At 34.4% G+C, this 144,179-nt stretch overlaps 3 protein-coding genes across 3 annotated transcripts; 2 read left to right on the top strand and 1 right to left on the bottom strand.

The window, feature by feature from the left end:
* Positions 1-45,965: 45,965 nt before the first annotated feature.
* Positions 45,966-60,255, bottom strand: LOC141655223 (protein FAR1-RELATED SEQUENCE 5-like). The gene is made up of 5 exons (XM_074462313.1): positions 60,137-60,255; positions 57,830-57,876; positions 56,486-57,297; positions 46,689-47,477; positions 45,966-46,406 (listed from the first exon to the last, which is right to left on the bottom strand). The coding sequence occupies exons 1-5, from the start codon at positions 60,253-60,255 to the stop codon at positions 45,966-45,968; spliced, it is 2,208 nt and encodes a 735-aa protein (XP_074318414.1).
* A 5,182-nt stretch (positions 60,256-65,437) lies between these two features.
* Positions 65,438-76,524, top strand: LOC141655222 (uncharacterized). The gene is made up of 10 exons (XM_074462312.1): positions 65,438-65,666; positions 65,762-65,849; positions 65,944-66,050; positions 66,164-66,248; positions 66,362-66,482; positions 75,685-75,789; positions 75,901-76,089; positions 76,177-76,236; positions 76,324-76,362; positions 76,447-76,524. Exons 1-10 carry the CDS (start codon positions 65,438-65,440, stop codon positions 76,522-76,524), a joined length of 1,101 nt encoding a protein of 366 aa, XP_074318413.1.
* A 16,301-nt stretch (positions 76,525-92,825) lies between these two features.
* LOC141655221 (uncharacterized) lies at positions 92,826-100,467 on the top strand. Its single transcript, XM_074462311.1, has 10 exons — positions 92,826-92,895; positions 93,275-93,379; positions 93,492-93,636; positions 96,257-96,527; positions 96,578-96,761; positions 96,896-97,327; positions 97,473-97,574; positions 97,677-97,982; positions 98,871-99,631; positions 99,745-100,467. Exons 1-10 carry the CDS (start codon positions 92,826-92,828, stop codon positions 100,465-100,467), a joined length of 3,099 nt encoding a protein of 1,032 aa, XP_074318412.1.
* The last annotated feature ends 43,712 nt before the right edge of the window (positions 100,468-144,179 follow it).

Below are 144,179 nucleotides of genomic sequence, written 5' to 3'. Positions count from 1 at the left end.
CATCAAATTCCATCTTGCTAGGCATCCGTTGAGGACGGGTTTCTCAAAGAGATATTTGACTGGATCCATTTTGGAGTATATCTTGACGGAGTAGCTAAGCATGTAGTGGCGTAGCTTTTTCGTTGCCCACACAAGAGCGAGGCATGTCTTTTCGAGTTGTGAGTATTTTCACTCGTACTCCAAGAACTTCTTACTAAGGTTGTAGATAGCCCTTTCTTCCTTTCCTACGGTTTGAGCTAGCACGGCGCCCATGGCTGTTTCGGTTACTGTGAGATACAAACCAAGAGGTTGATCTCGTTGAGGTGGCATGAGCACTGGTGATTTAGCTAATATCTCCTTGATTCGGTCGAATGCCTTCTGACAGTCATCATCCCACATGGTGTGATCCGTTTTCTTGAGCTTCTTGAAGATAGGTTCACAAATCATGGTGAGCTTCGATATGAATCGACTTATATATTGTACGTTTCCCAAGAATCCTTTGACTTCTTTTTCTGTTTGAGGTTGTGGCATTTCGATCAGAGCCTTGATCTTGGAAGGGTCTATTTCTATACCTCGTTGGCTAATGACGTATCCCAGGAGTTTGCCAGATGTCACTCCGAATGCACACTTCTGAGGATTGAGCCTCATGTTGTACTTTCGTAGCCTTGAGAAGAATTTGCGAAGGTTCGCAATATGCCCCTCTCTATCCATGGACTTGACGATCATGTCGCCTACGTATACCTCAACTTCTTTGTGCATCATGTCATGTAGGAGTGTGGTTGCGGTGCGTTGATATGTAGCTCCGGCATTGATTAACCCAAACGGCATGACCGTATAACAATAGGTTCCCCATTGAGTGACAAAGGCGGTCTTATGCATGTCTTCTATGGCCATTTTGATTTGGTTATAACACGCGTACCCATCCATGAAGGATAGTAACGCGTGGTCTGCGGTATTGTCCACCAATATGTCGATATGTGGTTGAGGGAAGTCATCTTTAGGACTTGCTTTGTTTAAGTCCCTAAAATCAACACAAACACGGATTCTCCCATCCTTTTTGGGTACAGGTACTATGTTGGCTACCCAGTCAGAGTACTCGAAAACTTTGATGAACCCGGCCTTGAATTGCTTATCAACTTCTTCCTTAATCTTGAGAGCCCATTCTGTTCTCATTCGACGAAGCTTCTGTTTCACGGGCTTGAAACCTGGTTTAATTGGGATTCTATGTTCGGCGATATCCCTGTCGATCCCTGGCATGTCTTTGTAGGACCAAGCGAAAACGTCTTTGAACTCGTGTAGGAGGTCTATGAAACTGGCCCTTTCGGTGGGGTTCAGGGTAGTCCCTATCCTAAGTTCTTGGGGTTCTAGTTCGGTTCCTACATTGATGGGTTCGGTGTTCTCTATTACTGGTTCCTCTTCCCCCTCTTGTAGTATTTCTTTGGCTATGTAGGGAGGTATCTCAATTGAATCTGGGTCTGGGTCATCCTCAGTATCATCGTAAACAGAATTGCACTCAAGATAACACAAAGAGTAAGCAGAACCTCATTTATTCATATTAAAGTTTGAGAAAAGTTGAAACAAAGAAGCCATCTGATCTGTGGTCAGTGGCGGTGAAGGGATAGTTGTTGGGACATTTCCCGAACAATTGTTACTATTTGAGGCTAAGCTAGGAGAAACAAAGGGAATGGGGGTGACGACAGGAGGAGACCTCTTAGTGACTTCTCTAGACTCCGACTCCGACTCTGACTCGAATTCATCGTCTTCTGGTTCTTCTTTGAACATCTCTCATTCTCCAGTGGTGATCTTGAAGAGTCTTCCTTGATTGTTGGTCCACTTGATTTATTTTCTCCATCCTTTCTTTTGGTTCGCGTTTGTTTCTGTGATCAACGCGGTAGGGTTGAAGTGGTCGTCTTGAAGTATCATGGTAATGATCTCATCTGTAGCGCGCTCTAACAAATCGATCTTCTCCAAATAGTAGACTAACAGCTTGTTCGTCTAAGCAAGGTGCTTGACGGGCTTTGATGGTAGGAACCGTTTCTGGAGGAATGAAGTAGCAATCGTGAAAGATCTCAATTCCGGCTAGCATCCTTCCGAGGTAGTGCCACGGTTCGGTAAATCCATAAAAGAGCTCTTGACTTCCTTCCCTAACAAAGTATCCATCTAGGGTAGGGAAATATGGTCGCATTTGGACTCCTACGTGCTTACGGTTTTGAACTTGGGCAAGCATTTCGAGAACTTCCTCTTTAGTGGGTTTGTACCCTAGTCCAAGTGGTATTCTTTTTGAGTTGCCTTCCTTGTAGGGTGCGAAGGTGTTTCTTCGGGTAGGTTTCAAAGGCATTCCAGGGAAGTATCCCTAGGTTTTGAGTATGTGGTTGACCACCAAGTTGGAGTAGGGATCGTAGTATAGGGGTGCCAATTCACTTTCTATGACACTTATGCTTTGAAAGCCCCCAAGTTCATATACTGGATCCGCAAGGACTTGATTATTCGACTTCTTTTCGATTATCGCCTTGATGGGTGACGAAGTGATCGTCACCACTTTGCCATTTAATGGGATCTTGATCTTTTGGTGAAGAGTGGATGTTACCGCTTTAGAAGCGTGAATCCAAGGTCTTCCCAGAAGTATGTTGAAGGAAGCTTCAATGTCCACTATTTGGAAGTTAACCTTTCGCTCAATTGGCCCTGTGGCTATGGTTAGGTTAACGAGTCCTACTACCTTTCGTCGTGTACCATCATATGCGCGAACACCTTGATTGGTAGGGTTCCAATCCGACTCTTTCATTCCTAGTTTGTATGCCGTTTTGAGGGGTATGACGTTGACCGCGGAGCCATCATCTACCAAGGTCATTGGCACATTCTTCTTTAAGCAAATGACAGTGATGTAAAGAGCCAAGTTGTGACTAGCACCAAAGGGTGGCAAAGCTTCATCTAAGAAAGTAATAGGATTACTTAGCTTTGATGACTCTTGGAAGACCAAGTTGACTACATCTTTGGGTGTGGAATTATGTGCTACATTTAGTTTGGCCAAAGCTTGCAGTAAAGCTTGGCGATGTGGGAATGAGCTTGCTACTAGTTGCCAGACTGAAAGATCAACCTTTGTCTTCTGTAATTGCTTGAGCAAATGATCAGTGGAGTCATCCTCGTTATCATTTGATGTGAGAACGTTGGTTGGACCATTTTGAGTAGTACTTTGATATGGATGCCCCGAACGAGTTAGGTGGTCCACATCTTGGTCTTCACTATTTTGGACTATTTCCTTGACTAGGGAGTGTTCAATGAGATACTCGTCTTCATCATCATCGGCCCATACTCCATTGACCGTAGCTAGTTCCCTCATTCTCATGATTTCGTCCTCTAATTGTGTGATTTGGTCGACTAGTTTATCAACCACGGCGACTATTTCTTGCATAGTAGCATTTTGAGAGAAGATTAGTGGCGCATGTTCTTTAGGTGTTGCATTGGGGTTACATAAAGTTGTCACCACATTTTCCAATTCTGAAATTTGCCTATCCACACTCCTTGCCCATGCGATGAAGTCGGCGATGGTAGGGGAAATGGTAGAGTAGAACCCTTCATTCTCGATTGCGTGGATCTCATCTTCAATCGGAGAAATGAGGTGTGAACAATCTAAGGTAGATTCTTCACTTGTGATCACTAGAATTCCAAGAGGATTCTGAGTGTTGTTGGGCTTACCTCCCGGCGGTATTGGTAGTCGATCATCCTCAATCATGTCTTAAAGCACATTTTTCAATTTGTGGCATTTTTCTGTGTCATGCCCCTTACCCCTATGATATTCGCAGTATGAGTTCTCGTCCCAGAATTTGGACTTTTTTTCAGGTTCGGGAGTGGGTCCTATGGGTTGGAGTTTGCCTTGTTTCATTAGCCTTTTTAGAGCATTGGAGTAAGTGTCCCCAAGATTTGTGAATTTCCTTGGTGGGGTACTCTTCTTGGATGGCTCGAGAAGGTTAACCTCATCGGTCTTGCTAGTAGAGCCGTAAGAACGACTTGTTGAGCCTTGATATCCTCGACCTACCGTTTTGGACAAGAGCCCTTTACGGATGTCATCTTCAATTCTCGTCCCTAGTACGGTTAAGTCCTTGAAAGTTTTGATGTTTTGGTATCTTAAATGGTTGGCATAGATGGGCTTTAAGTTGTCCACGAATTTCTCCACAAGGGTAGCCTCATCTGGGCGTTCAACTAGTTAGGTACTAGTCTTCCTCCACCTACTTAGGAAGTCGGTGAAACCTTCTTTGTCATTTTGGGTAAGAACCTCTAAAGTGCGCATGTTAACCTGGATCTCAAAGATTATCCGCATATTGCTTAGCAAACTCGATCGCGGCATCTTCCCAAGTAGCGATCTTCTTGTGTTCTAGAGAATAGAACCATTGCTTTGGGATGGTGTCAAGAGATGAAGGAAAGATCCTTAAGAACATCTCGGGTTTGATGCCTTTGATAGACATGTAATCCTTGAAGGCACGGATATGGTTCAAAGGGTTTTCATGCCCCTTGAATTTAGGGATATCCGTCATGTTGAAGTTGTTTGGCAACTTGGAACTTACGGCCTCATACTTTCGATTGTTCTCCCTATAAATGTCATCCCCTTTAAGATACATCAATTGATCCTCTAAGTATTGGAGTCTTTTCTCAGTTGCAGTCCTTCCCATGGGAGGATTTTCGTCCCTAAAGTCATTCACGAAGTCATCAACGATTTCACTTTCTTGAGGAGGCAACCTCGCTTCTACGGAATAGATCCGACCTTCGATGGTGTCAAGGCGATCATACACTTGGTCTTGGGTAAATTGGAGTTGAGCTAGCGCGGTTAGGATTCGATCATTACCATCATAGAGTTAATTGAAGTTCACGTCGCTTGTTTCAGGCATCTTGGAAACTGGATAAGAGATCGATGATGAATCAAAACACGATCGACCATTCTAGCACACTTACTAAGAAAGAAATGTTTTGACTCGTGAAGTGGGTGTGTGCCACTTGTGTTGGTGAGCTTTTGAAGAAATGACAAGATTTGAAAATGTGTGTCCTAGTCAACTATAGTGTAGTTGTAGGACTGGACTCGAAGTGAGGTTTTGAAATGGGCTTGGGCCCGAAATTTGACTTGACAAATGGACAGAGTTTCGACTTGGTTTTGCGCTAATTATTGGCCTTTTTCGAAATTTACATTTTTAAAAAGGATTTTGATTTTACAAACATCGTCATGGTTTCGTTTAGAAATGGTGATCACGTAAGGTACAAACATTTATACAAGCATTATAACGGGATGCTGAGTGCATTTAAAAGGGTTTTGGTTTAAAGGGTGGGTTGCCATACCGAACAATCAAACCCGAAGTCTGTGGAGTGGCTCGTACCAAACAAGAGTAAGGCCTATTCCTAGTCCATTTCCTCAAGTAGTGAAGGTCCTTGATACAAACAAGAGTAAGCATCATGGTATGGATGACGTCAATCGCTATCTATCCTTAGGCCCAAATAAGAATTAGGACCGTTTAGACGGGACGATTGGTCGAATGGGTTGGGTTGGGCCTAGGAAGGCCGAATGAAACGATCTAGGAAGACCGAGTTATGAAAACCGACAATTGTCTTGTACAAACTATTCCCTAACCTTGTTCAAGTTTCACCCTTTTGGCTACACGTAAGTGTATTATCCCCAGCGGAGTCGCCAAACTGTGGACATGGGGCCACGGGGGCGCTTGGGAAACAAGCGTTTTCATTTGTGGAGTCGCCACCAATTTATTGTGGAAAATTGGAAACCGTTCAAATACCTCGTGCCATGTCAAGACACAAAGTAGTGACATGAACACCAAGAACTCGTTACCCTTAGCGTTCTATGTCTAGAATGACTCTCGTGGATGCCAATGAACACGGATGTTCACAGAGATCTGGAGTAAGGGGTGAGGGTACGTATTAGGAAGCTCTTTTGATCGAACACCTAATCCCGCCCGCCTCGATAGCGGCCTCTACTAATGATTAGGGAAATTGTCTATAGTCGATGTATTGTCGATTATATGCATGCAATGCAACATCCAAGTTTTGATCCTAGCATGTGAAGATTAACTAAGTCGGTGAACAATTAATTTAACAAACAATTGGGTCGAAGTAGAAATTTAGGTTCAATTACATGTGAAAACATACAAATGATAAAAAATGCAATGATAAATACAATGAAAGAAAAATTACAATAATAAAAATTACAATAATTACATCGGGTTTAGCGATTTATGTCGAAAATACTTCTAAAACGGATAATTTAAGAAAAAAGAATAAAGGAATGAATTAAGGAACAAATCAGTAGGCGATAATACGGTTAATAGTTAATTATACGTAAACTAATTAATCAGGTCAAGGCAGAACGGAAGTTCGAGAGAAAGTCAACTGAACAGCAGCAGCAGATCGCGCCTTTGGAAGAGGCGCAGCAGTTGCTGCGTCTGTTCCAAGGGTGAGTTCTGGCTGTGAAGCCGGAACTGCAAATCTTTAACATTAATTGGTGGATTTAAGGATTGATAATGATATTCGACTCGGATGAAAGTAATTTAATACATTAATTACATATGAATGAGTCATAAAGGCAGTAAAAACATGGATGAAACGAATGTGAACGAATTATTTACATGGATGAAAGATTGATTAGTGACATGGGTGAACTAAATAGGTTAAACATGACGAATTAATGAAGAACTAATGACAAATATGACAATAGACAGATGGAAATATATCAAAGATCGAATTCCAGAAACTCAATATGAATGAATCGAATATCTACAACCCGGATCGACTTTAATGACGAAAACCCGCAAATATTGGATTACTTGGGATCTAAGTCGAATTTAATGACTAATTACATGCTAATGAATGATAAACAGCGTACATGTGAAATTATTATGCTATTATGTCAAAGAATTGACGAAAACAAACGAAAACAAATAAAAGCTAACGAATTTACAGAGGACGAAGGAAGAAGAAAGGAAGCAGGAACTGTGGCAGCCTCACGAAGAGGCGCAGCAGGTACTGCGCTCCTTCGAAGAGGCGCAGCAGTTGCTGCGTCCTTTCTCGACGGTTATCTTCTCGTAATCCGTAAAAAGGGTTTTTAAACATGGTTTTAGAAATCGGCTTTAATAAGTATTTTCGACATAAATCTTACATTAATGATACAAAAAGTAAATAACAATAAATAAAAGAGAGATTTACACCCTCAGACTTACATGTTTGACGAAACGAGATAAACTAAGTTTATGATTAGCGATGCTCGACTCGAATGTAACGAAAGTGCCCTCGTAAGAGGAAAACGATTAAGATTAATTAAGTTGATTAGTTGTGGAGTTGGTCAAATTGGTCGGTCATGAAAACGAGGTTGGTACTCAGAAGGATCCGAGCTTACGTGGTCGAATTTTCAAGCACGTAGACGCCAAAAAGTAAGAACGTGGTCTAGAATACAAAGGGAGAAGAGAAGGGCGGACACTCGCATGAGAAATATGAGGAGCGAAGGCTCCTATTTATACTAATCACGTGAAGGAATAGGGTTTTCGGAGAGACTTTGGAAGTGAATCTCGAAAAGATATGAAAAAGATACGAAAAATACGCAGAAAAGGACTTGGGAAGAGGCGCGGCGAGCCATCGCGTCCCTTGGAAGAGGCGCAGCACCTGCTGCGTCTGTTCCCAGGTGGTTTCCTCCTGCGGAAGAAAGATTTCCGTGTTTAATTTATGGAATAACGGGATTATCTTATTTTCCTTAATATTTTGTATGAATATTACGGGAAATTGTTTACCAAAGATTAAAATATTGTGAAAGATTTATAAAATATGGAATAGAAATATCCTGAACATTCCAGAACATTCGACTCGGGATTTAACTGTTATCGAAAAATGAAGACGGTTTTAGGCCCTGGACTCCAAATGTACTCTAATTACTGTCAAAACGATCGTATCGGCGCGTAGATGACAATTAAGAGGCAGACATGAATGTTTGAGCAATCACTTGACGATAAACTTACGAACTGTCACAAATCGTTCCGCGTACCAAATATGCGGCCCAATCATCACCGGGTGGTTTGCGAGAGGTGCAGAAATGAGGTATCTACATAACTTAGGCCATGTGTACAAATGTATGTTCTATGTGATTTCCGTGTAAATTTCGGCAGCATGAGGGCATAAACCGTCATCTACCAAACCTGCTCAAAGTTAACCTGCAGGTACAAACAAAGCAACCCAAAGAAAAAAGGCACTCGTGGCCATCATATATACAACCAAAAGGGGATATGTACACCAAATGGGGGCTCGAGCCCCAAAACAAAGTCCGAATGTCCAAAATATGGGTTCTAAAAATGTGCAAAATACAGACGAAAACAAAAAAACAACAAGCAAACTATCATTGGTCGCGCCTAGCTCAAGAACTCTCGCCTCAAGAGCATCAACCTCGGCGTCGCGGACCTCGAGCTCCTCAAGAAAGCGAGCTGTCTCTCCTCGGATCGGGCAAATTCTCGCTCCACCACGCTCCTCTCGCAAAACAAAAGAATTGGCTCATGTCAATCATTTCAAACATAAGGAAGGTTAGAAAATTTGAAAATGAAGTAAACGGAAGGTTCATACCTAACGTCCCGGCCCAAAAGTACCTACCTCGGAAGAGTCTGCACCGATTGGCTACCCTCCACAAAGCCACGAACCGGGATGGCGCAACCTGCATTTCAAAAGAAGAGATTCTTAAACGATTGGGCAAACTCAAGCAAATGTGTTCTTACACCAAATTATACAAGTTAGGAGACTCACCCTCCGAATCAGATGCTGCCACTCGTCTAAGCCAGCATCTCTCACCGCCGCATTAATGTCGCGCAGCTCGGAGATCGTCATCATCCCCGTCGCGTCGCTGTCAAGGGTCTCGGGGGTACTCTGGGGCTCGATGCCCACCGCCTCGACCTCCTGCAAAGTCAAATGATTTCCGTTAACCGATGATCATTCATCGTATTCTCAAAATGATCAAAAAAAAGAGTAAAATACTTACCACGACCGGCCAGTACGCCAGCCTCCCGTAGAGGAACGCCGATTAGTCCTCACCAAGAAGAAGGAGGGCGTCACCACTAACGCCGACTAAGTCAGCCTCCCTCTCAGCCTCAAAAGGCTCCCTGAACATCGTCCGAGGAGGATCGATGGGAACCGTCAAGACATCCTGAGAGCACTGACGAGCCAAACGCTCGCTCAAGTACCACACATGACCCATCGACGTCCTAAGCAGCAACCGTGTCGAGCTCCTAGGTCGAAGGACCTCAGCCACAAAGAGAGGAGCGCCAGCGTAGTTCACCCATGGCCTGGGCACCCACTAAGAAAAGCAAACGAAGGGTCATTCATATGATCAGTTCTAAAAGTAAAGAAGAAAGACGAACAATGCAAGGTGAAGTACTCACGCCGTCTAACTGAAGAGCGTTCACCTCCCGTCGACAGGCATCGTGAAAGGAACGCCGGCTCCTCGTACGGCACATCACCCAATCCCTCACAACGGGATAGGCCCTCTCCACCGGCTCCGTCCTCTTGGGCGCGAGGCCCGGAAAGTAGGAGTACACCCACGCCTGTAAAACAAGATAGTCAACAACGATCTTTTGTGATTCGATAAGAAAAGAAAATGATCTTTTATGAAATAAGATGAAGGTTTATACCTCCAACAACAGTCCAGGGCCAACAGTGGCAAGAGAAGTCCCCTTCTCCATCAACTCCGGACGAACCATGGCCCTCATAAAGCGAATGAGGACCGCAAAACTAGCAATGACCCAGTCTCAACGGCCTAGGTCGCTCAGGTCAGAAAGAAAGGGAACGAGCTTCGTCGATAGCCTCTCTCCCTTGTCTCCGAGGTAGATCGAAGACATGAACCACCAGAGCCACAAACGGACTCTCTGCTCTGCAGTACAGGGAGGAGGAGCCATCTCCCTCCCCTCGATCACCACCGACGCCGGGGTCTTCCCCGCAAAATAATCCCGGACGTAAGAACTAGTCACCAATCCAGCACCGCAAAGACCTTCGCATCAAGTTCCAACCGATCAATCTCCTAGCCTTAGCCGAGTCTACCCTCATGGTTGTCTCCGCCACTCCACCACCTCGCCCCCACACGCGCAAACCGTAAATCATGCCGTAATCCTCCAACGTGACCCCCACCTCACCAAAAGGCATGTGAAACGTGGAGGTCGTGTCCCAAAACCGGTCCAGAAAGCTCGGACCAGCCGAGGTTAGCCCGAAGCTTCCTCCTCGTGATATCCCTCCAAGCCTACACCAAAGCACCGAACGCTCCCCGCTCGATGTCTTCGCTTCTTCTCGACACCTCTCGTAGCACCCCATCGCCGTCGTGTGGCCCGAGAATGATCCGATGTTCCCGCCTCCTATGTGGGTTCAAAACAAAAGCTATCCTTAGCTTGAATGAAGAAGAAAAGGAATAACAAGAATAAATGAAAGAAGATGAATGAAGAGTGATGAATTCGATTTACCAAACTATTCACCGTCCTGTAGGACAGGTGACCCTCTGCAGCCCAAAGTAGGTGCCTGCTGTCCCAAGTCTTAGCCCACGCAGGTGCTCCCCTCAGCTGGCGACCACCCCGTCCAACGTTGTCCCGTCTCGGGGTCTCCTCCTCCTCAAGACGCCTCTTCCTCAAGGACCTCGTCCTCAGCAGCCGTCACCGCGGCGGTAAAAGCCTGCTCTAACGCCTCCTCAAGCGAACGAGAAGGGTCAATAGCAGTGTACACATCCATGGGAGCTCTCCTTGACGTAGAAGCCTCATCACCTGCAAAATTAAAGTGAATTTAGGCTGCATCAAGTGACGACAAGCCTTAATTAGAGATTTTCGAGTTTTCGGAGCTCCGAAATCACTCTTTTCTCGCCATCTTTGGCAATTTTCCCACAAACCCGTCCGCTCATATGGTAATTTGGGTCAAGTCAAGCCTAAGTTGAAGCCTAGTTATGGGTTCGAGTCAGAATTTCGACAGCATTTCGCTATAACGGCGATTATGCCCTAGAAAGTGTCCTGAAAAAGCCGTCACAAATCAAAATTCCGAGATGATAGAAAGTTTACCCATCATACAAGGATTCCAAATGTCAAGTTTCGTCACAAATGGGTAATCCTAAGGCTATTTTCGAAGCGATTTACGGTTTAGCTATGAGACCGTCTCAATTTCACTCAAATGCTCAAAACTCAACGAAAGTTCGAAATAAATACATGGTTATGATCCTTATACTACCAATTAGCCATTTACAAGGTCAATTTTGCAAGGTAAAATCCTTTGGGGGAAAAGCCCCAAATTTTCGACATAATTAGGGTTGAAACCCTGATTTTGTCTGTCCAATTTGATCAATTATAGAAGATTAATGCAAGAATAATACACATACCTCGATTAGTCATGGCAAATGCGAGTTTTTGATCAAATTTTGACGAAAAATGGTTGGAATTTGAGAGAGTAATTAGTGAATTATGTTTCGAAATTATGAAATAAAACCTCTGTTTCATCGGGTTTTTACCCAGGATTGCCACGCTCAGGAAAAGATGCAGCAGGAGCTGCGCCTCTTCCAAGGGACGCAGCTCTTGCTGCGCCTCTTCCTTAGTTTTCCTCCCTACGAATTTTCGAAGGTTCGTTATAAGTTCGTTATTTTGTGGGCCCATCTTTGGTGCGCCTCTTCCTTGATGTCATATCGCATATTTGGTCCGTTTGACATTTATTCTTTGCCCGGGCCCGTATTTCCAAGCCAACTGCAAACTGTCGCCATATTTTTATCAAGACCTTGCTTGTCACAACGCGCGAATATTCTCTGACAGGTGTTTTGACCCACCTCTGTTATGTTCCCCCAGCGAGAGTACACGGACAGACATTCCCTCTCGAGACATGGAGATCAGTTCCCGATTATGTTCCCCCAGCGAGAATTCACGGACAGGCAATCGTCCCTCTCGAGACATAGAGATCAACATCGACCCCAAGCTCTTCCGAAGTTTGTTTGAAGCCGACACAAGCAGATTTCTCCCAGCAGTCCTGACTACGTCCTGCTGCCTCCTCCCAATATCGCGTTTTGTTTCCTCTGGAGTTTCAAGGAATTTTAGGTATGGTCTCTTCTTATGGCTGGCGGGCCTCCTTACGTAGTCTAATGGACTTTAAACGACCCTCCCCGATAGTCGATAGACTCTAAAATGTTCCCGACAACAGGTCCTTGGCTCAGACCCCTTGAGTCGCCTCGCGTCGCCATAGTCGTCAGGTTGTAATCTTCGATTGAACTGATAGCTATACTTTGACTTTCGCCTTGTCCAAGCCTCAGTCAAAGTGGGGGCTCTGTAGATACCTCATTTCTGCACCTCCCGCAAACCACCCGGTGATGATTGGGTCGCATGTTTCGTATACGGAACGATTTGTGACAGTTCATAAGTTTATCGTCAAGTAATCGCGCAAACACTTGTGTCTACCTCTTAATTGTCATCTACATGCCGATACGGTCGTTTTGGCAGTAATTAGAGTACATTTGGAGTCCGGGTCAAAAACCGTCTTCATTTTCTAATACCCGAGTCAGAATATTCTGGAATGTTCCGGATATTTCTATTCCATATTTTTCAATATTTTGGTATTTGGTAAAATATCTCCCGTAATATTCACACAAAATATTAAGGAAACGAGATTAATCCGCTATTCCATAATAGAAACGCGGAAATCTTTCTTCCGCGGGAGGAAACCACTTAGGAAAGGACGCAGCAAGTGATGTGCCTCTTCCAAGAGACGTAGTGCCTGCTGCGCCTCTTCCTCAGTCCTTTTTTGCGTATTTTCCGTATTTTTTCGAGATTCACTTCCAAAGTTTCTCCGAAAATCCTACTTCCTCCGTGTGATTAGTATAAATAGAGACCTTCGGTCCCACATATTTCTCACGCGAGTGCCCGCCCTTTCTCTTCTCCCTTTGCATTCTAAGACCACGCTCTTGCTTTTTGGCGTCTACGTGCTTGAACTTTCGACCACGTAAGCTCGGATCTTTCTGAGTACCAGCCTCGTTTTGCATGACCGACCAATTTGGCCAACTCCACATCAATCAACATTAATCAATCTTGTTCGTTTTCCTCTTATAGGGCACTTTCGTCTACATTCGAGTCGAGCATCACTAAACGTTAACTCAGTTCATCTCGTTTCGTCAAACATGTAAGTCTGAGGGTGTAAATCCTTCTTTTGTTTATTGTTCTTTATTATTGTAATTAATATTGTAAGATTTATGTCGAAAGTATTCTTAAAACCGATTTGTAAAACCTTGTTTTAAAACCCTTTTTACGGATCTACAGGATACAACCGTCGAGAAAGGACGCAGCAACTGCTGCGCCTCCTCGAAGGGACGGAGCACTGGCGCGCCTCTTCCCGAGGGCCGCCGAGCCTCAGCCTTTTCCTTTCTTCTTCCTTCGTCTTTTGTTCGTCCTATTGTTTTTCGCTTTGTTTTTAATTGTTCATTGTTCTTTAGCATAACAATTTGAATATGATAATTTTAACATGTTCATAATTCATTATTAATTAATTCATCATTAAATCCCGACTTAAATCCCTTATAATTCAAATTTGCGGATTTTCGTCATTAAAATCAATTCGGGTTTTTAGAGATTCGATTCATCGATATTGAGTCTCTGGAATTCATCTTTGACATATTTGCATCTGTTATTTATCGTCACCATCATTAATCCATCATTAATATTCTGTTTAGTCTAATTAATTTGATTAGTTTGTTAATTTGTAATTAATAATCTTTTAATCTTGTAATAATTCGTCCTAATTAATTTTGTCCATGTTTTATCGTTTTTTATGACCTCAATCACATGTAAATAATATGTTAATCACTTTCATTCGAGTCAATTATCCATTAATCAAGAATTAAAATCACCAATGAGCATTAACGAGTTGCGGTTCCGCTTCACAAATTTAACTCAACCCAGAATGACGCAGCTGATCGGCCGCGCCACTTTTCAAGGGACGCACTCTTGCGCACTGCTCTTCCTTAATTTCTGTCTCTGAACTCCCGTTTCTGCCTTGACTTAGTTTATTAATTACGTGTTTAATTAACCATTAATCGTAATATCATCCATAATCTGTTCGTTTATTCATTTATTCTTTCTTTTCTAAAATCATCCGTTTTAAATGTATTTTCGACATAAATCATTAAATCCAATGTAATTATTGTAATTTTCCTTTATTGTATTTTTGTTGTATTTCTTTTATCGTATTGTTTGTATGCTCTCACATGTAATCGATCTTAAATCTCTACCTCGACATTATTGCATGTTAAATTACGTGATAACCGACTTAGTATTAATTCTCACATGCTAGGATTAATTTATTGGATGTTGCATTGCATGCATATAATCGACAATATATCGAGTATAGACAATTTCCCTAATCATTAGTAGAGGCCGCTATCGAGGCGGACGGGATTAGGTGTTCGATCAAAAGAGCTTCCTAATACGTACCATCACCCCTTACTCCAAATCTCTGTGAACATTCATGTTCATTGGCATCCACGAGAGTCATTCTAGACATAGAATTCTAAGGGTAACGAGTGCTTAGTGTTCATGTCACTACTTTGTGTCTTGACATGACACGAGGTATTCGAACGGTTTCTAATTTTCCACAATAAATTGGTGGCGACTCCACAAATGCAAAACAAACCAAGAGTGAAAAGCTTGCTTCGCTTTTCGCCCCCGTGGGCCCGCGTCCACAGGGTGTCATAGATATATTGGATGATCTGGCTTCGTTGTTTGTTTGGTTATTTGTGGTTCTCGAGGTGCGACCTCGGCTGAGTGGAGTCATCATCGGGAATGGCTTCACGCACTTGGTTCTTTGTGATTCCCGTCATAAGGGGGATGTGCACATTAATGGACATGGGTTATTCGCTCGTTGCGATGAGCGGGGCTTAGGTGGGCAAGGTTGCAGTTCCACACTGGCGGTGTGGGTCTCCTGTTGCGATGGGAACCCGACAGGGCTACACACTTTGGTGTGCAGTCGGTTACTGATTACTGATGAAGTTTTGAGGAATGTGTATTTGAGTTACTTGGATGTTGTTTTGTTGTATTTCTTGTTTTGGTTAATCAGATGACTGACCCCGTTGTTGTTTGACAAAACTGTGGTGATCCATTCGGGAATGGTGAGCACTTGACTAGCAGGTACTTCTATGGATAGCTCGCGGGTTCTAGCTGGGATAGAGACATCACTTGTTTAGGAGTCTTTAGTCTTCCACTGACAGTTGTTATGGGTTTGGGTGTTTTGGTTTTGCCAGTTGTAGTACTTTTGGTTTCAGTTTTACGGTTGTATACATTTAAACGGTTGAACTTTAAATTATGTTCTTTTATGGTCACTTATGATATACTTTACCTAGGGCAATCGAGATGGTAGCATTCCTCATATGCTAGGGTGGTCTTGGTAAGGCACCTTGGTGTGTGGGGGGGTGTTACACCGTGCCTCCCTCATCTTTTGTCTAATCATCTATACTTGCTCAATCATGTATGTCCTGTATTATTTAAGGTTCCAATTTAACAGACTCTGTCACATCATCTCAACACACCAGACTTCTACACTCATACAAGGCCTCAAAGATACAAGGTCTCGATTTGAGTTAGTTCGTTGCACTAAGACATTTATCATGTTCGATGATCTTAGTACTTAAAAGAAATCCCCCCTTCTCAATTTGTGATCAAACATATATGAGATTCTTGAGTCTTGTAACAAATCTAGATAAAACTCAGGCCAATGTCTTAAGATAGAGTTGTTCTAAGCAATTAAAGTCTTATTGCGGCGTAGTTTTAAGTAAAGAAGCTAAGTCTTTTGGCGGAGTTAAGCGAAGTCTTAAAGCAGAGTAACTTTGACCAAAAGCCTTATTTCAGAGTAGCTTTAAGCAAATGCAACTGATGGAGTAGGTTGGTGAGTTGTCTTATAGTTAAGAGTTTAATTGTTTGAGTAAAATTCTAAACAAAGCAATAAAATATCTCTTGACGTAAGCTGCGGAGTAGTGGTTGAACCAGTTTTACAAACATTGTTTTGTTTGTCTACTTACTTTTACTTTCTATTGCATTAATATTATTTCCCTCTTACAATTTATATTCAGATTCAAGATTTCATCGTGACATATACTAAACTGAGTTCGTGTTAGTATACTTTTAACTCGATAGTTCTAAGTTTCATCACCTCAATTATTCAAAAGTATTGTCATATAAGTTTTGTTTTTGATTAAAGTTTTCAAAGAACCCTTCACTAATTGTATACACTATTTCTCTTTTTAATTTAATGTTATGTTAAATATTTGAGGCTTTTTTTATTGTTGTGTTAAATACTTGAGGTTGCTCCATGCTGACTTGGGGAGTGATGAATAAGATAAGAAGCTCTAGATGTTGACTTTCTAAAATGATTGTTTTTTCAATGCTAGGCAACACGCTTTGGGGTTTCTATTTCGAAAGTCAAGAAGAACTAAACAATTTTTGACTGTTGACTGCCTTCATTCAACAGCATTTTATAAGCTATTTTTGTTTTTCTATTTTTATAAATCGCTTATTAGAGTTGATATACAGATGCGGATTTTAGAAGGATTAAATATAAAATGACCGCTCTCAAAATTTCTTAATTTCAACATAGAATTTGGTTTTCTTCAACTTTATGTCAAGAATTCAAGTACCTTCCTAACTCCTAATGTTATGTCACAAACACTACATTAGTTGCGGATTGGAAACCTCTAATTTATAATAAAAGTTAATTTGTACATTATATACGGACAAGTTTTTTGAAATTATTGCAAAAGAATTATCAATTAGTCTCATTATAGATGGATACATTCGTCTAAAGTGCAAAATGGGTCAAATATGTTTAAAGTAGTGACTTTTTGAGCATCATGCAACTTATTATTTGTTTTATGCTTAAAGTGGGTGAATTTTGACTCGTATATAATTATATACAGATATCTCTCATTTATAATGAGAATTTGGAAAGAATTATTACACAAAAGTTAAAATATTGTCATTTGAAAAACAACTAGTCAATCACTCGGTCTCGTCATTTCTTATGTAGCTCGGAATAGAGTGATTATTTTGACTGTTGGCTTCCTTAAAGTTCTCATGCATGACACGTTATTACTTTAGCTACAAAGTACGTTCCCAAAATTAAGTCAAAGGTCAAAATCGACGCGCATGTTGAGAAACCCGGTTTATTGATTGACCATCCTAATGATTGAAGAGCAAACAAATACTCGCACTGAATTAGAGTATGTCTTCGTGGTCTTTTAATAAATTTATTGAAAGATGTGTTTTAATTTAAACTAAAAATAAAAAATAAAAAAATTAATACATAATGAATTATGTACTCAATATGTTCAAAATAATAAAATAGGTACATCATTATGTATAATACACAACTTCTTCAATCGAAACCGAAAAAATAAATGTACAAATCATGTCCCATCTAACGTAAATTAACAACTCAGGTAGTTAACAAACAATAATAATAATGTGTGAAGAAGTTAAAATGTTAATCTGATGGTTAAGAGTGATATACTTTGAACAACTATACCTTTACATTATGGTGTTCAATCGAGGTAACTTTTTTATATCGCTTATCTCAATAAGATCTAATTCTTACTTAAGGTTGAGAGTTGGGATGTTAATATTTTACATTCAGGCCTAGGATTGTAAATGAAATTTCACATCACCACCTCGCACAGTCGCACGAACCCTAGTGTTATCTAAAATGGTATTATCTATGATTCACCCAACACGGACTTTATTAAGTCGGTTGCTAAAGTGACATATAGTCTATTTCTTCATCCAATAGCGCCCTTTAACTTTTGTATTAAAACAAACGTGTAGTAATTAGAGAAATCCAGAAACGATTCCTTCGCTCTACTAAATCTATTTAGTATTTACAATATGAGTATTATCAAAAAAAATTCTAATGTCGATTGTCAAATAAGCCTTGCAGCCTTTTTTTTGGATCAAACTTATCTGATCCAATTGAATCAACTTATAGATCTCGAATCGAATCGAATCAACTTATATGATTTGAATCAACTTATTGGATCTCGAATCGAATCAACTTATAGGATTCAACTAAACTTATAGGATTCGAATCAACTTAACTTAACTTATAGGATCCGAAGTTAACTTAAATTAAGTGAGATAGGATCTCGAATCAACTTATAGGATTCGAATCAACTTATAAGATCCGAATCGAATCAACTTATAGGATTCGAATCGAATCAACTTATGAATCAATCGAACTTATAGGATCCGAATCAATCAATCAACTTATGTAATCTAAAAGAAACTTATATTAAGTGATTTTTAAGTTCAAAAGAACATGAATTTTTACCTCATGTTTTTTGTATGCATACATGATTGAATCAAAAATTCATTATTATCACATCGAAATAATGACTCACAATTTGTGGTTTTATAAAATCCAAGAAAAATATTCGTACAGTTCGATTACCAATCTTATCTACACTGTCTTTCCATGTGTGGAGCGTGGGCCTCTTGATTAACCCACGCCTAAATTAATGCTTATTATTGTCATGTCCTCTTCTTCTAAACTCATTTAAGTTGGTCTTGCTTTAGACGGATATTTTGGTCTGAAATAATAATTCGAGATTTTGTAATTATTTTAGAGTTAATGTGACTATTATTGAAAAACACAAAAACTTGGGAGAGACGGTCTCTCACTAAGTTATTGAGAGACCAATTTTCCGTACCCTTATATTTGTATTTCGTACCCCCTTTTATTATTGATCGTAACATAGTAATTTCGTACCAATTTACATAATAAATGTACCCATTTTATCATTAATAATGATTTGTACCTATTTTATTATCTTTGGTACCATTTTTTCTTAAAATTGTACAATGGTCTCTCAATAAAGCTTATTAAGAGACCGCCTCTCAGGAGACCTACTCATTGAAAAATAAGTTACTATAAGCGATAATAATAATCGTAACATAGATTACATATGCGCCAATTACTGATTTAAAAGTGGCCGTCTACCTTATTATTTTCATTGAAGCAATTTAACATTCAATTTATTTATAAAAAAAATGAGAAAAAAACATTATATATTGCATTTGATTCATATTAATTAGAATATTAATTTGCATGACAAAATAATCATGTTTGCATAATTGCATGTGTTGGTACCTTCACTATTTCGGTATATATTCATAATCATTTTTTACATGCGGAGATTCAAAATCTATGTTTGAATCGTAAAAAAGACTAGATACTTGTAAAAACTCAAATGTTATTAGTGTGTTATTATAAGCTTACAAACTTGTATGATAGATTAAAATAAACTGAATTGGTTGCAAAATTTTAATACACATCAACTGTCAAACTTGACATTAGTATTGGCATTGATCGCTACATGAAGATTGCTACGTTTCATCAACATTGCAAATGCCATATGTGATATGCCCCCATATTATGAATTTTTTTTTCCAAAATGGGGCTTTCTAGCAAACAAATTAACGAAATAGGTAGAGTTTCAAATTATTTACCCAAAATGAAACCACGTCATCACCAAACCTGACTCATATTTAAGCAAGCTCATTTCCGGTCAACCGACCTTACCCAAAGTGTCGCTTTATGCCCACCTTAACCTCATTATTGTACTTCAAAGCAAATCGCCTTGGGGGTCAGCGACTTGGCTTTAGATAATCTTCCCCCTGAACAATTTATAAGTCAAGCAATTTATAAGGCATAGAGGCTGAATTGTCAAGGAAACAAGTCGCTCTCCCCCGAGAGATTTGACTTCAAGTCGTCATCTGGGTGAGCGACTTGATTTCTTAACCCAGCTTCGCCAAATCCAATTCTACGTGGACCCATTTTGGGTACTAACTTTGAAACTCGACCTATTTCGTTAATTTATTTGTTAGAATGCCCCATTTTGGAAAAAAAATTCCCATATTATTGTGTGATACACCCATACACCTAGTCAGTGGCGGAATTTCGTAGGTCCAGAAGAGAATTTTTTCTAATTTTGATTAATAAACAAAAAATTCAGACATTTATTTGATTTTATGTTTAAATTATTACTCGTAACAAGTAGATGTGTCGGGTTGGGTCAGGCCGGATCGGGTTAGGTCATATCGGGTTCATGTCATATTAGGTCAGCATACTCGGGTTGGGTCGGGTCATTTTGGGTCAAATGATGTGTCGGGTCGGATTTGGGTCGAGTCATTATCGGGTCCGTAACTTAATCGCATTACTATAATTTTTTACCATTAAATTTACTTTTTAACCTATTATTTGGTTTAATTACTTCATTACTAATTCAAAAATATCAATCTAAGCACAAAATCACTTTCATTTTCATTAAAATTAAGCTTAATAATTGTCAGGTCATCGATTTAATCGGGTCGCATCGGATCGGGTCTGAGTCGAATTCGAGTCACTGATAATCGGGTCATGTCGGGTTACGGGTCGTCGTCGGGTCGGGTCATAATATTTTCGGGTCCTGTTGAATTTGCTCGGATTCGGGTCGGTCAGACTTGCTAGCTCTAGTAAGAAGCACGGAGTAATATCGAGTGGATGTACTATATATATTTAGCAAGTTTAAAAATGTTGCTAGCAGTATAATTAACTAATTACCAAGTACTTTTATGGTGGAAAACTGGAAATAAATACATTTCTTTTTTTAGATGGCCACTAAGAACTTCTAAAAAAATGTTGTTTTTGCACAGTTTATAGAAAATTAATCGAAGTTTACTTAAATGCTCATGAAATGACTGGTCAACTACTCAACTTTGAGCTTTCAAGGGTTGAGTGAAATTAATAGGTACGGTGATTTTGGTTACCGCAAGTCTCCCTTATGACGGGTATATACGTTACAAATTTGCGACGGGTTAAATAATATCATGTGAGGTAGATAAGACAAAACAAAATGTTACTCCCTAGGCACTTTGCTTTTGTCTTATCTACCCTACGTGGGTTGTATTTGGCCCGTCGCAAGCTTACGACGGATATGTCCGTCACAAATGAGAATTTGTGTTTTGGTTAAGATGGTTTTTCATACCATTATAAATTAGTATGATGAGGTTACAAGTTCAAATAAATTTCACTATCATACCCTTTTTTTAAAGTGAAATATTAGCTAACATCACGTATAGGGAGATCTGCCATGCATCCACATTTTAACTCATTGCTTTAAAATTTTAGTTAAGATGGTTTTAACACAATTCCAAAATAAACATTACTGAAAAACGCCACTTTTAAAGTTCTGCAATACCACCACACTTCAACCACTACTTTAAGGTTGTGATTGAAATGGTGTTCCCACAATAAACACTACTAAAAACCGTTAAACACAAGAAAGATAATATTTCTTCCTATTCACTAACATCTTCCACATTTCCTAAACCGGTAAGTTGCAATGATCTTCTCATTCTCTCTTCTACTTTTACGGGGTGTTTGGTTGAGGGGTTTGGAATGGATAGGAATGGATTTTGACAAATCTAGTGTTTGGTTGGCTTGTTTTGGAATGGAGTTAGATGAGTTAAATACCTGATGGATTCTAACTTCATTCCAACACCCTATAATCTCATACCTAAGTTTTCACCCAAGTTTTCAACTCCATTTTCCCATAGTGTAAAAAATAAACATACCAAACAAGTTTAGAGCGGTATGGGGATCTCAATCCATACCTCTATGGTATGAGATTCTAATCCATTCTATTCTACCTTCTTAAACCAAATGACCCCTTATTTTCTTTCACATAGTCCATTTCACTAAATATTTACCTAAAATTAATGTGTGAGAAGATAGAGAATAGAAAGGTGTAAAATATTGTCTATAAAAAATGCATTAAAGACAAATGATGGCTGAAAAATTCAAGTGGAGTAGGAGATTAGGATGAACAATAATCAAACCACTGACACTTTTGCTACCTAGTGCTCACTCACCCAACCACGTGAAACATACTATATGACGCCACGTGGTTAATTGTCTAATAATTTTTTCCAATAATTCTCTTTTAGATTGCACAATAAAGATTAGTCTCATTTTAAATGGGATATCCGGTTAAAAATGTACACAAGTTAAATATCTCACCATTTTTATAGTAGGATAATCTCCACTATCCAATTGTTGTTTGTCTTATTATAAAAATGGTTATATATTTGACCCGTTTACAATTTTAGACGGACAAATGTTCGTCTAAAGTGAGATTTTGTGCACAATAAATTGCGCAATACTCGTATTAGAGCATACAATAAAATCAGTAAGTTCTCCCTTGTGATGGATATATTCATGACAAGCTTGTGATGAGTGAAATATTATCCACATAGAGATAGATAAGATAAAAAAACTGAGTGTTTAAGGAGTCACAAATGAATTGTCTTTAAAGATTCTTGTGTATTTTATTTGACGGATATCGACCGTCGCAATGAGAATTTGAGCAATAATATATACTCCAAAATAAGTCCGAATACTGGTTCTGAATAAATGTATGAAACAATTTATTTATATATAAGTAGTTTAGATCCCGCGCAATAAATGCGCGGTATTTATAGAGTTTTTATATTTAAAAAAAAAAATTAACTATAAAACTAATCTAAAAAATTGAGTAATGTCATGAAATGTGTATATTTTTAAACAAAATTAATGAAAATGTTTATAAATTTTTTATTAACATATCTTTTAGGTACAATTTAGCATAGAAAGAATGAATTTTTTATCACAAAAATCTTAGAGACAAATTTTAAATAAGAAATTATATCAAAATAAGAAAGTAAATAAGAGATTTTATCAAAATAGGAAATGTGATTTAGGCGGAAAAACTTGGAGCTTTTCTTATTCTTTTACGTAGTATATAGGGGATTTCTCATTTAAGACGACATTATTCGTCTTAAACTTAAAATGAGTCGATCCACCAAATTACATAGTAAATTGCATAGAAAATGTCAAAATTTATTATTATTAGTGCCACTAGGTAGTATCCCGCGCTTCGCGCGCCCTGTTTTAAACTTTTATTATTATAATTGAAAAAAATTAATATAACTCATATATGACCTCAATATTTTTACTTATGAATAAAAATAAATTAATTTTTCTCAAATTAATTTTTTTAGGTTTAACTTCATTGGTTTAAAATAAAATATCTACAATTATAATTAAAACTATTAAGTGATAATTAATTATACATGATCAACATTTTATAAATAAATTAGTAACTGATCAAATATTATATTAATTAAAATAAAATTTATTCGAATAATGGAACAATCAACATTAAGTTCTCAAATTATATCATTTCACGATATGTTTATATTCAAATCAATTAATATTTGTTCAAAATGATGTGAATATAATTTTATGTAATTTTTAATTTTTTATATTTACGTATCAATCATACAGGGGCCAAACTCAACTTATTCAAATGTTTTTTTTCTTTAAAGAAACTTATTCAAATGTTTTGATTGTATGTTTCGTGTGCTATGTTTCAAATAAACATATCTAAAAGAAATTTGTGCCTTTTGTATTTTTAAATAACTATATATGATGGTGTTTTTCTCAAATATTATTTTTTGAGGTTTAACTTCAAAATATTTATAAGTAAAATATAAAATATTTAACTAAAATTAATACTTAGTTAGTCATAATCAATATTTTATACTTAACGTATACATATTTAATTGAGGATATTAAAGAAAAATATAACGTATTTTCTAATTTTACATGTTTATAATAATATATTACTTAATAATCATTACTTTTATTTTGATTATTCAAATGCATTCGCGATCATTGTGTACATACATACTCATACACGTACACATACTTATCATCAGACTATTTAAACCTATCAAATTCTCATATGTATTCAACCTCTTGCAATATTTTTTTTTTCATTCTCACACTATAAAAACTTATCTCTTAGTATTTTTCTTAAGTTCTATTTTTAATAAATACGATGACTCTTCCAAATATATTTTTCTTAATGGATTTATTGGTCTAAGATTTTTTTTCACGGAAATGTAAAACATTGTGAGACACTCACTTTAATCATCTCTACCTATCAAAATATTTAAATAAACATAATGAAAATTACACTCAATTTAAAGCATTTTTCGCAAAGAACATAATTATTTACATTTTAGAATTTTTATCAAAATAAATTTTTAATAAATTTACAATCAAATCACCACCGTAGTTATTTAATGTAATTTTATTATAAAATTTATTGAACAGTAATTATTATTTTGCTGAGATTTATACCGCATTTATTATGTTCATATTAAATGATTAGCTGAAATTAATACTTGTCATTAAGGTTATATGGATTCGTGGCGCATCCAGAGCGTTTCCACCCAGTTTTATATATATACTACATAGTATCCCGCGCTTCGCGCGGCCTGTTTTAAAATTTAATTATTATAATTAAAGAAAAATAACATAATTTATGTTTAGTATTTTTACTTATAAATAAAAATAATTAATTTTTCTCAAATTAATTTTTTTTAGGATTAAATTCAATGTTTTAAAATAAAATACATACAATTTTAATTAAAACTAATAAGTGATAATTAATTATGCATTATCAAAGTTTTATAAAAATTTTTGTGACTGCTCAAATATCATATTAATTAAAATAAAATTTATTCGAATAATAGAACAATCAACATTAAGTTCTCAAATTGTATCATTTCACGATACGTTATGTTCCTAGTCAATTTATAATTGTTCAAAATGATGTGAATATAATTTTATGTAATTTTTAATTTTTTATGTATAATGTGTGATATTTATGTATCAAACATATAGAGTTCAAACTCAACTGATTCAGATGTTTTGATTGTGTCTTGCATGTGTTATTATGTCAAACATATCTATAAGAATTGCACATTTTGTATTTTTAAACAGCTATATATAAATGATGATTAAGAGTTTACCTGTAAATAAAATAGGTTAAACTTTCTCAAATAATATTTTTTGAGGTATAACTTACTTCAAAGTATTTAAAAGATAACATATAAAATATTTAACTAAAAGCAATATTTAGCTAGTCATAATCAATATTTATACTTGACATATACATATTTTAAATGAAAAAGAAAAATGTAACGTTTTTTCTACTTTTTCATGTCGTTTATAATACTATATTATTTAATAATCATTACTTTTGTTTTGATTATTCAAATGCACTCGCGATCACTGTGTACATACATACTCGTACACATACTCGTTATCACACTATTTAAACCTATCAAAATATTCAATTTCTCGCAATATAATTTTTCATTCCCACATAAAAAACTTATCTCTTAGTAGTTTTCTGTAAGTTGTGTTTTTAAGAAATACAATGACTCTTCCAAATATATTTTTCTTAAGATTTAATGGTCTAAGTTTTATAACTTTATCAAAATGACTTTTTACGTAAACATAAAACATTATGAGACACTCACTTTAATCATATCTACAAATCAAAATATTTCAATGAATACAATGAAAATTATACTCAATTTAAAGCATTTTTCGCAAAGAACGTAATTATTTACATTTTAGAATTTTTATCAAAATAATTTTTTAATAAATTTAGAATCAAATCACCGTAATTATTTAATGTAATTTTATAATAAAATTTATTAAACTATAATTAATATTTTGCTGAGATTTATACCGCATTTATTATGTTTATATTTAATTTTCAGTTGTAATTAATACTTGTATTTAAAGCTGGGTTGACACGTGGTGCATCCACACTCTTTCAACCCAGATTATATATATATATATATATATATATATATATATATATATATATATATATATATATATATATATATATATATATATATATATATATATATATATATATATATATATATATATATATATATATATATATATATATATATATATATATATATAGTATTAGGATCATGTAAGTCCACCTCTTACATGTGACTCCATAAGTCTTCCTTAGAGCCTTTGGATGAGGAAGATGGAGGGTTGAGATTGAAAGCAAAAAGGAGGGGATTAATGCATAATTAAACACTCTCCCTCTCTACTTTACTAATCCATATTAATTAAAAATTAATCCACTATATAAGATTTTTTCTCAAACACACTTCTCACTCATCCCTCATAATATCATCCTCTTCCCTCTCTAAAATCCCAAATAAATCAAAATCCCTGAAAAACAAAAATCACTCTTCCTCACTTTCAAAAAAAAAAAACAAATCAAACCCTAAACCTACCCTCACCACCGTCCCACCCACCACCGGCCTATCCGTCACCGTCCACCACTTCCACACGCCCACCACACCACAGCAACACCAACCTCACAACCCGACACACCACCACCCTCACATTCACCCCGACACTGACACCCTCACCCCACCACACCGAAACCACCTCACCCCGACACCCTCACCCACCACACCGAAACCACCGCACCCCGACACCCTCGCCACCACGTCCTCCCACCTCTGACCCACGCCACCACCTTCCTCCTTTTCTCCAGATCTGCAACCACGCCTGCCGCCACCCCCTTCTTCTTCCTGCCACCTGCCGACTTCCGCCTGTAACCGCGCCACCACCCCCACTTCTCTTTTTCTTTTCCGTCTTAGAGGATTCCAGATCTCGTTTTTTTATTTTTTTTATTTTTATTTCTTTTTTCTTCTTTTTTGTTCTTTTCGTTTTTTATATTTCAGATTTCCTTGCATATTTCGTTTGCTGATTTCAAATTTGTTGGTTTTTGTTCTTCAAATTTGTTTGTTTGTGTGTTTTGTTGGTTTGTGTGTTTTGTTGGTATTTGTTTTATGTTTTTTTTTTATTACCTTGCAGATTTCGATTTCTTTTGTTTTATGTTTTGTTTTGGTTTTTTGTGTTTTTATAAATTATATTGACTTTAATATTAAATTTGTTAATTATGAAATAGTTTTTGTGATATCTCGTTTTTATTATTAGATTTAAAATTATATGATTTAAATTGTTGTCTTGCTTTTTTTAGATGTGCATTTTTTTTTTCCTAGAATTACTCTTTTTTCTTTTAAAATTACACTTTTTTACACTTTTTGTTGTTGTTAGAATTACACTTTTTTCTGTTAAAATTATACTTTTTTCTGCTAGAATAACACTTTTTTCGGCTAAAATTACACTTTTTCTGCAAAAATTACACTTTTTGTTGTTAGAATTACACTTTTTTCTGTTAAAATTACACTTTTCTCCATTAAAATTACACTTTTTTTTGTTAAAATTATAATTTTTTCTGCTAGAATAACACTTTTTTCGGCTAAAATTACACTTTTTCTGCTAAAATTACACTTTTTGTTGTTGTTAGAATTACACTTTTTTCTGTTAAAATTACACTTTTCTTCATTAAAATTACCCTTTTTTCTATTAAAATTATACTTTTTTCTGCTAGAATAACACTTTTCGGCTAAAATTACACTTTTTCTGCTAAAATTACACTTTTTGTTGTTGTTAGAATCACACTTTTTTCTGTTAAAATTACACTTTTCTCCGCTAAAATTACACTTTTTTCTGTTAAAATTATACTTTTTTCTGCTAGAATAACACTTTTTTCGGCTAAAATTACACTTTTTCTGCTAGAATTACACTTACTACTATTGGACTAATGTTACACTCTCAATGGACTTGGTCATATTCTCATATTCTCAATGGACTAAAATTACATTCTCAGTGAACTGAAATTATACTTTTCTGGACTAAAATTACACTTTTCTGGACTAAAATAACACTCTCATTGGACTGAAATTATATTTGCCTGGACTAAAATAATACTCTCCTGGACTAAAATAACACTCGTAAAATGCTAAAATTACAATAAGTTGTGATAAAATTACAAAAATTTAAAATATTATTCGTCAAAATCAGTCAAAAACGACTCAAGTTAAACTCGTAAGACGCAAAATTCTCGTAAACATTCCTTAAAATTACAAATTTCAAAATAATATCCGTCAAAACCGTCAGTAGATTAAAGTTACACTTTTTGTCTTTAGAATTACACTCGTAAAATCCTAAAATGTCGAAAACTTGTCTAAAAAAAAAACGAAAAAAAACTGAAACTGAAAAAGTGTTCACAAAATTTTCATAAACTTTGAAGTATAAGATAAATGGTGGTGTTAATTGTGTATGATAATGAATTAGTAAATGTATTATTAAAACTAGAGAGAGAAGTGAATTAATTAGTGTTAAGTGTGTTTCTTACTTTCAATCTCAAGCATCCACCAAGCATGATCTAAGGGATATGGGAGGGACTTATGGACTCAAAAGATATAAAGGACTTATTTGAACTTGACACTATATATATATATATATATATAGAGAGAGAGAGAGAGAGAGAGAGAGAGAGAGAGAGAGAGAGAGAGAGAGAGTCGGATCCGGTGAGAACCCCTAAATATTTGAGGATTGAGTAACGGATACAATATCGCGCAAATAAACTAAACAATATCACTTAAAAAAAAAGGTAACAAAAACAAACACGCACGCCTTTTGAAATTCATAACCGCGTCGCTTTTTTGACTACTCACTTTCTCTCTCTAAAACTCAAAAACCACAAAAACTCCCGATTATTAAAGTGAATCAACAACAATTTACGAAGAAATACTAATCATTGTTCAATTCAATTGCATTTTGCCTGGAAATCAGGTACAATTTCTGTCTTAATTCTCTCGAGGACTTCAATTTTAGTGAAATCATTGTTAAAATCAAGTATTTGTTAGTTTAAGTATCAAAATTATTGATAAACTTCGTTAATTTCCAATAATTTTCATATAATTGTACAACTTCGTAGTTGTTAATTGAATGTTTTTCTCATTCTGATTGAAATTACATATTTTCTTCTTTAATTCTGCTAAATTAGCGTTGAATATTGTGCGACTGCGAAAAATTAGGGTTCGACATTGTTCGAAGTGCAAAATTAGTATTTCGTATTGTTTTAATAAATTAAGAATAGGTTTTAACCTATTCAATGAAGAAATTTATGTTTAAACACTGTTCCATTGTGATATTCAAAGTTCAACATTGTTTATTTGTGAAAAATTAGGGTTAAAACTGGTTAAAAAACTGTTTAATATATTAAACCGTTTAATTATTCGTTTGAACACTGTTCGATTGTGAAATTGAAAGTTCAAAATTGTGTATTTGTCAAAATAACGGTTGCAAATTATTTGAATCGCGAAAATTAGGGTTAAACGTGTGGTTAAATGTGAACAAGTACAGTTACATAACACTGAATTGAATTTGTTTGACAATGAGGTCCATGAATTGAAAGTTTTTGTTCAGTACAATGAGTAACGTTGATATATGTGTTGGCAATGAGAAAGACAAACTTGTAATACTGTTTTTTGTATGGTTTGATATTGAATCTGAATATTAGTGGTACTCAATCTTCATGAATTTTGTGTAGTTCTATTATTGATAGTGTTTACAGAAATACGAAACTGTATACTCCTTTAAAAATACTTATTACCAGTGACATACAATAGTGATGTTGTTTTGAATAAGGTGTGAAATTATTTCTAATGAAGTGTGATATTGATTCAGCAGAATGGACTTGACAGCATCCAAACAACCTGAAAAAACATACAGGAGAAAGAGGAAATCAAAAAATGATGAGGTTGAACAACAACCAACCAAGAGGTCAAAAGATGGTAATGAAAATAAAAGTAAAGCTGATGAAATGGTGTTACAGGATGAAGTTGAAGAGCATCCTGCCGTCAACAAAAAAAAGGCCAACCATCAACAAAGAAATCAAAGACTGATAGAAACAAAGATGCCGAATTGGTGGTACAGGATGCAGAGGTAGAGCAGCCTGAGATAAAAAAGAAGAAGGTGCAACCATTTCAAACTAAATGTAGGCCACTCAAATTGGTTGAGTTGATTGCCAACTTAAATGAAGAACAAAAGAAGGTTGTTTCTGATGTTGGCTTTGGTGGATTGTTAAAGTTGAAACTAACAAAAATTCCACATGGAATTCTGAAGTTGCTGCTGAAGGCATTTGATCACACAAGCAACATGCTCAAAACAAAAAAAAATTGATTTTCTGTTGACAAAAGACGATGTGCATGACATATTTCAACTTCCTCGACAAGGTCGGAAAGTGGACGTCGCTCACATGGGAAACAACCACTGCTGTGACAGACACAAAGCTGAAAAATGCATGGAAGGCAAAGTTTGGATTGGAGAGTACTTCGGCTCCAATTATGGTCAAGGATGTTCCTGAAAGACTGATGGAATGTAATGATGCTGGAGATGAATTTAAAAGAATGTTTGTAATTTACAACATGTCTATTTTCTTAGCACCGTCTTCAAATAAATCTCTGGACTTGAAACTGGTAAAGGCTGTTGAGCATGTGACAAGGATAAGCCAATTTGATTGGTGTGAATACGTATTTGAGGAAATGGTTAGAAGTGTTAGAGTGTCAAAGAAGGGGGAAAGTCTACTGTCAGTGGATGCGTAATAGTTCTTATGCTAGCATATATGTATAGGTTCGATTTCAAGGGCGATGTTTTGGAACACACTTTACCGCTCATCTAAAATTGGGACGATAAAAAATTGACAAAGAGAGTGGATGATGAGAAAAAAACAGGATCTTTGGGGAATGCTCCAATATCAAAGATTCAGTACCCCATCTGTCAGCAACAAAAAGTCCCTAAAAAAACACCATATTCTTCAACAGCTCCAGAGATATTACTGACTCGGGCGTCTGATCATGAAGCTGAAGTGGAAACAAAAGAGGGGTATATGATGGTGAAGCTGCCTAGTGGTGTTGAAACTGATGAACAAATCAGAGCAAGGGCAATGGATGTAAGCACTAATGAAATCATTTGCTATCTGATAATTATTTTAGCTATGATATTAAAATATTATTGTGATATTGTTTTTGAACTAGTGTGATATTGTTTTGAGTCTGCTGTGATATTATTATGATATTGATATTGAATAAAATCATTTGCTATCTGATAATTATTTTAGATATGATATTGTTTGATATATTGTATGATATTGTGATATTGTTAATTGATAATTGTGATATAGTTTATAAAAGCAAATGATATTGAATAACAGATTGTTGTGATATTGATTTAAAAATTGTTATGATATTGTTTTTGTACTATTGTGATATTATTTGTAGTAGGCTGTGATATTGTTATGAAATTGATATTAAATAACCTTATTATTGTGTCATATCTTCTTATTATCAAAGAGTCTATTTTAGTGTTTAATATATTTATTTTGTAATTTGGCAGCGTGCTCATGAAATTTATCTACGTATGAAGAGGGACAATGAATTGTTCATAGGTAGGTATGTACATAACATGAGAAAACTGATCACTATGAAAGCAAAAAGTTCAATGGGTGAAGCAACTACATCTACACAATCTGGTGCGAAGGTAGATGGTGCGGAAGATGTTAATCCTAAAGAACATGCTGCTGCTGAAGAAGAGGTTGAGAATCCTGAAAACAGTACAACAGAGACTCAAACGCTGCCTTTCATGAAAGATGTTGGATATCATAACTTGATGGACATGTTGATAGCGAGGTCATATGAAATGAAGAAAGCAAAAGAAGGGTTGCCATCATTTGATGTTTGAACTGAAATGTTGAAAGTGCAATACAAGGAATTGAACAAAAAATATTGTGGATGTACAGATAAAGATCTTCAGAACAGTGATGATGACTTGGCATGTGATGACAAACAACAAGATGATGATTTTAATGATGTTACTAACTTGGACAGTGGTGATGATGAAGACCAAGATAATGGGCTGGATAATGACATGAATTCAAAATTGAATGATGTAATATCCAATATTGGTGTAGGAGTAGGAAGTCCCGTTGCAGCGGAATTCAATGAAGAGTTGAATCGTGATACACTTAATCAAGAAGGCGTTCAAAAAGAGTGTGAAAAAATAAATGAGGAGACAGATGTGTTGACACAACTTGATGAAGGTGTAATCAATGTAGGTTTAGGAGGGACCAAGACTGTTGAGGAGGTTAACACAGATAAACCAAATGAGGGCATTGAAAAAGAGGTTCAGGAAATGAATGAGGAGGCTGGAAAAAGGGATGGGGATACAGCAAATGTTGAGAACGTAACAAATGTTGAGGAGGGAATTGGAAAAGATGTTGAGGAAAATGTTAACAATGTACCAACTGTTGAGGACCTGAATACTAAGAACCCATGCACATAAGGCAGTGGAAAAGAGGCTGGGGAGAAGAATTATGATAAAAGTATGGGGTCTCATATGAAGGAGGGTGTTCCAAATGTTCAGTTGGAAACAGCGAGAACGTGGAGCATCAATGACTATTTGTTGCACGCAGACAGCATGAACAAAATACCTGAATCTGGAGATATGGTACCTCATAATTTGGGGTGTACTATGGACTGTGGTTTGCCAGACAAGGATGCTCAACTTGTCTCAGATATCATGTTCAGACAGGACCATTTGTTTGAGACTGTCTTGAAGCGTTGGAAGAAAGTCATGGATTATTGCTTCCTTACAGATCATGCGATTAAGAAGACGTAAGTTTGTTTTTTCAATGTAAGACATTAATTAATCTACTACATAATAAAAATTAAAAAACTAATATGCTAATTTTTTTGGAAAATGGTACAGAGAGATTGTCAGTGACTTTGGTATTTACCATTCCATACCAAAGAACGATATTGAGTCTTTGTTGCCTGACACTAAAATAGAAGCAGTGGTTATTGAGGCATGGGCAATATTGCTCAATCAGTTCGAAATGGCGCAGAAAGACAGCAACAGACCGACAAGGATTTTCTATGGCCTTGCCCACTCGGTATGGAAACATAAACTTCATGTGTTCCTTGTGTTTTAAATTACGTGTAAAAAATGTGTCAATACGACTAATCAATTCTCTTATAAACAAATAGGGTGGTATGGAGAAAATCTTACTTGTAGATGAAGAAGATGTTGACGAACTGACAAAACTGAAGGAAGACGTATGGAGGACATGGGATATGTGGCCAAATCAGTATAAACAGCCACTGAATTTGAATTCAGATATGGTAAGATTTTAAAAGTACTTTTAGTTCTGATACTGTTAAGTTAATTATCTGATATTGTCAGAAGTAAGTATTGATATTGTTTATTAAATCAGGTAATTATTTTAGTTGTGGTATTGTATTATATATTCTGTGATATTGTCACTCATTACTTGTGATATTGTATGCTATGGTCTGTGAATGACAGTTGTTAATTTCTATAAAATATTTCTATAGGTGTTCATACCTTTGCTATATCAAGACCACTACATTTGCGTCTGTATTGACTTCAAGAGGGAAAAAATGTTCTACTTGGACAACCGAGAATATGATGCATTCGAGGACGAGGAGCATGTACACCTTGCTCATTTAACTGTAAGTACTATATTTAAAAATAAGAACTAACGATATAATTCTTTTGTTAGCTAAGATTGAAATTTGATAGTTATTTATTATAAACATAAACAGGGGGCTGTTTACGGGCACTACCTCAACAGTAAAGGTTATGAAAGTGGGGGGAAAGTACAGGACTATGTGCTGACAAATGTCGCCTTTGATTGGCAAACAAAAGAGTTGAACCTGGATTGTGGATTATTCATGATGTTCCACATGATGTTTTTTGTGGGTGAGGATTTTAAATGTGAACTGAATGATGAAAAGAAGAGGCAGTTGTATAGGGGGGCGATTGCAGCGACGCTTGTGTTGAGCGATTTAAATAAATGTAGGAGTCAGGTCCTGAGGAAGGTTACAAACCTTAATGCAATCAAAGGGACACTGTTACCTAAATTACTAGCAAAAAGGAAAGCAGCAAGCAAAAAAAAGAGAGGCAAATGTGGTAAAAAGAATGTTCAAACTCCTGTATCCAAAAAAACAGGTTATTTTTCTTCAACACTGACTTATTTTCATTATATATAATCATTATATATTCAAATAACAAAAATAAATATTTTGTAGTTGTGGTAGAAGATGGTTCTGCCAGTGTGGTGGGAAACAGTAGGAGGGGGAAATCAGATGGCATTGGGAGCACGTACAACTGTGGTGTGGCAGATTCTAAGGTGGAGGTCGTCTCAAGGTTTATGAAGGCTAACAAATCACTGTGTGCAAAGATTTTGACCATGAGGAAACAAGTGCTTGACTACTGCCTATTGGACGACCACAGTTTCCCATTAGAGTATGTTTCTGTGATACTGTTTCTTAAAGAGTGTGATATTATTTTTAGAGTAGTGTGATATTGTTTGCACTATTTAAATTTGATGGTACTTTTATTTTGTCAGAACTGCTATTTTTTGTGATACTGTTTCTTAAGGGGTGTGATATTATTTTTAGAGAAGTATGATATTGTCTGCACTGTTTTAATTTGGTTTGTGTTAATGTTTGGAGCAGTGAGGTGGTTGCCAAATTCAGTAATGATCAATATCTTGTCAGAAACGATATATTGTCGTTGCTTCCAAATGAGCACGTCAGTAGCAATGTGATCGAATGTTGGTCCCTAATTCTGAACCATATTGAGCACACAGAAAAATGTGAAACAAGTTTGATGTTTTTTGGGATTCGACACATGGTAAGCTGTCCATTTAGTTTGATTAAATATAATAACTCTTTAAAACAAAAATAGGACTTGTAACATATATATTCAAAACAGGAAATAAAAACCGAAGGAACTGGAGACAGGGAATTGATTAAAGAAAAGAAGTTTGAAGAATGGGACGAATTCATTAGAAGAAACACAGTTCCTCGTAACTCCGTGCAAGATCTGGTTTTTATTCCAATGGTATGGAAAGAGCATTATTTCTGTGTTTGTATAAATTTCAAAACCGAGACAGTGGAAGTGCTGGACAACACAGAGTACCCCGACTGGGAGCAAACACAAATACACAAAGTTGCAGATTTGTGAAGGAAATGTAGATCTTTATACATAAACATACTCATATATGTTATAAATTAATTTGTCATAAAATTAAATATGGATTTTATGCATGCAAACAAATGATAAAATAGAGGAGAAATCATGTTCTTACATTGGTGATTTCGGTTTTATGGGCACAAAAGAAATCTCCTTTTCTTTTGTTCTTGTGCTTTCCTATGATGGAAGAACCAAGATCCAAGTGTAGGATCTCTCCTTAGGATTAATACCCAAAGCTTACCCTTAATTTAATTAATATTACATGAACTAGTATAATATTAATGTAGTAGAAAAAATGACCCAAAAATATTACAACACACTTAATATTTTCGATTTTATGGAGAGAAGAAGAGGAGAATTATTTTTCTCTCTAGAATTAATTTTTGGATGAGTAAGTGAATGAATGAATAATCTACAACATTTTGTATGTTATTAGGTTAATTAGATGAAAAACCATGATGGTTTTCTCTTCTCAAAAACCGGGTGGAAGGGGGCTTTTTAGGGGAGCCAATGCATGCAAGTGTTGTTCTTTACAATACATAATAGGCTTGCATGGCTAAATAATAGGTAATCATTGTGTTTATTAATAAATTAAACAACACAATATTAGTCTAAAACCCCTCCCTTATTTCGGCACAATTATAATATGGAGTCCATATTATTTTTGTCAATTTGTCAATATGTAACATGTCATATGTCACATAAATTTGTTATGTATTTTTAACATATTAAAAATCAACGTATTGATAAAAATACGTCATATACAAAAATGACTTAGTAATTTCATAATTACTTGTACCAAAATATTTTACCGATTATAAATCACAACAGTTTGTATTTATAATAATTCATTCAAATTCAATTGTTTCTATAAACAATAATTTCATCCGAGTAATTATACAATTTGATTACTCAGACCGTATCTCATTTAATCACATTTCAATTTGATACGTAAATTTTACTTCCAAAATCGTCCGTCAATTTTCAAGTAATTTAATTAACTCGTAACATTATACGATTAATTAAATAATCAATTAAGAGTGTTGCCCTATAGGTATGACCTAGGGGTCAACGATCACCACCGCGCACGACGTAATGTCAAACTCTAGTCACCAATCATTACCGATATATGTTGACCAAATGACTTGAGAATAAAATTACTTCCCAATTGTATTCTTTATAATGAGATTTAAACACGTGATCATCATGATCAACAATGGATCGCATTATTGTCGGAGGACACATATTCCAACAATCTCCCACTTGTCCTCGACAAGTGTGCGTCACCAATTCTCTTGTCCTATTACTATCTCCCACTCAATGCAAGGTGTCTTTCAGGTCGTATTTGCAAGTGATCATATCGAGAGTGGTTTCCTCGATCCGAGAATAACCGATTGACCGGATTCATCTATCATAGATACATTCCGAGCGTGGCCACGCGTTTCCGCTTCATTACTCCTCGAGTGGCCCCGAGATATTGTTATAACCCCGACTAGGGGTGGACAATTCCTATCGCACTCATTCCCTTCGACTAGCCACACCATCATAACCCAAAATATGCCCATTTGACCCCATTTACGAAGGTCGTAGTAACACAAATCAAAGTTAATCTGAAATCGTGCCATCTTAGGCGAATAGTCTTTAGTCAAAAGAATCGACTCATTCGAATACTATAGTAGCTCTTGCCACGACCAGGCTATATAAATTTGCCATAACTCTATAAGCGGTCATTAGGCCCGACAAAATGTTCCTAACATGATGCCTATGTGATCGACTAGTCATCTCACATGACTCTATGGCACTTGAACTTGCCATCAATCGCATCACACTCTAGTCACTTCGAGACGTCACCTCATACAAGTAACTATGGGAAAATACAATGTTAATCCATGTTCACTTTAACGGGGTTCAATTGTCTCCACAACCCGTTTGGATATAACAATGTACAAGGTGAGTTAATAATAACTCAAACGACAAATGTCGACATCACACTCGGGTAGTCAATATCATATTACAACCTTGTGATGTATATCGTTAGTGTAAACACTTATTGATTGCAATAGAAGTTTAACATCCCATGTGTCCATGTGTTCAAACTTCTTACACTTGCATTTTCCTTTACATTCATGTTCTCTCTCATAGCATGAACTTTACCAAGTACACATCAAGGTTCCCGACCTCGGTTTTGGTTCTTTATCTTGAAAGAACTTCCTTATCGATTATCAAATAACGACCGAATTTGTGATGAATGATATAACTTGTACTGATCAAGTACCCCATCCACACACAATGCACTAGGTATATGTTTTGTAGAGTCTTGCAACAATCTGCCAAGACGATTGGCCTAGCACTTCTCACAAGTCCTAGCATAGTTAGGAAAGATTAGTATTGAGTAACTTCTTATTTAATTAAGTACCTTTCCAAAACTTCTTATTTCTCCTTCTAGCTTGAAAGGTCAAGGATTCTCATAAATCCTCACATGTGCTCGGATTTTCATTAATATGCGCAACCTCTTGACACATATAAGAGCATTCTGACAAACACCGAAATCGCTCATCGGATTCTACTCGAGAATTCATGACGTTTCTATTATGGCTTACCAATGATCATCATGCTCTGATGCATATGATTCATAATTGGACATGTGCATGATTATTCTAATGGCGGAAACATTAGTAGCTAATAATCATGAGACCAACCGTTCTTAGGTTCAATGAACTACCATGACTGCTAATGGTAATCCCATTTTCATTCATATGAATAACCTATGTGTATGTTGATACAATGAGTATATCTTAATACAAATCCAATACCTCTCAATGTAATTGGATTCATCATAGTCCATGTTCATCCAGAATTGAAAACTCAAATACTTCTTTGTGAAGAAGATATTAGCTCGTCATTCCTTAATGAGTAATGAGTTTTATACATTCAAGGATGATAGCTCCCACTAAATTCCATGTCTTCACATGATAATTTCTAAACTCCCACTTAATTCCAGGTGTTTCGAAATTTATTACTTAATCGAAATAGCTCCCACTAAATTCCATGATGTTTCGAAATTTATTACTTAATCGAAAACAAAATGTATGTTGCTTTGCAAAGTCATTTAGATGAAGCCTTATATGTTCCTATCATATCCTTTCAAAATTCCTATTTTGAAGAGGTCTTATCTAAACCTTATGGAAAGAAATTTCAATCTCTAACTTGATCATGTCATAATGATTCGGTGCAATGTCATTTGTTTAAATAAAATAATAATATTTAATACACATCCTTCAAAATACCCTTTTAGAAGGAGGTTTAACCAATTTATATCATAATGAGGTTAAGTAATGACTTTTGCATGGTTTAACTTTTAGCAATTGAGGATATCGGTATATCAAATCTTGTAACCTCTAGTCATAAATGTCGCTTATTACTAGGATGTTACTATAATTCATTTAGGCTCTTAAGTAAATCTCAAGGTTGAAACTATTGGTCAAAATTTTCATAAACTTAGTCAAAAACTTGTTAAGACTTTACATTAGTCATTTTTCTTCCAAAACTTTCTTTTGGTCTCCTCGTGTAGTTATCTTGAGAATATACTCTTATGATTACTTCACTTGGTCTCTTTAGTCATATAGAACTAACTTGAGACCATAGATCTCATCTATTCGGCATACTATGTAAATAAATATACCGTCATTCAAATCATTCTCTCTTGTGTAGATCTTCATTTACACAAGTACACAATTTTATCTTGCCTTGTGTGTTGTGTCCTCATTTTTCTCCCACTCTATCTTTAGAATAAATACACTATAGATTCAAAGATAGCATATGAGACACAAATTAATGATGTTGAAGTATAAGGAGAACTATCTCATAGATAGACTAATAGTTATGGATTTCATATGTGTACTTGGTGATTGACATTTCTTTAAGAGAGTTCATAGACTCAAAATCGCTTTATAAATGATCATACACAAGCCTTAAGCATGTGGACATATAATGAAACCCGTCATTATATTTGTCTATTAGATCACTTTAAGTGAATAATCTTATGTTTCAAAGTGCAAGCATTTAAAGATGAATTTTAGAACATAAAAGGATAAATGATAAAACGGGTGACTTGGGTTGCAAACCAAGTCATCATCATCCAAAATACAAACCATTATCCAAAATACCTTTCCATGTCGAACACGGAAACTTAAAGTTATAAAACTCCAAAACATAATTTAAAATAAGACAATGAAAAGCAAAGCTCCATAAAAGCTATCCATAGCTTCTCCATGGTTTCTCATGCTTGCTTTTTCTTTCCCTTGTCTTTGCTTGGTGGAGGCCCTATTTACAATAAAAAGGGAGATACATTATCACAACTTTGCATCATAATACCATAGTTGAATTAGAAACATAAAAGAAGGATAGTCATTTACCTACTGGAGTGATCTTTCCAGCCTTAATGTCACCAAGGTATTTGGAACAATTTCTTTTCCAATGTCCCATACCATTACAATAATGGCATTTATCAAGAGGACCCTTCTTGATCTTTGAGGTGCTAGCTTCATTAGGCTTAGCTTTGGTGAATGTGGGAGCTTGCTTTTTACCCCTTCTTCCACTCTTCTTGAATTTCCCCTTACTCTTAGTGCTTATGTTAAGCACATCCTTTGGTGGGTTCACATTTAACCCCATGTCCCTCTCGGCTTGCACAAGTAACTTATGCAATTCTTCGAGAGACACATCCTTGTCTTGCATGTTAAAATTCACCCGGAATTGCACATATGCCTTGACTTTGGACAAGGAGTGTAGAATCCTATCTACGATGAGTTCTTTGGGGATTTCAACCTTTTGAATTTTCAAGGTCTCGACAAGCTCCAATAGTTTGAGCACATGAGGGCTAACCTTTTGGCCCTCTTTGAAGTCGAGATCAAAGAATGCCGCGGCCGCCTCATATTGGACGATCCGCGGAGTTTGTGAAAACATGGTCACAAGTTTGGAGTAAATCTCATTAGCATTGCCCATTTTAAAGGCTCTCCTTTGGAGGTCCGCCTCCATCGCAAATATCAAGACATTTTTCATTGCGGCGGACTCCTTTTGGTAAGCCTCATATGCTTCCCTAGTGGCCGCGGTGGACCTAGTGGAGGGTTCGGGTGGAGAGGCCTCGGTAAGGTAACGAAGCTTGTCGTCACCTTCGGCGACTAATTTGAGTTGGGCATCCCAATCGGAGAAATTTGACCCATTCTTTTCAAGTTTACATCGATCCATAAAGGATCGGTGCCATGACGAACTAGCGAGAGGTGTGGCGTTAGGAGTTGGTGTTGCCATTTGTTATGAGAAAATAAGTGGTCTACAAAACAAAATAGAAGGAGTAAAACAAATGTCGTTTTAATAATAATACTCGTAAAAATGTATGATTTAAACAAGTTTTATGCATTTTTCTAGTGACCTCTACCCAACTAGATAAATGATTCCAAGACCCAAATTCATATTAACTTGGGCACGGTGTGGCCGATGAAACCCTTATCAATATAACTCGGTGGATTGACGTTTAATCGATTCTACTTTTAGAACTCTTGGTCGATAATATTACAATTAACATATATCTTTAGCCCAAAACACATTCAACAAGGGGACGGTGTGGCCGATAAAACCCTTATCAAAAACTTTTGTTGAGTTCAATCCAAATTTCGAATAAATGTGTCCATGATCCAAACCCATATTTAACTTGGGCACGGTGTGGCCGATGAAACCCTTATCAATATGAATTCGGTGGATAGACATTTATCACCCACTTCCCTTACGTAACAAGGTTTGTACCCCGGTGTGGCCGAGTGCACTCCCTCACGAAATAGGTTTTCATGGTTTCTACTCTTTGGTAAGGCTATGTCTCAATTAATTGTTTTAGCGAGAGGTCATGTCAAATTATTATCTATCACGTTTTAAGTGAACTAAAGCGGTGAACTACGATAATTATATTTGACATGGTCGACGAACTCGATAAGAAGATAATGCATGTTTTAGTTATGGCGATTTAGCGATGCATGCGACATAAAATAAAATGCAAGCATAAAAATAAACAAATCCTAGTATGGCCTTTCCTAAAATAGAAAAACTATTTAACTATTACATATTCGGAAACCAACTCCATTGGTCCCTTGAACTTCGGTTGTGGCACGCATCTCGAGGTAACACCGTCTTTATGTATCGACATCTTGAAGAAATCCGTCTTTGGGAACTCCGAGATAAATAAAATTACATAATAAATTACATAATTTCCTATTATACATTTGTAACTAAAATAAAATAAATCTATTAAATTACAAAACGGTGATACGAGATCACAATAAATTACAACCGAATCGATATTCCCATACATTTCGGAAATACCAATTAAAACTAAGGCCATACTAAGTAAAATTACATAATTCAAAATTACATAAATTAAAATTATGACAATCATAAAGAAAAATGAAGCATTATAATATGTATGAACATGCCCAATTTTATGCTAAATCGCCTTTAAATAGCCAATATCGTATATTACTCGGTTTTTACGGATTTGCGTGATTTCAACATTTTTATAATCACAAAAATACATAAACTCATATTTATGCATAAGTTAATTACCCTAACCTCTTAGGACTCAAAATTTAGTCTTCACTAATAATTTGACCATAATTAACCCATATTTTATAAAATTGTTCATAAATGGACCAAAAATTACAAAAATAAGCTATAAACTTCAAATAAATCACAAAATTTCAAATAAATTCAAAATTTGAAATTTAAACTCATGAACATTCTGGAAAAATACCATGACACTCATAATGTTCAAAATCTTAGGTTAAAAAATTTCGAAAATTTTTCCGGAAAAACAATGTTGCGGTTTATCGATTTTTTAATAAAATAATCATAAAAACATGGAAAAATTATATTCATTAACTTTTCAATTTTAGATCTGAAAAAGATAATAAAAGGCAACATTAGACGTTTTTCCTAAGTCATAGATTATGTTTTATTAAATTTTCACTAATAATGTCACTATTTATGCTATTTTTCTTCAAAAATCCATAAATCATGCAAAAAGACTTCTTTATAGCCAATTATTTTACACACATCTTGTAAAATTGCATGTGACAACATATTAATTTTCTATGACCAGATTAGAAATTTAACTCATATTAACCCATTTTTCACCTAAATCCGAATTTAATAATGAAAAATCCATTTTTCGAGCATAACAAGTCCAAAAATTATGAAAATTTACAGGTTATCTCAAAATAATATATGTGAATACATATCCAAAAATCACTGGAAAATTCGAAGTATAGCTAATTTTAGACCAAAAATGACATTTTTACTCATAAAATCATTTTTAAATGCCATTATTGTATAATATGAACAATAAAAATCCGTAAAATTAACCAAAATATCCTAAAACATTTTAGGACCAGAAATATTAACATGCATGAATTAATTTCGTGATATATCATAATAACACAAATTTTACAAGTTTTATATGTTATTCTTATAACTCGGAAAAACTTTTAACCGATTTGCATGCAAACAACCGTGGCTCTGATACCAATTGAAAGAAATGTAGATATTTATACATAAACATACTCATATATGTTATAAATTAATTTGTCATAAAATTAAATATGGATTTTATGCATGCAAACAAATGATAAAATAGAGGAGAAATCATGTTCTTACATTGGTGATTTCGGTTTTATGGGCACAAAAGAAATCTCCTTTTCTTTTTTTCTTGTGCTTTCCTATGATGGAAGAACCAAGATCCAAGTGTAGGATCTCTCCTTAGGATTAATACCCAAAGCTTACCCTTAATTTAATTAATATTACATGAACTAGTATAATATTAATGTAGTAGAAAAAATGACCCAAAAATATTACAACACACTTAATATTTTCGGTTTTATGGAGAGAAGAAGAGGAGAATTATTTTTCTCTCTAGAATTAATTTTTGGATGAGTAAGTGAATGAATGAATAATCTACAACATTTTGTATGTTATTAGGTTAATTAGATGAAAAACCATGATGGTTTTCTCTTCTCAAAAACCGGGTGGAAGGGGGCTTTTTAGGGGAGCCAATGCATGCAAGTGTTGTTCTTTACAATACATAATAGGCTTGCATGGCTAAATAATAGGTAATCATTGTGTTTATTAATAAAGTAAACAACACAATATTAGTCTAAAACCCCTCCCTTATTTCGGCACAATTATAATATGGAGTCCATATTATTTTTATCAATTTGTCAATATATAACATGTTATATGTCACATAAATTTGTTATGTATTTTTAACATATTAAAAATCAACGTATTGATAAAAATACGTCATATACAAAAATGACTTAGTAATTTCATAATTACTTGTACTAAAATATTTTACCGATTATAAATCACAACAGTTTGTATTTATAATAATTCATTCAAATTCAATTGTTTCTATAAACAATAATTTCATCCGAGTAATTATACAATTTGATTACTCAGACCGTATCTCATTTAATCACATTTCAATTTGATACGTAAATTTTACTTCCAAAATCGTCCGTCAATTTTCAAGTAATTTAATTAACTCGTAACATTATACGATTAATTAAATAATCAATTAAGAGTGTTGCCCTATAGGTATGACCTAGGGGTCAATCGCCACCACCGTCGCACGACGAATGTCAAACTCTAGTCGACCAATCATTACCGATATATGTTGACCAGTTGACAGTAACAAAATTACTTCCCAATTGTATTCTTTAGAATGAGATTTAAACACGTGATCATCATGATCAACAGTCGTGATCGCATTATTGTCGGAGGACACATATTCCAACAATTTGGTGGTATGATTAATTGATATTTCTTTAAATTATTGGTGTATATTAACATTGAAATAATGGAATTCTGTGTTTGTGAAATTATCACTAATGGTTAAGCTTAATATTGTAGGCGGAGCACATGAGTGACTACTTAGCAAAGAAGAACGTGGAAAGAGCAGATGATATAATAACGTTTGATGTTGTCAACATCAACTTCCCTTGGCAAAAGACAGAGATGAACAATACTGAGTCTGGAAACTTCTTAATGATGCACATGATTCGATATGAGGGTGTAATGTTTGAAGCCGACCTGAACCAAAAAGTGTATAGGCGATACTACTAGCTAGAAATGGCAGCGGCATTGCTTTTAGCTGACATAAATGAGAACAGAACACCTTTGATCGAAAAAGTAAAAGAATTTTCAGATGGGAAGGATGAAATATGGAAGACATTGAAGCAAAAGAGGAAGAACAACGAAAAGGTGAAAGGGAAGCAGAAAGAGGAAGTACCAATGGCAGAAGTTCAACCAACAGAGAATGTTGATGTTGTTGTGGAGGAGACAAATAAAGAAGATGTTCCGGAAACAGCAAAGAAGGATTGTACTAAGAAACCGAGTATTAACACAGAATTGCCAATTCTTCGGCAATCTCCTAGGAAAAGGTAAAAACCATTTACAATTGTATATACAAAAAGATAGAAAGTAATTAGTACAAAAGGTGTCCAGAAATAATAACTGATCATTAGTATGGATTTGCTTTTACTGAGGAGCCGATTCCTAAAAGATCTTTGAAGATCGTAGCAACGAGCCGCAATAACATACAAACGTGGTAGGATTAAGACCGTTGCAAATCCTAAGAACCGCGGTAGAGGTAGAGGAAGGAATTAGGACTACTATATTTGTTAGAACAAAGTTGTAATTAAACTAAATGGTATGTAATGTTAGTACAAAAAGGGATTTAATGGTAACTTTTTATAATGGTAAAGCAGTGATGGCTATTTTGGATGTCATCTAACTCTTGCTAAAGTGTGATATTATTTCATGTTTGGTGTGATATTGTGTAATAATTGCTGTGATATTGCTTTTCAATATCACACAGGGCTAAACAATACCACACTGTTTACTTAAAAATATCACTATGGATATGGATTGTTAAATCTCACGTTGATATTTTTTTTAGAATGTTGTGATATTGTTGTGTACACATGTTGATATTGCTTCTCAGTATCACACAGTTTGATTAACAATATCACACAGATTACTAAATAATATCACACTATGAATATTAAATTTTAAATCTTACGTTGATATTGTTTTTACAATGTTGTGATATTGTTGTGTACACAGGTTGATATTGTGTTAGAAAACTGCAGAAGCATATTATGAACTGCCATATTTTGACAACACACAAAACACAAGATGTGAAAATCTTAAAGCAAAAGGCATATATAGTAGTTCTGATGTAGTGACACTGTTTAGAGTAAGATGTGAAATATATAAGTGTAAGGTGTGATATTGTTTCTCAGTATCTCAAAAATACAAAAACAAGACAACTGAGACAAAATAAAATAATCAAATATTCTCCGAGTACGAGTATTTTCTATATAAAATAAAGTATAATCTATACTTAAATGAAGGTTGTGGTCTATATGAATATACTAGTCATAAAAGAATGTCGTCTATTTGTTGCTGCTATAATTAATAAGCGCCATCAACAAAAACGCCTTCGACCGATCAACCATCATCAGCATCATCCTCATCTGAACTACCCTGAAAAATACAAAAAGGTGAAACAGTGATATTATTTTATGTAAGGAGTGATATTATTTCAAATGAAGTGTGATATTGTTTCTATCTCGGAACAATTACAAACAATATCACATTTTGTTATCCTCAAACAGTTATACTGTGTAGTATAAAGTATGATATTATTTCTAATAAGGTGTGGTATTGTTTCTAAAATTACCAGGAAAATATAAAAGAAAGTTGAGACAGATGTGTTGACACATTGTGTTATCCTCAAATAATATCACATTCTGTTATCGTCAAAATAGTGATACTGTTTAGTAGAAGATGTGATATTATTTAAAATAACATGTGATATTGTTTCTGACTCGTGACCATACAGTAGATATAAAAAGTTTCATACAGACTTTTCATGGTGAACATACCTTATTGTCAGCATCAGGTACAAAAGCATTAGGACAGTTACTTTTATCATGGTGAGCCATTTGTTTGCAATTACGGCAAAGCCTTTTAGGCTTCTCCGCTTTAGCTATGCATTATTGCTTTTTGGAGATCATTCTCTTCCCGCTACCCTTGTTCTTTGCCTGACGAGGTGGTAGAATCCTCACCTCAGTTAATGAACTGCACCTAAGAAGCATCTCCAACTCCTGCTCTTTGGTCATTGACTCTGATTGCGGATTGAGTTTCACCCTGAATTGTTTAAGGGTGTCAACAAGATCAGTGATGTCCTTCATAGAGACATTCTTGAGCACACTGATGGTCGCGTAGAACTCTGACCATAACTTGCACATTTCCATCTTTCTTAAATCAGTGGCATCAAAATCCTCAATTAACTCACCATGTGGACCATAAAGAGGGATCTTATGTGCATTCTTGGTCCACCGCATAAGAATGTATTTATCGGGCAAAGTGTGTACTTGTTTTCCAGAGTAAACCCAGATAATGTGTCTACAAATAATACCCTTCCTGTTGAACAACTTGCAAGAACATTCAAATCATTCGTTAGAGAATTGTAGACAACTTGGTAGGTCTTCTCGTTCGGCATCAACAATACCAATTAATTCTACACCGTTTGCGGTGGTGGTGTGAAGCCACCAACACTAAGGGAACAAATAGAAGCGAAGCTTCTACTTGAAAATCTGAAAGCAAGATTTTGTATAAACCTTGGAAGCATGAGCTTCCAACTTAAGAGAAGTTGCTAATTGTGGAAGAGTACAATCATCGTCTCTATCAAGTTATTTTTTAGTATGGCGTTGTACATCAATGGCGCTTTGAAACCGCATTAAGAATTCAACAAGTGTACCATGTGCATTTTCAAAACGCTTGAAAAAATTATTCCGACTCTCAGAACGTTGAGTTGTTCGTAATAGACAACCCATAGGAACATCACGAAAATAAGCTGGGATCCATTTTCTCCTTTTTCTAAACATGGTTGACAACCAGGAATTACCGTCAAGATTATGCTCATTGACCAACTGACACCACTTTTCTTCAAATTCAAGAGGTTCTAACTCAGCATCCCAAACAATAGCATTCAAACGGCTGACAAAATCAGTCTCTTTCGATATTGCAGGCCCAACCTTATCAGTAAGCTTTTGCATGATATGCCACATGTAATATCTGCGCTTAGCATGTTTGAAGACAGCACGCAAACCCAGCTTTATTCCAACACACTGATCAGTTATTATACAGTGTGGCTCTCGCTGTCCCATAGCATCAAGGAACTTTTGAAAGACCCACGTGAACGAATCTTCATCCTCATGAAATAGCAAGGCAGAAGCAAAAGTAACTGACCTTTTGTGGTGGTCTACGCCAGTAAAAGGAGTGAAAAGCATACAATACTTATTCGTACTGTAAGTTGGATCGTAAGTGATGTAATCACCAAACAAAGCATAGTTTCTACGAGACTCTGCATCACACCAAAACGCACGAACCAAGCATTTACCAGAATCCACCTCATAAGCAAAGTAAAAACCTTCAGTGGTATCACGTTTATCCTCAAAATAGTTAACAAACAGTTGAGCATCCCGGTCTCCTATTGTAATCCCCTATAAAATCTAGTGCAAAACAGTGGCGGAAACACTGTCGAATGGGATTAAATACACAAAGATAAAAGTTCTAACTGTTATAAATTGAGAATGTATAAAATTCTCAAGGATAAAATTAAATGGTTAAGTCTAAACAAATGCCACTTTTATAAAAAGGGCGAAAATAAAATTCCTCAAAAGTGTTAAAACTAAAAACCATAAAAGAAAGCAGAAAACGGAGTAGGATATGCAAACTACTCGCTAGCTCACACAGAAATCCCCAGCAAAGTTAATACCTGTCATGTTATAAACATAACAGCCACAATCAGTGGGGAGTAACTCGACGTTCTCCCAGCCATATCACATGATATAAATGTTACAGATGCAAATAATATATCAAAGTAAATTGAATTGTTATAAAACATAAGTAACAAAATATGATTACCAAATCACGTTAAAACAGACGTGCTGCATGCTTAAAAGCAAAATATTCAAAAGATAGAATGGAAATAATTTAGTTCAGGCTAGATATTCACTTTAGCTATACTTTTGACACCGCAGCATCTTTACTAGTTTCGGGAACCCAGTGTCACGCTAAGATGACCAACTCCAAGCTCACTAACTAGACAACAAACTATAATAGGACACGACTTACCACGCAGTGCGAAGTCCTAGTCTAAGTACATGTACATGACTCTACGACGATCCGTACCGCCCAGATACCCAACCATATAGCTGTTTTAGTAAAACCGTATGTCTTAGTTTATTATTCTTTGCCTTTACATTCATTATTCCAAACTTAAAAGTATTCCAAGTGATATAGTATATTATTCAAATGGTTCGTAAGTGAACTACACTTTTATTTTCTTCGAATTAGAAAACTTAAACTTAAAACCAAAAGTATAAAATTTATTTAAGGACTTTAAATAAATTAAGTTACTGAAATTAAACTTTAAAGACCATCCTTTGACTTAAGGTACTTTAGTAAAGACTTATTACTTAGGCTTTAATGAGACGGAGTTCTACACTAGTTTGTAAAACTGAACAGCAATATTGTAAAATTCATAATTAATTAAAGAAAAATCGAAATGACGCAAGACCAATTTTCATGGTTTCCTGTAGCTTTTGGCTACAACTTTCATTTTTTAACAAACTTTAAATTAGGAAATTATCAGGTGTCTAAAAATTCATTTCTAAAAACTGTCAGAAAACGTCACCCATAATGTTTCAGTTCATAAATCCACTTTTAGAAAAAATTTTAAGGCAAGGCATAATTTTAAACATAATTAAACATGATAAATCTTCATTGAGAAAAATATTAGCTACTGTATCAAAAGCAAAATATCTTTTAAAAATGAATCTTTGAGAGAAGTCAGAAACGCGTTTTACAGGCGAGCTGTTCACATATAATTTATTCTGACCAAACCGTAAGTTCAAATCTTATGAAAGTTTTTATGCAGACTCTAAACTTCAAAATATCAGGAGTCTATTCTTTACACTTTTGCAAATTCGAAATAAAAATAGGTGATATCATTTTTACAAAAGACGAACATATTTGATGATTTAACAACGGTTTTCATCAAAATTGCAAAATACACCATAAATCGAAAATAATGATTGAAGACCTACAAATTTATACACAACCTAATACTCCATGTCTCTGCCATATACTAAAATATTGTAAATTTACAATTTTATTTAGTATTTTTAACATAATTAAAACCGAATGAATCGCTATAATCGCAGTAAACCGCATCAATACTTTAAATTACGAAATAAATACTAAAAGTCCAAAATAATTACCACGAAAATTCATGGTATTTAAAATCAACTATTAATTCCAGAAAAAAAAAATAATTTACATCAGTTTAAATTATAAAAACGAATTATTAAAACCCTAATATCAAAACAATCGATTTGATCATAAAACTTGTAAATCAACCAAAATAAATACCCTATTAACAAAATAAAATTATACATAGTCAAAATAAATTATGGATATCAAAAGATCAGAAATTAAAGGTTTTGAAAATCATATATATCAATAAATCATCATAAAACATTAAAAATCCAATAATACATACAACTACAACAATTAAATCGATGTAATACCGAGTAACGTCGAAGTTACCTTGTTACGAATCCGAATCCACATATGCTAGCCTTCAATATCTCCTCTACAAACCCTTAGAAAAGGATGAACGGATGATGAGGGAAGGTCGATCGAAATAAAGAAGCAAGAAGGCAAGCACGTACGTAGATTAATTTGTAAAACGGAAATACAGAAGCAAGAAAGCAAGCACGTAAATTTTATTTTTGCAAGCAGAAAACGGCGGAAGCAGTAGGGTTACGTTTCACTGTTTTTTTTTTGCAGGAGGGATAGATATGTGAATGATAAGATATTATGTGAGTAAATAAAATAAAAAGATGTTAAACATCTTTTAAAATATCTCGAAAAAGGCATGAGTTTGATCTTAAAATGATCATTTGAATAAAACTCGGTCCATTTGAAAAATTGGACTGCAAAACAACTAAGAACGGATTTAATTAAATAAATAAATCAAAACCGTGAATTAAAAGATAAAAATTCAAATCTCATAAATAAGAATTAAAATATATGAGATTAGAAATGAGTAAGAATAAAAATAGGGTTCAATAGAAATAATTTCCGAAGTCCAACGAATTAACTCGGAGTAGAATTAGAATACGAATTAAATGAATAAATAAGACGAAGCTGAAATAGTTAGAAATAACAATAGTTCTCGAAAACAAGGAAATATTCGAGACATAAGAGAACTTAAGAATTCAAAGAAAGAAAAGAAATAGCTCACAGATAATTCCGAGTCATACAAATCAAATCGTAATCGTAAATAAAATACGGTTACGAAAATAGATTACAAAAATGGCGAGTGTTACAACCTCCCCCACTAAGAAAAAGTTTCGTCCTCGAAACTTAAAAGTAGAAAACAAATTTTAAAGAACAAGATTTTTTTTTGTTTTTTTTTTGTTTCTAAATCATTTGAGTTTACACTTAAATTCAGAAAAATCATCGTTGAGGTCATACAATTTTTAAACCAGTTTTCAAAATTGAACTATTAAAAATGACTTGTCTCATCTCATGGAACGAGGGAATACTGTCGCGAACCAGAGTTCTGTCGTCCAAGATAAGGGTAAGTCAACATTGGAAAAATCAAATCTTACAACCATGCATCAGCAAGTACTGAACCAGTCATTAGACGTCTTTAATGACAAGTCCTAGCATCCACCAATGTCGAAATTCAAAAGTAAATGTGCCAATTTAACTTAAAACCTTTGAGCAAATCAAATTTTGAAAATACAACACCACTTTTGAAAGTTTCTCAAGGCATCAAAGTATTTGAAAAATAAAATTCGGAAGTATTTTTAAACGAATTTCAAGTCATTTCGAAACCAAACCAATATAAATGATAGCTCAAAACTAAAAGAGAAGAGAAGTTCAAAACTTTGAAGCTAGTCATAATTCAAAATTTCCAAGATAATCAAAATATCTTTATAAAAGTCAAAATATTTTGTGTAAGATGGAATTTCTCAAAGAAAAAGGTTCACGAGAAATCACATTCGTATATACAACATAACATTTGAATGGTTTTTTTTTATGCATTAATAACTTTATTTGAAACAATTCCTTTATATTTCCAAACGAGTTTTAAGACATTTTGAAACAAAACCAAGTTTAGACACTAATCCAGAGTAACACTAAATATGAAATGTTTTTAAATCATAACTCAAAATTAAAATTTCCGAGAACCAAACTTGGTAAAAGCCGAAACTCTTGTATAAAATGGAAATATCCGAGGAAAAATGTCAACGGTAAATCAAGACAAAAGTTTTGAAACTAAAGCAAGGGAGAGAATGATTTAAGAGTCATATATAACTCTCTCAAGGATTATGAAAGGGGATAAACATCTCGAGATTCAAAAGAAGGAGTGCAAATTTTACTTAAAACCTTTGTACAAATCGAATTTGTAAATACAACATAACTCTTGAAAGTTTTAGAAGCATCCAAACAAAATTTTTCGAAACAATTCCGAAATACTTTCGAACGAATTTTAAAAACATTTCAAGACAGGACAAAATTTAGATACTAACCAAGAGTAAAACAAAAATGGAAGTTTTACACTTTAAAATCATAAATTTCAAAGATAATCAAAACTTTATAGGAGACAAACCTTGTATAAAACAGAAATATTCGAGGAAAAAGGCTAAAGGTAAAAAGTTTTCAAACTTAAGCCAATGTTAAGGTAGTAACAGATGCTCAGATGAAGAAGTGAGAAAGAGAGATTCAAGAGCTATACAAAGCTCTCTCAAGGATTACAGAAGAGGTTAAAGATCTCAAGATTCTTGGTACGACTCCTCTATGGAACCCAAGCTTTTTCCTATTTCCATCGAAAACAAACCAAGGCTATATTAACACTAGGCAACTAAGTTGTCAAGCTCAGAGTTGCTAAACTTCCTAGTCTACATCCTCCAAGATTATCGATTAACACAACTCCCATCTCAAATCCTTACATAACTGATCATCCTGTCAAAACATCATGGTAAAAATCCATCAAGTACTTCAACATCCAACCGACTAACTAACCTCCTCAAGTTATCAAAATCCATAAGACTCCTCGAAACATCAAACAGAAAACATTGTCTAACAAAGCTCTGATGAGAATTACTCTGAACTGAAAGCAACAATGCCTCTAATATCCACAAGTACAATCTAAAGAAAATAAAGCTCTCTTAGAAGTCCATCAAAGTCTTTTAGAAGTTCATTAAATTCCCAATCATAACACTTCAACAACTAGGGGGTTAAGAACTCAACCAAGCAACAATTTCGATCATATAAGGTCATCAAACAACAATTTCCTTTAAGGTAATTCATACCAAAATATTCCTCCGAGAAATACCAGTACTAAGGTTAAGACATTAAGATATGATATGTATGCATAATTCCCAACTTCAGGTTCTTAATTCTTCAAATCAATATAATCAATCCAAACTGCAGTTGAGCTAAGACACTCCTTATTTCCAAGGTTAACATTAAACAACCCAAATAAAGATAAGTCACACAACCAAAAGTCCCAAGGTTACAACCTTACATCAGAACTCAACAATCTAAACCCATAAGAATCAAAACTGAGATTAATCTAGGTCAACCAATAATGATACATGGTTACTATAAATACCTTAATCACATCTAGACCAAAATATATAAGCTGCTTATACTTCAAAGCCAACATCCAAGCTAAAATCCTAAGTCCATAATCCACTAGCCACCATTCAAGTTAATCCTTATGGAATGAAAGCTCTCACAAGATAGGCATTAAGAGTAAAACTCACTATCCTCAAACCATAATAACAAGACTTTACTAAACCTCAAACTTACTTAACTTCCATCACATTTCTTCAAGAAGAGTCAGTTTAACCAATGAATCTCAAGAGAATAGATACCAAGGTGGAGGAATCACAAAGATGGATTATTCATCAGAATAGGAGATGAAAATTTATAATAAGGATATAGGAAGCAGCTAAGGCTGAAAAAGTAAAGGAAGAAGAAAGATGATCATAGACTAACAAGGTCTGAGACCAGAGAAGGAATTTTTAAGGTCTAGAGTTGCAAGAGGGCTCACTAGGTCGCACCATCTTCTTGTAGAGAAATAAACACACGAGTCTTAGGTCACTTCGTCTAACAGATCCACAGTGTAATCATCTATTGGTCTAATGCACCATCGTGAGACTTGAGTCTACTCTTGGCCAACTTGTCTGCAGCTTGAGCTGGAAAGAATCTGGGCTGAAACTACCATTGTCCCATCAAGTTCTCCACGCGGTCAGCTAGGTTGTGGAGCGAGTTCAATATCACCATAATGATCGCGTTCTGGTCCAGGAATACACCACGTCCATGTCCACCATCATTCATCTTCTTCATCGGAGAAATAAAACATAGATTCAATGCTAGTCATTGATTTTGCAGAAACACATAGTCTAACATCCAAGTCCTTATTGATTTCAACTCATCTCTCACTAAATCATTTATTTAGTCAAATCATTTATTAGGCATTTTCCTAAAGATCAATGTGTGAGCGTCGGGAGCAGTGATGCTCTGATACCAACTGTAATCCCCTATAAAATCTAGTGCAAAACAGTGGCGGAAACACTGTCGAATGGGATTAAATACACAAAGAAAAAAGTTCTAATCATATAAATTGAGAATGTATAAAATTCTCAAGGATAAAATTAAATGGTTAAGTCTAAACAAATGCCACTTTTATAAAAAGGGCGAAAATAAAATTCCTCAAAAGTGTTAAAACTAAAAACCATAAAAGAAAGCAGAAAACGGAGTAGGATATGCAAACTACTCGCTAGCTCACACAGAAATCCCCAGCAAAGTTAATACCTGTCATGTTATAAACATAACAGCCACAATCAGTGGGGAGTAACTCGACGTTCTCCCAGCCATATCACATGATATAAATGTTACAGATGCAAATAATATATCAAAGTAAATTGAATTGTTATAAAACATAAGTAACAAAATATGATTACCAAATCACGTTAAAACAGACGTGCTGCATGCTTAAAAGCAAAATATTCAAAAGATAGAATGGAAATAATTTAGTTCAGGCTAGATATTCACTTTAGCTATACTTTTGACACCGCAGCATCTTTACTAGTTTCGGGAACCCAGTGTCACGCTAAGATGACCAACTCCAAGCTCACTAACTAGACAACAAACTATAATAGGACACGACTTACCACGCAGTGCGAAGTCCTAGTCTAAGTACATGTACATGACTCTACGACGATCTGTACCGCCCGCAGGATACCCAACCATATAGCTGTTTTAGTAAAACCGTATGTCTTAGTTTATTATTCTTTGCCTTTACATTCATTATTCCAAACTTAAAAGTATTCCAAGTGATATAGTATATTATTCAAATGGTTCGTAAGTGAACTACACTTTTATTTTCCTTGAATTAGAAAACTTAAACTTAAAACCAAAAGTATAAAATTTATTTAAGGACTTTAAATAAATTAAGTTACTGAAATTAAACTTTAAAGACCATCCTTTGACTTAAGGTACTTTAGTAAAGACTTATTACTTAGGCTTTAATGAGACGGAGTTCTACACTAGTTTGTAAAACTGAACAGCAATATTGTAAAATTCATAATTAATTAAAGAAAAATCGAAATGACGCAAGACCAATTTTCATGGTTTCCTGTAGCTTTTGGCTACAACTTTCATTTTTTAACAAACTTTAAATTAGGAAATTATCAGGTGTCTAAAAATTCATTTCTAAAAACTGTCAGAAAACGTCACCCATAATGTTTCAGTTCATAAATCCACTTTTAGAAAAAATTTTAAGGCAAGGCATAATTTTAAACATAATTAAACATGATAAATCTTCATTGAGAAAAATATTAGCTACTGTATCAAAAGCAAAATATCTTTTAAAAATGAATCTTTGAGAGAAGTCAGAAACGCGTTTTACAGGCGAGCTGTTCACATATAATTTATTCTGACCAAACCGTAAGTTCAAATCTTATGAAAGTTTTTATGCAGACTCTAAACTTCAAAATATCAGGAGTCTATTCTTTACACTTTTGCAAATTCGAAATAAAAATAGGTGATATCATTTTTACAAACAGACGAACATATTTGACAGATTTAACAACGGTTTTCATCAAAATTGTAAAATACACCATAAATCGAAAATAATGATTGAAGACCTACAAATTTATACACAACCTAATACTCCATGTCTCTGCCATATACTAAAATATTGTAAATTTACAATTTTATTTAGTATTTTTAACATAATTAAAACCGAACAGAATCGCTATAATCGCAGAAACTGCATCAATACTTTAAATTACGAAATAAATACTAAAAGTCCAAAATAATTACCACGAAAATTCATGGTATTTTAAAATCAACTATTAATTCCAGAAAAAAAAAATAATTTACATCAGTTTAAATTATAAAAACGAATTATTAAAACCCTAATATCAAAACAATCGATTTGATCATAAAACTTGTAAATCAACCAAAATAAATACCCTATTAACAAAATAAAATTATACATAGTCAAAATAAATTATGGATATCAAAAGATCAGAAATTAAAGGTTTTGAAAATCATATATATCAATAAATCATCATAAAACATTAAAAATCCAATAATACATACAACTACAACAATTAAATCGATGTAATACCGAGTAACGTCGAAGTTACCTTGTTACGAATCCGAATCCACATATGCTAGCCTTCAATATCTCCTCTGCAAACCCTTAAAAAAGGATGAACGGATGATGAGGGAAGGTCGATCGAAATAAAGAAGCAAGAAGGCAAGCACGTACGTAGATTAATTTGTAAAACGGAAATACAGAAGCAAGAAGGCAAGCACGTAAATTTTATTTTTGCAAGCAGAAAACGGCGGAAGCAGTAGGGTTACGTTCCACTGTTTTTTTTTTGCAGGAGGGATAGATATGTGAATGATAAGATATTATGTGAGTAAATAAAATAAAAAGATGTTAAACATCTTTTAAAATATCTCGAAAAAGGCATGAGTTTGATCTTAAAATGATCATTTGAATAAAACTCGGTCCATTTGAAAAATTGGACTGCAAAACAACTAAGAACGGATTTAATTAAATAAATAAATCAAAACCTTGAATTAAAAGATAAAAATTCAAATCTCATAAATAAGAATTAAAATATATGAGATTAGAAATGAGTAAGAATAAAAATAGGGTTCAATAGAAATAATTTCCGAAGTCCAACGAATTAACTCGGAGTAGAATTAGAATACGAATTAAATGAATAAATAAGACGAAGCTGAAATAGTTAGAAATAACAATAGTTCTCGAAAACAAGGAAATATTCGAGACATAAGAGAACTTAAGAATTCAAAGAAAGAAAAGAAATAGCTCACAGATAATTCCGAGTCATACAAATCAAATCGTAATCGTAAATAAAATACGGTTACGAAAATAGATTACAAAAATGGCGGGTGTTACACCTATGAAACATTTGATATCCCTTCCAAAATTCTTAAAATCAACCAGTTGAGCTCCAACATTCTCATAGTCATCTACATATTCCTTGACATTTCTAAATGCCCTTGTTGGCCCTTGATTAACCCTTAAATGATCTATAATTGTCTTTTTATGGTAAAGATGGAGGTGCCTGTGTTTTTTTTGAAACTGTTGATTTCTAAGTGAACAAAGACGGTGATTATGCCACTCACGAAACTGAAAAACAACATAACCATCCCCATTATAATGAAAATCAATCATAGCAGTATAACCAATCCTAGTTAATTTAGTGTTCCTGATATCAAAAGGCCTGGGAGTTGCCTGCTCCTTTCCACTATCTAAAACAGTAGCCTTCCTCTTACGATCTCTAAAACCTTCACGGTTGCAAACAACAAATTTATACTTCACATCACCAGAAACAAACCTTTTTTGGGAAGACTTCCTAGGTTCAAAACCACATGCTTCTGCATACACATCATAAAAACTAATAGCTTCTTCCAACATCCCAAACAACTGGTCAATATAAGGTTTAAACTCAGGTGCAACATTCCTTGTCCACAATTCACTACCACCAGGTGTGGAGTCCAAAAGTAGTTGATGCACACGAGAAGGAACAGAATGTTGTTCAACATGTGGAGTAGAGCTAGATGCATCAGGTGGTTCAATGAGAACAGTAGAAATAATTGAAGACTCAACAATATCATTACTATCTTTAGAGGTAATGGCAGAGACATGAATATCATTACAGGAAGAAGAAGTTACATTACTTGTAGGATCTGGCAAGAAAAGTAAAATGAAAAATAACAAGAAAAAGTCATAAAGATATGGACGAAATCAATATCACACAAGTGGCTGAACAATATCACATATCCAGGAAAACAATATCACGTTATTTGGGAAAAATATCACACATGAAGATGGAAAACGATATCACAAAGGAATGTTGCAGGAACAATATCACACAAGTTGTTGAACAATATCACATATCCAGGAAAATAATATCACGTATTCTGGAACAATATCACACATGAAGTTGAAAAACAATATCACAAAGGTGAATATACAATGGTACATATCAACATAAACAATATCACCAGTTGTAGAAAACAATATCACATATTAAGTAAAACAAAAAAACACTTGCTGTAAGGTACAAAATAAGAACGTTAATGAACAGAAAATATGTATAGGTACAAATAATTATACGAACAAAAATAAAGAACATGTGATTGAAAGTACAAAATAAAGAGAGAATACGCAGAGATTTCAGAATACGCTGAAAGTACAAAATTAAGAAGAATAACATACCAGACATCGCAATGATGATTGAATACGCAGAGATTTGACCAGGAAAACTTGGAAATAAAAAAAAAACGTATCAATTTTAGGAAGCACAAAAGTAAATTGAAAATAACAAATAAAGCAAGATGAAATTCAAAGCATAGAAACGAAAGAAGAACAAACAGAGTAAGATAACAACGAATTCAAACATAAGGATTTAAAAAACGGCAATTACGTACTAACAAAGGAAGTAATTGCAATAATATGATAATTGTGAAGAATGAGCAAAAAAACCGGAAATAAAACAAAAACGTTTTAAATTTTAGGAAACACAAAATTAAATTGAAAATAACAACAAAAGCAAGATGAAATTCAAATTATAGAAACGAAATAAAAACAAACAGTAAAGATGACAACGAATTCGAAACTTAGGGATTTAAAAACGCCAATTACGTATCTGAGCAAACGAACTAATTGGAATAATATGATAATTGTGAAGAATGAGGACGAAAAACGGAGATCACACCTAAATTCTAGGTTTTCCACCCAACAATGGAAGAAGAAGCTACAAAGAGAGAGAGAAGTTGAAGGGAGAAGAAGAAAAAGGAGGAAATAACGGTTTTGGCGAAAAAAAAAGTTTATATAGGCACGCGTTAAATTACAAATTTGCCCTTGCTTGTTTCCACCCTAAATACCTATCATAGTATTAATCCTCAATCCTCAAATATATAAGTAATACTCACATGATCTCATTCCTATATATATATATATATATATATATATATATATATATATATATATATATATATATATATATATATATATATATATATATATATATATATATATATATATATATATATATATATAGAGAGAGAGAGAGAGAGAGAGAGAGAGAGAGAGAGAGAGAGAGAGAGAGAGAGAGAGAGAGAGAGAGAGAGAGAGAGAGAGAGAGAGAGAGAGAGAGAGAGAGAGAGAGAGAGAGAGAGAGAGAGAAGTTCTAGTAAGTCCCTCATATCCTCTAAGTTCCTAAGTCCTTCTAAGGACCTTTGGATGAAGGAGATGGAGGGATGAGATTGAATCAAAATGAATGCCCATAAATGAATCTCTTCTAATCACCTTCTTAATCTTCTCCCTCCCTAATCACATCCTCCTCTCATTCTATAATCCTTTCACCCCCTCTCTCATCTAATTATTCACACAACTCACTCCCTCTCTACTTCACTTCTCTCCCAACAAAAAAAAACCCTAAACAAAAAAAAAACAAAAAACAAACAAACAAAATCTTCCTTCACCTTCCCCCTTCACCACCGGCCGGATCTCCACCAACCCGACACACCACCACCATCCTCCTGCCACCCTTACCGACAACCACCCAGACACACCACCACTGTCGCCTCCCTCCTCCGCACCACCGCTTTCCTCCTCTGCCGCCGCTTTCCTCCTCTACCGACCACCGCTTTCCTCCTCTTTGTCGTTCTTCTTCCGCCGCCTCCCTCCCTACCTTTCTCCTTTATTTTTTCAGATCTAAGAAAATAAAGTGGTGGTGGTTTGTTTTTTTTTTTTTTTTTTACGTTTTCAAAATTTTCAGATTTACATTTTTTGTGCAGGTCAGTGGTGGTTGTGTGGCGGCGGTAGTCCGGGGATTGGTGTGGGTATAGTCGTGTGGTGGCTGCGGTGGTGGCGTCGCCTCTCTCCCCTTCTCCTATCTTTTTTTTTTCAGGCCTGAAAAAAGAAGCGGTGGTTATTGTTGGTTGTTGCGGTATGCGGTGGGCGTTGGTGGTTGGGGTTGGTTAAAGGTGCCGGTTCATAATCTCTGTTTCGTTTGATTTTTCTTTTCTTTTTTTTCTTTTTTAAATGGTGGGTTATGTTGCTGCGTTGTTGTTCTTGTTTTCAAGTTTTTTTTTTCTTTTAAAATTTGTTTATTCAAATCATTGTCTTATTATATGTTTGTTTGGTGTTGTGGTGAATGGAGATGCCCTTGCTTTTCTCGTTTTAATCTCGTCTTATATTTATTTTTTCAAATCTCGTCTTGTAAATTCGTCTTGTTATGTATTTTTTTTTAGATCTAATAATTTTTCAGATCTAAATTCGTCTTATTATATATTTTTTTTAGATCTAATATTTTTTGTTGACGAAGTACGGTTTTTTAAGATTTTTGTGTTAATTTTTTTGTTTAGATTTCCTTTGTTTTGTATTTAATTAAAGTTATACTATTTATGACTAAAGTTTTACCCTTGAAACATTAAAGTTATACTATTTTCGACTAAAGTTATACCCTTGAAACATTAAAGTTTCACTATTTACGACTAAAGTGAAACATTAAAGTTATACTATTTAGTGGCAATTTGTGCAACTTCAATGGCAATATGTGCAACTATAGTGTCATTATATGCAACTTCAACGGCATTATGTGCAACTTCAATGCCTATTATGCGCAACTTCAGTGTCATTATGTGCAACATCAATAGCATTATGCGCAACTTCAATGCCCATTATGCGCAACTTCAGTGGCATTATGTGCAGCTTCGATAGCATTATGCACAACTTCAATCTCGTCTTCTTATTGTGTTGGTTTCAAACCTGAATTATAAATTTGGACTAAAGTTGCATGATTTTGGACTAAAGTTACACAATCATTATATATATAAAAGAATAATGTAAAACCGCTGACGTGGCGCAACAATATTTCAGAAAAGTACTCTACAAGGCCTCTCCTTTACTCTCACAATTTCAGTTTTTCTCAGCCAATCAAAACTAACACCATTGCCATGTCAGCTATCATGTCAGCCGTGTGAAATTATTGCCATTTGAACCCAATTTTCCATAAAAAACGAGTAATTACAATACACATAAAAACCGTGTAAAATTATTGCCTTTTGAACCCAATTTTCCAAAAAAAAAACAACTGATTAAAATTCACATAAAAAACGTTTAAAATTATTGCCTTTTGAACCCAATTTCCCATAAGAAACGAGTGAGTAATGTCTCCATTCTTCACCACTCAGATTTCAATTTTCCACAAAAAACGTGTTATTACAATTGGGTTGCACTCTTCACCATACATATTGCAATTTGCCACAAAAACACAATCATCACAATACCCATTGCAGTACCCAATTAAAAAAAAAAACCCTATTTTAAAAAGCGAGACAATTAATAGACATGAAATTACACATCACAAAAAAAAGCCCATATAAATCTATAAAACTATATTAAAAGGGTAACCTTAAAAGGCCATGTAGACAAAGCCACATAGGCGAAGAAAAAGCCACGCGAGCATTACGAATGCCACATCTATAAATCTATATAATCTATCTATCTGTACTATATAGTTAAAAGACAACTTAATACATTTAATTTTTTTGCCATGTAGGATTATCATAATTAAATTATACTCTATTAATTTATATTGTTAATATTAAGGCTACTTTAATAAATTTATTAAAATTCATTATAAGGTTTAGTAATATTTTTTTGTGTGGAAACCATAAGATCATGATTTAAATTATAAAAATAAATTAAGAATTTAGTCTCATCATTTAAATCATTCAATTTTTTCATCTAACTCCTCCTTAACCATAAATATAGTAGCTAAAAGGTCTTATATAGTAAATAAAAAATCTAATAATTTGGATTATAAAGCTACTAATATCTACAAATATATAAATATAATTAAAAGGAAAACCAAAATATCTATCATCATCAATATGTCATATTTTAACTATATAGTTAAAAGGCAACTTAATACATTTAATTTTTTTGCCACGTAGGATTATCATAATTAAATTCTATTAATTTATATTGTTAATATTAAGGCTACTTTAATAAATTTATTAAAACTCATTATAAGGTTTAGTAATATTTATTTTTGTGTGGAAACCATAACATCATGATTTAAATTATAAAAATAAATTAAGAATTTACTCTCATCATTTAAGTCATTCAATTTGTTCATCTAACTCCTCCTTAACCATAAAGATAGTAGCTAAAAGGTATGATATGTAGTAAATAAAAAATTTAATAATTTGGATTATAAAGCTACTAATATCTACAAATTTATAAATATAATTAAAAGGAAAACCAAAATATATATCATCATCAATATGTCATATTTTAATTACATATACAAGATAACTTTTTAAACGACTTTCATGCAAAGTGGAGTTTGTAAGAAAAAAATTAATAATAATAATAATAATAATAATAATAATAATAATAATAATAATAATAATAATAATAATAATAATGATGATGATGATGATGATGATGATGATGATGATGATGATGATGATGATGATGATGATGATGATGATGATGATGATGATGATGATGATAATAATAATAATTAAATAATAATGATTATAATGATGATAATAATAATAATAGTAGTAGTAATAATAGTAGTAGTAGTAATAATAATAATAATAATAATAATAATAATAATAATAATAATAATAATAATAATAATAATAATAATAATAATAATAATAATAATAATAATAATAATAATAATAATAATAATAATAATAATAATAATAATAATACAAACCTTTTACATACCATTTCTCATTTTCCCATATTTATGTTTATATTAAACTTCATAATAATGAAAAATGGATGCTCAAAAGTCATGAACTTGATCTTTATTTATACATATATTAAATTTGATAATAATGAAAAAATAATATTTAATAGCCATAAAACACATCCTCAATTGTTTATATATTTTTTATGGAAGGCAAAATTTGTAAGCAAAAAAGTTCTTATCAGGTCGTGTCGTGTTCGTATTCGTGTCAATATTAAACGGGTCACTACTACCCCAACCCTAACCCGACCCAATTAAATAAACGGGTCATTTGACTCAACCCTAACCCGACCCATTTAATTTTTCTATAACCCAACCCGACCTGTTTAACCCATTTATCTTTAAGCAGGTCATTTTTAACCCACTTAACCCGTTTAACCCAATAAACTAATACATCAAACTACAATTTGTAATCCTAATATTCCAAACATGATGAATGAAAATGTTAATTCTTAAGTTATTTTGTTGAATTACTGACTCAAACCAAATATATTATGACAATTTTAAATAAATGGGTTATTCGTGTCGGGTTCGTGTCAAAAGACATCAACCCTAACCCGACCCATTTAAGTTTTGTGTCGTGTCGTTTCAACCCAATTACTTAAATGGGTCAAAACGTCTTGACCCTAACCCGCTAACTTCGTGTCAGATTCGTGTCGTGTTTTCGGGCCGAAGTCAATGATTGCCACCTCTATGTGTCACCGATATTATTAACTATTTATTTTTTATTTTTTTATTGGAAGTTTCATTGGGTTATGAAGTGTTCATCACATTTTCAATTTCGCTTATGTGTTTGTTTTGTTCTCATTTAGGTGCTATAAAGATTATTTACTGTGTTAAGCTCTTCCAATGTAAATATACTTACATCTCTACGATTTGATTATCATTCCCTCTTTTTTTCATTACTTAAAGTAAAACTAAGTTAATAACGATAATATTGCATAAAACAAATTCCGCTATTATTGTGTTACTTTTTTTAATAGGTATGATTTTAACATGTTTATTACAAAAAATTCAAATTTAATTATAAATTATGAAATTTATTAACATGTTTTATTACAAAAAGTTCAATTAAAATATCAGTATTAATTATAAATTATGAAATTTGATGTAAATTTCTAAGGGTTATATAAATTTGGAAGATAATATATTTAATATACAAAATTAATTTAAGAATAATGATAATATCCTTTAATATTATAGATTTATAGATATAAGTGCATTAAATTAATTTATAGATAAATGATTTAAATTAATGTTATGTAATAATAAATTGATAATCCATGTCACATTAAAAATATGCAACATCACATTTAAATATGTCACGTCACATTAAATTTTAATCTAGATGACTTTTTGGATCCTACGTGGCTTTGTCTAGGTGGCGTTTATTTGTCATGTTAGGGTAGTCTTTTAAGTGAAATACTAAGATTGCTTAAACAACTATATTTTACCTACTAACTAAAGATTGGTGACATCAACGTGGAATCGTGGATGATTAATAATTTTTTGAACATTTATTATATATATTTTGAAATATCACAAAAACTCCGGAGAGACGGTCTCTCAATAGCGTTATTGACAGACTTCTCACATGATGGTGTGAGGGACCCACTGAATTTTTTTCCCTATTATGTCTTCCACTAAATTAGTGGGAGAGGGTGTCTCATTAGACCTACTGTTGAAATATATGGCTAAAAGGTGGAAAATTTGAGGGGATGACATAAAATTTTTTGTATAATATTGTTTAATAGGTGAAGTATTCGGCAATAATGATCCAATTGTTGTTCAAGCTGTTGCTGCTTTAAAATTTTTAGTTCCGCAATTTATTATTATATTAGCTTCAATTTTATGGGGTATGAAATGTTAGTTTTGTCATAACATTTCTAATTGTGTGTTTTATGTTATTTTCAGAATTGTTGATGAAATTTTGATATCTAATTTGTGAGGGTGCTCTATCTTTGGGGATCTTTGTTTGATAATATAGTTTTGTTTAATTTGATTATATGAATACTTATATTATTAATTCATTTTAGTTTGTATTGAGTTACTTTAGTTTTGATAGGGATATTTTAGTATATCTAATGTATGAAATTTTAATTTCTGATAAACTGTTGTATAAAAGACTAATTGAATTTATACAACCCTTAAAACATGAAAACCGTAAATTGAATTGATCGTAGTATGTTATTGTATTAAATCACTAAAGTATTACACTAGAAATAGAACAACTCGTGAATTTCACGGGTCACAAAACTAGTTACATATAAAACAACAAACAATATAAATTACACATAAAACCCTAATTTAAACAATCAATTTAAACGCCCAATACCAACTGTGAACAACCAATACTCTACCCTATTAAAAAACCGAAATCTTTATATTCTCCATAAACTTCTCGGAAATCACAGTTGCCATAAACCTCTTTATTTTCCTCTTAATTCCCCTTCACTTCCTCTTCATTCGTTCTCCATCTTTCAACCTGTAAAAAAATTTCTAAAAAGCTATTCTCAAAAAGTTCTTCTCAATTTCTCAAATGGCCATGACAAATGTTCTTACTATTAGTCAACTCAAATATGGAGTTAGACTTACTCAAATGAATGTTAGGGTTGTTCGCAAATGGTCCAGGCTAGAATTTAGCAACAAAAACAACAAAGATAATAAGAAGAAACTCGATGCCATTGAACTATTATTTATTGATTCAGAGGTATGTCTATTTTCTTTTCAAAATATAGAGGTTGATTATGTATATAACCAAATTCATACCTTAGTTTTCAAAACCAATTTTACTGTGATAACTTTGAAAATATGATTGCTTTCTACGCTTAATATTATTGTGAAAATTTCAAGGAAGGTTCAAATAAAAAATCAGTTTAATGGTTTGCCGTGCAAAATTTATTTTACAAAAAAGGTTTGAAAACTTTATAATTCTTAAAATATCAGAATGATTAGTAATTTTTTTTTGTTAACAATTTTTTTTGGCAATTTTTATTTTTTACAGAATGAGGTTATCTAAGCAACTATTCGGAAACAATTAATTTCCCATGCATTTCGGATCACAACTGTCTGTTGGTGGGATGTACACCATTCGTAACTTAACAGTAGATAACAACACCGGCCTAGACAAGGCAACCCCTCATCCATACCGTTTAAAGTTTGAGTATTCAACAAAAGTTCATTCCACAAATGATCCAGCAATACCAATAAGTCTATATCGATTTGCAAGTTTCAAAGACATCTTAGAGGGCGAAATTCCCAATACACATTATATAGGTATGACTCTGCAATTTTAATATTTATCTTTGGTATTTTTATTTTATTTTCGAGCTACTGTTTTTTTTTAAATATATTATTTTTGACCTTTGCAGATGTTATAGGAAAGCTATATGAAATTGGTCCGATAACAGAAACTCCAAACAAATATGCATGTCGTACTATTAAGCTTGAAGATTTTCAGTAACCTCGTCTCTATTTATTTTGAATTCAAAAATATTTCACCTTCATAAATTTCATATAGCTTAAACAAAAATTTTTTTGTTTAAAATTTTAGGGGAACAAAGCTTTCATGCACATTATGGGATCCTTTCACGGTTCAAATACCCGATATCATTTCCAAACTTCCCAATCCAGAACAGTCAAAGGTCATTGTCATCCAATGTGTTCAAACAAAAAAAATATGAAGGTATTGTAACTCATACATTATATGATCAAAATAATTTTGATGTTGAGATAAGACTTTAATATTCAACCTCTTATACTTAATTGTTTAGGTAATTGGCGCGTCCAAACAACTTTCAACGCTACTGTTTTTCAAGTCAACCCCGACATACCAGAACTCAAAGAATTTGAGCAAAGGTATCATTCTTTTATATTTTTTTTTAAACAATTTTAACTACCAGCAACATTCTTTTAGCTTGTGGCAGTTACCTGAACTCTATGGTTCCTTTACGCTAACTTATTTTGTTCAGTCTTTCCACTCCGGCCGCAAACAATTCTTTGCAAATTATTGACGTGACCGACGACGACGAAAATGATGACATGACATTGGATAGTATAAAATCTATCAGTGACATAAAAGAGAATGAGAAGGTAGTTTATTTGTCATGTCTTTATTTAATAAAAATTATGGCGTGAACTATAATGATTTATTTGTTATTTCACATCTACCGAATTCTATAATTAAATGAGGTATTTATTGCAGGAGGGTTATTACTACACGTACGCAAAAATAATCGATCTTGACTGCACAACTGGTTGGTACTGAAGGAAATGTAGATTCATATACATATTTAACATACTCATATATGTCTAAAATTTGTCATAAAATTAAAACGGATTTTATGCATGCAAACATTAATAAAAGAGAAGAGAAATAATGTCCTTACATTCAATATTTCGGCTATATTGGGCACAAGAGAGATCACCTTTCTCTTCTTGTTCTTGAGCTTTTCCAATGGAAGAACAAAGATCTAAGTATAAGATCTCTCCCCAAGCTTTATACCCAAGGCTTTCACTTAATCTAATTAATATTATAAGTACTAGTATAATATTAATCTTAGTAGAAAATTGAACCAAAACTCTTTAAATCACATAATAGTCTCGGTTTTTGAGAGAGGAAAAGAGAGGATTTTTCTTCTCACTAGAACTTGTATTTTTGGATGAGTAGTTAGAATGAATAATACACACATTACATTATGGTGTATATCAAAAATAAGAAGAAAAACCAAGTGGTTTTTCTTCTCTAAAAATCCGGCCAAGAGGAGGTGGAAAGGAGCCAATGCATGGGCTCATTTGTCTTCACAATGCACTATAGGCATGTAAGGCTACTAAAGCAAAACAATCATTATGTTTAGCTACTAATTAAACAATTTAATTAGCTTAAACCTCTTCTTTATTTCGGTCCATATGATAATATGGAATCCATATTATTTTGTCAATTGTCAATATGTAACATGTCACATGTAACATAATTTGTAATGTATTTTTAACATATTAAAAATCAACGTATTAATAAAAATACGTCACATACAAAAATTGATTTAGTAATTCCATAATTACTGTGCCGAAATAATTTTTACCAATTTATAAATCACAACTGATTGTATTTATAACAATTCATTCAATTTAATTGTTACATTAAACAATTTATTTTATCCGAGTAATTATACAATTTAATTACTCAGACCGTATCTCATTTAATCACATTTCAATTTGATACGTAAATTTTACTTCCAAAATCGTCCGTCAATTTTCAAGTAATTTAATTAACTCGCAACATTATACGATTAATTAAATAATCAATTAAGAGTATTGCCCTTTAGGTATGACCTAGGGGGTCAACTGATCACCACCGTCACACGACAGTAATGTCAAACTCTAGTCAGCCAATCATTACCGATATATGTTGACCAGTTGACAGTAACAATATTACTTCCCAATTGTATTCTTAAAATGAGATTTAATAATGATATTTAAATCATATGATCGCACTATTGTTGAGGACACATTTCTCAACAATCTCCCACTTGTCCTCGACAAGTGTGCGTCACCAATTCTCTTGTCCTATTACTATCTCCCACTCAATGCAAGGTGTCTTTCAGGTCGTACTTGCAAGTGATCATATCGAGAGTGGTTTCCTCGATCCGAGAATAACCGATTGACCGGATTTATCCACTCTGGATACCTTCCGAGCGTGGCCACGCATTTCCAATTCATTACTCCTCGAGTGGCCCTGAGATATTGTTTTAACCCCGACAAGGGGTGGACAATTCCTATCGCACTCATTCCCTTCGACTAGCCACACCATCATAACCCAAAATATGCCCATTTGACCCCATTTACGAAGGTCGTAGTAACACAAATCAAAGTTAATCTGAAATCGTGCCATCTTAGGTGAATAGTCTTTAGTCAAAAGAATCGACTCATTAGAATACTATAGCAGCTCTCGCCACGACCAGGCTATATAAATTTGCCGAACTCTATAAGCGGTCATAAGGCCCGACAAAACGTTCCTAATACCGCCTATGTGATCGACTAGTCATCTCACATGACTCTATGGCACTTGAACTTGCCATCAATCGCATCACACTCTAGTTACTTCGAGACGTCACCTCATACAAGTAACTATGGGCAAATACAATGTTAATCCGTGTTCACTTTAACGGGGTTCAATTGTCTCCACAACCCGTTTGGATGTAACAAAGTATAATAAAAGAGTTTTAAAATAAAACTCGAACGACAAATGCGATTATCACACATGAATAGTCAATGCCTGATTACTATTTCATGTTCTATAATCTGATTTGATCTTATACGTAGTTGTTCATTTCAATTCAATTGAAATGACATGACTCATCATGTTTAGCCTTTGGGAAGGCTTTGGTTAGTAGGTTTTATCAACTTCTTGTACCTTACTCAACCTTACTACATATTCGTTTTCCTTTGTAATGTATACATTTGCATCACAACACTTTCGAGTACGTGTCGAGATCCAATCAAGACATAGGCCCTCTTAGCCTAAGAATAGCTCCCACTTTGTTTTCACGATTAATGCGGGACTCATCCTCTTGCACATCTCATGATTGCAAGTGTACTCAATTTCCGTTATATATATCTCTCATTGTTCTTTATTGCCTAGAACGATTCTAGAAAATCTACTTCTTAATTATCATAGCCACAATGGTATCTTAACCATCCTAATGTGTTTTGATTATGGTTTTGTCGGAAACCATGCGCAACCTCAATTGTCAATTGTCACTTGTGTAACACCCTTACACAAAATTGCATCATAAACACTTTTCTTTACTTCCTTAATGCTTCTGCAAGCACTTAAGGGTAATCTTTATATACTAGGTAAAGATTACTTAAATTCGATTTTGAAAACAATTCATCATACTCAAAGTATATGAAGTGTTATACATCATTTACTCATTTAATTGATCCGTGGCAGAAGCAAATGGAATCAATCAAATATGTTCGATTTAATTGAACTAGTCATGAATCTTATCAACATAAGACTTCTTACTGACGCTAATATCATGTGGATTTATCTTCATAAATCCGGATATTAAAGATGTATTATAATACTCCAAAAGTCTTAAATCATTCTCGATGATCAATATGTCATCCACATATCGGACTAATTAAAATTTCCGTAACTCCCACTAAACTTCATGTATAAACACAACTTCTCGACTTATCGAGAAATGTTTTATCACATGATCCAAAAATGTTGATTCCAACTCATTGATGTCCTACTTAAGACCCTCTCTTAAGTTTCACATTATCTTAGGATTGCAAGAATCTTCAAAACTCAAGACATGTATTGAATACATTCCTTCTATTGAAGAAGTGGGTTTTAGATTCACTTGCTATGTATTTCATAACCTCATAATGAAACACAATCCCTAAGAAGATCCAAATAGACTTAAGCATTTCAATTAGTGCAAAACCCTTTGCAACCAATCAAACTTTGAAATCTCTCTTTATTAGTGCAAAACCCTTTGCAACTAATCAAGCCCTTTTATTTCGGATTTTCATGGCTCTAAGCCTTATATTGAGTTGTGACTTAATCACTCTTATGTAAGTCATATGTTCATTACTTTCCAGAAGTAATCAATCTTGAATCAAACAATTTCTTTGTAAGTTATAAGCTCTTTACTTTCTTAAAAGTAACATGAATTCATCATTTTTAACAAGTGACGAATTTTAACCTCCTAGGTTTTGAAGAAACAATGTCTTACACAAAACGTCTCATGTAGCCAAGAAAGACCAGTTTCTTGCGACAACGTTTTACACAAAACATCTCACGTAGCCAAGAAAGACCAGTTTCTTGCGACATAACATCTTTGTGGCTCTTTTCTTGCGACATAACATCTTTGTGGCTCTTTGAATAATTTCTCCCACTCTGTCTTCTAAAAATAAACTTGTATTTTAGAAAGACAGCTTCATGAGCCGCAAACCCGTCGTGCTCGTGATTATTGAAGGGGAAAAATGAGCATCTGTTTCTTGTGAAAACTTACAAATATGGTACCTTTACCATTTCATATCTCATATGATTCGTTTTAGTGGAAAAATAATTTAGACAAAAATGATAAAATCCCCAAAAGGATCAAGTAACTCAAAGTAACTTGATTGAAATCCAAACCATATCGAATAGCGTTTGATTTCTTATCTAATCACACATTATTCCATGATGCGTGCTAAGAGAGATTAACTTGTGATACTATATCACATTTCCTTTGGCTTATATCAAAGTCTTCACTTTGATAATCCCATCACGACTAAATCGTGATTCCTTGAACTTTTGAACTTCTTCAAAGATTTCTCAATTTACCTTATTAAGTGAACACACTAGTGTCAACTTAAATCGTTGGTAAAAGAAAATGATCAACCTATTTTGGATCAATGATTTACAATCTCGATCTCCTTTTTCAAACAAAAGGCACGAGACATCTTGCTTTGAATACAAGATACGCATATACCATTAACAATCTAATGGTTTCAAGAGTACTCGATAACTCTTTGCGTTCATCATTCCAAAATTTAAGGTTTAATCTTGGGTTACCAATTTGAATCTTACATCATCTACATGATATGTCATTCTAGTTTGGTTTAGAATATAATCACCTTGATAATGGCCTAGCCATTCATCAAATCGTGGTGTATAGGGTCACAAAAGTGAAAACCTCTTTTGTCTCTTAACAAGTTCATATTCTTATTTAGAGTTTATGCACTTAATAGTCACAATTAAGTACTACTTTAAATCCAAAAACTAGATTGAGTACACAATTACTCTATCTCTCAACTTCATAGTTGCTAGTCGTCATATTCTAATCATCCTATGTATCAAACATAATGATGAAAACCACCACCGGTTTCTAATATTGACGAAGTAATACTAGCAAAATTTATGTTTAATCAAATAAACATTTAACGAAGAAGGTCCCATTAGATGTCCCACAACTAACTTGTTGATTCTTCAATAATTTGGGGTAGTTTCCTTTCTCGTGCCTAACATTTAAGTCAATGGAAACTTTATTGGTCGGGATTGATAGGTTTAGTATCGTCATTCTCAACAACTTTACCTTTAACATTACCTTGTATCAATTCCATTACTTCTTGAACCTCGTCCTCATCTTAACGGTTTAAGAGAATGCTCCCACTCATTTCAATGAGTCTTTGCTTTGAGAAGCAAAATTGAATTCATGAAGATTACTCTTCATTTGTTCGTTTTAGTCTTAAAACTTTCATTGAAGTGGTTGCGTTATTTTGGTCAATTACGAATTCTGACAAAACTAATTACCAAAACAATTTATCGCTTCAAGGTACTTAATTCATTTAAGTACATGAAAAATAATCCATTGTAAGTAGATGTGTTAGTCAAGAATCAAAAACCTGTTTGATAATGAATAACTTTAATCTATACTCTTAACAAGAGATCCTTAGCAATGGTTCATGTGAGGTTTTTAGAAGCAAATTTATATTTGTCTTTAGTTACGATGTTTTAATGGAGATTTGAATCAAAAACGAAATGATATCGTATATGAATTGTGGTAAAGAAATAGAACAAAATAACAACGGAATAGTGGAAAACTTAACATTTATCGTTTTATTAATACTTGTAAACAACAAGTAAAGCATTTACATAGTGACCTCTACCCAACTATGATAAATGATTCCAAGATCCAAATTCATATTAACTTGGGCACGGTAGGGCCGATTCATCCCTTATCAATATAACTCGGTGGATTAACTCTTTAATCGATTCTACTTTTAGAACTCTTGGTCGATAATATTACATTAACAATTATCTATAGCCCAAAACACATCCGACAAGGGCACGGTAGGGCCGATACATCCCTTATCGAAAAACTTTTGTTGAGTTCAATCCAAATTTCGAATAAATGTGTCCATGATCCAAATCCATATCAACTTGGGCACGGTAGGGCCGATTCAACCCTTATCAACATGAATTCGGTGGATTAACATTCATCACCCACTTCCCCTACGTAACAAGGTTTGTACCCCAGTAGGGCCGAGTGCACTCCCTCGCGAAATAGGTTTTCATGGTTTCTACTATTTGGTAAGGCTATGTCTCAATTGATTGTTTTAGCGAGAGGTCATGTCAATTTATTATCTATCACGTTTTAAGTGAACTAAAGCGGTGAACTACGATAATTCTAATTGACACGGTCGATAAACTCGATAAAAATAAAGATGCATGTTTTAGTTATGGCGATTTAGCGATGCATGTGACATAAAATAAAATGCAAGCATAAAATAAATAAATCCTAGTATGGCCTTCCTAAAATAGAAAAACTATTAATCTATTACAAATTCGGAAACCAACTCCATTGGTCCCTTGAACTTCGGTTGTGGCACACATCTCGAGGTAACACCGTCTTTATGTATCGCCATTCTTGAAGAAATCCGTCTTTTGGAACTCCGGAATGAATAAAATTACATAATAAATTACATAATTTCCTATTATACATTTGTAACTAAAATAAAATAAATCTATTAAAATTACAAAACGGTGATACGAGATCACAATAAAAATTACAACCGAATCGATATTCCCATTCATTTCGGGAAATACCAATTAAAATCTAAGGCCATACTAAGTAAAATTACATAATTCAAAATTACATAAATTAAAATTATGACAATCATAAAGAAAAATGCAGCATTATAATATGTATGAACATGCTCAATTTTATGCTAAATCGCCTTTAATTAGCCAATATCGTATATTACTCGGTTTTTACGGATTTGCGTGATTTCAACATTTTATAATCACAAAAATACATAAACTCATATTTATGCATGAGTTAATTACCCTAACCTCTTAGGACTCAAAATATAGTCTTCACTGATTATTTGACCATAATTAACTTTTATCTACAAAATTGTTCATAAATGGACCAAAATTACAAAAATAAGCTATTAAACTTCAAATAAATCCAAAAATTTCAAATAAATTCAAAATTTGAAATTTAAATTCATGAACATTCTGGAAAAATTCCATGACACTCATAATGTTCAAAATCTTAGGTTAAAAATTTCGAAAATTTTCCGGAAAAACAATGTTGCGGTTTATCGATATTTAATAAAATAATCATAAAAACATGGAAAAATTATTTTCATTAACTTTTCAATTTTAGATCTGAAAAATACAATAAAATGCAACATTAGACGTTTTTCCTAAGTCATAGAATATATTTTATTAATTTTCACTAATAATGTCACTATTTATGTCATTTTTCTTCAAAAAATTCATAAATCATGCTAAAAGACTTCTTTATAGCCAATTATTTTACACATATCTTGTAAAATTGCATGTGACAACATATAAATTTTCTATGACCAGATTCGAAATTTAACTCATATTAACCTATTTTTCTCTTAAATCCATATTTAATAATGAAAAAATCATTTTTCGAGCATAACAAATGCAAAAATTATGAAAAATTACAGGTTATCTCAAAATAATATATGTAACAACATATCCAAAAACCAAGTGAAAATTCGAAGCATAGCTAATTTTCGACCAAAAATGACATTTTTACTCATAAAATCACATTTAAATGTCATTATCATTAAATATGAACAATAAAAATCCGAAAAATTAACCAAAATATCCTAAAACACTTTAGGACCAGAAATATTAACATGCATGTAATTATTTCGTGATATATCATAATAACACAAATTTTACAAGTTTTATTTTGTTATTCATATAACTCGGAAAAACTTTTAACCAATTTGCATGCAAACAACCGTGGCTCTTGATACCGATTGAAGGAAATGTAGATTCATATACATATTTAACATACTCATATATGTCTAAAATTTGTCATAAAATTAAAACGGATTTTATGCATGCAAACATTAATAAAAGAGAAGAGAAATAATGTCCTTACATTCAATATTTCGGCTATATTGGGCACAAGAGAGATCACCTTTCTCTTCTTGTTCTTGAGCTTTTCCAATGGAAGAACAAAGATCTAAGTATAAGATCTCTCCCCAAGCTTTATACCCAAGGCTTTCACTTAATCTAATTAATATTATAAGTACTAGTATAATATTAATCTTAGTAGAAAATTGAACCAAAACTCTTTAAATCACATAATAGTCTCGGTTTTTGAGAGAGGAAAAGAGAGGATTTTTCTTCTCACTAGAACTTGTATTTTTGGATGAGTAGTTAGAATGAATAATACACACATTACATTATGGTGTATATCAAAAATAAGAAGAAAAACCAAGTGGTTTTTCTTCTCTAAAAATCCGGCCAAGAGGAGGTGGAAAGGAGCCAATGCATGGGCTCATTTGTCTTCACAATGCACTATAGGCATGTAAGGCTACTAAAGCAAAACAATCATTATGTTTAGCTACTAATTAAACAATTTAATTAGCTTAAACCTCTTCTTTATTTCGGTCCATATGATAATATGGAATCCATATTATTTTGTCAATTGTCAATATGTAACATGTCACATGTAACATAATTTGTAATGTATTTTTAACATATTAAAAATCAACGTATTAATAAAAATACGTCACATACAAAAATTGATTTAGTAATTCCATAATTATTGTGCCGAAATAATTTTTACCAATTTATAAATCACAACTGATTGTATTTATAACAATTCATTCAATTTAATTGTTACATTAAACAATTTATTTTATCCGAGTAATTATACAATTTAATTACTCGCATCGTATCTCATTTAATCACATTTCAATTTGATACGTAAATTTTACTTCCAAAATCGTCCGTCAATTTTCAAGTAATTTAATTAACTCGCAACATTATACGATTAATTAAATAATCAATTAAGAGTATTGCCCTTTAGGTATGACCTAGGGGTCAACTGATCACCACCGTCACACGACGAAAGAATGTCAAACTCTAGTCGACCAATCATTACCGATATATGTTGACCAGTTGACAGTAACAATATTACTTCCCAATTGTATTCTTAAAATGAGATTTAATAATGATATTTAAATCATATGATCGCACTATTGTTGAGGACACATTTCCCAACAGGTACTACGACAGCTGCAAGCTCTGTTGGACTAAGGCTACAAAAAATCAAAAGGGGAGGTGGGTTTGTTCCAGAGACAGTTGTGACGGTTATATTAATGGTTTTACATCTAGAGTCCCCAGGTCCAACTTTCATAATTTTTAGTCTCCTCTTTAATTTTGTTTATATTGTTTCAAAACTTCAAATGTGAGACTAATTTGAATTTTATTAACTGCAGATTCCAGATTAAATTTCAGGTTTCGCACCCTTCTGATGATTTGGTATATTTTGTTGTATTTGATAGTCAAGTAAATCAATTCGTCACTCAATCAGCCACTGAGATGCTATCAAAAATTGAAAAGGTTAACCTTTTATACCTCATCGTTTTCTTTTTTCCCTCAAATTTCAATAACCCAGTTATTAAATAAAAAAAAATGTTTCTATTACTAATTTATATTCTATGTTTTCCATAGAGTGGTGGTGATCCACAAGACATACCTCGCGACCTAGAAGTGTTCCTTGACAAGTCATTTGTTTTCAAGATTCATATACATCCTAAGTACAATGTGGCTAAAGGTGGTACTAACTATACCGTTGCCAGTTTGACTACCAACCCCGACATTGCGCATAAATGGCATCAAAGATATATTGAAATTTTCAAAGTATGCTACGATTTTCTTAAACCGATTACTTTTTTCCTTCAAAAATAAAATAAAATATTAACGGTTTTACCTTTGACGTATTCATAGGCGGAGATGAATTCTTTTAAATCGAGGCCTACACCTTTGATTGATGGTCAAAGTTCGAAGGTTATAATCTAAAAATTTACCCTTATGATCAAATGATCGACATGTTCACAATCTACGGCTAACTCTTTTTTCTCTTTTATTTATTAGGTCATCAAAGATTTGGTTGTTCATAGTATTGACGTCGAGGTAAAAATATCATTTAATCGAATACTTAAACTACGTACACGTATTTAAGTAAATATATCTAAAAAACTTACTATTTTTTCTCAGGAGGAACCGTCCCAAACCGAAGACAATAGCCCAAAGATAACTCCTCAGAAAAGGCCGTCCACAATTGATGACCTTTAATCATGTGATGCAAGCTCTGCAACTAAGAAAACCGCTATTGTCAAGACGGAGAAGTGATTTGATAGTGTTTGATTTAAACTTTAGAACTATTTTGGACGACTGTTGTTTTTTGATAAGACTACTTTTTGGTTAGATTGTGTTAACACTTGAATTTTGTGTTTTCCATTGGTGGATTTAAACCGGTGTAATGTTTACAATTTCTTTGAATTCTTTGGGAGCAATTTCTTTTGAATTTTTGGTGTGTTTGTCTTTTCATCACTGAATATCTTTTGAATTTCTTTGGGAGCAATTTCATACCTTACATATCCACTATGATATGCTACATTTAAACATTTACTCTTAATTTAAGTGTAACACCCCCACACTCCAAGTGCCTTACCAGGACCACTCAGGTATAAGGATGCCACCATCTCGGTTACCCGAGGCATGATATTCATAAGACAATAACGAAACAACTTTAAAAGTAAATAAAGTTTAAAGTGATTACATAGCAATTCCAAACTGATAAAAAGAAATACAAGATTCTCGGACGGTCTCTCGCTAAAACTATCAAAGCTACAAAACACCGTCGACACAAATGAAGACTTCTAACCGCCACGTGATGACTCATCCCAGCTATCCCATACGCGTCATATCATACCTGCTCAATAACCGCTCACCACCCCGAATGGATCACCACGATTTTAAAACATTTAAACGGGTCGATTAATCATACAATTTATATATATCAATCAACACAACAACCAACACAAATCAAACAATCACACACACAATCACACCCACTCCAATCAATCTCCGTCACCGATCCCATTAGACCAGCCTGCCGGGGGGGACCGCACCGTACCCACCAAATCCCCGCTCATCATACCGAGCGATAACCCTGTCCATTAATGTGCACATCCCCTTCCGTGGCGGGTTCCACGAAGGGCGAAACTAGGGCGTGAAGCCACCCCCGCAAGTGACTCCACTCAGCCGAGAACGCATCTCGAGAACCAGAGACAAACAATCACAATCACAATGCAACATCAACAACCGTCTGAATCAATCAACAATATATAATCACAACCGTCTAAATCAGTCAACAATCACTAACTACAACACAATCACCACACACATTATGTAATTAATACTGAGTAGGGAAACCCTACCTGGAAAGCACAACAATCAGACGATCTCACAACTGTATCAAAATTCATCTTCTACAAAACCTCCTCCTATCATACAAACACATAAACACTACCAAATCACAATCTACACAAAACCCCCAAATCCCCATATTAGGGTTTAACCAACTTAAAGGAAAAACAGTAAAAAGGGTACATAGATCTTACCCTCGACGCAAGGATCTCAACGGTATAACTAACGATGAAAACCGACCTTCCAAACTCCGGGATTTGCTAACAATGCGATTAAGATGACGAACGTACTTGCTTTCTCTCTTTGACAGTAAATTAGGTTTTGCAAAAGTGTTTAGAATGATGACGGAAAAGGTTATATATCTTAATCGCATAATTAACAAAACCCGAGAAAAACTCTCCGTAAACCGGCTACTCGATCGAGTAGCTAAGGTACTCGATCGAGTGCCCCTTACTCGATCGAGTACCCACGTTACTCGATCGAGTACCCAACAGGTCAGAAACTATTTTAAACTGCAACTCACCCTTACTCGACAGAGTAACGCCTACTCGATAGAGTACCCAGAGACTCATAAATACGGAGTATTACAGTCTTCCCTCCTTAAAAAGAACTTCATCCCCAAAGTTCAACCCATACTCAAAAACAAACATACTAACTCGATCAAGACACAACAACATGACTAAGAACCCTAAACAAAACTCCATCCCAAACATGAACTCGTAACACCAACTCCACTAACTATTCCAACCTCCACAACATGGCTCACGATATCGTATCAACTCCATTATATCTCTCTCAACACTAACTCCATACACTACCAACTAGCTCCGTAATATATCATCCAGAGCCAATCCAATATCAAAATACCCATAACATCAAACGGAATGTTACATTCTACCACCCTTAAAAGGAACTTCGTCCTCGAAGTTTACTCAGACTCATAACATCATCCTCCAACTGTCAACACTATATAAAATATTCTCACACTCTGAAGCATCACACTACTACACGCACGGCCATGGCCTTTTAACAACATCAACCACAAAACAAATCCCTCCTTTACGCTATGCTAACACTCTACTTCCAATTATTTTACAACATGCATAACCATGAAACTCACTTTTATCGCATCCTACTCCTCTTAAGACAAATGTTACGTCCTCGTAACTCACTAATACTAAATCCTTAGCTAAATCATCTCATCATCCTCATCACCACCACATGTCAAAGATAACTGCCTATAACCTCATTTCTATAACCGTTCCTATTTTCAAGGCTTTCTTACTTAAACATTTCTCATGCCTCAATTCACTCTGCACTCCATCTAACTAATACCGCAAAACCCTTAGCATAACCAATACTCCAACTCTTCCACATTACCGCAACATGACATACCTCTCTATATAGACTATATAAAACTTCTATCGCCAAAAGCATAACTCACGATCCACACGTGTTACGTACACTCACACAAGATCCTCAAGTTCTTCCCTTTATTACCGCAAAACTCATACATAACTTATCATGACAATAATTCCCCCAACACCCTACACTCACTGGCCCAACGAAAGATTAAAACCACCTGCAGCTTTCAGATCATTACCACACATGTTCCACGAATCACTTGTCATGACTATGTGCACCGATGTTTCATCTACAACAAGGTCAAAAGTTCTGTACAACCTCTTACAACTGTGCCCTATCAACAGAAAATCACTATACCATCACAACAACAAAACATACACAACGTTCTCCCATATCATGCTCTACCCTCACACCCAAGTTGAAACTGGTAAGAAACATCAACAAACAAAACAACAGTCAACATGTTCAACCAAAACTCACAAAGAACAACAGCAAACAAAACAACAATCTATGTATAACTGGTATGCACTTTCGAAAACTCATATCATAATCATCCCGCCTACTCCACCACAACCGGTGACGGCATCACAACACCGTCACCAACAACCGCACCGCAGTGCGAAAATACCCGCATCACAACACGAAGTACCGTGCCCGGATCACCACCCGAGGCACCACAACCGCACCGATAGACATCACAACTTACTCAAACCCATAAACACTGACTCAGCATAACTTCTCAGACAAGAAGAACTTACTCAAATCCACTTTATTAAATCACAACGCAACATATGATATGGATAAACAGATAAGCACCTCATGAACATCATCTCTACCATTTCACGGAATACGCATGTGTTATCAATACACATAAAATTATAACTAGCCATACCAAATCAATCAAATTATTACCTTTTTAGCCTCATTCCATCAGATTGTCGTACCCTACATATATCACAAACATTCATATAACATCTTTATAACTATCACACCATACCGCTTCTCGTGAGGTCAGAACCTCACACAAACATTTATACACATCATAGACCCATAATCACATCCAACTAGTCAATCCTGATCACGTAAGTTACCAGCTGATAAAAGTTACCTCTCACCCGAGCTTAACTCGTATACACCTCAGAACATATTCTCCCATTTGCATATCCATCACCCTCTGCCAAATGTAGCCACTCCATTAATACTCAACTACTAACAACCGCCTCATATAACCACATCTTATACTCTTTCATAACCATACTTATCAATCTGGTCCCTACAAAATCAACCTCTTTAGATTTGCTGCTTTTCTAATATACCGTCACCCTTAACCACTAGTCACAAACCATAACACTAACACTGTCCAGGCATCAAACCTCTTACACTCATCTCTAAACATCACGATTTCTTTCCTATTTGTGGTTAGCATCCCAAATAACGAACATCAAATCCATCAACAACACTACCTCAACATTCTTCCCAAAACTATCCTTAATTGTATCGTCATCTAACTTTCCACCAAAAATCTCATATCGTGTAAATACTCCACCAACTCTTACTCCCTTAATTCCTCGAAACTCATTATTAATCATGTTGTCCTGAAGCTCCCATATAACCATTAACTAACATCCTCATGATAATATCACACATTTCGATGATTCCTTACCTTTATATCACATAACTCCGGTGAAAATTTTCCTTAGCTTACTTTTTTACTCTTCTTTTCTCTTCATATTCAACAATACCATTTAATAGCTCAACTCCTTATTACTTCTATCTAATTCTTTAGTATTCTGGTTACTTTCTCATTGCTCCAACACCCACATCTCATTATTTCATATCGATATCCTCTCACTCTTTCTTACCATAAAATATTCTCTTGTTATGCCATTAATCACCATTGCCACTAATCCTTTGTACATCTCTAGATATCAAAATTCCTTTGTACAATTGCATCTCCTTTGTACATCTCTAGATATCAAAATTCCTTTCATACCATTAATTGCCCAAGGAAATCCCAAAATGGTTTCACCTCTTAATAAACCAAATCTCCCCAAACTCACTCACTGTCTACAAATCCACCTCGTAACATGTCTCCATAAAGTTCACTATATACTACTCTTCTCAACCCCTTTAAAACGAACTTTCACTGTGTATATTCTTAACCCACACGACTCCTAACCATCTCACTCCATAATTCTTTACACATCTCAAGTTGCCACTATCCAAACTTTCCTTTCAATCTTTTCATTCTCACGTTCCTTAGACCAACATCATCCCTTACCCACTTTCATTTACTTTTACATCACTCACTTTCGCGAATAAATCACTCACCACGTCTCACCAAAACTTGCACCATGCCTCAATCAGCTCATCAATATTCTTTTTCTTTTTCCACTTCTCAGCACAACCACATATAGCTCATCTCCTCCCACCAACCTCATACTCACCATAAGGTGCCACTCACCACCCCATAAGATTGGGTAACTTACGTATCAAGACCAACTTACATGTAAAACAATGCATAAAGAAGTAAAATAACAACTTTGAATTAAACATAATATGCAACGAATGTCAAAAGATAAGCATATGACCCAAAACAGGGGTCACTAGATCGAGTACAGGCCACTCGATCGAGTAAGGGACTTACTCGATCGAGTAGGTGAAGGTCAGAAGCACGTAAAACAAATCACCAGGGCTACTCGATCGAGTAACTAACGTACTCGATCGAGTTCCCCCTTACTCGATCGAGTACCAAGGCTACTCGATCGAGTACCCCAATTCTCAAGATCTGTCCGAGTTTTCGTAAAACAGTCATAACTCACTCATTACTTGGTCGTTTTGGGCGTGTGACCTATCGTTAGAATCGTAATAGGACAAGCTATCACCTCCAATTGGAATCACATCGAAATCATTTATGCATCTCAAGTTAGAACAGTTTAAAGACAACCTCTTTATAATCGAAAAACACAACTACTTGATTTTACTTCCAAACAACTTAAACAACAACCAAGCAAACAAAACCAGTCCAAAACTCATAAAACCAGTATTCATAATCAGATGTTACTATTTTCAAAAATCAAGCAACAACATCCATCATGCACATATATTATTTAACTCATTAGTCATGTACTAACCGCATACTTTAAATTTTATAACTTTTCGTAACACAACATTCTCATACATTACAAATCTTATTTCCATGTTACTAATACAACAACATTACACAATCCATTACCCACATAAACATGCTCCACACATGAATTTCATATTCTTATGCAATTACTTACTTAATCTCTTCCAACCAATTCATCCATTACAGCTACACACTTCTTACAACATATACACATGAACAATCGTGGACAAGTACATAAACTTATCATACAACTCTATGCAAACAAAATATACGTATACAACACAACATTTATATTCACATGTTATTATTATGTCACATTATGAATCATCCATCATGCTTTTCATTCCAACAACGGTTCTATATGCCTCATCAATCTTTCTTTCATATTCTCAACTTTCTACTCCAAACATCCAACAATTACACATACTTCATCACATCCACACACAAGCTAACAAACAACACATATGACCTTGACATACACCCCCCCATGTGGCCGGTTCAAAATTGTAGGGCGCGTTCGCGACTTCAGGACGTCTCCCAAGCCTTTGCATTAGCTCCTACAACCTTTACCCCGGGTTCATTTTAATTGACTCCCTATATTCATTAGATTCATTGGTCACAGGTTTCAGGATCGTCGCTCTGATACCATTTGTAAAACCACCACACTCCAAGTGCCTTACCAGGACCACTCAGGTATAAGGATGCCACCATCTCGGTTACCCGAGGAATGATATTCATAAGACAATAACGAAACAACTTTAAAAGTAAATAAAGTTTAAAGTGATTACATAGCAATTCCAAACTGATAAAAAGAAATACAAGATTCTCAGACGGTCTACTGCTAAAACTATCAAAGCTACAAAACACCGTCTGACACAGCGGAAGACTTCTAACTGCCACGTGATGACTCATCCCAGCTATCCCACACGCGTCATATCATACCTGCTCAATAACTGCTCACCACCCCCGAATGGATTACCATAGTTTTAAAACATTTAAACGGGGTCAGTGCTAATCACACAATTTATATATATCAATCAACACAACAACCAACACAGCTCAAACAGTCACATACACAATCACACCCAATCCAATCAATCTCCGTCACCGACTGTCCATTGGACCAGCCCTGCCAGTGGGGGACCACAGCCGTACCCACCAAATCTGTAACACCCCGATATTCAGAGGAGCCTTAACTAGGCCTTCCTTAGCATATAAGGGCGTTACCATCTCGGTTGCCCGAGGAGAGTGATTATCAAACGTCAATCAAAGAACTATTACGTTAATTTACAAGTGATTCAAACCAAAATACAACATAAAGGTACAACTCAAAGACTACTCGTTATGACCACCATATCTCGTGAAGACTCATCCCTGTCCGGACCTCAGCTATCAACGACATCAACACCTGCTAAGACCGACTGCTCACCATAAGGGATCACGGCAGACACATAACAAACAAACAACCACACAAGGTCAGTACCGAGACAAGATAAGACAATAGCGACCACAAACAACAACACAAACAATGACATTAGTCTCAACCACAACCTTGACAACCCAACCGAACCTGTCACTGACTGTCCACTGGACCAGCCCTGCCAGTGGGGGACCGCAGCCGTTCCCACCTAAGCCCCGCTCATCACACCGAGCGATAACCCTGCTCATTAATGTGCACATCCCCTTCCGTGGCGGGTTCCACGAAGGGCGAAACTAGGGCGTGGAGCCACTCCCGCAAGTGACTCCACTCAGCCGAGGACGCACCTCGAGAACCATCAACAACGCTCACAACCACAACCACAACACAATACAACTACCATGTCAAGCAACCACAATACTATCACAACGACCGACACACTAGACCGTCTACAGAGACTGAGTAGGCGAACCTACCTTTAAGCAACCGCAACCAATCCACGCTGATAGATAACATAGTCAGCGACCAAGCAAAGCCTATAACCACCATACAAATATCTATTACTACAAGCAAACCCTAACTATAGAGACAAAGGCACGGATGATGATTATGACATACCTACTAGGGGAAACTCAGCAAAGACCGCTACCCGACTCAAGAGGCGCTCATCTGGGCACAAGAACCTTCCAAGAGGCATCCATGGAGGTTTTGAGGTGAAGGGAAGGGAAAGAGGCGGCTGAAGGATAGGAGGAAAGTGGCGAAAGTGATTTGCGGATTTAACAAAACGCGATATATAACCCCCGCAGAAAACCAGGCACTCGATCGAGTACCCAACATACTCGATCGAGTAACCCCCTACTCGATCGAGTGCCCTAGCTACTCGATCGAGTAGCCTCTACTCTATCGAGTACCACTTTTACACGTAGCTCAAACAGGTTTTGGCATACTTTTCTAAGACTACTCCCGTTCCCAAGGACGACAAGGATGGTCAAAGGGTCCCTAACAGGCGGGTATTGATCTTCCCCTTAAAAAGAACTTCGTCCCCGAAGTTCAACTCACCTCTCCCGCTCTCGACACGGAACCAACACAACCTTACCAAACTTCCCGGCCAAACCACTACTCTTGTAAATGCCATTCCCCCCCACGTCATCATTATCACCGTCCACATTTATACCTATCGATTCTTGCCACTATCATGTAAGCTTTATCCCAGTCAACGGTTATCTTATACATATAAAGCATCCAACTCGCAATGCGAATCGTCACACACGATCTCCGAACATACAATATCGACTATCAAACTATTGATCTAAAACATGTCTCGTATCAACTTTCACGTGGTACAACTAATGCCACCATATTACTTGGTAACGTGATTCGGATACGATCACACTCACTTTAAAGAACCAAAGAAAATGGTCGTTACATTTTTTTTTTTTTTTTTTTTTTTTTTTTACGATACCGACCACATTATAACAATTACCTACAACATTATAACCGAGCAAAACATCATTCAAACAACCTTTTTATTTCGCAACATTACTCTTCCCCTCTAAAAAGGAACTTCGTCCCCGAAGTTCACCCCCCCAAATATCAACACGTATTACTCATTATGGGCATCTAAACATGGGTGAAAAACCACATTATTATGGACATTACTCACTAATTGTACACTCGCTAACTTAAAATCGTACACACGCCACCGGAATAAGGAGGCACCGTTGATAACATATATTAACATGGTATGCACAAATGTATGAGAAGCTACGACTCCGATGAATAGATCGTAATGAGGCGTATACAAAATAAGAGTAACAAGAAATTATTACCGCCTTACTAGTTGTGACCAACGTGCTTATAAAACTTCAAACACGACTTCCAACACATGAATTTAACTGTCCAAAGGTGTTACTACGCACTAGTAATCATATGAAACAATAGACTTGCAATTATAAACATTTGAACATTTTTTTTTTTTTTTTTTTTTTTCAAAACCTCCTGTAACAGTGCTACTCGATCGAGTAACTAGAGGTACTCGATCGAGTGCCATGCTACTCGATCGAGTGCTTTGGCTACTCGATCGAGTGGCCTACAGGTCAGAAGCTTTTCCTTTTCTAATTCCCGCAGCTACTTGATAGAGTACGAGGTACTCTATCTAGTACCTACAGGTCGAGATGTTTTGTAAACCTGCGACAGATCATGTAATGCATATCTTAGTCTCATAAAGATCAAGTCGGGACGACTTCCCCGACTTCTAACATCCTGTTACCTGCCAAAGTACTAAATCCGGCCTTATGGCCATCAATACAAATCTAACAAAGTTTAGGGAGAACCAACCGCTAAAGTCTGACAACAATATCCACATCTAGAGCCAACTACTACTAACAAACATGAATGAAGATAGAAACAAGGAGTATCACTCCTCCTGCTGCTGCTGCTCGAACATCGTCTCATCACCACCACCACCCGAGGTACCTGCCCCCGATGACCCAATCCCCGCATCCCCTCCCGCTCCTGCTGCTGAACCCGAGTACCACGGGGTCAAACCACCGTAAGGGAAGGACTGAGGTGTCCCCCACGTCGACTGATCCACCCCGTAGGAATGGAAAACCCCCGAGTAGTCTCCTACTCCACTCCACCAAACTGGATGCGGTCCCTCGGTCCCTATCCCCTGAGTGTACGCCATCTCATGCATGTTCCGGAGTGTCAAAGTAGATGACACTCTCTCCGACAAGTAGCTGGACCGTGTCTCCGGGGTATCAAGATAGGGGTAGTACGGGAAAGGCTGCTGCTGCTGCTGCGGCGCCTCCGGCTGTGGTCTAGTCCCCGAGGCCCTCTCCCTCACTCGACGGGGTCCCCTCACCACTCTGGGTCTCTCCACCCTCTGGACTTCCGCATTTTCGCCCTTCGTCGGCTCCGGCATCTCCTGGAGGATGGTACCATCAATGAGATAGGTCTGCAGCTGGCGGGGTGTATCCTCATCCTCCTCCTCCTCCTCCTCGTCGTCGTCCCCATCCACAGTCACCACTGCCGGCTCTAAGGGCTCTATGGCTGGGAGGTGCTCAGGAGCTGGAATCTTCATCCAACTCATGCCATACACTCTCCATGCTAGGCTGCCGTCAGCCAAGGTCCTCAACCACTTCAGGTCGAGGTAGTATTCACGATCCATGGTAGGCACCGGGGTAGCAAGTGGCACGTGCGCCGAAGAAGCCTCAAAGGAGGTTAGCTTTTCAGCTAACCGAGTGGCAATGGCACCACAACTCAGGTATCGAGAATTAGAAGAAGCCATTAAGGCAAGAGCAGCATAAACTATGGAAGGAGCATTGAAGATCACTTTCTTGGTCCGCTCCGGGTTCAGGTACGACATCAAAAGTAAGACCTCATGGTTGTTCAACTTACTGATATCCTTCCTATCATAGAGGAGGTTTGAAAGAGAACGGAGGAAGATTCTCAAGGTGATGTCTTTGAACGTCATTAATCGAAAGATATTGCTTGCGGTGGGAGCTTGCTTCCCAGTTAAGCAAGGCATTAGGCGGCAGACGCCGCACTCAGCTGGAATGTCGGTGATGGAGTCCTTGGGAGGCTTGGCCAACCCAAGGTGAGAGGCAAACAAATCCATGGTTAACAAGAAACTGGTATTCATCAATCAACTCAATACCGATCGACCCGGGTCATAGTTAAAGGAACTCATGAATTCTAGGGTAAGAAAAGGGTAAGTGTGCTTCCTCAACCGGTACAAACCAGTAAAACCCAAGGTCTCGAATATATGACGGACATCCGTCTCTATTTCCAACTCTTCTAACACACCGGTGTCAATACACTTTGTGGGTCTCATCTTGCGTTTTTGTAAAGCTACAAAACGCTCCCTTTGCTTAAAGTCAACAAAAACAACGAAGGGTACTCGAAATCATGGGTACTACCGGTCCACTAGCCTCCCCCCTCTCAAGTGGATCAACCCTTCCCCGTTTACTCTGACGGGTTCCAAGGTTTAGTCTCGGCATCTGCTTTAGACATATGTTCAAACAATTTATATAAACATGCAAGCATATACTTCATGTAATTTAGGTTCTATATACTTAGTAAGTTTGCTAATTCATCAACCAATTCCATATTTGAAGCACATAAATCATGTTATCAAACTTAGTTGCTCAGCTAGGTATACCCCAAATTTTCCAACCATTCTCAGCATGTGAAGCACATATTTCACGTTGTTACTTTGGGTATGAAAATAAGTATACAAGTTCATTAGCAGTTTCTACGATTTCAACACACAAGTTCATATTATTACTACTCATAAGACATAGTGGTGAAAATAGTTATCATGATGGCCGCCTATGTTCAGCTAATGTGAATACCCTATCATGCTTCTAAGGGTGATTCTAGTACATTGCTAGTTACATGTTACTAATTCAAGGGAATGAATAATTCATGACCAACCAATATCACCCTTCACTATTATGCAAATTAACTCAATCAAATTTTTCAGACGGTCTTTACAGCTGTGAGAATTCCGGCATATATTCATCAATCATCGTTTCCATTAGCATATTGAAGTTCAATTCATGCTTATACTGTTAATTACGACACCAATTTTTTTTTTTTTTTTTTTCAATTATAATTCACTAATTTCCATTTAAGGCACTTTTAAGACGGAGTTTTAAGGCGACTTTCTAAGGGTGAAATCATCAAAATCTATCCTCCAACATGATATAAACCATAACTAAGGCTCAATTTTACTATCTAATCATTATAAAACAACCAAAAATCGATTTTAATTTGGAAACCCTAGAAATTTCGGGTTCAACTATTGCAATTTCTAATCTAATTTACAGCATATAATCACCAACAAGCACGAAAAGGAGGCATATGAATCATATTTCAACAATTAAAAGCATCAAAACAACAACTTACTCATGTGAATCGAAATTTTCAGATTATTTCACTATTTTAACACATTCAAGGTAACAAATCACATAAATTAAGAAGAATAACATACCTTGATTGATTAGTAAAGTAAAGAAACGAATTAAACAAGAGATTCAACCCCAAGATTCACTATTAACCCAAGAGAAAGAGAGGATTTGAGAGGAAATAAGGAATTGAGAGTGGTTTAGGTGCAAAAGTGTCGAGATGAAGGGGAAATAGAAGAAGAAATAGAAAGATGAAGGGTTTTAAGAAAACCCGTAGGAATTATCGCACGAGAACCTACTCGATCGAGTGCCTTGGGTACTCGATCGAGTACCACCCTACTCGATCGAGTAGGAGCTAAATCGTCGAGTGGTGCGAATTTTCCCACATTCGACGTTATAGTCTCCTAACTAGATCGAGTGTGGTCTACTCGGTCTAGTACGCACTTGCACTCGGTCAAGTATAATTAAGTGCTCGATCATAGGTACGAAATAACTTTGGAGATTCCTGCAAAAACAACACCGCGTGTCGATTCCAACTAAGTTCGGAATTCGACACTAATTATCGCATTCAATCACGTTTTATAACCGCCACACACAAAATACATCTCTCCACCAACTAAGAGACATATCACGTTGCGTTATACAAATTACCCAACTCGGTCTACCTGTCACCGAGTTATGAACAAATCTAGCCGTGTCATCTTATTACATTTAAACTTACTTTTCATGCCATTACTAAACTCGTGTTTACATCAACTTGAAACGTATAGTTCACATTAATTCCCATATTTACTTATCACATAATTATGTATTTGCCAATCACTTAATCAATTATGCCTTACATGTTATTCTAAGCAATCTATTTTGCATAACTCAAATATTTCGCAGCGGATAAATTTCAACTAGCTACTAAAGCATATACACATTACCATATACCGTGATTCGAACTATTACTCATCCATACTATAATTATCATTAATTTTATGACAAACACTTACATGTTCGCTACTCATACTACACATTCTAATGCACACTTCCACGCATCTCCATGACGTATAATCTCGTCACATAACTCCTAGCTATCCTATAAACTCACTAACCATCCAACGAGCTTCAATAATCCCGTCACTAATTACCATACTCGGCCCAAACATTACTATCACACCTCTATTAATTCTAACAAAACTTAACCGGAGGTAGCTCCGGCACAATTAACATACATAGCACACATAGTCACACAGACTCCACATTCCCATCCCATGTGACTGGCTTAAGTGTCATGGGGCCAAAATTTTGAAATGAGGGCGCCTACTCACCCAAAATCTAGCATCAGCTGGGGCTCCCATTACACATACACCAGGTTCATTTTATTAGACTCTCTATGTTCATTATGTTCATTTGTTACAGTTCCAAAATCGTCGCTCGATACCACTTTGTAACACCCCGATATTCAGAGGAGCCTTAACTAGGCCTTCCTTAGCATATAAGGGCGTTACCATCTCGGTTGCCCGAGGAGAGTGATTATCAAACGTCAATCAAAGAACTATTACGTTAATTTACAAGTGATTCAAACCAAAATACAACATAAAGGTACAACTCAAAGACTACTCGTTATGACCACCATATCTCGTGAAGACTCATCCCCTGTCCTGGACCTCGGCTATCAACGACATCAACACCGCTAAGACCGACTGCTCACCATAAGGGATCACGGCAGACACATAACAAACAAACAACCACACAAGGTCAGTACCGAGACAAGATAAGACAATAGCGACCACAAACAACAACACAAACAATGACATTAGTCTCAACCACAACCTTGACAACCCAACCGAACCTGTCACTGACTGTCCACTGGACCAACCCTGCCAGTGGGGGACCGCAGCCGTTCCCACCTAAGCCCCGCTCATCATACCGAGCGATAACCCCGCTCATTAATGTGCACATCCCCTTCCGTGGCGGGTTCCACGAAGGGCGAAACTAGGGCGTGGAGCCACTCCCGCAAGTGACTCCACTCGGTAGAGGACGCACCTCGAGAACCATCAACAACGCTCACAACCACAACCACAACACAATACAACTACCATGTCAAGCAACCACAATACTATCACAACGACCGACACACTAGACCGTCTACAGAGACTGAGTAGGCGAACCTACCTTTAAGCAACCGCAACCAATCCACGCTGATAGATAACATAGTCAGCGACCAAGCAAAGCCTATAACCACCATACAAATATCTATTACTACAAGCAAACCCTAACTATAGAGACAAAGGCACGGATGATGATTATGACATACCTACTAGGGGAAACTCAGCAAAGACCGCTACCCGACTCAAGAGGCGCTCATCTGGGCACAAGAACCTTCCAAGAGGCATCCATGGAGGTTTTGAGGTGAAGGGAAGGGAAAGAGGCGGCTGAAGGATAGGAGGAAAGTGGCGAAAGTGATTTGCGGATTTAACAAAACGCGATATATAACCCCCGCAGAAAACCAGGCACTCGATCGAGTACCCAACATACTCGATCGAGTAACCCCCTACTCGATCGAGTGCCCTAGCTACTCGATCGAGTAGCCTCTACTCTATCGAGTACCACTTTTACACGTAGCTCAAACAGGTTTTGGCATACTTTTCTAAGACTACTCCCGTTCCCAAGGACAGTCAAGGATGGTCAAAGGGTCCCTAACAGGGCGGGTATTACAAAATCCCCGCTCATCATACCGAGCGATAACCCTGTCCATTAATGTGCACATCCCCTTCCGTGGCGGGTTCCACGAAGGGCGAAACTAGGGCGTGAAGCCACCCCTGCAAGTGACTCCACTCAGCCGAGAACGCATCTCGAGAACCAGAGACAAACAATCACAATCACAATGCAACATCAACAACCGTTAGAATCAATCAACAATATATAATCACAACCGTCCGAATCAGTCAACAATCACTAACTATAGCACAATCACCACACACATTATGTAATTAATACTGAGTAGGGAAACCCTACCTGGAAAGCACAACAATCAGACGATCTCACAACTGTATCAAAATTCATCTTCTACAAAACCTCCTCCTATCATACAAACACATAAACACTACCAAATCACAATCCACACAAAACCCCCAAATCCCCATATTAGGGTTTAACCAACTTAAAGGAAAAACAGTAAAAAGGGTACATAGATCTTACCCTCGACGCAAGGATCTCAACGGTATAACTAACGATGAAAACCGACCTTCCAAACTCCGGGATTTGCTAAAAATGCGATTAAGATGATGAACGTACTTGCTTTCTCTCTTTGACAGTAAATTAGGTTTTGCAAAAGTGTTTAGAATGATGACGGAAAAGGTTATATATCTTAATCGCATAATTAACAAAACCCGAGAAAAACTCCCCGTAAATCGGCTACTCGATCGAGTAGCTAAGGTACTCGATCGAGTGCCCCTTACTCGATCGAGTACCCACGTTACTCGATCGAGTACCCAACAGGTCAGAAACTATTTTAAACTGCAACTCACCCTTACTCGACAGAGTAAGTCCTACTCGATAGAGTACCTAGAGACTCATAAATACGGAGTATTACATTAAGAGTCAATATTAGAACATTTTGTGATTGAACTTCGAGTATAATGTCACTATTAAAAAACTTAAAACACTTCTTATTTATTAAAACACTACTTTAAGAAATATTTAAAAAAAAAATTGTTTAAAGGAATATAAGCGAATAACCTAATTATATGTTATCTTATTTCACAAAACCCTAAAAATAATTTTCAATCTCTTAGCAAATTATAGTAGACTTAAAATAATTACAAATTTAAAATTGGAAGTCGACTTTGAGAGTTTAATAAAATTGACTAATTAATTGAGATAATGTTATGATAAAGAAAAAAAAAGATAAGAAATATGTAGACGACTATTGAACAAATTTTAAGATTTTGAGAACAAATTTTGAGATTTTGAATAACCTGTTCACAAAATTGACTAAGAAATTGAGATAATATTCTGTTCTCAAAAGAAATAATAGTCGTCTAAATATTTCTCAAAATCTGTTCTCAAAAACATGTTAAATATTTCTAAATTTTAATAGTCGTCAAAATCTGTTCAATATTCTCAACCAATAAAAAATAATAATCAATGTGTCACGTTATTCAATTTTTTATAGATAACAGTGTCTCACATTCATTGTATTTTAGGTAATTGTGTATGTATTTGGAATGTTCTACGACCTGACTATTACAATTCTACAACTCCAAAGCCCTACAAGTACTCTAACTCCATTCAAAATCACGTAATACAACTTCTCACAAAACAGAAAAATTAAAAACCATCTGCATCCATGGTAGGATCTAAATCTGAACAACAAACAGCAAAGAAGAGTAAAAGAAAAAGCAATGAAGGTGATAAAGGTTAGTTCATCTATTTTATACTAATTTTACTTTTAATGAATCTCTAATCTAAAAATTGTTCAATAGTTTCTACAAGGTATTGTTTCTTAAACAGACTTACTAATAATTTTATGATTTTTTTTATTAAAACTTTCGATTATACCGTGTATAATAATTTCAACAGCCATATCTAAAGTATGTTTTATGAAAATATGTATGAAAATATAATAAAGTCATAGGTTTAGATTTCCATGAAGCTATTATTTAGAAATATTGTTAATGGATCTCCCTAGAAAGTGTGATTTAAACCCAGAATTCCCGACTATATTCTAATATTTCAGGTTGATGGTGAAGTTCGTTCTTTTTTTTCCTTTTCTGATTATTTTTTTATATCTTTTAGATAGTCCATTTTTAGAGCTTCGTGAAATATCAAACACTAATGGGCGAAGACATACAACTACACAGTCAACAAAGAGTAAAGCACCACTTTATAGAAATACCTCAGGTATTTACTTTTTTATTAATTAATTTACTAAATGCAATTTCAGTTTAGATACCCTTTACGAATTCTTCATGTAATAGCTACATAGTAAATTTTTTTTCCACTATTTTTGCAGCTGACCTTGAGAATATTAGATCCACACAGAAAACAACGTCAATATCCAGGAACACTCATTCACAGTTATCCAGTCATATATCAATTGACCAATTTAATATAAATATGTTGAGTACTCCAATTTACCAAGGTATGAATTTACCAAGGTATGTCATCTAAATACACATTTGTTTTCTTATATAACAAAGCGTATTACTATACTCAATTTCGTAATTTATATTTAATTTAAAAATAATATAATGTACGTCTTTGTTACCACTACGTGACATAACAAACAAACAAACAAGGACAAAGGCAAGCATCAATTCAACCAAATCCTGGTAAAACACCAATGGTTCAATCTCAGAATGGTACGTCTCTCAATTTAATAAATTTTATTTATTTATACAAAAAAATATAAAATCATTTATATCAGTTCATCAAGCAACATTAAGTGGGTGCAGCAAAAAAAAATGCAGTATCATCAAACCAAGAACATGGGATTTACTGCTAACCAAGAACATGGGTTTTACTGCTAAACAAGGGAATCTTTGATCAAAATAATGAAGTGGGTAGTTAAAAATCTACCAGATGATAGATGAGGAGGGGAATTACAAACCAAAATCAGAGAATTAGAGAGGGAACTCATGTTGTATTAATTTTGGTAGAGAAAAAGATAAGGTGCAAAAGAGAAAAAAAATACTGTACTCCGTAGATAATTTGAACTCAACCAGTGTACTGTGTGAAAATGAGATGGATCATTGATTTTTATATAACAAAGTGAATTACTAATTTATTTTGTAATTATTTATATTTAATTTAAAAATAATGTAAGGTACGTCTTTGTTGCCGCTACGTGACATAACAAACAAACAAGGACAAAGGCAAGCATCAATTCAACCAAATCATGGTAAAGCACCAATGTTTCAATCTCAGAATGGTATGTCTCTCAATTTAATAAATTTTAATTATTTTTATATAAATAAAATTACATATACATTTGCAAAAAATAAAATCATTTTCATTACCTTAATTATGTTACATGGTTACTTATATAATTTCGCACCACACATGATGTTATAGTGTTTGATTTCACGCAAGTATTTCAAACACCTCCACATATCCAACGGCAAACATCAATTCAACAAAGTAAGGGTAAAGCACCATTGTATAAGACCCAAAATGGTACGTTTCTCAATTTAAGGATTTCTATAAAATTAAGTACGTACCAATCACTCTGATTTTTTATGTTACTAACTTATTTATTTATTTTTTCCTCATTATCTTAAATTGACTAATTTTACTCAAGCATTTCAACTGCATCCAAATATTCAAAGTCAGTCGTCAATTCAGCCACATAAGGGTAAATCACCATTGTATCAATCTCAAACTGGTATGTCTATCACTTTAAGAATTTGTTTTTAAATAAAGTATAGCTGTGAAAATGAAAAATTATACTTTCTCGTTATCGTTTCTTGGTACTCAACAATTTTTGGTGTTTTAAAAAAGCACCAGATAGGACGAAAAAGAAACTAATGGCAGCCTCTATAAGCAACTTTTGGAATGGTAATCGACTTACTACCTCTTTTAAGAAAAAATCAACTTATAACTATTTGATTTTTTAATAACCCAAATGTGTACCTTAATTTTGTCTCATAGATTATGAGTTGGGAAAAGGTGTAAACGACTACCTACTTGCACAAACCTCAAGGAAACAACGGAAACAAAAATTGTCCATCAAAAGATCCAATGGAAATTTGGAAGTTTTTACGGGCCATAATATTTATTTAACCCAACAACAACGGGCAGCAAAGTTAGCGAAGGAAAAGAGGAAGCTTATCTTACGTCAAAGAAGGATTCTAAAAATTCTTCCAGCTCAAGACGCACAACTCCATCCAGCACCATCACATTTGCTAATTTTCATCAAAACCTTGCAATTTTTTCAAATAAAGGAAAAAAATTAACATTTACAAAATGTATACATTTGTACAGATAATATTGAACAGCAACTTTCGGGGAATCAAATCTTCATCACCGATAACACTTCACTACAGCGGTATTTTGAAAGACAAAACATGATCCGAGATATAGCAAGGGATCTTTCATCAAAGATATGAATCTTATGAAGCAAATAATCGTTTAAGAATGGAAGATGATGACCTTCAAGGTCATATTATTTTCATATTTCAAGCATAATTATTATTCATTTTTTATTCTTTTCTATTGACATTTCTCTTTATTAACATATCTTGAAGGATACGATGATATCGGGGACCCTATTTACACTTGCACTAAATGTGGAGCTCAGATGTGGTACGGTAAAAGGGATCATATGGATACCAAGCCCGTGGTGCCCGCTTTTACTATGTGTTGGAAAAATGGAATAGTAGAACTTCCGTTTATAAAAAAAACTCCAAAGTTGTTATGTGATCTTTTGATGCGAAAACACCCCAAAAGTAAACATTTCATTGAGAACATACGTAGTTACAATAATATGTTTTCATTTACATCTATGGGTGGCAAAATAGATCATTTAGTGATACGAGGTAGGGGTCCATACACATTTAGAATAGGTGGGGAAAATACACATTTAATTGAAAGCTTATTACCTAATAATGACGCAACACCAAATTTTGTCAACTTTATATTTACGACACCGAAGAGGAGTTGAAGCACAGGAAGAACGCACTAAGGTTAGCCTTTTTTTTTCCTACTTCAAAGTTTTCTAAAGTTTTAGTCAATTTTTCTTCAGTTTAATATTTTAATCTTTAACAATTATATATGCAGCTCTACTAATGGTATTCAGTTTGACGATGGTCTAATGAAGGATTTAAAACAAATGGTTGATCGTTACAATGTTTTGGCAAAATCATTTAGAATGGCTAGAGATCGGCTATACCAAGGTGCTGATGGTGAGGTGAGGTTAAGGCTCATTAGTGCACGTAATACTGATGGGAGGGCATATAATTTACCTACTGTCTCAGAGGTGGCTGCCCTGATTGTGGGAGATATGGAGAACACGTTGATAGTAGGGACATTGTGGTTGAGGAACGCTCTGGTATACTACAACGTATATCAGAGCTACATGCTTCTTATTTAGCCTTGCAGTACCCAATTCTCTTTCCGCGTGGAGAGGATGGTCATAGACTTGGTATCCCTCATAGTCAACATTCTATAGCATCTTCAAGTAGCAATGAGAACACTAGGGATAAGTTAACCTTGAGGGAGTGGTTTGCTTTTCGCATTCAAGACAGATCATCAGCCAAGGAATATCCAACTATTTTGATGGGAGGTATATTCTTTTGGACCTAATTAATTTTTTTCCTTATTTATTTTAATTTTTTATTATTTGAACCTTTAATTAATTTAGTGTTTTAATATATGGCTTCTTTAAAAAAATTTGTTCTAACTTTATTTATTTGTCAGGAAAACTATTTCAACAATTCGTTGCTGACGGTTACACGATGATAGAATCTGACCGCTTAAAGTACATCCGTTTCAACCAACCAAAGTTGCGGTCGGAGAACTTCAAGAATCTAGAAAATGTCTCCGCTATAGGACAAACAAACCCGTCCTCCGCTGGTGTTCGTTTCATTGTCCCCTCATCTTTGTTAGGGAGTAAGGGTTACATGAGAGAAACATATCAAGATACAATGACCATTTGCAGGTGGTGTGGGTATCCTAATTTGTTTATTACCTTCACATGCAACCCAAAATGGCCTGAAATTACTAGGTTTGTTAAAAGAGGACTACGGCCAGAGGATAGACCTGATATACTTACTCGAGTATTTAAGTTGAAACTCGACGAGCTCATGCGGGACCTTAAAGAACGACATATTTTTGGACGAACAAGGGCAGGTGAATTTATCATTTTATTTAGTTTACTTTTTAAACATATCTTTTATAATCTTTAACTTTTCTAATTTTGATAATTAACTCTTCTAATTTTGATAATTAACTCCATGTAATTAACTAATTCTTTTTTGGGATTTTTTTTCCCCAGTTGTTTACACTATTGAATTCCAAAAACGTGGCCTCCCTCATGCTCATATTTTGCTATTTTTACAAAGGGATGACAAGTTCCCAGAATCCGTCGATGTTGAACGTATTATAAGTCTTTGAAATTCCGCACCCCTTAGAAAACCCACCCTTTATGCAAAGATCAAAGATTGTATGATTCATGGTCCATGTGGAGAACTTAACCCAGATGCGCCATGCATGATTGATGGAATTTGCTCTAAAAAGTTTCCAAAGAGGTTTAATGAAAGAACTATTGTTGATGCTGATGGTTATCCAGTTTATAAGAGAAGGGAGAATGGAACAACAATTGAGAAAAATGGTAAAACCATTCATAACGGATATGTTGTTCCATACAATGCAGATTTATTGTTAAAATATCGTGCTCACATTAACGTTGGATGGTGCAACCAAGCAAGATCCATCAAGTATTTATTCAAGTACATTAATAAAGGATATGTCCGTGTCACTGTTAGTGCTACTAGCAGCAATAATGGTACTCATTTTTATTCATTTATTTTCTATTTCATAATTTTTGGCATAAAAAATTACTGTTAAATGTCTTATGATGACTTTTTTTTTAATAGGTAGTCAAGACCCAAATCAAATTGATCAAATACAAGAATACTACGACTGCCGTTACATTTCACCATGTGAAGCAGTTTGAGAATTTTTGCCTTTCCTATTCACTATAGGACCCCCCTGTTTTAAGGTTGGATTATCATCTACCTAATGAGCAAAACGTTATTTTCCATGATGACGATCCAATTGACGAAGTGGTAGAAAGGTCTTCAAGAGGTAGGACAAAATTCACAGCTTGGATGGAATATAACAATTTGAAATCTGATGGTAGAGATCTAACATATTGTGAGTTTCCACAAAAATTTGTATGAAAACAAAAGGAAAGGGTATGGAAACCGAGGGAAAAAGGATTTACTCTTGGCAGAATGTATCATATGTCTCCAAATGGTGGTGAGAGGTACTATTTGAGAACTCTACTGAACTTTGTAAAAGGACCCAAATCATATAAAGAAATTCGAACTGTAAATGGAGTCCCTCACACAACTTTCAAAGAGCCTGCTACGCTTTAGGCTTACTTAGTGATGATAAAGAGTGCATTGATGTCATTGAGGAAACGAGTTATTGGGGGACGAGATTTTATCTTAGGAATATTTTTGCAACCCTTTTGCTCACAAATAGCTTAGTGAAGCCGGAATTAGTGTGGGAGAAGACGTGGAAGTTATTATCAGATGATATCTTACACAGAAGACGAACGGAACTACGTAACCCATGTACTTGGATCCATAATTTACGTTATTCATTAATTCCATATAGTAACGTTCTCTTTCATTAACCGAAATTTTATTATTTTTCGTGATTACAGATCTGCAACTCACAGACGAGCAGTTGCAGACTTACGCACTATCCGAGATTGAATCTTGGTTGCAAAGAAACGGTAGTTCCCTGCATAAGTTTGACAACATGCCATATCCGGACGTTGACATTCTTGCTACGTGCTCGAATAGGCTTTTGGCAGATGAGTTATCTTACGATAAAGATGCTTTGAAGAAGGAACATGAAGTGCTAACTTCTTCAATGACAGATGAACAGAAGTCAATTTATAGAAAAATCATGTACTCCGTTCAAAATGGTCAAGGTGGTGTATACTTTGTTTATGGGTATGGGGGAACCGGTAAGACCTTCCTCTGGAAAGCCTTATGCGCTGGAATAAGGTCCAAAGGTGAAATCGTTATAGCTGTCGCTTCAAGTGGCATTGCAGTTATCCTTCTTCCAGGAGGGCGGACAGCCCACGCCCGACTAAGCATACCCATCAATGTCGATGAAAACTCCATGTGTCATGGAATACAACCAGGAACCGATTTGGCAGAGCTATTAAAAAGGGCAAAGCTTATCTTATGGGACGAGGCAGCTATGGTTAATCGTTATTGTTTTGAAGCTCTTGATAGAAGCTTGAGAGATATCATGAGAACTTTACCGAAAGGAGACCCTGAAAAACCATTTGGAGGAAAAGTTGTGGTCTTTGGCGGTGATTTTCCACAAATCTTGTCTGTTATACCTAAAGGAAGCAGGCAAGATATTGTTGGTCTTCTTATCGATTCTTCTCCTTTATGGAGATATTGCAAGGTTAGAACATAATCTCTATTTTATTTTACCATCAGCTTCTGCTATAATGCTGCCATAGTTACATTTACTTAGTAATTCAATTCTGACCCTCTTATTTAATTATTAAATTTAAGGTTTTGAAGCTCACGAAAAATATGAGACTCCAAGTCGGAAGTGCAGAGTCAGACGTTGATGAAATTAAACAATTTTCAGAGTGGATTCTCGAACTCGGTGATGGTTTAGCTGGTGGCCCAAATGATGGTGTAGCTAACATTGAATTACCCAAAGATATACTAATACAGCCTGGATTAGATCCAATAGCTACCATTGTAGAGAGCACGTACCCATCTTTAAAAGATCACTTAGGTGACCCTCAGTACTTCACTGAAAGAGTTGTACTAGCACCTACTCATGATGTCGTCGAAGTGGTAAACGATTATGTCTTGGATCAAATTCAAAAGGAGGAGAAAGTTTACTTAAGCTCTGATGAAATCGGCAAGGAAGAGACCAATTGTGGGGTTCGGGAACTTTACTCTACTGAGTTTCTCAACTCTATCAGATGTTCTGGTTTACCCAATCACAGCTTAAAACTGAAAGTTGGAGCTATAGTCATGCTTCTTAGAAACATCGACCAAGCAAATAGATTGTGCAATGGCACCCGAATGGAGGTAAATCATCTAGGAAATCGAGTGATAAGTGCAACTGTTATTTCTGGAAGTCATATTGATAGCAAAGTCTATATTCCTCGCATCACCTTGACACCTTCCGACACTACCATGTTCCCAGTTAAGTTCGAAAGGAGACAATTTCCTTTAGCGGTTTGCTTTGCCATGACTATTAACAAAAGTCAAGGGTAATCTCTATCCCGTGTTGGGGGACTTTATCTTCCTAGACCAGTCTTCACCCATGGGCAATTGTACGTTGCCTTATCTAGGGTTACAAGTAAGAAAGGTCTAAAAGTCCTTCTTCTAGATGAAGACAAAGGAGTGACTAATAAAACATCTAATATTGTTTACAAGGAGATTTTCGATAAACTATAAATTTTCCTAATTTGATACACTATTCTATTTTAGTTTGTATTAGAACCTTTTTTAAAGTAATTTATCTTTTATTTTAATTAATTTGTTCTTTCATTTTCCTTTCTCATTCGTCTTATAAATCTAATAATTTGATGCAACTAATATAACCACAATATTGACTATAATGTTACATTACGAAAAGCTATACTGGCAATAAGAATGAGCTAATAGAACATATAACAGAGAAGGTTACCTTGTCTTATTTGTAAGACGGGATTGGCAATGCTTCTTCTACCAGCTCTCCAACACTTTTTTAAAAGTATCACCTCACCTCATTACAAACACAACAGAAAACATTTACAACTCTATACACAACCATAATTTAAAGCTTAATTTACAAAGTAAAAGTATTGGAAACACATATTATTACCTCACAAACACAACCGCAAACGTGAGCAATTTTATCCGCCTGAAAATGTATAGGCAAAGTTAAATCGAAGTAAACCAACTAACATGTCAAAGGCACCAAATCAGCTGGTCTAAACACTACATCTCCTGAAAATTAAGAAATCACAAATTTAAGAAATCACAAATTGTAGATCAGAAAAAACGAACCTTGATCTACAATAATAACCTTAATATCAACAGATCTATCATTTTAGAAGATCTGGAGTTCCTTTGCAACAACATGCAACAACATGCAATAAAAAAACAATTATAGTACAAATTAAAAAATAATTATAGTACAAATTTCGGATATGTCCATTACCTGTTGATCCGAAAACGAAGAAAATTTCAACCTATTGTAATTAACAAATTTATTAATACTTTACCGGAATTAAAAAAAATAAAGACAAAATTGTAGATCAGAAAACATGAACCTTGATATACAATAATAACCTTAATATCAACAGATCCATCATTTTAGAAGATCTGGAGTTCTTTTGCAACAACATGCAATAAAAAAAAAACAATTATAGTACAAATTAAAAAATAATTATAGTACAAATTTCGGATATGACCATTACCTGTTGATCCGAAAATGAAGAAAATTTCAACCTATTGTAACTAACAAATTTATTAATACTTTACCAGAATTAAAAAAAAATAAAGACAAAATTGTAGATCAGAAAAAACGAACATTGATCTACAATAATAACCTAATGAATCAACCATTTTCACCATATTTATTGTCATTTTTCGATGATTTCGTAAATTAATGAAGAAATGTGGAATCGGGTTGAATAATCTTCAATCGTAAAGTGGTGACTGAGATGGATCGAGTTTGAGAACGAAGGATAGAAGAAGTTTGAATTGATTAAGTTGATTTTGATGATGATTTCACTGAAGGAGAGGACGATATCATCTGATGAAGAAGATGATATAGATTTTGTAATTTTCCTTTTTCAACTTTGATAAAATGAGGTAGGTGAGCAACTCGGTTTTCTTATTTTGATTGTCGAAAATGAGTTTGTAAAATGAACTCTCCAGAAAATTGGTTTGGGTTGTTCATTTTGGGCTCTAACCACGACCCAAATTGAAATGAAAATGTTTCATACGTATGTCCGACCTCTAAACACGACCCAGAAACTGTTATTTTTTTTTTTGTTCTTTCAATTAAATATTCATTATGAAAAGATTTTTTACTTAAAGAACTTAAATTTGTACGAGTATGTTATAATTTCCTTTTTTAACTATGTCTTAATTGTTTCATTTTAATCCCGTCTTACAATTTTTACTCCTATTAACATTATCATGTGTTATTTTATTAATTTACATATCTTAAAGTTCTCAAATTTGAATGTTATAATTTCTGTATATATATTTTTAAAAAGTACACATGTTCAATAAATAAAATTGGTTATATAATTATTTTCACTACGCCTCCGGTTAATATTGTTTTTTACTACTCCTTCTTTTTTTAAGATTAAATTCATTATCTCTTTAATTTTATCAAACTCGAAACCGATCCCCAACCCGACCCATTATGGACTCGATTAAATTTATAACCCGATTATTATTAAGCTCAATTTCGATCAATTTGAAAGCGAATTACTGGTTACTCCTATTAACATTATCATATGTTATCTTATTAATTAATTTACATATCTTAAAGTTCTGAAATTTGAATGTTATAATTTTCATTTATATATATTAATGATATTTTATTTCTTTTTTATTTTTAAAAAGTACACATGTTCAATAAATAGAATTGGTTATATAATAACTAAAATTTATAGTCATCTTTAGAAAAAAAAATGTACATAACCCCGTGATTTTTCACGTGTGTTACACTGGTTTTGGACTAAAGATATACAAAAAGTACTAAAGTGACAGTAGGACAAATTATATAAACTTGTCTTAAAATTAAATAAATTCCAAATATTTTTTGACTAAAGTTACACAAATTTGGACTAAAGTTATACTCGTAAAAGACAGAAGTTGCACTCTAAAAAATACTGAAATGTTGTAAAGTTGTCTTAAAATTACAAAAACTCAAAAAATATACGTGAAAATCACCTTTTAGTATTAAGTTGCACTATTTTGTATTAAAGTTATACTCGTAAAACACGAGAAGTTACACGTTAAAAATACGAAATGTCGTAAACTTGTTTTAAAATTACAAAAAGTCGAAAAAATATACTTCAAATTCACTTTTTAATATAAAGTTGCACTATTTTGAATTAAAGTTATACTCGTAAAATACTGAAATTATACCCTAAAACTACTGAAATGTCGTAAACTTGTCTTAAAATTACAAAAAGTCAAAAAATATCCGTCAAAATCATTTTTTTTGTATAAAGTTGCATTATTTTGTATTAAAGTTACACTCGGAAAACACAGAAGTTATACTCTAAATATACTGAAATGTCGTAAACATGTCTTAAAATTACAAAAAGTTGAAAAAAGATACTTCAAATTCACGTTTTAATATAAAGTTGCACTATTTTGAATTGAAGTTATACTTGTAAAACATTGAAGTTATACCCTAAAAACTACTGAAATGTCGTAAACTTGTCTTAAAATTACAAAAAGTCAAAAAAATATCCGTGAAAATCACCTTTTACTATAAAGTTGCACTATTTTGTATTAAAGTTATACTCGTAAAACACAGAAGTTATACGTTAAAAAATACTGAAATGTCGTAAACTTATCTTAAAATTACAAAAAGTCGAAAAAATATATTTCAAATTCACTTTTTAATATAAAGTTGCACTTTTTTTAATATAAAGTTGCACTATTTTGAATTAAAGTTTTACTCGTAAAACACTGAAGTTATACCCTAAAAACTACTGAAATGTCGTAAACTTGTCTTAAAATTACAAAAAGTCAAAAAATATCCGTCAAAATCTTTTTTTTTTTTTTGTATAAATTTGCATTATTTTGTATTAAAGTTACACTCGTAAAACACAGAAGTTATACTCTAAAAATACTGAAATGTCGTAAACTTGTCTTAAAATTACAAAAAGTCGAAAAAATAAACTTCAAATTCACTTTTTAGTATAAAGTTGCACTATTTTGAATTAAAGTTATACTCGTAAAACACGGAAGTTATACCTTAAAAACTACTGAAATGTCGTAAACTTGTGTTAAAATTACAAAAAGTCAAAAAATATCCGTCAAAATCATTTTTTTTGTATAAAGTTGCATTATTTTGTATTAAAGTTATACTCGTAAAACACTGAAGTTAGTTATACCCTAAAAAATACTGAAATGTCGTAAACTTGTCTTAAAATTACAAAAAGCCGAAAAAATATACTTCAAATTCACTTTCTTAATATAAAGTGGCACTATTTTGAATTAAAGTTATACTTGTAAAACACTGAAGTTATACTCTAAAAACTACTAAAATGTCGTAAACTTGTCTTAAAATTATAAAAAGTCAAAAAATATCCGTCAAAATCACTTTTTTGTATAAAGTTGCACTATTTTGAATTAAAGTTATACTCGTAAAACACGGAAGTTGCACTCTAAAAAATACTGAAAAATTTATTAGTGTTTTCGTGAGAGGAGAGATGTGAAATGTGTGAAATGTGAGAGACGTGGATTAGAGGAAAAGAAGTTATACTGAATTAGTGATTAATTATGATAGATTAGTGAGGGAGGAGTGAGTGTGTGAGATTAGCCATTAAACACCATTTTTGTGGGTTGATCTTGCTCATTCATTTTTATCATCCAAGGACCCTTAATAGAACTTATGAACTTATATCTATATACTAAACTTAGTTGATATATATATATATATATATATATATATATATATATATATGAGTCCACCTCCCTTAGGTGAGTCCATGAGTTCTCATCCTATCCATTAGATTAAAAGAATATAAATGGTTAGGATTAGAACAAAATCAAGGGTCAGGATTAAAACTAAATGCATAAAACCCTAATCCCCCTACCTCCCTCATTCATTTTCTCTGCCTCCTTTTACTCTCACTTCTCTCTCTTAACTCCCTCTTCTCTCCCCTCCCTTCCCACGGCCACCACCACCTACCGCCACCTCTCACCTATTACCAGATTTACCAACAACAACTACCAACCACCCTTACCCCCATAACCACCGTCATTCACCACGAGCATCTCCTGCTGCCGCCACCGCCTCTCAAGCCACCTACTGCCGCCGCGCCTCTTCTTCGCATTTTTTTTGTTCGGTGTCGTTGTGGTGGTTGATTCCGCCTCTTTTCATTTTTGTTGTTGTTGGATGTTGGCATGGTGGTTGTTAGGTGATGGTGTTGGTGGTTGTGTTGTAGTGGCGGCTGTTTCTGCGACCTTCACTTTTTTTTTTTCAGATCTATGTCGTAGGGGGTTGTGGTGCTGGTTGTGGGTCATGTGGGTGTGTTGGTGACGGTTTGTGAGGGATGCCACCACTCCTCTTCTGCCTCCATTTTCCCGTCTCTCTACATTCTCCTTTTTTTTTCCAAATCTGAGAAAAGGATTGGTTGTTGTTGGTGGGTGGTGGTTATTGGTGTCGTGGTGGGTGGTGGTTAATGGTGTGGTTGTTGAGTTCTTGTTTTTTTTTCTTCATATTTGATCTTTTTTTTTGGGTTGGTGGTGGTGGTCGAGGTGGACAGTTGTGGTGGCCGTGGGTAAGGGGTAGATGGGAGTGGTCGTTTTTTTTTCAGAATTAGTTATACTTTTTTTTTCCTGATTTTTCCTACATTTGCGGTTGTGGTTTTGTGGAGGCGGTAAAGTCGTGTGGGGTGGTGGTTCTGGCGTGGTTGGCGGTGTCATGACGTTGGATTGATTTAATTCAAACAAGTCGTGTTTATTAAAATTACGAAAAATATCATTAAAGTTTCACTCGTATATCATTAAAGTTTCAGTCGAGACCATTAAAGTTCGTTAATTAGAGAAATTACAAATTTTTACATTATTACATAAATAAAAAATTTTATATTGGAAATAGCCCAAAAAAACTAAAGTTTCACTCGTTATCATTAAAGTTTCACTCGTTTAACATTAAAGTTTCATTCATAAATCAGTGAAATTTAAAAAATAATTCAAATTTTTATATTAGAAATGACCTATGAAAATTAAAGTTACAGTTTTAAGCTTTAAAGTTTCACTCGTAAAACATTAAAGTTTTATTCACAAATTTTAGTGAAATTAAATAAATTTTAGTCACAATTATATTATTACATAAATTTCAATTTTTATATTAGAAATGGTCTAAAAATAACTAAAGTTACACTTTAAATCATTAAAGTTATACTCGCAAAACAATAAGGTTTCACTCAAAAATCAGTTAAGTTGAAAAAAATATTAGTGACAATTAAATTATTTCATAAATTCAAATTTTAATATTGAAAATGACCTAAAAATAATAAACTTACACTTTTAAGTATTAAAATTTCACTCGTATAATATTAAACTTATACTTAAAAATCAAATTTATATATTTAAAATAACAATGTATTACATAAATTTTTATTTTTATTTACAAAATAACCTTAAAAAATTAGAGTTATAATTGTAAAGAATTGAAGTTACATTAATAGATTAAAGTTTCATTTATAAAACACTAAAGTTTCATTCAAAAAATGTTTAAAAGTTTCAAATCTCAACCATCAATCTTAGAAGATCAATGGCTTAGATTAGAACTTAGGGACTCAAATATTTAGGTAGACTCATTTGAACTTGACTCTCTCTCTCTCTCTCTCTCTCTCTCTCTCTCTCTCTCTCTATATATATATATATATATATATATATATATATATATATATATATATATATATATATATATATATATATATGGGTTCAGGTAAGTCCACAAATTTGGTTGAGTCCCTAAGTCTTATTCTTAGCCAATCATTTTTGAGTGTAATTCTACTGATTTATGAGTGTAACTTTAAGCATTTAATGATTTATAGGTGTATATTACCTTTTAAGACCAACTTATATATACAAATTTGAATTTATAAATTGAAATTTATGTAATTTTAACAAAAGTCTATGTAACTTTAGTATCTTACGATTGTAACTTTAGTCGTTGGGGATGTAACTTTAGTCATCGGAGTTATAACTTCAGTCATATGGTGGTTTGAATGTAAAAATTTGAATTTATATACTTTTATAAAGGTAATTTTAGTCGTTGGAGGTGTAACTTTAACCGTCGGAAATGTAATTTTAGTCATAGGATGGTTTATATGTAAAACTTTGCATTTATATATTTTTAAGAGTGTAATTTTAGTCGTTGAAGGCGTAACTTTAGTCGTTGAAGTCGTAACTTTAGTTGTATAATGATTTGTATGTAAAAATTTAAATTAATATACTTTACTATTGTAACTTTAGCCCTTTAAACTGTAACTTTTGTTCTTCAAAAGTGTAACTTTAGTCATTAAAGTTGTAATTTTTTGGTCTTAGATTGTAACTCTAGTTCTAGAATTTGTAACCTTAGTCCTCATGAGTGTAACTTTATCCTAATAAAAGTTCTTTCCCAACCATCACCACCAACAACCACCTACGACATCCTACCCCAACCACCACCACCCCAATCCCACCACCTCCAAAACGCAATACTCAACAACCATCAACAGCACCAACCACTTATTAAAAAAAAAAACGAGAACTCAAAAAAAAAAAAAAAAAAAAACCAGCCACCACCACCACACGCATAGGCCACGACCATCACCACAACTACATCTGAAACGACACCTTTAACCAACCTCAACCACCAACACCCACCGCATACAGCCACAACAAACACAACCGCTTTCTTTTTCAGATCTGAAAAAAAAACAGAAAGAAGAGGGAGGCGGCACCACCACCACAGCCACCACATTTGAAAAAACGAGATCTACTCGGTGTTCGTCGTCGGCGTCCGTGGTCAGTGGTGGTGTTCTGAGAAGGAGGAGGGTGTGTTGTTGACGTGTTGTTGTCGGTGGTGGGTGGCGAAGGGGGTGTTGTTGTCGGTGGTGGGTGTGTTGGAATATGTGTCCTCCGACAATAATGCGATCACGACTGATGATCATGATGATCACATGTTTAAATCTCATTATAAAGAATACAATTGGGAAGTAATATTGTTACTGTCAACTGGTCAACATATATCGGTAATGATTGGCTGACTAGAGTTTGACATTACTGTCGTGCGACGGTGGTGATCAGTTGACCCCCTAGGTCATACCTATAGGGCAATACTCTTAATTGATTATTTAATTAATCGTATAATGTTACGAGTTAATTAAATTATTTAAAAATTGACGGACGATTTTGGAAGTAAAATTTACGTATCATATTGAAATGTGATTAAATAAGATACGGTCTGAGTAATTGAATCGTATCATTACTCGGATGAAATTATTGTTTAAAGAAACAATTGAAATTGAATGAATTATTATAAATACAATCTGTTGTGATTTATAAGTGGTAAAATATTTTGGTACAAGTAATTATGAAATTACTAAGTCGATTTTTGTATGTGACGTATTTTTATTAATACGTTGATTTTTAATATGTTAAAAATACATAACAAATTTATGTGACATATTGACAATTGACAAAAATAATATGGATTCCATATTATCAAATGGACCGAAATAATAAGAGAGGTTTAAGCTAATTAATTGTTTAATTTAGTGGTAAACATAATGATTAAAAAGCAAGAGTAGCCATGCAACCCTATTAACCTTGTGAAGACAAATATGGGCATGCATTGGCTCACCCATTAAGCCCCCTCCACCCGGTTTTTTATGACAAAAACCATCATGGTTTTTCATCTAATTTTTACCTAATATTACACTAAAATGTGTTAGTGATCATTCATTCTAACCATCATCCAAAATACAATTCTAGAGAGAATAATAATCCTCTCCTTCTTCTCTCTACAAAACCGAAAATAATTAAGTGTTTATATTATTTTTGGGTCATTTTCTACTAATTAATATTATACTAGTTCTTGTAATATTAATTAAATTAAGAGAAAGCTTTGGGTATTAATCCTAAGGAGAGATCCTATACTTGGATCTTGTTCTTCCATCTTAGGAAAGCTCAAGAACAAAAGAAAAGGAGATTTCTTTTGTGCCCAATATAACCGAAATCATCAATGTAAGAACATGATTTCTCCTCTATTTTTATATTGTTTGCATGCATAAAATCCGTATTTAATTTTATGACAAATTAATTAAGACATATATGAGTATGTTAATATGTATATAGATCTACATTTCCTTCAATCGGTATCAGAGCCATGGTTGTTTGCATGCAAATCGGTTAAAAGTTTTTCCGAGTTATAAGAATAACAAATAAAACTTGTAAAATTTGTGTTATTATGAGATATCACGAAATTAATTCATGCATGTTAATATTTCTGGTGCTAAAATGTTTTAGGATATTTTGGTTAATTTTTCGGATTTTTATTGTTCATAATTTACAATAATGGCATTTAAATGTGATTTTATGAGTAAAAATGTCATTTTTGGTCTAAAATTAGCTATACTTCTAATTTTCCATTGATTTTTGGATATGTTGTCACATATATTATTTTGAGATAACCTGTAAATTTTCATAATTTTTGGACTTGTTATGCTCGAAAAATGAATTTTTCATTATTAAATTCGGATTTAGGTGAAAAATAGGTTAATATGAGTTAAATTTCGAATCTGGTCATAGAAAATTAATATGTTGTCACATGCAATTTTACAAGATGTGTGTAAAATAATTGGTTATAAAGAAGTCTTTTTGCATGATTTATGAATTTTTGAAGAAAAAATAGCATAAATAGTGACATTATTAGTGGAAAATTAATAAAACATAATCTATGACTTAGGAAAAACGTCTAATGTTGCATTTTATTACATTTTTCAGATCTAAAATTGAAAAGTTAATGAAAATAATTTTTCCATGTTTTTATGATTATTTTATTAAAAATCGATAAACCGCAACATTGTTTTTCCGGAAAAATTTCGAAATTTTTAACCTAAGATTTTGAACATTATGAGTGTCATGGTATTTTTCCAGAATGTTCATGAATTTAAATTTTGAATTTTGAATTTATTTGAAATTTTGTGATTTATTTGAAGTTTAATAGCTTATTTTTGTAATTTTTGATCCATTTATGAACAATTTTATAAAATATGGGTTAATTATGGTCAAATTATTATAGTGAAGACTAAATTTTGAGTCCTAAGAGGTTAGGGTAATTAACTTATGCATAAATATGAGTTTATGTGTTTTTGTGATTATAAAATGTTGAAATCACGCAAATCCGTAAAAACCGAGTAATATACGATATTGGCTATTTAAAGGCGATTTAGCATAAAATTGAGCATGTTCATACATATTATAATGCTGCATTTTTCTTTATGATTGTCATAATTTTAATTTATGTAATTTTGAATTATGTAATTTTACTTAGTATGGCCCTAGATTTTAATTGGTATTTCCCGAAATGTATGGGAATATCGATTCGGTTGTAATTTTATTGTGATCTCGTATCACCGTTTTGTAATTTAATAGATTTATTTTATTTTAGTTACAAATGTATAATAGGAAATTATGTAATTTATTATGTAATTTTTATTCATTCCGGAGTTCCAAAAGACGGATTTCTTCAAGAATGGCGATACATAAAGACGGTGTTACCTCGAGATGCGTGCCACAACCGAAGTTCAAGGGACCAATGGAGTTGGTTTCCGAATATGTAATAGTTAAATAGTTTTTTCTATTTTAGGAAAGGCCATACTAGGATTTATTTATTTTTTATGCTTGCATTTTATTTTATGTCGCATGCATCGCTAAATCGCCATAACTAAACATGCATTGTCATTTTATCGAGTTTATCGACCGTGTCAATTAAAATTATCGTAGTTCACCGCTTTAGTTCACTTAAAACGTGATAGATAATAAATTGACATGACCTCTCGCTAAAACAATCAATTGAGACATAGCCTTACCAAATAGTAGAAACCATGAAAACCTATTTCGTGAGGGAGTGCACTCGGCCATACCGGGGTACAAACCTTGTTACGTAGGGGAAGTGGGTGATAAATGTCTATCCACCGAATTCATGTTAACAAGGGGTATTTCGGCACACCGTGCCCTAAATTGATATGGGTTTGGATTATGGACACATTTATTCGAAATTTGGGTTGTACTCAACGAAAGTATTCACGACGATTTCCGGATGTGTTTCGGGCTAGAGATGAACATTATTGTAAACATCATCGACCAAGAGTTCTAAAAGTAGAATCGATTAAAAGGTTAATCCACCGAGTTATGTTAATAAGGGGTATTTCGGCACACCGTGCCCTAAGTTAATATGAATTTGGGTCTTGGAATCATTTATTCTAGTTGGGTAGAGGTCACTAGAAAAATGCATAAAACTTCTTTAAATCATACATTTTTACGAGTATTATTATTAAAACGACAATTGTTTTACTCCTTATATTTTGTTTTGTAGACCACTTCTTTTTCATAACAAATGGCAACACCAACACCAACTCCTAACGCCACACCTCTCGCTACTTCATCTTGGCTCCGATCCTTTATGGATCGATGTAAACTTGAAAAGAATGGGTCAAATTTCTCCGATTGGGATGCCCAACTCAAATTAGCCGCCGAAGGTGACGACAAGCTTCGTTACCTTACCGAGGCCTCTCCACCCGAACCCTCCACTAGGTCCACCGCGGCCACTAGGGAAGCATATGAGGCTTACCAAAAGGAGTCCGCCGCAATGAAAAATGTCTTGATATTTGCGATGGAGGCGGACCTCCAAAGGAGAGCTTTTAAAATGGGCAATGCTAATGAGATTTACTCCAAACTTGTGACCATGTTTTCACAAACTCCGCGGATCGTCCAATATGAGGCGGCCGCGGCATTCTTTGATCTCGACTTCAAAGAGGGCCAAAAGGTTAGCCCTCATGTGCTCAAACTCATGGAGCTTGTCGAGACCTTGAAAATTCAAAAGGTTGAAATCCCCAAAGAACTCATTGTAGATAGGATTCTACACTCCTTGTCCAAAGTCAAGGCATATGTGCAATTCCGGGTGAATTTCAACATGCAAGACAAGGATGTGTCTCTTGAGGAGTTGCACAAATTACTTGTGCAAGTCGAGAGGGACATGGGGTTAAATGTGAACCCTCCCAAGGATGTGCTTAACATAAGCACAAAGAGTAAGGGGAAGTTCAAGAAGAGTGGAAGGAAGGGTAAAAAGTAAGCTCCCACATTCACCAAAGCTAAGTCTTGTGAAGCTAGCACCTCAAAAGTCAAGAAGGGTCCTCTTGATAAATGCCATTATTGTAATGGCATGGGACATTGGAAAAGAAATTGTTCCAAATACCTTGGTGACATCAAAGCTGGAAAGATCACTCCAGTAGGTAAATGACTAACCTTCTTTTATGTTTCTAAATTCAACTATGGTAATATGATGCAAAGTTGTGATAATGTATCTCCCTTTTTATTGTAAATAGGGCCTCCACCAAGCAAAGACAAGGGAAAGGAAAAGCAAGCATGAGAAACCATGAAGAAGCTAAGGATAGCTTTTATGGAGCTTTGCTTTTCATTGTCTTATTTTAAATTATGTTTTGAATTTTTAGAACTTTAAGTTTCCGTGTTTGACATGGAAAGGTATTTTGGATAATGGTTTGTATTTTGGATGATGGTGACTTGGTTTGCAACCCAAGTCACCCGTTTTATCATTTATCCTTTTTGTTCTAAAATTCATCTTTAAATGCTTGCTCTTAGAAACATAAGATTATTCGCTTAAAGTGATCTAATAGACAACTATAAATGACGGGTTTCATTATATGTCCACATGCTTAAGGCGTGTGTATGATCATTTATGAAGCAATTTTGAGTCTATGAACTCTCTTAAAGGAATGTCAATCACCAAGAACACATATGAAATCAATAACTATTAGTCTATCTATGAGATAGTTCTCCTTATACTTCAACATCATTAATTTGTGTCTCATATGCTATCTTTGAATCTATAGTGTATTTATTCTAAAGATAGAGTGGGAGAAAAATGAGGACACAACACACAAGACAAGATAAAATTGTGTACTTGTGTAAATGAAGATCTACGCAAGAGAGAATGATTTGAATGAAGGTATATCTATTTACATAGTATGCCGAATAGATGAGATCTATGGTCTCAAGTTAGTTCTATATGACTAAAGAGACCAAGTGTAGTAATCATAAGAGAATATTCTCAAGATAACTACACGAGGAGACCAAAAGAAAGTTTTGGAAGAAAAATGACTAATGTAAAGTCTTAACAAGTTTTTTGACTAAGTTTATGAACATTTGACCAATAGTTTCAACCTTGAGATTTACTTAAGAGCCTAAATGAATCATAGTAACATACTAGTTATGATCGAGTTGCAAAGATTGATATACCGATATCTTCAATGGCCAAGTTTTAACCACGCAAATATCATTACTTAACCTCACTATGAAATGGTTAAACCTCCTTCCAAAAGGGTATTTGCGAAGGACGTATTCTAGATATTGTTTATATTTGAATAATGACATTACTACACATCATTATGACATGAGTGTGTTGGAGATTTAAAATCTCTTTCCGTAAGGTTAAGATGAGACCACTTCAAAATAGGTATTTTGAAAGGATATGATGGGAACATATATGGTTTTATCCTAATAACTTGGCAATGAAATTTATATTTCAATTCTTAATAAAAGGTTTTGATTGAGAAGTCAATTTCGAAATATGTAGAATTGAGTGGGAGTTAGGAAATTCTCATGTAAAGACATGAAATTTAGTGGGAGCTATCATCCTTTGAATGTTTACAAGTCATCACTCATTAAAGAATGACGAGCTAATACCTTCTTTCATAAAGAAGCTTTTGAGTTTTCAATTCTGGATGAAAATGGACAATGATGAATCCAATTACATCAAGGGATGTTGGATTAGTATTAAGAGATACACATCGTATCAACATACACATAGGTTATTCATATGAATGAAAATGGGATTACCATTAGCAGTCATGGTAGTTCATTGAACCTAAGAACGGTTGATCTCATGATTATTAGTAACTAATGTTTCCGCCATTAGAATGATCATGTACATGTCCAATTATAAATCATATGCATATGAGTATGATGATTGATTGGTAAGCCATAATAGAAACGTCATGAATTCTCAAGTAGAATCCGATGAGCGATTTCAGTGTTTGACGGAATACTCCATTATGTGATAAGAGGTTGCACATATTATAGAAAGTCCGAGCACATGTAAGGATTTATGAGAATCCCAATTCTTTCAAGCTTAGAAAGAGAAATGAGAAGTTTTTGGAAAGATGCTTGGTCGAATAAGAAGTTATTCAAAAATAATCTTTCCTAGTTAAGCTAGGACTTGTGAGAAGTGCTAAGCTGTAAATCTTGGCAATTGTTACAAGATTCTACAAAACATATACCTAGTGCATTGTGTGTGGATGGAATACTTGATCAGTACAAGTTATATTATTCATCACAAATTCGTTCGTTATGAGATAGTCGATAAGAAAGTTCTTTCAAGTTAAAGAACCAAAACCAAGGTCGGGAACCTTGATGTGTACTTGGTAAGATTCATGCTATGAGAGAGAACATTAATGTAAAGGAAATTGCAAGTGTAAGAAGTTTGAACACATGGACACATGGGATGTTAAACTTCTATTGCAATCAATAAGTGTTTACACTGACGATATACATCACAAGGTTGTAATATGATATTGACTACCCGAGTGTGATGTCGACATTTGTCATTTGAGTTATTATTAACTCACCTTGTACATTGTTATATCCAAACGGGTTGTAGAGACAATTGAACCCCGTTAAAGTGAACATGGATTAACATTGTTTTTGCCCATAGTTACTTATATGAGGTGACGTCTCGAAGTGACTAGAGTGTGATGCGATTGATGGCAAGTTCAAGTGCCATAGAGTCATGTGAGATGACTAATCGATCACATAGGCAGACTGTTAGGAACATTTTGTCGGGCCTAATGACCGCTTATAGAGTTCTGGCAAATTTATATAGCCTGGTCGTGGCGAGAGCTATTATAGTATTCAAATGAGTCGATTCTTTTGACTAAAGACTATTCTCCTAAAATGGCACGATTTGATTAACTTTGATTTGTGTTACTACGACCTTCGTAAATGGGGTCAAATGGGCATATTTTGGGTTATGATGGTGTGGCTAGTCGAAGGGAATGAGTGCGATAGGAATTGTCCACCCCTAGTCAGGGTTATAACAATATCTCGGGGCCACTCGAGGAGTAATGAATCGGAAATGCGTGGCCACGCTCGGAAAGTATCTATGACCAGATAAGTCCGGTCAATCGATGTTATTCTCCAGATCGAGGAAACCACTCTCGATATGATCACTTGCAAGTCGACGACGAAAGACACCTTGTATTGAGTGGGAGATAGTAATAGGACAAGAGAATTGGTGACGCACACTTGTCGAGGACAAGTGGGAGATTGTTGGAATATGTGTCCTCCGACAATAATGCGATCACGACTGATGATCATGATGATCACATGTTTAAATCTCATTATAAAGAATACAATTGGGAAGTAATATTGTTACTGTCAACTGGTCAACATATATCGGTAATGATTGGCTGACTAGAGTTTGACATTACTGTCGTGCGACGGTGGTGATCAGTTGACCCCCTAGGTCATACCTATAGGGCAATACTCTTAATTGATTATTTAATTAATCGTATAATGTTACGAGTTAATTAAATTATTTGAAAATTGACGGACGATTTTGGAAGTAAAATTTACGTATCATATTGAAATGTGATTAAATAAGATACGGTCTGAGTAATTGAATCGTATCATTACTCGGATGAAATTATTGTTTAAAGAAACAATTGAAATTGAATGAATTATTATAAATACAATCTGTTGTGATTTATAAGTGGTAAAATATTTTGGTACAAGTAATTATGAAATTACTAAGTCGATTTTTGTATGTGACGTATTTTTATTAATACGTTGATTTTTAATATGTTAAAAATACATAACAAATTTATGTGACATATGACATGTGACATATTGACAATTGACAAAAATAATATGGATTCCATATTATCAAATGGACCGAAATAATAAGAGAGGTTTAAGCTAATTAATTGTTTAATTTAGTGGTAAACATAATGATTAAAAAGCAAGAGTAGCCATGCAACCCTATTAACCTTGTGAAGACAAATATGGGCATGCATTGGCTCACCCATTAAGCCCCCTCCACCCGGTTTTTTATGACAAAAACCATCATGGTTTTTCATCTAATTTTTACCTAATATTACACTAAAATGTGTTAGTGATCATTCATTCTAACCATCATCCAAAATACAATTCTAGAGAGAATAATAATCCTCTCCTTCTTCTCTCTACAAAACCGAAAATAATTAAGTGTTTATATTATTTTTGGGTCATTTTCTACTAATTAATATTATACTAGTTCTTGTAATATTAATTAAATTAAGAGAAAGCTTTGGGTATTAATCCTAAGGAGAGATCCTATACTTGGATCTTGTTCTTCCATCTTAGGAAAGCTCAAGAACAAAAGAAAAGGAGATTTCTTTTGTGCCCAATATAACCGAAATCATCAATGTAAGAACATGATTTCTCCTCTATTTTTATATTGTTTGCATGCATAAAATCCGTATTTAATTTTATGACAAATTAATTAAGACATATATGAGTATGTTAATATGTATATAGATCTACATTTCCTTCAGGGTGGTGGGTAGTGGCTGTCGTGGATGGTAGTAGAGAAGGAGGAGGGTGTGTTGTGAGGGAGAGATTGGAGGGAGAGAGAAAGTGGGAGGAAGAGAGAGAATGAGAAATGTGTGTTGTGAGGCAGTGAAATGAGAGAGCTAGGGTTTTGATGCTTTTTAATCTAGGCCCTTTATTTTGATCTAATCTTGGCCATTCATTTATTTGATCCAAAGGTCTAGATTGGGACTTATGGACTCAACCAAAATAGGTGGACTTACATGATCCTCTCTCTCTCTCTCTCTCTCTCTCTCTCTCTCTCTCTCTCTATATATATATATATATATATATATATATATATATATATATATATATATATATATATATATATAGTGTAAAGATCAAGTAAGTCCACCCATTAAGTGTGAGTCCATAAGTCCTCATCCAAGCCATTGAATGAGGAAGATGGGTGGTGGAGATCAAAGCACAAAAAGGTGATTAATTAGCTAAATAAACACTCTCTCTCACTACCTTAACTAATCCACCCTAATTATCACTAATTCCACTATATATAATTTATAATCACATCCATTTATCTCTCATCTTACACAATTCATTCACCTTCTCTATCAAAAACCCAATAAATTCAAAAAAATTTCCCCCTCTTTTCCTCACCAACCCACCCCTCACACAAACCACCACCACCCACGCATCCCACCACCTCCTCACAGCCACCTCCCTCACGCAGCCACCACCCCCACGACCACAACTACCTCCTCCCCACGCACCACCACCTCCACGACCACAACCTCCGCTTTGCCTCACCAACGACCTCCACACCGCCACGACCTTCACCACCCCATGACCTCCTCCACACAAACCACACCCTCACCTCTCCTCCCCTGCTTCACCATCACCACCAACGACCCCAACTGCACACATCCACCACCGCCTCACATTCTTTCACTCCACCACACGTCCTCCTTCCTCCACCGGCTCACCTTCTTCCACTCCACCACACGACGACCACCAACCGCCTCCTTTCCCACCATCTTCCTACCCACCACGACCTTCCACCTCTCCCCATTTCTCCTTTTTCCGTTTGCCACCTTTTTTTCATCTTTTCTTCATTTTTTTTTTGTTCAAACTATCATAAAAAGATTTTGGAGTATAGTTACTAATGAAAGAACAAAGAAAGGTCATACCAATTTCTTAATATATACGATATAGATCGACATAGTGAGTGGGTTTTGGTGTATTTGGTTTTTGATTTGTTGTTTTTTTTTTTTTTTTTTTAAAATTGTTGGTGTTCTTGTCACTTTGTCGTATATTATTTTGTCGTTATTTTGTTTGTTTTTTTTTTTTTTTTTTTTTGTTTCTTATTTATTGTGTGTAGTTGTAGTTTTTGTTGTTGTTATTTGTTCTCATTTTCACTCTTTTTTTGTTCTTCTCATTTTATTGTGGTTTGTTCTTCACATTTTCACTTTTTTTTTTGTTTTTTCAGAATTTTGTTTTGCTCTTCTCATTTTTTGTTCTCATTTTATCGTCTTGTTATTTTTTTTAGACATAGATCTATTAAAATTATAATTATCTTTATTATAGTTACATTTTTTTCTATTAAAATTACACATTTCTCTATTACAATTACACTTATATCTATTAAAGTTAAAGTTATACTTATTTCTATTAAAATTACACTTTTCTCCATTAAAATTACACTTTTTTTCTCATTAAAATTATACTTTTTTCTGCTAGAATTACACTTTTTTCTGTTAAAATTACACTTTTTTCCATTAAAATTACACCTTTATCTATTAAAATTACACTTTTTTCTATTAAAATTACACTTTTTTCCATTAAAATTGCACTTTTTTCTGTCAAAATTACACTTTTTTGTTGTTGTTAGAATTACACTTTTTTTTGTTAAAATTACACTTTTTTCTGTTAAAATTACACTTTTCTTCATTTAAATTACACTTTTTTCTGTTAAAATTACACTTTTTTCTATTAGAATTACACTTTTTGTTAGAATTACACCTTTTTCTGTTAGAATTACACTTTTTTCTGTTAGAATTACACTTTTTTTTGTTAGAATTACACTTTTTGTTAGAATTACACTATTTGTTGTTAGAATTACACTTTTTTCTGTTAGAATTACACTTTTTTTCGTTAAAATTACATTTTTTCTATTGGACTAATGTTACACTCTCAATGGACTTGGTCATATTCTCATATTCTCATTGGACTAATGTTACACTCTCAATGGACTAAAATTACATTCTCAATGGACTGAAATTATACTTTTCTGGACTAAAATTACACTTTTCTGGACTAAAATTACATTCTCCTGGACTAAAAATAACAATCTTATTGGACTGAAATTACACTTATCTGGACTAAAATTACACTTTTAAAAGACTAAAGTTACACTTATAAGTCACTCAATTCACAATGAGTTGTGTTAAAATTGGAAAAATTCAAAATAATATTTGTCGAAAAACTGAGTTACACTCGTAAAACGCAAAATATATTGTAAATTTGCTTCAAATTTTCAAATTTCAAAATAAAATCCGTCAAACCGCAATTTTTTCCGTTGAAATTACACTTTTTTCCGTTGAAATTACACTTTTAAAACAGTGAAAGTGTAGTAACATTTGTATAAAAGTTTCAGTCCAAAAAAAAATTTATGCTCAAAAAATTTTTTTTGTGTATAATTAATCCATTAGTGAATGTATAATTAAAGCTAGAGAGAGAAAGTGGATTAATTAGTGTATAGAAAACTCATTAGTGTTAAGTATGTTTTTTTGCTTTCAATCTCAACCATCCTTAGTGGAAGATCTAAGGGATGTAGAGAGGACTTATGGACTCAAATATTTTGGTGGACTCATAAGAACTTTACTCTATATATATATATATATATATATATATATATATATATATATATATATATATATATATATATAGAGGAAGGATCAACTAAGGTCCTCTATATATTTGAGTCCATAAGTCCTATTGTGAGCCATTGGATGGAGGGAGATGGATGGCCAAGATCAACCTCCAAAAGTGTGTTTATGTACTAATATCACTCATTCTCTCCTCCTTCACTAATCCTTCTAATTAATCACTAATTCACTATAACTTCTTTTCCTCTCATCCACTTCTCTCATATATCACACAACTCATCTTCTCTCTAAAACCCCAAAAAATAAAAACCCAAAAAATCCAAATAAATAAAAAACCCAAAACCCAAATAAATAAATAAAACCCAAAAAATCCAATTAAATCAAAAAACCCAAAAAATCCAATTAAATCAAAAAACCCAAATAAATCATTCATTCTTCTCTTCCTCATTCACCACCACCCACCACTATCCCACCCGACACCAACTCACCGCCCACCACCGCCGCCACCACACCGCCGCCACCGCACCGCCGCCAACTTTTTTTTTTTTTTTTTTTTTTTTCCTCGGTTTTTTTTTTTTTTTTTTTTTTTTTTTTCGTTTGGTCTTTATTTTCATGTTTTGAGTTGTTTTTTCCATTCATTTTTTGTTGTTGTCTTTTATTTTCTTTTATTTTGTTACTTCTCCTTTTTTATTCATTTTCTCAAATCTCTTCTTGTTATACTTTTTTTTAAGATTTCGGGTTTTAAATCTTGTTATTTGGTTTATTTTAGATTTCGGGTTTGGTTGGGTTGTTGGTTTTTTGGTTTTATTATTGTTATTTGGTTTTTTGTTTTTGTTATTATGAGTTTTTTTGGTTTTTGTTATTATTTTTTTTTTTTTCATATTTTTCATATTTATTGTTTGATTTTTTAACTATTTACGACTAAAGTTATACATTTTATGACCAAAGTTATACAAAAATGCACCAAAGTTATACAAAAAATTGGACTAAAGTTATACAAAAATGAACCAGAGTTATACAAAAATGAACCAAAGTTATACAAAAATGAACCAAAGTTATACAAGAATGGACCAAAGTTATACAAATATGGACTAAAGTTATACAAATATGGACTAAAGTTATACAAAAAAAGACTGAAGTTATACAAAAATAGACCAAAGTTATACAAAAAAAGACTGAAGTTATACAAAAATGGACCAAAGTTATACAAAAATGGATTAAAGTTATACAAATATGGATTAAAGTTATACAAAAATGGACCAAAGTTATACAAAAATGAACCAGAGTTATACAAAAATGCACCAGAGTTATACAAAAAATGCACCAAAGTTATACAAAAAATGGACTAAAGTTATACAAAAATGCACTGAGTTATACAAAAATGCACTGAGTTATACAAAAATGGATCAAAGTTATACAAAACATTGACTAAAGTTATACAAAAATGGACTTTGGTGCATGTTTGTATAACTCTACGTGCATTTTTGTACAACTTGGTGCATGTTTGTATAACTCAGTGCATTTTTGTATAACTTTAGTCCAATTTTTTGTATAACTTTAGTCCAATTTTTGTATAACTTTAGTCCAATTTTTTTTATAACTTTAGTCCATTTTTTGTATAACTTTGGTGCATTTTTGTATAACTCTGGTCTATTTTTGTATAACTTTGGTTCATTTTTGTATAACTTTGGTTCATTTTTGTATAACTTTAGTCCAATTTTTGTATAACTTTAGTCCAATTTTTTTTATAACTTTAGTCCATTTTTTGTATAACTTTGGTGCATTTTTGTATAACTCAGTCTATTTTTGTATAACTTCAGTCCAAAATTGTATAACTTTAGTCCAAATTTGTGTAATTTTAGTCCAAAATTGTATAACTTTATTCCATAAGAGTATAACTTCAGTCATAAAATGTATAACTTTAGTCATAAAATGTATAACTTTAGTCGTAAATAGTAAAAAAACCAAACAATTAAAAAAATAAAATCAAAACATACGTATAACTCTAGTCATATAATGTATAACTCTAGTCACAGTTTGTATAACTCTAGTCAATTTTTTGTATAACTTTAGTCCAATTTTTGTATAACTTTAGTCTTTTTTTGTATAACTTTGGTCATAAAATGTATAACTTTGGTCATAAAATGTATAACTTTAGTCATTAAATGTATAACTTTAGTCATAAAATGTATAACTTTAGTCGTAAATAGTAAAAAAATCAAACAATAAATATGAAAAATCTGAAAAAAAAAAAAAAAAAAAATAATAACAAAAACCAAAAAAACTCATAATAACAAAAACAAAAAACCAAATAACAATAATAAAACCAAAAAACCAACAACCCAACCCAACCCGAAATCTGAAATAAACCAAATAACAATAAAAAAAAAACCAAATTTAAATATCGTGTGTATAACTCTAATGCACGCAGTGTATAACTTTAATAGACAAGATGTATAACTTTAATCCAAAAAATCAAATAACAATAACAACCAAATAAAAAAATAACAACCAAATAAAACCAAATATGTAACACTAACAAAAAAAATACCAACAATAATAAATAACATTAAAATACCAAATCAGAAAAAAAAATAAAAAAAAAGATCTAAAAAAAACACCACACAAAATTAATACCAAATAACAATAAAAAAAACCAAAAAAAAGTAAAGCAACAAATAAACCAAATAAACAAAAAAACCGACACCTCATCCCCCTTCTTCTTGTGACCAACAACCACCCCATAACAAATACGACTAGGTCTTAAAAAAACGGAAAAAATAAATAAAACAAGAACAAGAAATAAAAAAAAAAAGACTCCCAAAAACAGATCTGAGGAGAAAAAGCAAGTGAGGCGGCGACAGTGATGGGACGGCACCACAAACGCGCGGCAAAGGGGAGGGGAGGCGACAGAAGGACGGAGGCCCAGTAGCATCGCCGGCGTGGAGCAGAAGGGAGTGGTGTTGTCGGAATCTGAAAAACAAAGAGACGGTGGTGGTGTTGTTGGGTTCTGAAAAATAAAGATAAATAAAGGTGGTGGTTGGAGGAGAAAGGAGGTGGTTGTTGTTTGTTGTTGGTGTTGGAGCCGGGATCTGGTGACCGACGGGTTGTTGTTTGTTGTTGGTGTAGTCGGGTTTTGTGAGTGAAGGTTGTCGGGTGATGTCGGGTGATGTCGGCGGTAAGGAGGATTGTTGGTGGGGGTGTTGTTGTTGCTGGTTGTTGATGTCGGTGGTTGTTGTTGCTGGTTGTTGGCGAGAAGGGAGAAGGGAGGGGGGGCTGGGAAGAAGGTAGGGAGGTCGGGTGGTGGTGGGCCGGGAAGAAGGGAGGGAGGGTGGTGGTGTCGGCTGGTGAGGGTGATGGAGGTGGAGGTGGAGTGGGTTTTTTGGTGATTTTTTTTGTTTTGTTTTAGTTTGGGTTTTTTTTTTGTATGAGCTTGGTTTTTTTTTTTTTTAGAGAGGGTGGGAAGAAAATGAGAGAGAAAGAGTGAATGTGAGAAATGAGAGAGGATGAGTGAATGAGGAAGTGAGTTGGGAGATTAGAATGATGGTAGAGTTGTACACAATTAGGTAGAGTTATACACAATTAGGGAAGGAGATTAGGGAGGGAGATTTGTAGCCCTCCATTGAGATGTAATCTCATCCCTCCATCCCTTCCATCCAAAGGCCCTTATAAGGACTTAGGGCCTTATATGATAGGAGGACCTTAGAAGAACCCTTCTCTCTCTCTCTCTCTCTCTATATATATATATATATATATATATATATATATATATATATATATATATATATATAAGGCAAGATCCTAATGAGTCCACCTATATATTTGAGTCCATGAGTCCATAACACAATATCACGCACTATACAAAACAATATCACGAATTTTTTTTTCCGAAATGTTTTTTTCAAATTTTTTTTTTCGAATTTTTTTTTTTCAATTTTTTTTTTCGAATTTTTTTTTTCAATTTTTTTTTTCGAATTTTTTTTTCAAAATTTTTTTTTTCGAAATTTTTTTTCAATTTTTTTTTTCCGGAAAAGTTTTTTTTTTTTTTTTTTTTTTTTTTTTTTTTTTTTAAGCTGTGATATTGTTTAGTATAACGTGTGATATTGTATTACAAAATAATATCACAATTTTTTTTTCAATTTTTTTTTTTTCGAAAAGTTTTTTTTTTTTTTTTTTAGCTGTGATATTGTTTAGTATAACGTGTGATATTGTATTACAAAATAATATCACAATTTTTTTTTCAATTTTTTTTTTTTCGAAAAAGTTTTTTTTTTCATAAAAAATTTAATGTATCATGTGATATTGTTTAGTATAACGTGTGATATTGTATTACAAAACAATATCACGATTTTTTTTCAATTTTTTTTTCAAAAACTTTTTTTTTTTCGATTGTGATATTGTTTAGTATAACGTGTGAAATCAAGTCTGTGATATTGTGTAGTATAACGTGTGATATTGTATCATGGACTCACGGACTCAAAAAGATAGGGTGGACTCATGTGATCCTAATTCTATATATATATATATATATATATATATATATATATATATATATATATATATATATATATATATATATATATATATATATATATATATATATATATATATATATAGAGTGAGCATCCCATGAGTCTAGCATCTTAGATGAGTCTAGCATATCAATAAGAACCGTTGGATCAACAAGATCCAACAACCCTCATTCTTCCACGTCACCCTAAACAAATCCTCATAAGAAAACCCATACCAGTGATTTTTCTCATTCACGTTTTCTAAATTTCTGGAACTTTTTTTTCTCTCTCTCCCAAAACCCTAAAAAAAGCTAAAAAAATCCCCAAATTCAAGAAGGAATATGCAAATATCAATCGAAAATCGATTGAAGATGTAAGAATATAATCAAAATCTCTCAAAATCAAACATGCTTCTTATCTTGAAGAAGTAAATCAATCGAAAATCTGCAAAAATTAATCAAATATGCTTCTTATCAAGAATCGCGTTTCTTACACACAAATGAAGAGGTAAGAATCAACATTCTTTCCGCTATTTTAATTCTTATTTTCTATATATTCGATCTGATATTTTATGTGTTCTTATTGTTATCGTCGATTGTTCATATTATTATTGTCGATTGTATGTATTCATAGTGTTTGTGCGAAAAGTTAGGGTTATGAGATGGTGAAATTGAGCAATAATTTTAATTTGTAGTTATTATTGAGGAATATCAGTTGTTATTATTGAGGAATATCAGTTGTTATTGAATTGAATCTGAAATATTGGTATAAAATTGTTAGAAACTCATAGTTTTAATTTGTTTTTTTGGTTAATTTACGATTAAATTATGTAATGATTACGATTTTATGAGTTGTTAAATCGTGTTATAATATCATTTTTACTGTTAATTGTCAATTCTAAGTATAAATAGTATTTGACAAAAATTTAGGGTTATGACATTGTGAGATTCATATCTGGATAATTTTCATCAAAATTGGGGCTAAGCAGTGACGATTAAATTATGTTTTGTAAAATTCTCGGCACATGTTCTTGTATCATCATTCTTGTAACATTGTTATTGTGGTATTGTTACTCTAACAATATTCTTTGTAATATTATTCTTGCATTACATAATATAATGGATATTGAGGAATGGTCAATCATTATTGAACTGAACTTGAAATAGTGTTAAAACATTGTATCTTTGATGTTGTGAGATTTAACTCAATTAAATTTGATGGTATAACATTATTGTTGATCACTAATAGAGGGCCATCGGCTTTTGCATATTTTTTTATTATTAATGATCCAATGCTTTGTTTTGAATGTCGAAATTTGAAGAAGAAGTTTGAGAAATCAAGTTCTGAGAAAAAAAGTCACCAAAAAGATGGTATATAAAAAAAAAGTACCACACTCACAAATCAGTCATGAAGATAGGCGTGAAGAAAACAACGTTATTGAAATTGAAATACTAGTAGAGACTTTTATTATGTATGATTATGATATATACTTGTTGTAGGCTTTTCACATACATTTTAGCATATCGGACGAATCAAGTATTCACTTGCTTTTTATTATTGTAATAATTAAAGTTTGATCGTTTAACATAGTATATGTGTTACTTTGATAAATGAATGATATTACAAGAAACACAATTCTTTGTATCGTGTTATTTTGTTGCGTAAATGTAATGATGTTACGATAACACAATTACTATATCATTGTTACTTTGTTGCGTAAATGATGTTACAAGAATAACACCGTCACTTTAAAAATGCAAAAAAATCTTTATCATTACACTTCAGAACTACATTATACACCGTCTTATATAATACACGAACTAAATAATAATTATTGTAACATTGTTGTCATGTTAGTTTAATGAATTAATGTTTTACAAAGAAACATTGTTACGATAATATTGATATACCATTGATGAATTAAATATAACGAAGATGTTACTGATAACAACACCGTAACTTTGATTAATGATGATGTTCTTTGTAGCACTATTGTTGTGACGTGGTAGAATAAGGATTGGTTGTATTGGAATTATGAGGAAAGTACAAAGTTATCTAATAAATTAAAACAATAAAGTGGTGTTAACCATACAACAAACAACACAACAATGGTAAAAGTGTCCACTAGCATTCCCACTTCAATAACATTGCTTTCTTCATGCCTATCTCCGTGATTGATTATTCAACGTCTTGCTTTTGTTTGTATATATTGTATCCATGTGCGCCTTTTTTTATGTTGGTTGATTTCTCAAACCTTCTTCTTTCTTCAATTCTCACGACAACAAAAACAAAACATTCGACAATTACTAGATAAACCATATGCGAATTCAATGGTCCATTATTAATGATAATTTCACGGAACAATATTACAAAAGAACATCATTACAAAGAACATCATTGTGAGTTTGTGACAATGTTAAACCATATTTATTTGAAAAAAATCACATAACATCAAATATACAATGTTGCAAGAATATTTTAAGTTCAATTCTGTCATGCAGTTTTAATGTTACTGTAACGCTATTACGGTAACAGGTGTCGTTGATTATTTTACGAAAACTAATTGAATCCTCACATTTACCGCAATCATATTTTTACGCTATTAAGTTATACCTTCTATTCATGCCTTGACAAGAAGGAATATGATTTGTCAAACCTGAATATTCCATGAAGTAATAATGTTACAGTAATAATATTACAGTCCGCAATGAAATCCGCAACGAACTTGATGAACATGTAAGTAACAGCGCTAAAACTAGTTTAAAAAAATGACACATCAAACAAAACGCGAACAATCAGTAGCATGATTCAAACGCATGTTGTTCTCAGTATCATGCATAACAATACAAGTAATGAAAATAAAATACGAGAAACAAAAAGCATCATCGAAAATACGTATCGTAAAAATTATAAGTTGAACATCAATTACGAAAATTAAAAATTCAATAACCAAATCGAGTTGCTGTAATTGAATAAAAATTTAAAAGCAACTACAAAGGTGTAGATCTAGAAAAAAACCTAAAAATCAGGTGAAGGTATGCGATCAAAATATGCGATTTTAATTAAAGGATATGAAATCGGAAATTGATTAAATTGTTTAAATTATTGAACCGATTCAATCTTGGATTGCTTGAATCATAAATTGCTTGAATTGATTAAACTAATAGAATCACGAATTGCTTGAATTCATAAAATCGACATTCTAAGTTGAACATCAATTAAAAAAATTGAAATTCAATAATAAATCGATTTGTTGTAATTGAATAAGAATTTCGAAAGCAAATATAACTAACCTGAAAATCGATCGATTGAAGATGCGCGATCGAAGGATGCGAAATCAGAGTTTAACTAATCTACTCTGAATTATTGAATCGTGGATGAACTGTGAAACACGTGTGAATGTAAAAATCTTTAAAGTTGCAGCGTTAATGGTTGAGATTAATTTTGCTGGAATTGTGAAGGAGATGAATTAATTTACAGAGGAATAATGAGATTTAGAGAGATGTGCTTATAGAGAGAGAAAGTAATCTTTAATTATGACGGTAGAAAATGATGATTTGGGGTTTATATAGGTGAGCTAGAATTAATCTCAGCCATTCATTAGGAGTAGATCTAATGGATGAGATTAAAATGCTAGACTCACCTAAGATACCTAGACTCACTTGATGCAATTTCTATATATATATATATATATATATATAAAAGATGTCCCATGTCTAGTGTTTAACCCGTTTACGATTGAAAACGGCTACCTCGTCTTATACTCTTATAGTCTTATACAAGGCTGACCGTTATTTATGATTGTCGTAAGAACTGTATATTGCAAGTACCCTAGTCTTTGAACACATTTGACTAGCGACAAAGTCACTTAATATTAGTCAACACAAAAGTTTAATGGCTTCACCACTTTCTAAGAAAGGCATACAAAGACGTCCCAACAGGCAAAATGTTAAATTGTTTAACAATATTAATAGTTACTTAACCCGTTCAAATCATGTATTTACTTTTATATTTTTATTAAAAAGTATTTTAGTTAAGATGACATTTCAATATTTAGGCTCGAGTAAGTCTTGCTTAAAACGGGTCGGATTTTAAGACGGGTCGTTGTGTGAGAGGAAATGGGTAGAGGGGACAAAGGTGGGACCCCCCATGTGCTTCTCCACTCACCCTAAATGAGTATTTTGTGAGAGAATATGGTATCCGTCTTATTAATAAGACGGATACCTTGGTCTGAAATAAGAATTGGGGTTTAGGCTCTATTTGGCAAAGCTATTTAAAAATATAAAAACTGAAAAACTAAAAATTTGGCCCAAAAGCTAAAAAAAACCGAAACCTGAAAAGGTAACTGATAAGGTAGCTGAAAATTAGGAGCTGATAAAATAACTGATTATATAAAAATGTGTTTGACAAACTAGCTTAAAAGGTAGCTGATTTTGATAAAATGACGTAAAAAGATATGAAAATTATTTAATATTATAGAATAAATGGGTAAAAATGGAAAATAAGCCATTTCAGGTACCTGATTTCTCAAATGCTATCTGAGGTAGCATTTCATTTCAGGTACCTTATTTGATCAAATAAGCTAGTTGTCAAACACTTGCAAAAAAATTAGGTAGCTGAAATTTTGGTCAAATAAGCTACCTGAAGTGTGTCAAACGGAGCCTTAGGCTCTGTTTGGCATAACATTTCAGGTACCTTATTTGGTCAAAGTAACTTATTTGACCAAAATTTCAGGTACCTTATATTTTTGCAAGTGTTTGGCAAGTAGCTTATTTGTCCATATAAGATACCTGAAATGAAATGGTACCTAAGGTAAGATTTGTTCAGGTACTTGGTCCTAATTTATATTCCCTTTTTGTCGCTTCAATCTATAATATTAAATAGTTATTATATTCTTTTTCATCATTTCGTCCAAATAGGCCACCACCTTTTGCTTAATTTGCCAAACATTTTTTTTCATATAATCGCTTATCTTATCAGCTCTTAATTTTCAGTTACCTTATCAGCCAATTATTCAGGTTTCAGTTAGTTTTTCAGTTTTCAGCTACCTTTTTGAGGTTTCAGCTACCTTTTCAGTTTTCAGCTAATTTTACCAAACAGAGCCTTATTGTTTCAATTTTAGATTTAAAATTGACTTTGATTGTTAATAATCAATACTATATATTAAATCCAAAAACCAAGGGATTTTAATGTAATTAAAGAAAGTTATACAAATTAATTATACTATATAGTTTTAAATCACGGGCACCGTGTGATGGACCCGATTAAGGGATCTCAATGCAAATATTATATAGTTTGGGTTAAAATTAAATTATAAAGAAGTTTGGTAATTTTCCTAAACATTTGTAAGAGACTAAAACATGGTCAATTTCCTTAAAATAAAATAATTAATTAAGATGGTCAATTTCCTTAAAATAAAATAATTAATTAAGATGGCCAATTTCAAGGAGACTAAAAGAAACAAGATGCTTGGTAATTTTCCTAAATATTTATAGAAGACTAGAAGATGGTCAATTTCCTTAAAATAAAATAATTAATTAGTATAAACATGCACACTTATGGTATTAATTATTATCATTATAAAATTATATATTAAATTAAAATCTATGCAAATTATTAAAATAATTAATTAGTAGAAACATGCATACTTATGGTATTAATTATTATCATCATAAAATTATATATTAAATTTAAAATATATGTAATTTTATTAAACTTTATAGTTTACTAGATGTATAGAGATATTAATTATTTAACATACAAAAATATAATATAAGTAAGTTAAAAATAATTCAAGTTATATTTCATAATATATAATATTGCATAATTCTTTCGATTTGATTTAATGCATATATGTAATATATTTATATAAATATATAATCCTCTTAAAATTACATGCCTAAGTAGTAAAAGTAATTTCACAAGAAAGAAAAGAATTGTAGTAACATTAATCACTCATTTGAACAGTAAAAGTAACAATATTATCAGCGAGATTAGTGAAAGTGGTAGAAACAACAACGGGAGTAGTGAAATAATCAATAGTAATGCGGCAGTAGTGAAAGTAATAATAATTACGGCGGAAGTAGTGAAATTATCAATATTAATGCGGCAGTAGTGATAATAACAATAATTACGGCGGGAGTAGTGAAAATAACAATGATTACGGGCACGTAGTGAAATGTGATTACTATTATTTCATTAATAAGGGTAAAATATTAATAGCGGGAGTAGTGAATTTGTCTCAAAATTTATTTCATCGTAATTTTAGGATATGTCATAGAAAAATATATTAATGATAAATTTATGGGTTATGCAACTTTAAGTAATTTTATTTAATGAAAAAAAAATTAATGGTAAGTAGAGGTAGCCCGAGCAAAGCCGGGCACCAATACTAATATTAAGAAAAGGTGAGATCAACTCGTTTTAATAAAAATTCCACTAACACAATATCCAATCTATATAGCTAAAAGAATAACAAGTTTGATCAAAATTTATTAGCCAGCTCTACGAAGCTACGATATGATTGGACGGTCAAAGAGCTACTATAAATAGTTAAATTTATGTAAAATTGTTTTACAATATGGTGTTAGACGGATCCTATTATATGATTTATATCGACAATATGATAATTAGATAAACAAATTTTAATACTTCAAATTTGTTTACAAACTTTTTGTACACAAGTGTTGATCAAAAACTTGTATTCGAAAAATTATACTCCGGCATTATACTTTGACTACAAACCACAAATATGATGCGACTTCTTGCAACAATTTTTAGCAGTGGTGCACGTCACAGCAAACGTCAAACCGGCAAAAGCTAAAAGTCACACGTGGCAGAAATTCAGGAGTGTAAATCGTTGATCAAACTCTCGGTTTAACATTTTTCCATTGTAATTTATTTCCGTCACTACTTTCTCCGAGCCGCCGAGTACATATGCATAATATCAGTTCGAATTCTCTCCATAACTCTTTTCTCTTTATTATCTTTTAACGGTCTGAATTTATTCCAAAACGATTTAACAGTCAAGTGTTTTCATGAAATAAGGAGAGTATATTAATAGTTTTATAATGGCATATTTAGGAGTAATAAACCATTCATTACTTTCGAGGTAATGGAAAGGATCCTCACTTACATTATACGGTGTAAACTCTCTTATCCGTCTTGATTTTTTATACGAGTATATGTCATCCCTCTTATAATAAAAGAATAAGAGATCTCTCAAATTTTCTCGCCTAAATTAATTTGGCTATAGATGGGCTTTCATTATATCATATCTGTAATTGGGCTTTTATCATATCATATCTAATTGGGTTTTCATTATATCATATCTACAACTGGATTATACTCAACTTTACCTTTTTCCAGCGATTATGCAAATCACTAATGATAATAAATTTTACAATTAAATTTCAAATTGAGTTAAATATCAGTTGTATAATTGCTATTTTCTTTAATATTTCTATCTAAAAAACCGTGCATTCGCACGGGATCTATACAAGTTCTTGCTATTCGAGAAACTTCTTTATTTCTTCAATATATCTTAAAATATAGGAAAAATATTATTAAATGTGGATTTATATGAAAAATCATTTTATAAAAAATTTAACAGTATAATTTTTATAACTTTTGAACTACTAAATTTTGTAAAAAATAAAATTAAAGGGCCACTCAAAAAAAAGTTATATATAAGAAAATGGAGGGAGTAATAAGAAAAAATGTTTGATGATTAATATTTCATTGGAAAAAATTTCTACATTCTCATAATAGAAAGGAAATCAATTATAAAGTGCATATATACATAGAGGTGAGCAAAAAATATCCGATCCGATTTTTTCCCGAATCCGATCCGATATCTGAAAAAAATCCGAATATATGGATACCATTTAAATTGGATACTCGATCCGGTTTTTTCCGAATAAACTGGATCGGATGTGGATCGTGATTTTCTTAACACCGGATATCCGAATCCGATTCGAATTTAAAAAATTTATTTAAAAAAAATGGAAAACATTATATTTAGTTTATGCGGTTTTTACTTTTTTGACTAGTTTTGAAAATTGTAATAAAGACGTTTAATTTATGCAATTAAGACTTACAACCTATGCGATCGAGACTTGTAATTTCTTCGATCAAGAGTTGTAATTTATGCAATCGAAGACGTTACATTTTATAGTGGGTTGCAAAATACGAAATAGACCAAAATTGCATTTAGTTTAAGTTTGCCAATAGCCCAATACCACGAGCCTTAGTGAAACTTTTTGTAATACTACGCTTTTCTATGTCTTTGGGTACTTTATCGAGGGGCTTACTCTATCGAGTAAGTATGTTTGGTGTACTAAACAAGTTACTGCTGAAGGTACTCGATCGAGTAAGTTGGGGACTCGATCGAGTAAGGGTCACTCGATCGAGTAATCGAGTAAGTTACTTACTCGATCGAGTAAGTCGTGTTTTACGGGTTTTCAGCTGGGTTCGATAGTAATGCGTGAAGAGATATATAAACCTATTTCGACAATTCCTCTTTACTTTTACTCTTATTCTCTAAAGTTTTTACAAAGAAAACAAAACAACGTCGATTGTTCTTCTCTCATTGCTATCAAATCCCAAAGGCTAGGGTCGTCGGATCGTCGTGTTCTTTACGCCGTTGAGTTCGTCGAGGGTAAGATCCTTGTATAGTTTTTATATCGTTTCATTGATTTTGTTTAAAACCCTAATTGGGTATTTTGGTGGTTTTGGGAGTATTTTGATAGTAGATGGTGATTGTATGATTGTATGTTTGATAGGAGGTGATTTCGTTGAAGAACGGTTTTGATTAGCTGATTGTGACGATCTTGGTGATTGCTTTTCCAGGTAGGGTTTCCCTACTCGGTTATTGATTACATAGTTGTGTTGATGGTTGTTTAATGATGTGATTCATATCCGATTAGAATTGGTAATTGTTGTTGTATAATGTGGTTGGTTGTATAATTGTCTGTGGTTCTCGAGGTGCGTCCTCGGCTGAGTGGAGTCACTTGCGGGAGTGGCTTCACGCCCTTGATTCGCCCTCTGTGGAACCCGCCACAGAGGGAATGTGCACATTAAGGAACATGGGTTATCGCTCAGATGAGATGAGCGGGGCTTAGGTGGGAACGGTTGCGGTCCCCCACTGGCGGTGAGGATTACTGGTTGCGGCCGTAATCTAGCAGGACTAGACCTTCAAGCTAGTCAGGTGATTGGTGACGTGACGGAGTTGGGTGGTTGTGTATATTGTTGATATTGTTTTATCTTATATTATGTAATTAGTAACTGACCCCGTTTAAATGTTTTAAAAACTGTGGTGATCCATTCAGGGGTGGTGAGCATTTATTGAGCAGGTATGATTTGGATGCGCAAAGGATAGCTGGCCATGTGTCACCGCGAGTCTATTAGAAGTCTTCTGCTGTTATGTCAAACATTGTATTTACATTAATTAGTTTTGGTTTTGGAACGATTGTATCATACTTTACAGTTTTTGGGTTTTGATGTATTCGCTTAAACTATTTTATTAAAGTACGTTCTTTTATGGTCTATATTATATTCATTGCCTCGGGTAATCGACTTGGTAGCACTTCCATTTGCTAAGGTAAGCCTTGGTAAGGCACTTTGGTAGTTGGGGGTGTTACACTTTTACTGTACATTTAAATCCGGATCGAATCCGGTTTAAATCTGAATTCAATTTTGGGATTCAGTTTTTCTGATATCCGAATTATTCGGATCTGGTGTAGATCAAGAAAAATGATAATTTTAAATTCGGATATCCGATCCGGTTTTGAATTTTTTTTAAAATTTAATATAAAATACTTTTACAAAAAAATTATAATTCAATTTTGTAACTATTAAATACCCCTTTCATTTAGTTATTTGTTTACATATTACATTTTTGGGTGTTTTACTCATTGTTCAACTGAGTGTGAAACATTAAATTACCATTACGTTTTGTCCTCTTTTCTTGTGGACACAAGAACCCGGTTTGCAAACATCGACGACGTTTTAGTAAACATCGACGACGTTTTCATTCTAAAAGACGATTTTGCCCCCCCCCCCTCCCCCACATCTCACTAACTTTACTCTTTTCTCTCTAACTCAAAATTTCCCAAAATAATCCCAACCTCAAACACCATCACCACCACCTATCCGGCTACCACCACGCCGCCACTGCCGCAAACCGCCACCAACGAAGGTTAGTAATTTTTTTTTAAAAAAAATTAGCTTTGTAATTGAAATTAAATCGTTTATTGTTGTTGTTAATAGATTATATGACTTTATTTGTGAGTTTTAATTGTTATATACTTCGATTTGGCAAGTTAATTGAATTTGTTTTGATTAGTTTAAGTTTTATTAAACTTAATTGAATTAGTTTTGAAATAGGTTGTAATTGTATTGTTGTTTTCTTGCTAATTAGTTGTAATTGTATAGTTGTTTGCGTAAAATAGGTTGATCTATATGTCGATTAATGTTGTTGTTAGTCTCGAATTTGAGTCGAAAATAAATGGGAAAGGGTACACCATGGTGAAACGTGGGATCCTAACATTTCACCCATGGTGAACGGTGGAAATGGTCGTTTCAACCATGGTGAAACGTGAGATTCCAACTTTTCATCCATGGAGGACGTGGGATTTGGCCGTTTGAGCATGGTGAAACGTGGGATTTGGCCGTTTGAGCATGGTGAAACGAGGGAATTGACCGTTTGAGCCACGGTGAACATGGGAATTGGACGTTGGGCCATGGTCAAACATTGGATCTCTTCGTATGATCCATGGTCAAACATTGAGATTCAACTTTTGTCCATGGTCAAACGTTGAGATTCAACTTTTGTCCATGGTTAAACGTTGAGATTCAACATTCCTCCATGGTCGATTGTTGAATGTCAACTTTTGAGCATGGTACGTTCAATTTTTTTTTAAAAACCGTGTTTTTTGCTATTATTTGCCGATTTTTTTTATTTTATAAGTTTTCTAGTCGATTAGCGTGTTTACTAACAATTTTTAATCTATTAATGCAAATGGGAGATAGAAATGATAGAGGAAAGACCATCATGCAAGCTCTGCCTCCGCCACCCGGACATGACCGTACCAATAGGCAGATGGTTACGATGTCGAAGCGTCGTTTGCGTGTTAAGCAGACCTACCAAGAGCCACCGCCACTTCGAGATCCGACTCGCATGGTTATGATGCCTACTCCCGTTCACGTCTGTAGTGATTCGGAGGAGGCGAGGTCACGGGGGTTGCCGGTAGTTACCGGCATGTTGGAGAGAAGGAGCCGTCGGATGAGGGGTACATGAGTTGGTATACGGAGATTTCACACCCTTATTTCTACCCCCCCCCCCCCCCCTCTCACACCGCCTCCATTTTCGTACTATCGAGTTTCATGAGGAGTCGGAGGTTGCCCTAACTCTTAGTCGTCAATTCAAGAACGTCTTCCAACAACCCAGTGAGGAGATGGAGAGATAGCGTCTAGAGGATTTGTTTGCGGACATGCGTCCCTACTATGAAGACGTGTATGCCGACTAGTTTATTTTATTTTTTATGTTTGTCTCTTTGTATGGATTATGTTATTTCTGTTTTTTTTTTCCTTTAATTTAATGTGTATGGATATTTATATTTCTGTTTTTTTTCCTTAATTTAATTTTAGTAATCATTTTATTGATCAATCCCGTAGTTAACGATACAAATTAAACGTAGCCGGAAACTTAATTTAAACACGATAGGACATAATACAGAAATACAACTTAATTAAGTAAAACATAAATTGAAAATACAACTTAATTAAAACGTAGTTAAAGGAAATTAAACAACAACATAAATTGAAAATACAACTTAATTAAAACGTAATTAAATTAATTTCGAACTTAATTATCTTCGGTTGATGAAGATGACGATTCCAGATCTTCTACATCGTCTCCGGCCTCAATTTCTTCAGGTTGAGCAGCAACATATTGATTCTAGATATCTATGATGTCGATTTTGGAATTTCCGAGGTTGAACACTCTACCGGCACACAAATCAGAAAGTGTTGCGTAATTGAGCACCGTCAGTATGCGCTCAAAATATGTGATGACATCACTTCGCAACCTCCGATACTCCCACATATTTTTTGTTAATGTTTCTACTGACACAACATCGTCAGTAACGGCAGGAGTGCCGAAATCCTTCCAGTTTCCGGCTAAGATATTAAACAGAGAGCCAATTGGCGGCTCCTCAAGCAAGTACCATACATTGTTACTTGGTACGACTAATTCAAGACGAGCCACTATCACTAGTAAATTCTCAACCATTGAGTCGATCTTTTGTTGGTACACTATGATTTTCTGAGCATTTGTGGCCATTTTAGTATTCTTGTGAACGAATTTAATTGAGAAATCAGGATTTTTAATAGTGAATAAGATGGGATGTTGTGATTGGTATGAACATCAGCAAGGGGTATTTATATCCAATTGATAACGGTAACAATTTTTTGAATTTCAAACGGTTAGATTTTTAAATTTTGACCGTCTGTTTTTTTTTTAATTAAATTTCAAACGGTTATAATGTTTGAATTGATAACAGTAACAATGTTTTGAATTTCAAACAAACTTAAAATATATTACACAAGCGAACTTAATATTTATTTTTTCATCATCAGTAACGGTTACATTTTTGAAGCTTCTACGATGTCTTCTCGGCGTCGATCCCATGAATACTTGCCAGTTCTCAATGTTCTATTGGTATAACGTATCTAGGTGAGCAACACTAGTATCTCGGTAGGTCAGGCAAGCGGGGTGAAGTGGTGGCATAGGTACTCTCTCGGGGGGGGGGCTCTATAATGTAACCGCATCCAATGGTTATGGTATAGGACAATCCACATAATACCATACGGTTGTCTGCCTTCAATTGTGGTCTTCAATGGCATGATAGTGTTGCAACTTCCGTCCCAAATTTTTTTCCCATCTGCCCCTCATAAATGACTAATCACACATATCGTCCAGTTGCAAAACGTTTCAAACACTAGCAAATTGTCACCACACATCCAGTAACCCGACCCACAACTAATCGGAGAAAAAAACTTAACTCGTACAACTGCCGACTCAAACCCTGTCAGACCGGTGGTCGCTGATGGATAAATTCCGAACAACTGTCTGTATATATCGTCGTTCTTCATCTACCTCGCACACCATTCCCGCATAACTACATAATCTGTCTCTTGGCCTCGTTGGGCGTGAGATAAAACCCGGAACCCACAATGATCGTCATCTCCAACATCCACCCAACCATCGAAGTGGCCCCAAAGAACCTAAGGAACACCTCACCGTTTGGCCCATGATGATATAAGGTCAATGGTAAAGTTCTTTTCCAACGGAGCACCGGGAGGTCCTGAATCGAAATCACCAAGTCTTTGTTGTGATGGTGGTGCATTTGTTGAACCGCCAGTACTTGGTGTCCCTAACTTCCTTTGTACATGCTCGGACGGCCTTTCGGATGCTCATTGATAGGGGGTGGCAAAATCTCTTGGTCCTCCGGGTGGGAGAAGTCACGCAACAAGTCTATGACTGCCCTTCGGTAAACTGGGTCACTGTTTCTCACACCGTCAATTAATTCCTCAAACAAATCACCATCATTTGTTGGCATTTGTTGAGGACTATCATACACCAATGTAATTTAATCGACGACGTTTTAATAACTATCGACACGTCGCCGCCGCCTTTTGATTCGGGTTTGTTTCTTGTTTGTTGTTTCTTCCTCTCTTTTCCTCTCTTCTTTTTCCTTTTCCTTTTCTTTTCTTTATATTTTTCTCTTTTCCTCTTTGTTTAGGCCGCCACCGCCGTCCGCCACTTGCCGCATGTAGCCGTCGTCCACCCCCGCGCCACCGCCCCTCCCTCCTTACTTCACCACCTTCTTTCTCATTCTTCCTTTTTTATTTAATTATAATTAGGTAACCTCCTCTTACTAGTTACCTTTTTAAATTACTATTTTTCATTTAAATTATGCTAACGCCCGTGGCCCTAGGATAGTATCCATTATTGTTGTTGATGTTGTGATTATTAATGTTGTTAAAGTTGATGTTAAAGTTGATGTTGTGTAATTAGTTTATGTTATGTTTGTAATAATTTTAAAATGTTGTGTAATTAGTTTATGTTATGTTAGTAATAATATTAAAATGTTGTGTAATTAACTTTTGTTATGTTAGTGGCCATTATTGTTGTTAGAAGATGATTGTAAAATGTTATATTAGTTAGTAATGATTGTAATTATGTTAGTAATGTTGGTTTAAAATGTAAGTTAAAAATGATTTTAAAACTAATGTCAAATGTTTTGGTAGTTAGTAGTAAAATAAAACGTTGGGGTTGATGTTGACCTAGTACCCATTCAAGAATTACTCATTAGGAGCAATTCTTGAATAGTCCCCGTTTTGGGACTGTCTTTATACGTTTCAAGTCACTTAGGTAGTGAACATGTACTTGTGTTTTGTTATTGAGGAAAGAATTTGGTGACAATTCCTTTAATGTTTTCTGAATACATATGTAGAGTAACTATTTATTCTACATTGTGTATTTGGAGAACAAAGGGGAATTGCTGCCGAATTTTTTCCTCATTAATAAATCACAAGTGCGTGTTTGCTAGTGACTTGAAACGTACATTGATGGGTTTAGGTTGGAGTGATAAGGACCCAATTCAAAGGAAAAAATATTACTTGTTGACAATAGTTATATATTGGTGATAATGTTTTTTTTTTTCCTTATTCTTGATTGTCATTATTCATTTTTGAAATAGACGCATGTCTAGATTGGGTGCCTGATACTTGGTGGGAGAACCTTAAGATCAGGGAAACAGAAAATCCCGACTTTGCCAAACATTAAAAAATAAATCAAACAAATAGAAGGTCGGGTAGTAAAGATGGGAAAGCATTGGCCACCCACACTCTTGGTCGGAAGAGTTACTCCGATGCTTTTAGAGAATTGGTAAGTATTGTATTTAGGGTGAGTTTGGCTAGAGAAAGGGAAAGAGAAAGGAAATTAGAAAGGGTACGGAGGGGCGGGGGGGAGGGGGGGGATGTAAGGGATTATCTAAAACTTAACTAGTTGTTTGGTTACATCAAGAAAATGAAGTGTGGTGGATTGTGGTTTATTTTGGTGTGTCGGTGGTGGTTTAGGTGGGGTGGTTGTGGTGATGTTGGTGGTGGTGGTAGCGGTGGCATCGTGGTGGCAGTGGGGTTGTAACACCCTCACATACCAAGGTACCTTATCAAGGACCACCCTAGCATGAGAGACTATTACCATCTCGGTTGCCCGAGGTTAGTATATCAAAGTTTACAATCCAAACACAATTATTAAAGTATAAATGAATAAAGTTTAGAAATCCAAAACCAAAGTACAACTGTGAAAGTACAATAACTAGAAATGAAAGCTAAATCTCTTGACGGCGGAAGCTAGACTCAAGTGGTGACTCCCCATGACTGCCTCATAGCTAAAGAACTCCATCACCTATCACAATCTACTCACCATCCCCGAATAGATCACCACAGATTTTATAAACAACAACGGGGTCAGTTACTATATAACCAAAATAAGACAAGTACGAAAGGTAAACACTGATCATCAACCATCTCCAACTCCCAATCACAACAAGCAGCGGTAGGGGACCGCAACCACACCCACCAAGGTCCCGCTCATCAACGAGCAATAATCCATGTCCCTTAATGTGCACATCCCCTCCTGTGACGGGTTCCACGGAGGGCGAACTAGGGTGTGAAGCCACTCCCGCAAGTGACTCCACCATAATCATCACAATACCAAAACCAACATCATACCATCACCAACACCAACACCAACACCAACACCAACACCAACACCAACACCAACACCAACACCAACACCAACACCAACACCAACACCAACACCATAGATGATCACAATATTAATCACACAACAGTTAACACATAAATATTAATTCAATTAAACAGTAAAACTGAGTAGGAAACCTTACCTTAGCACAACTGCAAGAGACACAAGCAATGCAATCTAGAACGACTCCTCTACGAAATCCTCACCGACACCGACGATAAGATGAGAGATAAAGAAACTTGCTAACAATCACACACACTAAGGAGAGATTTGGAGAGGATTATAGCGTCGTCGAAGTGTTTAGGTTTTGTAAAATGTAATTAGAAACTGATTAACGCGTTTTATATAACTCTAATCATCTCTAAATCAAACCGTGAAAATAACACCTGTCAGACCGGATACTCAGTCGAGTACAGAGTATACTCGACCGAGTACTCTCTACTCGGTCGAGTATTCCACATACTCGGCCGAGTATTCCTGGGCAGTAAACTGTCCAGAATACACGACACCCCTTACTCGGCCGAGTAAGCCATATTCGGCCGAGTATAGGCCTAGGAAAACCGTAGTATTACAGGGATGGCAGTGGTGGTGGTGATGGTGGCGTCATGGTGGTTGTGACGATGGTGTTGTGGTGGTGGTTTATGTAAGGTGGCTATGGTGGTGGTTTTGGTGGTAGTGGTGATGACGATGGCGTCTTGATGGTGACTGATGTGGTGGGAGTCGCAAGTGTGGTGGTAGGTAAATAAGGTGGTTGAAGGGTAACAAGGGTAATAAGATCTCATACCTTGGGGGAGTGGGGGGTAAGGAATTAGATGGGTTGAGGGTTAAAGAAGAGAATTTTATTCTCTTTATTTGTGTCAAACAAACACCAACAAAGGAAATCAATAACTTTGTTTCCCTTTCCCTTTCTTATAAACTTCCAACCAAACGACCCCTTATTGCTTTCATAAATTGGTTAATATAAATGATTGGCGAATATACTTGATTTTACTTGTTTTCATGCTTCTTTCAGGGTGAAGAGGCCACTCTGTACAAGTTGTTTCTGAAGACAAAGAAAAACAAGAAAGGCGAGTTTGTTAATCCTCGAGCTGCTGAGACGGACGTAAGGTTTTGTAATCAATTTAATATTTATTTTTTCTAGAAAGAACGATAATATTAATTGTATTTAATTTCATTCTATATATAATTTACAACGGTTTTGTTGTGCTTTTCAGGCTGCTTACAACGAGGAGATGAGTCAACCACAACCAGATGGACATGCTTCGGATGAGTACCGGTCGTACTTCAACGTTGTCAAGGGCTTCGACAAGAAATCGAGGCTATTTGGGACCGTAGAGACGGGGGCCGAAGTGTGGTATGAACCTCCTAATAACAAAATTGCTGCTAGACGATCTACCTCTTATGCCCCTACCATGGTTACTGAAATTGCCACCCAATTGAACACTAAGTGGTCCGCTCGACTAGCTTTAAAAGAGGAAGCTCGCCAAACTCAGGCAGAGGTGGCAGCCATGCGAAAGGCTTGGGCTGAGATGCAGTCATCTCAACCCCCAAACACATGCTCTTTCCCTACGTACCCCACATCGTAGAAACGACTTTTCAGATGATGGGCATGGGTTTATAGGTAGTGTCGTTCAGCCTTTAGGTCATTGTGCTTGTCTTAGTTTGTAGATAGTGGTCCTTTGAGTCTTTAGCTAATTTAGGTTGCCTTAGTTTGTAGAAAACTCCGACTTTGCTAAGTTGTAATAAACTAGTAAGACATTGTAAGAATTTGAGAAACTTTCTATGTAAATAACAATTTGTTTTTCCAATCGCGTTCCATTTTTTTTTTTTACTACTCTTGATTCCTGCACTTGTGGTTGACATAAAAATAGATTCCCGCTTGGCGGTCGACGATGGATTCTATGTTATGTTCTCCAGGTGGCTTGTATATACACATATTTGAAACGATGCAAAAATTAGCATCGGGGCTGGGCAGAAGCTGTTGTTTTCAGCAGCAGCAAAAAATACTCCTGACGGAAATTCCGTCAGTATTGTGGTCAATACTGACGGATTATCCGTCAGTGAGGTCTGGAAACATAGAAGGTCTGACGGAAATTCCGTCAGTATTTAGGTCCATACTGACGGATTTTCCGTCAGGAATTTGTCAATACTGACGGTTTTTCCGTCAGACATAGCAAATTTCAATTTTTTTTGTACCCACCACTACTGACTAATCTGACGGTTTTTTCGTCATTACTGACGGATTATCCATCAGAAGCTCCTTCTGCGTGTATGGCGGATAATCTGTCAGTTAGCCGTCAGTAAACTGGGGTACTGATGACGGATTTTCCTCCAGGACCATATTTTTAGTTACCAAACATAGCGACGCGCGGTACTGACGGATTTTCCGTCATGAATGCCAATTGCTGACGGAAAAAAGGCATTAGTTTCTCGTGTTTTCCTTGTAGTGACTTAGAGGACAAAACAAAGACTAAAAAGGAGTAAGATAATAGGAAAATTTCTATTTCAGTGCCCTTGAGGTTTGAGTTAATTCCACTTTGTTGCCCTGAGATTTAGATAATTCCATTTTGGTGACCTGATGTTTGGCTTTATTTGCACTTTGGTAACCTAAGTTTTAAATAAAATTTCATTTTGGTGACCTAAAACATGTAATAGCCAACTTTTATCTAAGTTAAATACATTTTTAGTAAAATAAAGTCCAAAATAGGATATTAAATTACACACAAAACAGAATAATCAACATAATATTACAAAAAATGCTTGATTTATTATGTAAAAATATATTTTTTAATATAAACATAAAATATTTAGAATGTTAAGTATATGTAAGAGGTGCGATGGGTCAAGCCAGTGCGGGCTGAGCCGGGCTGGAGAAGGGTGAGCCTGACACTGCATTAAATCCAACTCGGACTGGGCTGGGCCAGTGCTGGGATTGTGTTGGTACGATACTAGCCCGACCCACTTAGTATCGGGCCATGGTCGGGCCGAGCCTATGTATTTTTTAAAAAGGTTAGTGTTTGACCGGGCCGGGCCAAAAAAGTTGCAGCACTAACCCGGCAAGAGGGTGACATATTGCCAGGCTAGGCTATGCAATGGGCTGATTGGGCCAATGGAACACGGCCCACGAGACTGGGCTGGGCCGAACAGTGCCGAGCTGGTCCGATGCGATGCACAGTTCTATGTATATGTAACCAAAGTGAGAAGCAATCCAAATTTTAGGAAAGCAAAGTAGAATTATGCAAATCTCATAGCATTAAAGTGGGATTAAGTCAAATATCAAGACACCAAAGTGAAAATAATCCAAGATAATGTCAATAGGTCTCATTGTGACAGATGCTTGTGACGGGTCAAGTAACACCAACATGAATAAATAAGACAAAAAGTAGAATGCATAGGGAAATAAAAATGACTTGTCTTTATCCATGTGGATTTTATTGTACTCGGGATATCGGCGGTCACAAATGAGAATTTGTGAGAATATATACTCCCTCTTATTCACAATAAACCTCTCATTTCATTTTGGTATAAATATTAAGGAAACACACTACCCCACCATATAATTAAATTTGGACCACACAAATACACTACCCCACCATACAATTAAACTAGTTTTCTTGCCCGTGCGTTGCACGGATATTAAAATAATGTGTGATAAATTTCACAATAAAATGGAATATAGACATATAATACATCGTTCATGTCTAAGATTTTATGTATGCCGCATGACCAACAAATAATTCCCGTTAACATAATATTGACATAAGAATAAAAGAGTGTTTTTTTTTAGGAAAATAAAACCAATATGAAGTTTATATATATGATACTTGGACTGATAGTTTTTAGACTTTGTTCATTAATACCTGTTTGTTTTTCAATTGGTCAAGGAAAACAATAATATCTACTCTGCATAATCAACTCAATGATGCAACAAATCTCCTTATTTCTAATAACAACCATAATTTAATCATTGCTGGATCAAATTGTAATTATATAAAAACACTTAGAGGTAATTAGAATGTTATGTCTCCCGGTCAAACTATAGAAGTACGTTTGAATGTGAACCAAATTCCGACATAATACTACATGGCTAGGGTTGCTTATGAACACAACCCTCCCCTCTCTCTAGCA

This window comes from Silene latifolia, chromosome 5, assembly GCF_048544455.1.
Source record: "Silene latifolia isolate original U9 population chromosome 5, ASM4854445v1, whole genome shotgun sequence".
Taxonomy (NCBI): domain Eukaryota; kingdom Viridiplantae; phylum Streptophyta; class Magnoliopsida; order Caryophyllales; family Caryophyllaceae; genus Silene; species Silene latifolia.
Note: the sequence above shows the minus strand (reverse complement) of the source record. Positions and strands in the feature narration are given on the sequence as shown.

Excerpts from the sequence above, each read along its gene's own strand:
- LOC141655223 (XM_074462313.1), bottom strand. The coding sequence starts at position 60,255 with ATGACACTGAAGTTGCGCATAATAGGCATTGAAGTTGCACATAATGCC. Across the intron at positions 57,877-60,136 it reads GCACAAATTGCCACTAAATA|TTTTCCTGGTCAAATCTCTG; the intron begins GTATAACTTTAA and ends TTTATTTCCAAG. Across the intron at positions 57,298-57,829 it reads AATCATCATTGCGATGTCTG|ATCCTACAAGTAATGTAACT; the intron begins GTATGTTATTCT and ends TTTTCTTGCCAG.
- LOC141655222 (XM_074462312.1), top strand. The coding sequence starts at position 65,438 with ATGCATTTCGGATCACAACTGTCTGTTGGTGGGATGTACACCATTCGT. Across the intron at positions 66,249-66,361 it reads CTCAAAGAATTTGAGCAAAG|TCTTTCCACTCCGGCCGCAA; the intron begins GTATCATTCTTT and ends TATTTTGTTCAG. Across the intron at positions 76,237-76,323 it reads TTGATGGTCAAAGTTCGAAG|GTCATCAAAGATTTGGTTGT; the intron begins GTTATAATCTAA and ends TTTATTTATTAG.
- LOC141655221 (XM_074462311.1), top strand. The coding sequence starts at position 92,826 with ATGGTAGGATCTAAATCTGAACAACAAACAGCAAAGAAGAGTAAAAGA. Across the intron at positions 93,380-93,491 it reads ACTTTATAGAAATACCTCAG|CTGACCTTGAGAATATTAGA; the intron begins GTATTTACTTTT and ends CTATTTTTGCAG. Across the intron at positions 97,983-98,870 it reads TGCTACTAGCAGCAATAATG|ATCTGCAACTCACAGACGAG; the intron begins GTACTCATTTTT and ends TCGTGATTACAG.